Consider the following 105,417-nt stretch of genomic DNA (forward strand, 5'->3'; position numbering starts at 1 on the left):
AAAAGAAATGTGATTCTTTCCCAAGTCTTAAAACAACAAAGACAATGCATTTTCCAGCCATTACAAGTTTTAACCAGCTATCACCAATTTTGGTTCACTAACAACTGTCGCTGTGCATCTTGATGACATTTTAATTTTACAGAGCAATAATATCAAACACACACCCCCACCCCCGCTTTTCCAATCATCCACCGCATGCCTCATACTAAACTGCCAGGGACGCGGGCCAACTCCTAATCTCCAACTCGCTTTCATTGCAGCAGACTCTGCTTCCAGGCCCGAGCTGGTTTCCCCCACCAGAGGGACTGGAGAGCGGGTCCCGGCCTGGCTCGCTCCACCCGAAGGCGGGAGAGGCCGCAGAGGCAGGCGGCATCGGGTTTCACATCCTGATCCTGCGGCTCTCCGGAGCAACAGCTTTCCCTCAGCCTGCGGAGCATTAGGGGAAGAGCTCGGGCGGCGCGGTCCGAGTAGGGACATGGCGGAAAGGTGAGTGCGGTCGTCCGATCCAGTCCGTAACTTTAGGGGGGGCCTTCCCCGTCTTCCTACCTGTTGAGCAGCTGGGTGGAGCGCAGGGTTGGGCCCCCGGCAGGAGGGGAAGCAGCGAGACGCCTCAGCCGCCATTCCGCGCTGGAGGATTCGCGCCTGGAGGAGGAGAAAAGAAAAGTACAGGGAAACTTTTCGGGTCCTGAACGGGAATAGATCTGCTCATGAGTTTCTCCTAATCGTCCGTAGAAGGGGATTGCCTTAAAATCGAGACGGGGACAAAAGACGGGAGGGGAAAAGATAATGGGGGTCGTGCTTAAGGAGCGGGTTTGTGCGCCAGCGGCGGAGATGGAACTTGGTCCCCTCCCAGCCTCCCCATAAACTGTCGATGTCCTTCATCGTTCGGTCCCATATCGTGATTGCAGGAAGGTATCTTTGGACCGGCGATCGTGTGAACGGTTTTAGGTAGTACGTGTGCGTGGTTAACCTGTGTATATTATATTATATGAATGCTCCAGTGTGATTGGTATAGTATTGCAGTTGAATGTGTGTGCTATATTTAAACCTCACACCTTTTTGCCTGCTGCAAATAATGGCTGGCACCTTGGCACCCTACTGGCAACTACCAACCCGAAGTAGATGGACTGCTTCATGCCTGAAAGAGGGCGGGGAATCCACCTTTACGGTAGTTAGCAACTATCTTGGTTATGAATAGGACAGGGTGATTAAAGGATAACCGATCTGCATTGTGATATTGAGGGAACACTTTAAGAACTCGTGTAGGGTGTTAACTTGGGAGCACAGCTGTGCCCATGATTAATGTCATTTTGGGGAGTTGTCATTTTTCCAGCCATTTATTTTTCCTTGGGACATCCATTTTCCACAATTTTATGTTCTGCATACAGGGTTCTCATCTAAACTGAAACATAGTATAAGTAGTGGACTGGGTTGCTTACTTGTTCTTTAGCTGTATTGCTAAACCCTAGTTATCAGGGACTGATAAGTGCCTTAAAAAAACCCCATCAGCAGTGGAAAGCCATTCCACAGATCAACCAGGATAGGATCTTTTGTGTTCTTTTCTAAAGTGGGATCCTTGTGTGGGTGCAATACTTGAGCTAACTGATCCGGTGAGTAGGCTGTTCCCTTTGACTTGTCAGACACTTTTCTTTTCTTTTGTGTGGGCAGTCTTTATATGTTGATACCAGAGAATAATGCAAAATATGTAATTTGATATCTATGAATGAGATGAGAGTGTGCTCCATTTTAAGCTTTGTTTTTTGCTTTTCATATATAACTTGTATATCCACACCAGCAGAACAATGAATGAAATATATTTCTTTGACCTATTTTCTATCATATAAAATGCTTCGAAGAACCTCATTTGTGCCTTTATTTTCTTAAAATAGAGCAGCTTTAAATATGTATGATGAACTAATAACTTAGAGCTGGGATTTTTTTAAAAAACTGCCTCAGGTGTGCTCAAGGGATTGGGTATGCCCTATAGGATTGTTAACTTTTTTTAATTTGACACTTTTCTTTGAAGAACAGATCATACAGCAAACTCAAAGTCCCTTCAGTCTAAAAAGTTATGTGCAGCTTGACATGGGTAGGTCTGTATTTTGAGAAATTGCCCTTTGGTTACACAGAACTAGTTATTTGCAGATCTTTGGCTCGCAGCCTGGTGGATACATTCTTTCCTGTTAGGACAGACATGCAGCTTGATTCATGCTAACTTAGAAGCAAGTCTGACTAACTTCAATTTGGCTTACTTTCTAAGTAATTTCAGTCTTGGAGCATAATTATATGAGGTGCAAACTGTGATTAGGATTCTCAGTGCTTTACTTTAAAAGCATCTGTGAGGCACCCAGAATTGGACTGTGGCTCCACCTGTTGGGCAAAGGGGGTTTATTTATTATTTTCATTTATTATCCGCTTGCTCACTAGGATCACAAATACTGATGTAACTATTCAATCAATCATTCAGCAAGCCATTATGAAATATAACATTTGATAACAATATTTCAATCTAACAGCAAAGAATCCTTGTTAAATCCTTTTACCCCATTTCCCAAATTGCCCCCCCCCAAAAAATGCTCTTAACTCTTATATGGAACCTTTATTTTTCCTTTTAGCAGCTAACAGTAGCATGGTGGGGGCAGGGGAGCAAGAGTTTGTAGGGGGAAATATTAAACACGCCTCTTCCTGTGCTTCAGTCCCATTGCGTATTGTGTTATATGGAACCAGGCCTGAGTGCTTTTAAATAAAATTGTTAGGTTACCTGGAGGTTTTTGAAGAGAGGCTGGATGACCATTTGTCAGGAGTGCTTTGATTGTGAGTTCCTGCATTGCAGGGGCTTAGACTTGATGGCCCTTGGGGTCTCTTCCAACTCTATGATTCTATTGTTATGGATCTCATCTAGTTGTATCCTGAATCCTGCTCTAAGCATATTTGATCCAGATTGCTTATGTTCAAAGAATCTTCTTGAATTATGGTCTTTTGTGACTTTCACTTCCCTTTGTTTATATTGATACCTACTCCCAGGTACAGATCTCTCTAACAAAGCAAAAATTACCGTAATATAATATACACTTCAGTATCTGCAAGGAATATCAGGGTTAAGACATGGAGGCAGGCAATGACAAACCATCTCCGAACATCTGTTACCTTGAAAACCCTACATGGTTGCCATGTGACGTGATAGCAAAAACAAACATACTGCAATAGACAAAACATACTGCAATAGAACAATTTGCTTGAAAATTGTGTAAATCGAACGGAGGAATTAATCAACACTGCATTTATCCATAGTTCTTACATTCAAAAGACACAACTGTTTAGTTTTAAACTATTTAAAGAGAATCATTTTATTCCAGAGATCATGATAGTAGTTTTCCTAGCTTTATCATATCAATTATATGCTGTCAAGCTGCTTCTGACTTGAGGTGACCCTATGCATTAATGGCCTCCAAAATGTCCTGTCATCAGTAGTTTTGCTCAGGTGTTGCAGATAGAAGGCTATGACTTCCTTTCTTACATCAGTCCATGTCATGGCAGGGTTTCCCTACTGCCTTCAGTTTTTCCAAATATTGTCATCTTCTCCAGTGAGCCTTGTCTTTTCATGATGTGACCAGTGTATGACAGCCTCAGTTTAGTCATTTTGGCTTCTAGGGAGAATTTTTCTTGTCAGTCCATGATCTCTGTAAAACTCATCCACCACCACATTTCAAATATATCAGTTTTTCTTCCTTTCAACTTTCTTCATTGTTTAATTTTTATACCTATACATTTTAATGGGGAATATCACATTATGAATTACCTTAATTTTAATGTCAAACAACACTTTTCTTGTTCCTTCATGACTGCCCTTTCCAGTCCCAATCTCTTCTGATTTCTTGGTTGCAGTATCTCTTTTGAAAACTACATGTCTATATGTTAATAGACAGTGTAATTATTACTGCCCAGATGAATACAAATCACCCCATGGGAACAGGATTTCACTAGGTTTCTCTTGATGTTGACAGAGAAGTTTTCTCATTTCCTTTTTTCCTAATTTTAACTCTTTTTCTTATTGGTAAAGATTAAACCGGTATACTCAAATTAAACGTTCCAGTGGTTTGCCCGTATTAAATTTGCTGCAGTTGAAATTATATAGTTCGGGAAGATAAGAGAGCCGAATGTTTACCTGAGAGGGGAGGGATATAAAAACTAAAAATAATAAATACATATATATTTTAAATAAGTAAATTGGAAGTAAATAATCTTTGAAGCAAATTGAAGAGTCGTTTCAAACCTCTTACTTATTTTACCTTGGAAGCAGCCTTGTAATTTTGAAACAGGAAGTCTTATCACTTCTATATCATGGGAGTTTCCAGTGTGGGAATAGCAAATTATGCTCACTAATCATTATGCAAATAGTAAACATGTAAAACATTGTAATGTTGATGCTGTTTTCCTTTATCCACACAGTCACTTCAACCTTTTGTTCTAATCTGTCCTGCCAAAAAAACAAAAACAAATCTCAGATATCAATAAAGAGAAAGTCACTAGAATGGACACAGAAATAAAGTTCTGAAAGCACTGGGGTCTTTTCCTGCTTCATACTGGTAAAAAGAACACATTTATATCTGTACTGGTTATCCCACACTCAAACCCAACAATTGTCATTAACTATCATTTATATTTATAACTGGTCTTCTAACCTAGTTCATTTTTGCAAACTGGATTTTTAAAGGAAATGGATTCCTATTCTTTGAACCAGGTAATTTGAAAATGGTACTATCTGATGTAGCAGTAGATATCTAAAATATGGAAAAATGAGAGGTTTCTCTTTGAATTGTTTTCATGGTTTTTGGATTTAGAGTAAGCATACCCAATTCTGAAAATAGATAATCTAATGAATAACTAAAGGATGCCAGAGGTGTTTTATAATATAGAGGTTGCTGCTATTTAAAAGACCAGTTTTAACCTGCAAATTGTTGGATCCAGAGGACTTTGTACAGCTTGGTGCTACAAGGTTTGAGGCATAGTCAATTCACACATGGATCAATATTTCAGCCCTTTGAAACTGAAAGAGGCCTTGCTTAGTTCAAAGTAATACATTCGAAATGCTTAAAAATTGTTAAAAGAGCAAGCCGCTTCCATTGTTCCGATTCTGAGACAAGTAGATAAGACAGCTGTATGCGTTTCGGAGTCATTGCACAAGTCTACCCTTACACATGCTGTGTCCTAAAGCCTAATCTGTCTGTTTTCAGTAGTCCCTACATGTTGTTATAAACATTGTCCATTTGTTAATCCGGTCTGTATGCTGCCATGTGGAGCCTACAGCCTGTGCACCTGTGCAGATCAGCAAATTGGAGGATTAGAGTCTCTTGCTCAACAAAGGGAACAAATGGAGTCTTTGGTAAAGCTTTCTGAACAACTTGAGCTCAGCAGGGAAAACAGTATTACAGGCTGAAGACTTCGGATGAACTATTTACATATTTGAACTATGTACATTTTTGAAGGCTATATGCTAGTTTTCAAAAGGCATTTGGTGCTGTTTATTTTAAAACAGGCTTTTCCAACAACAGAAATCAAAATAATATTATGGGTTGGTTCATGGTACTTTTGAAGTCAGTACTTAGTCATAAATATCCCGTGAAATACTGTCATTTAAACATTTGTAAATTGTTAGCTTAAACTGTTGGAAGCCTGCAGTTCTAACTACAATTTTACCAGCACATTTCATAGAATTAATTAGCATCTACTTCCAAGAAGAGTTGCCAACAACCTGGGCAGGAAAGGCTTCTTTGTGGTTTGGAAGTAAACAACGTAACTTGGTAAATAATAACCAATAAACCTATGTTAAATGGGCAGAACTCCCCCCCCCCCCAATACTGTTGGTACACCTATTTCCAAGTATAGATACTGAGACTGTAATCCTTTTATTTCTTTAGGTTCTTATTTATATTAGCTTGGATGCTAGCTAGGGTTTTATGATAGTTGTGATTTCTAATACATTGTAATTTTAAAATTCATTGTCTTAATATTTCATTTATCACTCTGAATGTTCAAGTGGAAGAATAGTGTAGAAATGCAATAAAGATTGACAGGTTTCGGATTCTTTTTTGGTATTTGAATGTACATGGCTTGTATGTTTGGTTAAGCATTTTGGCTAGTGGGAGTCATCTAAATGTATTTTAATATGTTTAAGAATTCTGCTGAAGGCGATGCAGATGGTAAGCAGAACTACTTGGATGTATATCCCATTTTATTCACTCGGATTTACTTTAGGAAGGTGTTTTTAGGATTGCAACCACAGATTACTAGAGATAAAGAGACTGAATGCTTCCCTCCTTCCCTTATTCTTTGTAGGTATAACATGAGACTCACGGTGTAAGGAAAAATCAGGTGGATTGATTTAAATAATTTATTTACATAATACTGACTAGTTAGACACTAGTTTGTTGCCAGAATTATAACCACATATTAACTTAACTCTCAATAGGGTCTTTGTACAATTTGAGAGAGTGTAAGTTTCATACATATTTAACAGTTTTTGACTATATGGAATAATATGATATACAGTTGGTTGCTTATTCTTGGAAAATAGTTCATTTTAGGAAAAGATGCTTTCCTTTATAAGAAAGAATTTTCATCTGTCATTTAGCAGCACAACAGTGTCAGAACATGTGTAAATGTTTAGATGAGCAAAATCTAAATGACAGCTGGACCCTCCTTCTAACAGTAAGGAGTTACTGTGGCTGAAAGCGTTGTTGACAGAACTGGGTGAAAATGTACAACAACCCATTCCACTACTAGAAGATTCGCAAACAGCCATCCATTTAGCTGAGACTGAAAACTTGAAAGCCAGGACAAAGTATATAGGTGTTAAATATGAACATGTACGTGAACTGGTACAGAGTGGGTTCACCAAACTGAAATATGTTGATTCAAAACTAAATGTGGCTGATGCATTAACTAAACCTACTTCAAAAGAGAAATATCATCTCCTGTGTGAACAGCTAAATGTGGTGTCTGTCAATGTTGTAAATAATGTACATACTGTCATACCGATTTTGGAAGGGGTGTCAGAACATGTGTAAATGTTTAGATGAGCAAAATCTAAATGACAGCTGGACCCTCCTTCTAACAGGTGCTATGTGCAGATTAGTACCGAGTGCACAGCATGTACCCTGTGCAAACCTGAAAAGGTGAGGGCACATGATTGGTGCCACAAATGTATATAGATAGCTCAGACAGCAGAGTGATGTGTGCCTGAAAACACCTGTGGTCTGGCAAAGCACTTTGTTAGTTGATAGCAATATATAGAACTACACTGGTGACTGTGTGTCTGTCAGTTCTTGTCTACATTGCATCCTACAAGGTGGTCTACTCAGAGTAACCGCTGCTTCAACAAACAGTTCATATATCATGACTGTATACCAGTGGCCAGGGACCAACAAGTCACCATAGTAGGAGATCTTTTGCTTCTAATCTGCCCAGTAACTGCCACCAGTCCCTCCTACCTTTTTTTGTGGATAGCAGCAGCAGGCAGTTATACAGTAAAGGAGAAGAGGCCGGCTAAAACAAGAAGGATTGCATGAATTTAAATTCCTTATAGTTCCAACCACCATGGGTCTACAAAAACCTGCCATGGCTGCAGCATGTAAGATTTTCAGGGTATGAGCTTTTGAGAGTGAAAGATTCCTCTGTCAGATGTGACACTTTGACTCTCAAAAGCTTATATGCTGAAAACCGTGTTGATCTCTATGTTGCTACTGGACTCATGTCTAGTTGTTCTACTGAAGACCAACCTCTGAAACTGAGTTCACAAACAGGGCGAAGGAGCTATGGCACTAGACCAGGGGTCAGCAACCTTTACCACCCAAAGAGCCATTTGGACCCGTTTTCCACAGCCCCAAAGATCTACAGAGCTGCCTCCGGTTTGGCCCCTCCACTCCCCTTTCCTTCCAGCGCTGGGAGGTGAAGGCGCTGGGCAGGGAAACTCACTCTTCCCAATGGAGCAGGCAGTCGCCTGTGCTGTGGGGCACAGGGGGGATGGCGTCTGCGGCTTGCCCAGTGCCGCCGCCTCTCGCACTGCGGGAGGCAGTGGCGTCAGGCAGGGAAACCCCCTCTGTTCCACGGAGCAGGCAGCTGCCTGCTCCGTGGGGTAGAAGGGGATGGTGGCTGCGGCCTGCCTGGTGCTGCCGCCTCTCGCGCTGCGGGAGGCAGCGGTGCCAGGCAGGAAAAACCCCTTTGTCCAACGAAGCAGGCAGTCACCTGCTCCATGGGGCAGAGGGGGGATGGCGGCTTCTCTGGAGGGACACACCCACGCTACCCTCCGACCTCCTGGGGTCGGAGGGTAGTGTGGGCGTGTCACTACAGCCATCTAGAGCAGCGCTGGAAGGAGAGGTGAGTGGAGGGGACGCAAAAAACGGCACCCTCACGCACAGAGACACCTCTGGTTCAGCCCCTCAACTCACCTTTCCTTCCAGCGCTGCTCTGGAAGGCTGGAGGGACACGCCCACGCTACCCTCCGATCTCCAGGCCATGTGGAGTTGCAGTATAAGGCTGAAAGAGCTGCATGCGGCTCCGGAGCCGCAGGTTGCAGACACCTGCACTAGACTGTATTCCTTTATTTATTAACTGCAGCTTCAAATGCCTTTGCTTCTAGTTAAAAATTGTTTAAAGACATCAGAATATAAGCTGGATTTTTTTTAGCAATGAAAATTTGTTTCTTAACATTAATAACAATTTATGAATTGCCAGTATAAAAGTAGGTAAGGCTCTCAGTTTCAAACTTGTAATTATTTTTTCTCAGGCAATTATCTCCAGGAATTGTTTGAGAGAGTACACATATTTTAAATTAATTTTCAAACATTAGAGAGGTACGTGAAATAAAACTACAAATGCACAAATCCAATTAAAACAGTTGGACTTTGAAGTCACTGGATTGGCTGTGCAAGTTTAATTAAAACCAGTGCTAAAAGTCTGCTGTATATGCTTCCTCTGATATGGTTGAAGGGGTATTGTAATCTCCAATCTGACATGGAACTAACAAGTACCACAAGTGATGAGGTGCTCCAATGACCTCTATGGAACAGAGTTAAATTCTGTTGAAATAGATTAAGTCAAAATATTCTAAATCAAATCATAATATATTTAAGGCATAGAGTAATTTTCTAAGAAAAAATATTTTTCTGGAAAATTCACATCATGGGAGCTTCAGGCACCTTCAAGGAAATGGACAGAGAAGTAAAGGTCCATTCTTGCAGTAGAGACAGATGTTTGAACATCAATGAGAGGTAAAATCGAAAGTGAGGACTCCAATAATTATCTGTAAGGTATATTCTGTGTTTAATTTTTTGCCTGAAGGCATCAAGGCTACACCTGCAGAAAGTGCAAACTGGTTGCTCGGTAAGAGGTTAGGTAAGAGGACTTGAGGAGCAAGTTTCTACGCTCTTGAACAGGACACAAGGGCACTGCTGTGAGAGCAAAAGCAGGCAGAGACTGTCAAGAATGAAGAGGAGACCCCAGTATGGGGTATGAAACTGCATGGAAGAGATTGACCATCAAGAGCAGGAAGATCAAAAGGCATTCTGAGGCAGCCAGACTAAGAAACCAAGAAGAATCTATGCGTATCATGATAGAGGACACCTACAACAGGCAATCCTTTGTGCAAAAGAACAAAGCCTTTCAAGAACAGAGATGATTAATTTACCATCTGCAGGAAATGATGGGTAATCGTAGTTAGTGACTTCATCCTGAGACGTACAACTGCAACTGTATGCTGTCCAAAACTCTTGGCTTATAATGTGTACTGTTTCCTTGGTGCATGGATCTGGGATGAGACAGACAAAGATGGAATGCTTCATCTTTATCCCTTCTTGTGCAACCATGTGGGAATGAATGATGCTGCCAGGCACAACCGTGAGGGTATGTTATTCATGTATTTTCTAGGTCTATACTAATACTCAGAGTATGGAATACATATTACAAGAAGGTGAAATGAGCCAGTGAAGTGTGGTGGTTAAACTGTTGGACTAGAACACAGGTGTCAAACTCACAGCCCTTCAGATGTTATGAACTACAGTTCCCATCATCCCCTGCCAGCATCATGGAACTGTAGTCCATAACATCTGGAGGGTTGCAAGTTTGACACCTATGGACTAGAATCTGAGAGACACAGGCTCTACTCTTCTGAGTGACCTTGAACAAGTCACGTAGCCTAACCTCCTTCACAGGGTTGTTGTGAGGATAAAATGGAGGGGAGGAGAATCACTTTGGGTACCCACTGGGAAGAAGGACGGATAATAACTAAAATAAATATGTGAGATTTGGTGGGATGATGCTTATGATTGGAATGTAACCACTGGAACAGATCACTTATTCAAAAAGAATCAATGCAGCTGGCAGGGATGGGAAGTAGCGTGCTACATCTAATATATGTACAGTTAAGGTGGGTGAATGTGGATGCCTTATGGAAAAGCATCTGTGTAAAGATAACTAGAGAAAGTAATAAAAACAGTGATGTGGCTGGCATCTACTAACCTTTTCCAAAGTCTTTCCTTTTTCCTTTCTGAAAAGGAACATGACAACTTGCTGATGTGCAGTATGAGAAACAATATTGGGAACTCATAAGCTCATAAAATCAACTGCAAAAGATATACTTTGAAACTATGGAGAGATTTATAAGGTGGCTTCTCTTGCTATTGCAAACTCATCCTAAAGGAATCTGCTCCCTTCAATTCTTTCTCTATCATTATTAAAGGTACAAAACCCCTGGTGTTTATTGGATCTGGCAGCCCAGATTGGATCTTTTAGCCTTGGCCCTTCTCACTCAGGGATATGGATCTGAACAGTTCATTTTGTGTTTGGCCTTTTCTGCATGCACAGCTTACCACAGATTTTCCCAGTGGTGAAATCTAGTGTCTTGGAAACATTTTTGTGAAATCATTCCACACATCTCCATTTCCCACCATGACTCCTCCCCGGCCCTTGTTTCTTCAGTTGCATTTATTGCACACACTACTGCCACAAAAGTATTGTTCCTAATGGTGGTGGGATGTCATCTGTCAACAGAACAATCCTCCCCCCTTTTTTCCTTTAGTGCAGGGCTCTAGTGTTACAACACAGTTGCGTTTGACCAAAAATGCCTCAACTTCCATTTCTACAATTTACCACACAAAATGGAAGCCAACCCCACCCCACCCCTTACTAGAGCAGGCACCATTATCTAAAGAAACAAAAACATGTACCCTCCATCCCCAATTTTTTTGGCCACATTAGAGCAGCAGTAATACACAATCATTACTGCGGCAGTCCCTTGTCAATTTCACTTCTATGGAAGCAGTATATCTTCTTAAAGATGCATTGCTTGTTTGATATTAAATTATCAAAGCTGATCCAATAGCTTTTGCTTCTTTGTACCTGTGCCTGAAGGTCAGTATTGAAAGCTCTGTCTGAAATTGACAAAGCTAATCTAATCACCTCTGCTTTCTTGTACCTGTGCCTGAACTTTAACACTGCAAGCTGTGTGTGAAATTGACAAAGTCAATCTACTCCTGCTTCTTGTCTCTGCCTTAAGGTTACATTGCTAGTTTGAGATGATAAAGAGATAAAAAGTTTAAATTCCTTTTGATAATGGAGGACTGGGGGGAGGAGGAGGAGAGAATGGCTGTACCTGGGCACAGATTAAGGCCAGGTGTTTGGTGCGGTGGAGGAATAAAGACCATTTCAACATGGTCATATGCTAAAGGCAAGTTGGCTCAGAAACAGGTAGAAAAAAATTGTGGTAAAAGTGCATGGGAAAACAAAAGAGGGAAAATGAAGGGAAAATATTTCCGGAAACAGAGGCAAAAACGTGAGGAATTAACAGAAAAACAACGTAGCATTTCATCACAAGATTCATTTTAAACAACTTGTGCAGAAAAGGCCTTTGTTTTGGATAAATAGCATTTGAGATTCTTTATGTAGTGGGATTCTTTATGCAGTGAGTAACTAAATATATGGAGGACTTCCAAAATAATTGAAATTGGTGGAAAATGAATCAACTTGAGCTAAAAATATTCTCACTGAAATGTAATTGCAGATTTCAAAAATGAATACAAAAAGTTATTTTAATGCTCCTCTGCCGCTGACACATCCTTTTTCTGTGTATCACCTAGCGGACCCCATACTCTGTTTTGGCCCTGAGTTGCAATTAGCTATCAAAAGAATGCTTTAGCCTTTCAAGTGCTTATTATTCTTTAGCTTCACTTAATCTAAGTCTTTGTTGGCTTGCTGGCACAATCTTGCAACATAGAGTCTACATGGAAATCCCTCTAGGCAGTCTGAGCTCAAATGGCCTATAATGTTATCCTTTACAGTATAAATTAAAATGAGGGTAAACATGAAGATCTGGTTTCATCTGTATTCATGCAAGTTTACTGTGAACTCTACAAAGTTTTTAATTAGCTAATTGTAATTGTCATTAAGCTTTCATATGGAAACTTTTCTTGTTCTGACTTTCTGGGCAAGAATAGAGCTGAAGATAACTGTGGAAAAGCTGCTTTTTATCTAGGAAAAAGTCTTATGTAGGATGTATTTGTAGGAGTCAACTACTGTTGAAAACAAGCTACGAAGACCTTCCCCACTGAGAATCAATAGGTATAGCTACATATCTCTTATATAAAAATCAACACATATCTGTGAACTTTCACAGAGAAAGTGGGGGATCTTGGGATTTAAAAAGCATAGCTCTCTATGCTTGAACTGTATCCTAGAATTCTTTCTCCTCCTTGAGTTGATCCAGTCCTGCTTTGTTCTGTATTATCCAGTCCTGCTTTATTCTGTAGTTTGGGATAATTCCTCTAGAGCAGGGGTGTCCAACTCTGGCACCCCAGATGTTCATGGACTACGATTCCCATCTGCCCCTAATGCTGGCAGGGGCTGATGGGAATCGTGAGATCTATGATTTTATCTAAGAAGCGCCATGAGTTGGACACCAACCCTAGAGCAGGGGTAGTGAACCTCTCGGCTCTCCAGATGTTCAGGAACTACAATTCCCATCCCAGCCCCTATGCCAGCATGGCCGAAATTCGCCCATGCTGACAGAGGCTTGATGGGAATTGTAATTCCTGAACATCTGGAAGAAGCTTCCTGATTCCTAGAGTATATCAACAGTAATGCTGAACAATAATTCCACCCATCTCCTTAGAACCACATGCCCGTATATTGAGACAGAAGGGACAAAATATTATATTTCTACTGGAATACATTGCTGAAACATCTTGGCTTCTGAGCATGACAGAATATTTGGGCATGGATATATATGGTAAGTTGATTTTACAGGCAACAGCTTTCCTTCTTTAAAGTCTGCCCTTTCTATGTGCTGAGAACTGATTGTGTAATGACAGCAGACCCTTGTTTTTAAGTTTAGTTTGGGCCCACTTTCTGGCATTTGGCATGCTTACCAGAGTCTTTTCAACATTTAATGGTTTCAAATAGTTCCTTTGAGAAACTTTCCTGCAAGATGCTATCTTTTTCAGACTTACTACAACTTGGATTCAGAGACATAGTCTGGAAAGGAGTGCCACTTGGGGCTTCACACTACAACAGAGAGAAATTCCTGAAAGAACTAATTCAGAGTGACTTATTTATTTTAAAAAGCCGTTGACTGGAATATGGTTTTTGAAGGAAGCTGGCTTTCTTTCTCTTGAGTTCTGTTTCCCATCATAACTTTCCCATAAAACAGAGTGTGAAGTCAAAGTTTCCATTTTCAAAACAACAAAACCTTGCATAGAGCTAAGAGGCAGGGGCTGTAGAATTCTGCAGCAACAACCGTCTGCCATACCCTGCCATTATAGAACTCTGATCTTGTAGCTGGAAGAACTTGAAAATATTATACAGTTGCATGTTTTCCTTGTATTACAATTTATGTAGAATGTGAGAATCTTTTGTGCAGAATGTGAAAATCTAGTTGAAAGGTATAAACAGTATTGGACAAGCAGGATAGAAAGAAAAAAGTGGTCATTATTCAGATACCAGTGGGAAAATATCAGTGTCCCAACATACGCTTTTGCTGATGTAAAAGTCACCATTCTCCAGTAAAATTACTTTAAAGGGAGAATCCACTGCAAAAGTACTGAGTTAGGATTTAACAAGAGATTCAGATCCCCTCCCCCAGTATGTAGATGTTCTCGTTCACAATAAGTGCAATAAACTTAGCCCATTAAAGTTACTGCTTTGAAAGGGTGTAACTCTTTAAATGATTGCATTGTACCATACAGTTGCTGGTAGCTCAGTATGATCCATTCTTTTCAGATGTTATCTGTTTATCATTTTTCACACCACACCTTCCTTGGTTAGATCTGATTTAATGTTAGTTCTGCTCAGTCCATCTTCAACAGTTTACTCTGTCCCACCGAAACATATAAGTAGAATTGTGATTTCATCCTCTGCCACTTCCTCCCCATTCAACCCTTCCTGTGCCCCAAACACTAAGCTGGGCCCAGTACCAGCCTTCTCAAACCCACTCCAACCCTCCCCCCACCCCAAATGGCAAACCAGGCCTGACAGGGCAGCAGTGGCGAGTGGTCCACTGCCCTGCTGGGCCCAGCACCAGCCCTCCCAAGCCCCTTCCATCCCTCCCCCCCAACTCTCCCGGTGCCCCAAACACAAAGTCAGACCCGGCACCAACAGTCCCAAGCCCCCTCCCCCTGCCCCAAACACCAAGTGACTATTTTCTACTGTGGAAGCACAATACTCTCTCTCTTCCATTGAAGCACTATTGACCGCACTTAGATCTTTTGGTGGGAAAGGGTATAAAAATGGTCTTCATCAATTCTGATTTCTTTTTGGATGGTTATTGTTTCAAACTGGCCTGTCTTTGTAACTTGTGCATATTCTTGCCCTTCTGTTGCTTGTGACTGATACAGTTCATGCATCTGATTAAGTGAGCTCTGACTCATGCATGCCTTTGATGGAATAAATTTTGTTAGTCTTTGAGGTTCCAATGGGCTTCTGTTTAATTAGATTTTAAAAGTGGCATATTAAGAGAACTCATGCTGCCAGACCTTGTTACTCTTCTGTGGTGTAATCAGAGCCACAGTATATTAAACTGAATGTATCACTGACTTGACAATAAGCAGAGCAGTGCAATCCTACAGAAAGTTACACCCTTCCAAACTCATGGTTTAGAAACATGTAACTCTCTTAAGAGATTATGCTGTTGAGCATATTATGTTTTCACCGAATTACATTTTTTAGCAGTTTTAACCAGTTTAAATCAACAGATTATTCAATCAAAGTTTCTTTGATTGATTTGTGAGTGCAAATATTAATCAGTGAGTCTGAGAGTTTGGGGAATGAGCAATCACAGTCTTACGATCTGACATAAACAACTACAATGAGGGATTTATTGGATAAAAATCTTTAATTGGTGGATTGCCCTACTCTTTATATCTGATAAAGATATTTGATGAAGGTGGCTCTTGAAAGCTTATGGATTTTTGGCACCCTGCGCTGTGTTCCCTATGGTGTTCTCTGCTCAGAATCAGGGCAACATCTGTTAGAGACCAGGGCTTGGGCTGTAACCTTTAAGTAAGTTTGTTTGTTTGTTTGTTTATTATTTGGATTTATTAATTGCTCCACCCCCGTAGGGCTCTGGGTGGTGTACAACATTATAAGTTCTGGTTGCGTCTCTGTTTTTGTATGGACCCAAATAGTTTATCCCAGCTAGAAATGTGGGAGCTCCAGCTCTTGAAATGGTGGCTCCATATTGAAGCAGAAATTATTTCCCTGGGTTTCTCTTGGGAGTCCCTACATATGCTCACCACTACGGAGATTTATTACCATCTCAAAAATCAGACTATTTGACCAGGAATATCAATTTCTTCTGAGCAAAGCCCAAAGCTCTTGCTCCCTATTATACTTTGGGATTATCCCCCAGAAATCTTGCCCTGTTATCTACTTGGAACAACTTGTTAACCATACTCTCAGATGGGTCATGACTAGAGCAAGATGCAATTCTTTTCCTTCAGCTATGCTTCAAGGTCGCTTTTTAAATATTCCACTTACTGAGCGACGTTGCCAGTTTTGCCCTCGTATAGCTGATTCACTTTCTCACATCTTACTCTAATGCCCAAAATATAACAACGTCAGAGCTGATTTGGCTGTTCTATTACTGACAGGGTTTGCAATTCTCTCAGATAAAACAAAAATGACTAAGTTATTGAACAACTCTAATATCGAAATGTCTGAATCTGTAGCCACATTTTAATGCGTGTTTTATATGATGTGCAATAGTGTTCTTTCTATTGTAATTTTGATACATGATGGTTTTTATGCCTAATAAAGGTTTTTGATTGTGAAAGCTTATGGCCCCAAAATCTTGTTAGTTTTTAAGGTGCTACTGGATTCAAATCTAGCTGTTCTTCTGTACATCAACATGGCCGTCTTCTGAAACTACACTTCAGGTATTGCTCTTCAACTATAGTGATGAGAAACATGCTAATTTACAAGTCTTATATCTACATACACAAACTACTATTTTCAGGATTCTTTTTAATTTTACATTCCATGCTTGGTAGCACAATGAAAGTGGAGGTTTTGATAAGCTAGCTTCAAAGTTGCAACATGTATATCCCTAAATACAGATTAGTAAAATTGAAGTTGCAGTGAAAGGCTTTTGCATTGGAGTGGATTTTTGCATCTTGTAAGTAGATGTATGCTCCAAGTGAGAGTGTGGAGCTGAAAATTTGAGTTTATTGTGCTTTGTCAGATGTTCAAAAAAGATGCGAATCAAGGCTGATTTGGCTATTTCCCTTGGCAGAACTGGTGAGTTCCTTTACCCTTATGGCAGTATCAAGAAGAAATGGATAGGAACAACTCATAAGGAAGAATTTAGACCAATCTTTAAAAAAAAGTACAGATTGGGCAGACGGGAAGATGGAAGGCTCAGAAGCCACGCAATTCAACTAAAGCAGCACCTGTTTCCTCAGAGCACAGTATATCTTTGCAGTTCCTCCAGGTGGTTTTTGCCAGTCATCTTCTAAAAACTTTTGACTGTCCCACTATCACCCTGGTCTTGTCTGGACAGATTAAAAATTGGGGGAAAACCCTCCATCCAAACTCTGCTCCTTTCAGCTACCATGTAGGCCCTGACTGGTAGAAGTATGGGTTATAAGTATAAAGCACATATAAAGGTGCTTTGTCAGCTTCAGACTTCTGTTTCTCACATTGTCAAGGGAAAACCACAAAACAGTGAAACATAAGAACAAGCAGCTAGATGCCACCGGACACTCATGGGACTCTTGCATAAAGCCACCTTTCTTGATCAGCCGCACAGATTTGTCTTTATATTCCTGGCTGTTAGTCCTATGGAACTCATGCCGCATCTAAACCCAGGGAAATGAAGGCACGTGATCGTTCAGTTTGAAATAATTTTACCATCATTATGTAGCTCAAATTTACAGAATAACCCGACCAATGTTTTTCTCTTCAATGAGAAGTACAGTTTAAAAGCCTTTTTTGTAAATCAGGGTGGAGGTTTTGTGTGCTTGTTTGTATGGAGTTTGTTTGCACTCCAGAGAAACAGATAACTAATGCTATTAGTTTGATGAGGTTAGATGGTGATGCAATTAGGAGTAATGGTCTGTTCTAGGAACATAATCTTGTTACCTTTGGGACAGACTTGCCAACAAAGATCGCTTCGTCATGCATATCAGTAAAAGTTCACAATTGCAGTTTATCAATACACATGTGTACTAAGGCTATGACAAGGAGTGTGTCTAGGAAATGCTGGTGGGTAAAATGTTGAATATGTGTCCCACAGTAGTGGAACAAAAAGAAATAATGTTTGCATCATAAAATATAATGGCCTGATCAGGCATCAAGGAATACTGGGCAGGTGGCAGCAGGAATTTCTCCCCTCTCTTGCCAGATATTTCACAATGGCAGATAAGACTAATTCAGAAAATTGAACATGATCCTAGAATGCCATGGTCAAAATGCCAAAAAAAGTAGAAAAAGAGTGAAGAGAGCCATAGAATTCTGTTGTAAGACTGGTTTATGGCTTTTGGCAGAACATTTGCTTTGACCAAAGACCTTAAGATTTTTGTCAATGACGTTTTAATAGTCACCTAATTGTGTGCTCTGTTTTTTAATTCTTAGCTACTTTAAGTGCCTCTATGAGACAGAAAGGCAGCATACAAATTAACATATGGAAGTAAATAAATTATCTGTTCTGCAAAACTAAATTCCAGAAGGGTAACTGCAACCAAAATTATGAAGAGTCTCGTGGCACTGTAAAGGGCGTCTCCTTAGTAGTTGCCTGGCATTTTAATCAATTTGATTTCTTCCTGCCTAGAGACATCCTGTGTCTGGGTGGTGTTCACCAGCCATTGTCTTGATCAGGGGTAGGGAACCTGCGGCTCTCCAGATGTTCAGGAACTACAATTCCCATCAGCCCCTACCAGCATGGCCAATTGGGCTCCTGGGATGTTGTGCGGTGTGCCTGGGTGGTTGGGCGGGATGCTTGGGAGGATTGGTCGGACACCTGGGAGGTACACAAGCTGATTGACTGGTAATGTCAGGGGCTGAAGGGGAGGGAGGGAGGGGAGGTGGTGAGGGCTGGCATGCAAGGGAGGGGAGGGAGGGGCCGGCATCTGGACATGGCCCACCCAGGGAGAGGGGGGGAGGCATGCAAAGGAAGGGAGGAGGGAGGGGAAGCATGCAAGGGAAGGGGAGGGAGGGAGGGATGGCATGCAAGGGAGGAGAGGGAGGGGGCCCAGCATCTGGACATGGCCCACCCACCCGAGCGGAGGGAGAGGGAGGGGAGGCATGCAAAGGAAGGGAGGAGGGAGGGGAAGCATGCAAGGGGAGGGAGGGGGGTGGCATGCAAGGGAGGGGAGGGAGGTGGCCCAGCATCTGGACATGGCCCACCCACCCTAGCGGAGGGAGAGGGAGGGGAGGCATACAAGGGAAGGGGGGAGGGAGGGGAAGCATGCAAGGGAAGGGGAGGGAGGGAGGGATGGCATGCAAGGGAGGGGAGGGAGGGAGGGATGGCATGCAAGGGAGGGGAGGGAGGGGGCCCGGCATCTGGACATGGCCCACCCACCCGAGCGGAGGGAGAGGGAGGGGAGGCATGCAAAGGAAGGGAGGAGGGAGGGGAAGCATGCAAGGGAAGGGGAGGGAGGGGAGGCATGCAAGGGAAGGGGGGAGTGAGGGGAAGCATGCAAGGGGAGGGAGGGGGGGTGGCATGCAAGGGAGGGGAGGGTTTCAGCTTTTGTGAATCAAGATAACATATGCTTTCTGTATCAAATTAATCTGAGAGTAAAATACTGTCTTTTTCAATGACTACAGAAGAACTAACTAGATCTATTACAGCGATAGGCAATATCCAATGAGCTACAAATCCAAAATATAAGAGAGCTCTAGTTTAGTGCTCGCACAAATACATTAGATTTATATACTGCTTTTTTGCCAGGCTCTCAAAATGGCAGACAATTAAAACATAACAGAACATTATATAAAATGAAAACAATTGCAATTTGTTTGGAGTTGAAAAGGAGCGATTGAGGTAGAACAGAAAGGTCTTACCAAATTTCCCAAAAAATTGCAACAGAAGTAAACTTGGTAAATTGCCTTGGGAATGGAATTCCACCACTGAAAAAATTCTGTTTCTGGCAGATGTTAATTGTAGATTGTGGAGCCTCTCAATGCAATATGTTTTCTTTAGATCTCAACCATATGGGAATAAGTGGGAGAAGGAACGCTCTTACACAGGCTGCTGCCAACCTGTTTCAGTTTTAAAGGTTAATACCATCACCTTGAATTTAATTCAGAGACAAATTGGTAATAAAGTTTCTTGGGAATAGGTATAATATGACCTTTGTGGCTGGCACCTGACAAAAAGATTGCTGTATTCTGAACCAGCCTTTCTTTATGAGCTGCTTTGCATAACAGTGTATTATATTAGTGGTTAAAAAGTTAGTAGAGAATGTTCAAATATGGCTAGGAAAGGGAGTAGCTGGTGTATGCCTGAAGCTTGTTAAAAAGTATTCCTCACTAAGACACCCTGCAATGCAATTGTGTTCCAGGTTTCTCCAGTCTAAACCCATTGAAATCAATGGCTTTAGACTGCAGTAACTCTGGGTAGGACTGCATTGTAGAAATAGTGTCAGGCCCAGAAATGTTCCCAAGCTGTGAGTATGATCCGTAAGGAGGAGCATGACCCCTTCTAGGACAAAAATAACCTCAGATCTGGGTTGCCAGGGCTATAGCAGTCAAGGTATTAAATGGAATAACTCATCTTGGTTGCAGTCTTGGGTGTGTATTCTTATACTATCCGATATAATAATTTTGCATTATAAAATTTTAGCTGTGTAAAAGCAATGGGATGGAGTTTATAAATCCATAAGAATTTTTCACTGCTGCTTGGCTATATTATTTGATATGTCATATCATAGTTTCAATGTGTTTCAAGCACAGGGTTCATTCTGAGGATGCTTCATCTCTCCCTCTCCCCCCCTCCCCCCCAGTTTGGCATGCAGCCCCAAGTTAGCATGATGGCAGTGAGCGGAAATCAGCTTGAAATATCATGATGTCAATAGGAAAACGTGTTTGTCCCCATGTATGAAGTTTTGAGGCTTTGTCAACTGGGAAAAATGACATGTTTGTTAAAAGCTTTATGTGAGAATGTTGTGGATGGTGAGATGAGCCACCTTTGGAAAAAAATGAAAGTTTTTGTTTTGTTAATCCACTACTATTTCAAACTCAGGCCTCAAGCTAGCAGTGCTTAGCAATCAGTTAAGTGCAGACAATGCTAATAGGCCTGCTAACAGACATTCCTTCTGGGATAGCCTTGTTCAAAACGAGTCATGGAGAGAAATGGAAAGAAAAGGGAGGGTGAATTCAAGAGGTCCGTTAAGTGGTTAAATCAGATCTGTTAAACAGTTAAGCTTGAGTGATTACTAGCAGGTGTGGAAAATAAATAGCAGTAAATTAGACTGCAGACTTTTTTAAAGGGAAGGCAGGTTTATTTGGGGTTTTGTGTCATTTTAATTTTTTTATTTGTAAGCTGCCCTGAGTCATGGGGAAAGACTGGGTACAAATATTGTAACACTTACCACATGGATTTGTGTTCCAGCTCCCCATTATGGAGAAGGCAAGATAAGCACGTTGGAAATACAGGTGATGGTGTTGCCAAAGTCCTCAGAGGACTGTCTGCTCCAATTCCATCTTAGTTAAATTTGGAGGAAGTGAGGACATAGTTCTCTGTAGTCAGGCTGACTAATGAGTGGTTAAAACTTTGGATGGGGACCTGCTTCGCTGTTGAGGATCTGCCTGCATGCATATCTCTCACCACAGGGGCTCGCAAGGCCAGGCGCCCACCTCAGTCAATTAATATAATTTGTCAGCAAATGCAAATTACTATCAAGCCACCAGGTGAGCTTGATTACTTTTAGTGCCCTTGTCTGAACAGCTCTTACTGGTCTGCCTCAGGCATGGGTGAAGCCTCCACCCTGCCACTCCTCTTGTTCACCCAGAATATTTCCCTGTCTAGATGCAATCACCTCTCACTGCCCTTATGGGAAGCCACCCTTAACTTAGTCATAGCCAGGAAGTCCACAGAGGCTCATTCTGGACTCACCCTGAATCCCTGGGCTTTACAGTTATTTTTTTGGTATTCCTTTGTGCTGGTTCCAAAAACTGTTGCTGCTCCACCAGCCAAAGTGTGTATGCTTCATTCCCTCCACTGCGACTTTTAATTCCTTGAGTCTTTAACTCTTCTTTCCTCCTTTTAAGTTCCCCTCTCTCCTATTATTTCTTTATTCTCTGGCACATTCCTATTTAACTCTCCAGCCATACATCCATCTGAACACAACCATTTCAATGTTGTTATACCTAAGTATCTGCCAGTTCCTATACCCGACTGGGAGCCTGGTTAGAGTGTTAGAGTCTGCAAGATTTGAATCTTCACTCTACCATGGAAGTTTGTTGGATGATCTTGGGCCAATCATATACTCTCAGCCTAATCTAACCTCCCTCAGAGGGTTGTTGTAAGGACCCTTACAAGAGAGGAGAATTATGTAGACTACTTTAAGCATTTACTGGGGAAAAAGGCGAACTGCAAATAAAGTAAGTTACCGGTAACCATTTCCTTAAATAAAGTCTACACCTTGTTCTGAAAAAGATCTGGTTGTTTTGTGATTACTGGTTGCCTATTAGAGGCACTTTGCGCTTACTTGCAGAATATTCAGCTAAAAATTCCTAAACCACACATTCTGTTTCCCCTGATTGGCAAGTGTGTCAGTTTCCCAATCTAGCCAGGCTATGGAGGCAGGAAGAGGTTAGCCCTTGATACTGACCTTAATTCCCCCAGAGTGGTTGTGGTTCCGGGTGAGTGTGTAACGCTAACACGAAGGGAAGCACAGTAGGGGACCCATAAGATTTTCTGCACAAGGGAGCAAGTGAAGGCCATCTCAGTTTAAAAGGGCTAGGAGTGTCTCCAAGGGTTGCAGCTTCTGCAATAGAGAGCTGCTTCTTTATCCTCAGAAAAAAATGTTCTGGCTGTATTTTTTCTCTTTAAAGTCCAAAACCTTCATTTCCTTTAACATGTGAAAAGTGCCATGCAAATATATGTTTCTGTTTGTCCAAATGGAAATATTTTGTTTGAGTTTCAGGAGCAAGGTTTTCTACAGATAATCATACTGTGCCTAATATTTCAGGACCTGCGTGCAATGATATTTAAGATAAAGTTGTGTTTCTGTGGATTGTTTATAGAATAAAGGGGTTTGTAAGAAACCCAAATCACCTGGCTCGCATTCTACATTGAAATTCAAATATTTGCTTATCAATGCTGATCTACTTTAATTGGAAGAATCCTGCTGCCCCTTTCCCCATGGAGGAATCCTGCTCTGTTGTCTTATTTGCTGCAATTTGAGTGTTTTTTTCTGACCTCAGTGACTGTTGCAGTGACTCAGTGACTTTTCTGTTGACTTGCTGCCCCACCTCTCTAATCCAAACCTGAGTCGTAGAAATTCAAATTAATAACTCCAAATGAATTAGATAAGACATATATATAAAACAGAAGTTTTGAATTTCTTTTTGGACACCCTTTTCTAGCCCAATGCAAGTGTCAAGATCTGTCTGCATGCGATCTACCAATATTCCCTACATTTTCCTTAGAACCTTCTGTTATTTAGCTGTCAATCAATATAGCAAATTTTATTCCTGTCATTTTTCTTGGGCACTCAGGGCATTATACACAATTCTCATTCCTGCATTTTATTCCCTGGTGATATCCTCACTGGTGATTAATCCTGGGATAGTCACTTGAAATATCCAGGTTCCTCGAGATCTCCTCACAGCTGAACCGTGGAACACAGATCAGTCCCATTTCTGGCGCTCCCCGCCCCCCTTTATTACGGGATTTTCCTGGACCTGTTTGTATATGCACCTTTTTGGAGAAAAAAACCCACTCCAATGGGAGCTAATAGGAGATGGGGACTACACATTTGAGAGTCCATAACTTTGGCCCCCATGAACCAAGTTTCACCAAACCTGGGTGGTATCATCAGGAGGGTTTCCTAAAGATACTCTGAAATTGTGGTGCTGCTAGCTTAACAATTGCAGCCCTGACTACAGGCACCTCCCCCGCCCCCAAGGGACAAGTCTAGGTGTCTTCACTAGAAACATGCTGCAGTGAGGATGTTGGAACCTGGATGAAAGGGTGCTGATTCTTTTGAAACTTGGTTGTATCTGGATTAAATTTTCAGTGGGAATTCGGCCCCTGTGAGGCATGTTAAACTGCATGCATAATTGGTCCAGGGTGTTTTTCATGGCTGAAGACAAATTTGAACTCAGATCTCCCTAGTCCTACAGTGCTGTTATAGCAGCTATAGCACACTGGCTTTCACCTGTTCTCTGTTTTATATTATATGTCTCAATCAATCTTATAGTTTTCTGTTAGAGCAAATAAGGGAGCAACTCAGCATAGGTCTACTTGAAAGTAAATGCCATTTTATTCATTGGGGCTTACTCTCAGGAAAATATTTGTAGGATTTTAGTGTTGGTTGTGAGTCTGGAAGAATGGTAAAAATGGTTTATTTAGTTACAAGTAACTTGTGGTTTGCCAACCTAGTGACCTCTGTAATAGGCTCTGAGGTTACATTCCAATGAACATATTTATGATCTGAAATTTTTAAACAGATGAGCAAATTTCATTCTTGTCTGTACATAACAGGGTATTATTTGTTCATTTCTAGTGTCAATCCAGATTCTTTCTATCAGAATGTCTACTAAATTGGGAGCCACATTTGCTCTGAGAAGTCTTCTTCCTCTAGTATTCGGAATAAGCATCTCTACATCTTCATACTTCTCTGTGTTTATCTTATACATCTAATACCAACTACAAAAGTTATGCTGATTTCCCCATCAGCCATGTCAGAAAGTAGGATAAGATGGTGAAGTCTGCCAAAATAGCAGTTGTATATTTTTAAGAATACAGTCTCTTTTGTTTTGTGCTAACTCGAAAGGGACATACTTCCTTTCCCCAGAATCAAACCTGGCTGGTTATTGCTACAATGGCATATAACAGTTTACTGTCTTGGCAACCAGCCACTGAGACAGAGCCAGGAAATTCTAACGGATCCAGCATAATTTCTGCAGCTAACACTTCAGATGTTGCTCTTAACTTTCTCTTTAGACATTGTGTTTCCATTCCCTCTGGCATAGGCTTGTTCAAAACACGTCATGGAGAGAAATGGTGTTTCAGATGCTGTCCTTAACATCCCTTGGATTTGTGATTGTATAAACTACCCAACTGGATTCTGGTGGAGGGCAAATTGTCCTGTGGAGGCAGCGTAGGGCCACACTGGCTGATTTGCTCTCCCCAGGGCACTTACCCCAGTAGGGAAGCAAACATGCCAGTTGGTGGTCGATGAGCACCATTGGACATGGTGCTGATTATCACATCAGTGGTCCTGCACCGCCACCATCCCAAATGGCACAATAGGGCCTTCCTGGGGGTGGAGCCAACATTAGTGGGAGTGGCCCGGGCCTTGGACTTGGACCCTTTGGGTCCATGGATTCATAGATTCCTATGGAAGCTTTCCAGCAGCAGGGTGGTTTTTTGGGTTTCCCTCCCTCCCTATGCTGCCAGAAAGCCCTCTGGAGGCAGCGGGACAGTGCCGCACTGGCACCAGCTCCTGCCAGTGAGGCTTTGGATTCGACCGCCCATTGTTCTTGGGAAAATTGATCTATACTATTTATGGAGCAGAGTAAACCACCCAACTTTATATAGAAATAGTACAAAGAAATGGAATGTATTTACTCTTCCAATCTATACTTCAGAATTCTTTACAACTTTACCTAAGTTTATACTTGATTTGGACTAAGCTTATTCTGAGTATGTGAGGTGGGCATGTGGATGGGAACAAAGGAAGCATAGACATTTACATCTGATTTATTGGTTCAGAATTATACTGTACTTTAGTTTTTCAAATCTATGCTCAAACATTCCTTTATGTGGTAAAGATATTAATCCATATCAGATGTTCTTGCTTGGAACTATTTTGTTGGCAAGTGGGAACAACACTTAACACCTTAGGCCACTTCTAAACTGCAGTGTCTAATATTGTGGGTTTCATGATTAAGCCTTAAACCATAAGGAATGGAAGAAATCCTAGAAAAGTGTGATGAAGCTCTGCAGGGTTTTTTAAATACCTTGTGCTGCCATTTAGGCAGATAGGACCCAGGCAGCAAGTTTGGCACAGACCTTGAATGGCTCATGAGTCTTGGGTATGCTGAATCAGCATGGTTGACTCCAAGGATATCTTCTGCCCAGAATTTTTTTTAAGACAGGAGGAATCACACACTTTTGTTCTTCATATGACAACTACAAAATGTCATGGGATATAGCCTGATCTGTGTCATACTGAAATTTTAATGGTATCTTCCCAGTCTTTGAGAGCAACTCAATGAAAGAAACAGTGTGTTTCAGCACTTCAAGAATCTCATATTGCCCAGGGCGGTTCTGTCCTGTAGTGTCATAGTCCCTTTTCTAGAGAATGTTGGACTCAGAGCAGTGCTTCCCTGACTTAGGATAAAAGATTTATTATTTTCTACACATGCTCCTCTTCCACAAGAAAACCCTGATCAGGTATACTCCTACCTGATAATGAAGCTATTTGTGATATTAAAAATTATGAGAAAATTCAATGTGGAATCAGACTCTGAGAAACCTACCTGAGTTTGTGAGACTGTCACTCTACTTGTGTCTTGCAAATATAAACACTGATTTGTGTTTAGCAGTTTTAGACTGGTTTGTTTATGCACAAGAACAAAATCAGTTAAATGTGTTTTACCAGACCTACTTCTTGTGCCTTTTATATTTCAGTTGATTCATCTCTCTGTGTTTATAGAGAAAACATTTATGGCATGCTATTATTCACTGGAATTTTGTAAACAGACCTTTAACTTTTCACTTGGTTAACCGTTCTTGGCTTTCTTTCATCAGTGGCTCTATTGATCTGTTGCAGTCAAAATAGGAGTCTTGATTCTGTAACCTACCCAAATGGACTAAAAAGATCTAATACATTTATTGCAGCTTAACTTTGGAGAGGCTGAGTCCAAAGATTCTGGCTTACAAAAGCTTGTGCCTCAGTAAACATGCTAATCTTTTAAGATGCCACAAGGCACTTAGTTCTTCTCTACAGTTTAGCATCTTTGAGAAAAAGATGTCTCTCTCTTTCTCTCCCTTTTCTAGATTAGAATGTGCCTAGTCTCGTTTGTTTATGTAGGTTTCACTATTTTTGTAATGACAGTAAAAAAATAGAAATTTGGACCCTTGTAGCTTTCTCTTTGGAGTTTGGCTTGACGCCAAATCGCTACACTATCACAGAGTTGTAGTGGTTCACTTGAGTCACACATTAACAAGCATAGACAGTTAATATGTTCAGTCATAGCTCAGCTTTGTTTAAAAAATGAAACAAATGTAGACAAGGACAGCTGCAATCTGAAAAAATTGGTGAAGAATGAAACTATATAAAGGAAGTTGTAATGAAAACAATATAATCTTTGTCTTAATATGTTTAGTGATCAGTCTCTTGTGGGCTTGTTACTTCCCAAACTATACAAGAATTTTGTAGGTTTTCAAGGAGTTCTGTGCTTTGTCTTTTATACGATTGGCAACTTTTAAACCTGAAAAAAGCAAAAGGCGGTTTACTGACGCCATATGCTCCAGAATCTCATTGTCCTAGTTTGAACATTTTGATGAGTTTTGGAGTGTAAATATGTAACTTCAAGATCAGGATTTCTTTGGTAGTTTTGAGTGAAATTAATAGAAGTCTTCTACTGGATCCAGACGGAGTCCCAGTTACTTATATGCAGTGGTGGGATTCAAATAATTTAACAACTGGTTGTTTACAAGTACCATTTTAACAACCAGTTCTGCCGAAGTGGTGTGAACCTGCTGAATCCCACCACTTCTTATATGGGCAAACTGGACTGAGTGATGATTTTGGGTGAAGATGTCTTTGGTAAATAGAGAGCTACCGCTTGAAACTGACAGCATGGCATCCAGATAACATGCGGACGCTTCTGCTGAAAAAGCTATAATAGTATCCTTTGGAATGCCCAACTGCCAATTAGACGGAGGTATTCTGAAAAGTGCAGAACTGTGTTATAAAAAAATGCCCATACTCAGCTCATGCACTGCATGAAAAGAAACTCCTTTATGTTGTTGAACTACAGACCCTGCTTTTTATTGAGTTTGTTTATTGAAGCACAGGACATGGCACAAGAAAATCTACATTCAGAACAAACTCCGCTCATTCTGATTTTTACCAAAAGTGGTATGAAACTTGTCATAGTCCTATAAATAGTTTTTTCAGGGGCTATTTGCCCATTCTCACTGTTTCCGTACAGTGATATTCAGGCACCTGTTTGAACTCATTAAAGCTGGGCTGGAAGCTTTACTCAATATGTACTGAAATTGTGGAATTCCTCACTGATGAATGTAGTAGCGATGACCACAAGCATAGATGGCCAAGGGTGACCAGAAAAACTTAGTACAGAACTGTGGTTAGCTGCTGCTGCACGTATTCCTTTTCCTTCTGGATTTAAAGGGAAATAAGATCAGGAGATGGAAAGAAAGTAAAAATTTGTTGAGACCTGAGGAAATTGCCTGACACCCATATTTTTGAGTTCATGCTGTTATTTCTAAGGTGTTTGTAAATATTTTATCTGTTTCTTTAAATCATCTTGCTTTGGTGACCCTGAATCAGAGGCATCCATTTTCTTTGCCTTCTTTTTGAACAACATTCAGAATCCTCTTGCCTCTCCCAAAGAACATTTTTTCCATAGTGAATGTCTCTCATATCAGAAACTACTTGATTCAACATTTTCTCATTGAAAGGGAAGATTTCTTCATATTCAATATCCTCCTTGTGATCATCCCAATATATATTGTTTCCTATAAAGGTCTAGCTCATTTTTTTGATGATGGCATTGAAGCTCTGGTTTTCTCCTCTGTTGTTGTGCAAAGTAGACTCTGCATTGTAATACTATCTCTTGTGATCAAAATAGTTTGCAGCTGTGCAGAGTCTTGGATGGTTAAACTAATTACACAAGCAGCTTGTCCGGCACAGAAAACCTATTTATAAAATTCAGTTGTGCCTTTTGCAGTCTCATTTACATTGCAGCTCATGGACTCGGGGACAAGGCCTGATGCCAGATCACCTGAGCAGTTACTAAGGGTTTTCTAAGTCACTGGACTGTGATTATGGTGCCAGTAAACAACTACCAATGCTGCCTCTCTCTCCATGCTAACTTTTAAAAAGGAAAGCTCGGTTAATATGATTGGAGACTGGAAGGGGAAGGGGGAAACTTCTTAAAGAGCTGATCCCGATGGTCAGGACCTCAATTGCTAGGGTTCAGTCAATGGAGCTTGTTTGGAATCTCCTCAATGCTTCTGAAAAATTCTGGAAACATTTGTGTCCTTCAAGTAAGAATATTGTTTGGTGTGTAGGGTGAAATGGTATTTAGCACCTGTTCATTCTTCAGAAGTTCAGGGGAGGGTGAGATAGCAGGGGAAGGACATCACACTGCTCCTGGCTACTATCCAGATTTTTTAGAAAGGAATTCTGATTGATCTTTCTCAATTCCATCTAGACATCAGACCACTGTCCTTTCATTTATTGCTGAGCCCGGCAGACTAGCTTGCTTTGTATCCATATAAAAAGAACTCTGGTTGATCTGCTCAAGTTGATCTTCTAGAGTCCTTGGTTATGGTTTTCCGGAATGGGCAAAGTAAGCAAGTTCTTAAGACTAAGTAAGTAAGTTCTTAGGACTCAGGTGACTAAATCTTTCAGGATTAAAACACTAGATTATTAGAATCACAAACTGGAGAGTGTGGAGAGTGCATATGACATTTTTGGGTCTCGAAAAACCATTTGATCGAGTGCCACATGCACTTATATGGCAAGCACTCCAGTCTCATGGTATTCTGGAAGAGTATGTTCAATGGGTGCAATTACTGTACTGTAAAGCAACCAGTCAAGTTCAATGTCCAGCAGGGATTTCACCACCATTCACTGTAACTGTTGGCTTTCACCAGGACTCAGCACTTTCACTTCTGCTATTTATTCTCTGTATAGATACAGTAACAACTGATTTACAAATGCCACATCCTTGGACATGGCTTTATGCAGATGATGGGGCTCTTGCTAACCAATCACGTGTTGCTCTTCAGCAACAAACACATGAATGGAACAATAGATTATCTGTTTATGGATCACGGTTAAATTTACAAAAAAACAGAACACCTCGAATGTGGCCTTCAAATAGATAGAACAATCAAAATTAACGGCTAGGACTTGAAGAAGACCATTCAATTTAAAGATCTCAGATCCCTGGTCACAGCAGATGGGGATACCCTACCAGATGCTCAATCTAGAGTTAATACAGCATGGATAAAGTGGTGACAAACCACAAGAGTCCTGTGTGACAAAATAAGAATACCGGAACATCTGAGGGCAAAAGTGTACACCATAGTTTTGGCCCTACATAGAACAGAATGTTGGCCAACAACTCAGCAACATGAACAAACTCTTCATGTGATGGAAATGAAGATGCTCTGGTGGATGCTTGGCCTGACTCTTTTCGATCGTGTTACAAACGAAGACGTATGACAAAGACTTGAAGTACACCAATAACAAAGAAAATGAGGGAAGCATGGCTCCAGTGGTACGAACACATTATGTGACTGAAGGAGACTTTTGTTGCAAAAACAGCCCTAAACTTTGACCCTGGAGGCCACTGCCCACGTGGAAGACAAAAGAAATGGTGGATGGACAGCTTTGCTAAAGACATGCGTGCCGTCAACCTTACCCCTGAAAATGCCCAAAATCGAGCTATTTGCCGAAGAAAATGTCAGTGCTAACCCCCTCAGGGGGAATACGGCCCAAGAAGAAGAAGATCCATATTGTATCACCCTCACACACAGAAAGCATACAAACATTGTGAGGCATATCCAAGATAACGCAGAGGGAAACAAGGGGATGGATCCAGTTCATCATTCCGAGGACACAAGTACTTCTTATCTCTGTGTGTGGCTTATATGGCTTCCCTTCCGGAATGCATCCCAAAAAAATACTCCCCCAATATGGTGTTGAACCCATAATTTCCTGTAAGCCTTTTCCATTCCAGATTATCAGTGAAGCTACAGTCAGGCTAGACTGGAAGGAACATAACAGTTTCCCTCTGAACTGCTAATGCTTCTGGCCGCTGAGGAAAGAAGCTAGAACTTCATCCACCCAAACTAGCATAATTAACAGTAATTTCAGCCAAAGAATAACTTGAGCTTGATTGAGTCTTGATAATATTCTTTAGGTACTAGTAAACCCCTCTGGATTCAGTACAGTTCTCTGTTACAAAATAAAAAAAAAACTGTGCAGATGAAGATGTCACTGAAATATCACTGTTTCTGTTATATTTCTGTGCATATTAAGCCAGAACTCAAATGATCACCATTTAGAATAATAACCTCAGGAAAAAAATTGCTGAGTAAAATTTTTGCTTGCGATCCAGTCTGAAAGGTATTTTGTAATAACATCTCTTTGAGGTGTTGTAAAACTTGTTGTGTATTTTCTGTATGATGTTGTCTGTGTAGAGCAGGAACAATCAGGATGTGGAGTCTTTGGAAATTCCCTTTAATGGCATCACTGTGTTTAAAATTTTTAGCTCTGGAGCAGTTCCCTGGCTTTTTAAAGGAGTCGAACTGTAGGCATACCTTGGGCACATACTACCATGTTTCCCCGAAAATAAACCCTATCCCGAAAATAAGCCCTATCAGGATTTTTCAGGATTTTTGGAGGATGCTTAAAATATAAGCGCTACTCCAGAAATAAACCCTACCGGTAGTTACAGATCAGGATGGTGTGATCCAGCAGGGTGCTCCCTGCCAATGAGGATGCAGCTTGCATCACACGTGACAGGGAAGCAATGGGGCTGCTGAGAGCCCGCCTTAATGAATTGTGAAGGTATCGTATTTCCCCCAAAATAAGCCCTAACCCAAAAATAAGCCCTAATAATTCATCTTTTGGTGCAAAAATTAATATAAGACCCTGTCTTATTTTCGGGGAAACATGGTATGAAATTAGACCACCTAGACTTTTGGGGTGAATCCTGAGCTACCTGAGTTACCACCTAGACTTTTGGGGTGAATCCTGAGCTACAGTATTAAAGGGCTGAGGGAAAATATTTGTGTCTCCTACCCTGTAACCCATTTCAGAAATGAATCAAAAAGATCAGTGGGGAAGTTAGTGCCTCTTTCTATTAGTATCTGCTGATTTATGTTCTAGCATTTCAAGAAATCACAGAAAAGATAATACCTTCCTTTGCCTCTTGCTCTATTTTGCCATGTTGGGCAAAGCTGTTGTGTTTTGCCAAACATGAGATCTGGGCAGATGCTTTTGATTTGAGACAGTGGTCTGTTAGGCACTTGTGTTTCTATTAGGCAGGAAATTCATTTCCGTCTTTGGGCACAACATAAAGATCACAATGCAAATAAGCTATGCATTTTAATCCTCTTACTCTTAAACCAGCCTTCAGATGAAATGGGTGGATCACCCTGTATTGGTTTTTCAGATATGTGTAGGTACGCAGAAATAATGTTCTGTATGGTTTAATTTGTAGATTAAGGCTATAGTTTTCCTGTATATCCTTTTTCTATATGCAACATGGAAGCATAACCCAAACCTTGTTATGTTTTTAAAGGGCGAGCACATCCTTACCCCAAATTCAACTGGGCTAATTTCGGTATCCTCCTTACCAGGACCCTTTCTTTCAGTCTTTCATTGTACAAACTCTAACTGCAGTTTACAGTATTTTTTCTATATTTTTTGCAGAGCAGAAAGGTGAGTGCTTCACTAAACAGATGTCGCTGTGTTTGCATAGTATTTGTTTACAAAACTACAGACATTTTGTGAAACTGGCTGCAGTTATATTTACCATGGTTTCTCTATAATTTACTTGACAATGTGCATGATGAGTGTGGGCATATATATAATTTCTTGCTTCTAAAGTTTAAAATTATAGCTTTCCCTGGGTTTGGCAGGAGACCCAGACATGGTATCTTGGTGATGGAAAAAGAATTTGTTTTCTCTGGGAACTGAGGTAGCTGTCAAGGTGGCATGGCCAAGACTCTCTGTGGCACTGTATATTGATCTAGTACCGGACTCAAGGGAGAGATGGGCCTTAACCTGTGCTAGATGTAATGTGTTTCCATTGGCAGTAGTGGAGGGGTGACAACTTTCTATGCCACTCAATGAAAGACTTTGCCCACATTGCTCGAACCAAGTAGAAACTCTAAATCATATGATCTTCTGTCCTAAGTACTCAAGTATCAGATATTTATTTCCACAACCTACATATAATAAAGCACTAACTTGCTGAGCCAATTTGGGAATGAACTTCTAAACAGTAAAAAAAGCAGAAACACTGGAAAAGACTGCAAAATTTCTCCTGCAAGTGATTGCCATATGAACTCAAGAAAAACAGAAGGGAAAATTATTTGTTTTTAATACTTATTTATTGTATTATTTTTTTCTTTTCTCTTTTTTGCCTAATAAAGGTTATAGTAGTAGTAACATGCTGATATCAGGGGAGAACTGCTGGCTGATTCCTCTGAAATCTACATACCATCCCAACATTCTCATGTCTACTGAGCATTAGCATAGGAACCTCATCTGCTGCAGTGCAGAGAACTAGGTTAGGGACCCAAATGTAAGCAGTTCAGTGTGTTAAAAGTGAGGGCTATGCCCTGTTTGCGTGCAACTGGCATACATATGAACCAGCTCTGAAAAACAGTGACTCTTGGGCCCCTTCCGCACACGCAAAATAATGCGTTTTCAAACCACTTTCACAACTGTTTGCAAGTGGATTTTGCTATTCCGCACAGCTTCAAAGAGCACTGAAAGCAGTTTGAAAGTGCAATATTCTGCATGTGGAATACCAGAGGATGAAATACAGGGGTCACTAATATTAATGCTGGATTGGTTCTTATTCATATTTTATCCAGCCCGAAATATTATTACTATTTGTCCCAGCCACATACTTGGAGTCTATTCCTTAATAAAATATTATATTATAAAATTCTGCCATCAGCTAATATTTAGACTAATCTCTGAATTATGCTGCTTCAGTATTTCTAAGGATTGTCCATGTATGACACCTATGCTGTCTGGCAAAAAAAGCCCAACCCTTTCATTTTCTTCCACTTTGGTATATCTTTAAAAAAATTGCAAATATATCCAAAATAGCAATATCTAGGTTTGTGTATGTGTGTGTTTTAAAATGGTTTCCCCCCTTGCTTTTATTTTCAGCTTTTCCTTTCATTTTAGCTGCTGGGGGATGACTTGAACTGGCAGAGAAAGTTAAATGTATAATTTCACAGGCCATCATTGAATGCTGAGCTTCCTTTCACCTAGCTTTTGGGATGATTTTAGCAACAGTATTTTCCCACATTCTCCATAAAGAGCAAATCACTCCATAAAAAGCAGTCACTCCTCTTCCACCCCACCCAACAACTGTACTCATTACATATGTCGGTATTTTGGGAAAATCCCTGAATTCTCTGTTGTCTTTGAAGTACTGTTTTGAGTTGCTTGTTTGCAGACTAAATAATAACTTAATGTTACTTGCTGAAATCTAGAAGTCTGCTTGAAACATTTCTGCACTCTGATGCAACTGTACTATGTTCTCTGATTAAAATAATAGATGTGTGATACAAAGGGAATGGGGAATCGTTGATAGCTATCCTCTGTTTCTAAGACGTGATTCCAGCTTGCCCACTGCATGGGGAGACCGGGGAACTGAACTTACAATCCTATAGTTACAATGTTAGCAAAAGCACCACAAGTACTCCACTACATCAGGCATTGTAGAATCCTTTTATTCAGAAGGGCAAGTATAGCCCGTGGAAACATCAAAGCAGCATCTGGAACATCAGCATTTTCTTATTATTTTCATCAGGCTACCTGAATGCATCCCCTATAGACCATTGGAAGAATGACTGGTAGAAAATATTCATCATCCTGTGGTATTGGAAGTGACAAAAAGGGAGAGACTTAACTTCTCCTAATCCATCAGTTATCCAACAACAGCAACAAAATCTCAGCAGTCTTGACAGCTGCAAAATGATTGTTAAACTCTTAAGATAGCCAAAAATGATGAATGGAGAGACTTAGCAGTCCTTGGCCTAGAGAGGGACTGTGGCTTAGTGGAAGAGCCTTTGCTTTCCACGCAGAAGGTCCCTGGTTCAATCCCTGTCATCTCCATTTAAAAGAACAAGGCAGTAGATTATATGAAAGACTTCAGCCTGAGATTCTGGAAAGTCACTGCTACCCTGTTTCCCCTAATATAAGACATACCCGAAAAATAAGACATAGTAGAGGTTTTGCTGAAGTGCGAAATATAAGGCATCCCCCGAAAGTAAGACATAGCAAAGTTTTTGTTTGGAAGCATGTCCGACGAACAGAACACAGGAAAAATAAGACATCCCCTGAAAATAAGACATAGCACATCTTTGGGAGCAAAAATTAATATAAGACACTGTCTTATATTCGGGAAAACACAGTAGTTATACTGCCTTTCATGGACTTATGCCCTGATTCAGTATAAAGCAGCTGCATGTATGTTCATGTGTAGGTAGCTAAAAGCTATTGAGTTTTTTAAAAAACCCACTTTTTTCTGATAGAAGAGAGATGATTGTCCTGTAAACTTAAATCCAGCATGTGGTTTAGCAGGAAAGCTGAAAAAAGCAGGTATATCTTAAATTTATCCATGCCAAAATAACGTATAAAGTAAGTGACACTTGTACCTTAAAGGAATTTTTAAAATGGGAGGCAGCTCAGTGGCGCTTAAGGACAGTCTTAAAAAACAGTGTTCAGCAATAATTATTAATATGTTTTTACCAAAGTAGCTGATAGTAACCAATGACACAAACAGTAAATTTGAAGTCCGATTTTAAAAAAAAGTATCAACAGCACAAGATGAGTGATGTGTGACAAAGTCTTCATTTTTATCCTTTTAAAGTTGTATCTGAGTTAATCTGTATTCTCTAAACAATTGTGCATAGCACCCATATTACTCCACCAGTAAGACAGTCACTAAGGAGAAATCCTTATACATAATTGCCTGAGGGATGGAATGTCCAACAACAAACCCCCAGCCAATGGGTGTGCAGGACTCACAACATTCCATTCAGTCCCCACCCACCTTCCCCCAACCCAGGAGCCTCCCCTACCCTGAACAATATGGGCTGCTCTCCTGTAGGGAAGGAGGAGGAGGGTCCCCTGCCCTCCTTCCCCCCCTCTTTAGCCCATTTTATTTTAATTTAAAATGGGCTTTAGTGCTAGTGCTTATGTATCCTAGATAAGGCATCATGCTGTAAGAAAGATTTCAGTAGACCCTTAATAGACAGTATAACTACTGAAAAAATATGACAAATTGCCAAAGGGGAGCTAAATTCTATCTAGCTGAACGATAACTTTTACTGGATCAGAAGCATACAAATTCATTTTATGATTGGAGGAAGAAGGAGTGTTAAAGAGGCAGTTGTATAAAGAAGTAAACTTAAGGAAGTTTACTGTTTCTGGAAGATCTGGAATAACCCCCAAAGCCACTGTTTTGTGGCTAGGAAAACACAGTTGTGTGCAGTAAATTGACTAGTAATAGGTAAGTGAATGAACTACTGGCTCAGTAAAAAATGTGCACTAGTCTCATAGGTCAGTTAAGGAGGCCTGCCTCGATCTTCTGAGTTCCTTTAAACACGCTTACTCCTGCTCTGAGGCCATCAGTTACTAGTGGCAAGATTAAAATACACACAGCTAATTCAGAAGCTCCTCTGGACTCCTTTTTGCAGCTCACCTGGCAACTCCATGTACTTGGATAATGTAGCATTTGACCCAGGAGCTTGTGGATCTCTAGAACAGCTTTGGTAATCTTGGAGGACCCAAACGTATTTATGGCTCACCCATATTGCACGTCATACAAAGAGATGTCAGTTGAACTTCTACAAAGGGGCCATGGCTCAATGCCAGAGCATCTGCTTGATAGACGAAAGGTCCCAGCTTTAATCCCTGGCATCTCCAGTTCAGTAAATCTGGTAGTAGCACAAAACTTCTGTTTGAGGCAACAGGGAGCTACTGCCAGTCTGAGTAGACAGTATTGACCTTAGTATACCTTTGGCCTGATTCAGTAGAAGGCAGCCTCATGTTTGTATGAATGCAAAAGAGAGCCCTGAAGGAGCATCATCCAAATCAGCCCTCGGTCTTCACAATATCCATCGACTCTCATCAAAGCTGAATAAAGTCAGCATTCCTGGGGCACATACTTGAACGAGGTCTTTTTCAGGAAGTTCTAAAGTAGCAGGGCAGTTCAGAGCTGTAGTTTATTTTCACAGGCTGTAGCTTGATGAAAAGAATGTTTATATTTGTTAATGCAGAAGAAGTGCCAGATATCTATAACACAATATAGAAGAGAGTGCAAGTGAAAATGGGGGATTTGAAGTAACTGGGGTTTTGTTCAGGAACCAGATTAATCAATAACCAAAGCTTGTGGTTAACAGACAAGCCTGTTACTAAGTTACAGAGTTGAGATGGGATGTGACAGTGTGCTCTATAAATTACAGAGCATAGAACTAAAAGCTAGCATCTTCTAGTTTTTTTAGTGGTTCTGTGTTTTGATTGGATAAGGATGCTCAAGATATACATATACATAGAATTCTATGTAATTAGAGGTCGATTGCATGTGTTGCATTATCTTGCCTTTAACCCAACTTGCCCCAGTCAGTGTAATGATATTTCTATTTGACCCTTTTGTATCAAGGTGTTTCCAAGCTAGGCAATTATATTGATATAGAAAAATACTGACTATATTATTTTCTCTTAAAGGCTAAACATCTGATCCACACTCCTTTAGCCATAGGAAATATAGAGAATCCTTGTCTTCATGGGAAGGAAAATTAGAATGTTAATTCAAATTCAGAAGGGCAGTGGAATTGGGCAGTTTTCAACCATAGGAGAGCAACGTTACATAGGATCAGAGTTAGAGCCGTTATCAGGTATGCACAATCTAAACAAAATGTTCAAGGAGACTTAAGTATAGAAGGTGTTTTTTCAACATGGAAAGAACGTTCAATTGGTGAAAACTGTAGCACTGAATGTCGCTGTCACACCCTGAAATCCTCTCTTCTTCCTCACTTGCATTCAGTTAAATATGGTTAGGAGTAAGGAACCATTAATTTCTTTCCTGAGAGCATTGCTGAGCAAGATCATATTAAGTTCATAGACCTTCTTCTTCATACTATATTTTTACAGTCAGCATTTAGATAGCATCTATATGAATCCTACATTCGATCTTATAATTTGTAGTATCTAGGATTTGAGGTATTTCTCTCATTTTTCCAGCTGTTGGCAGCAAAATCTTTGTTTAATCTTGCATTAAGTTTTGTGTCAGCCAGGCTGCCCCAAGCTGGAATAATGTCTTGAGTCTGTAGTCTAAAGTAAGGGGCTTTCACCAAGTAAACAGGCATAGAACCAGACTCCATGGTCAAGTTCAGTACAAAGTATCAAGTTTTCTGATCTCACATTTCAAACTCCGATTACCTCAGTGCTATGCTTTGAGCATGTTGCCATTCTGTCTGTCCTGTTCTGTGTTTGTTTCCATGCATGTAACTTTTTGAAATTAATGCATAAAATTAAGTGTGACTTTTCATGACCCTTGTTACAAGTCTCATTGTTTTCAGCCTGAGGACAATGAAGGAAGCATTGCCCACAAACAAAACCTTTGTATTAAAATCCCTTTATAGTCAGAGGTACTTTGGAGAGAAAAAAACAGGCTATAGTTAGCAACAATGCAAATAAACTTATGGATGCATGCCACTGGAATAGTTTTTGGAATCGCTTTCTATAGCTTACCCCCTATCTGCAAATATTCCATCCTCCCTCTTTCCCAGGAAATAACAATACTTTGACCCAGACCTTGTTTTTAGAGCCAAATTCTGTTTGCTCCTGACTAAAGCCATCAAGATTACAACGTTGTGCCACATAAGCATTGTGTGTCTGCCATTTTTCACTTCAGTTTTTAGAAGAGGCTGTATAAATTCCTTGGTCCCTTCCACATAGGATTGCCTGATTATGTCCACACTTTCTGATGCAGCATTCATAGATTATGAACTTGAATAGGCCACTGCTTTGAAGGCACACACAATTACAGTTCAGGGCAAATGTTTTTTTGCCTAAGCCTCCTCCCAGATTTTGTGTATGTCACAGTAGGCCAAAAATGCAGCAGATTTGTCCTTCCCTACCTAACTTTTGCAGAAGCTGGTTTTCGTCACTCATGTTGAATGACTCTGGGAATGTTTTAGCATTTTCCACGTTCCACTATTACTTCTCTAAACTGCTTTCGTTCAGAACATTTAAAGTGCATTATCACTCTCATGTCTACTGATCCCGTATTCTCACATTTTGTCTTGCTTAGGAGAGGAAATCCACACACACACACACCCTTAGTTAGAGTTATGGAGGCTCAGAATAGTCGTTTCACAAGAAACTCTGAGAATTAGTTCTTTTTTCATTCCCCGTCTTGGCTCCAGGCACTCATGTCTCCATTCTCCTCCTTCTCCACATATGTTGGATTCCTTTATTAATTTTATTTTGAGAAGCCTAACATACCTTAGATTTGATATCCTATGACTGTTTACTTTTCTTTCTCCTAGTTAATTTCCTTTCCCCAAATCTCTCCCAAATTCAGTTTTCTTAATATTTTTGTATAACATAAAAACACATGACTGCTGTCAGATTGTGGAATTATTATTCCAGTGGTGTAGAAAAAGTTTCCCCATGGAACCAGAAGCTGACCTCCTCTGAGATGAACTAAGGAAGAAAAACTGTCTTGTGGCACTCTGAAAGCTAGCAAATTTATTATTGTAACAGAATGAGCCAAACCCGCTACATCAGAGGCATAAAACTTTATATTCCACTGATAGAAGATTTCAAGCAGAAGGAGAGTAGGAAGGGGAGGTAGTGATGTTACCACTCAAAGACCCATGTCAAGCTATATATATGCAGGTCGATTACGCACAGCATAATTATAGCGGTATATAAAAATCCGGGTCTATTTTATCCTTTCTTCTACAGTGGGAAAACAAAGCTTAGGTATTACTCTGAGGGTTACTAATAGGGCAACAGATGGGGTTATCCTTCTGATCAAGGTCTGATTTGTTTTCTGGCTCACCTGAGTCGACTGGAATGCTGAGCTATTGTCCTGCAAACTCTGGTCGTCATGGTCTGGGTATGAGGGATCCCAGAGTGCTGCCTGATGAGTCCTTGATTAGAGTGTGTGATAGCTTTCCCATGAGGACCTGCCTGTGTCATCAGGAGAAGCACTTTTGCACATAGTCCTGAACATGATTCATTGGTTTTATACAAGGTGGAGTCTCTCTGCACCTCTGGCAGCATAGAGCCTCAGGACTGAGGGGAGCTCTGTGGGTCATAGGCCCCAGCTGGGTAGGGATGTTATGGGGTAACACCTGGGAGCATATAAGCTTTCCAGTGGAATTTCCTGTAGTTGGTGGGATCTCTGATATCTAACTCACACAGTTTTAGCAGTAAACAAGATGCATATAGCTTCTAAGCTTCAAACAGAAATCATGGCCATTCTTGGAGGAGAGAAGAAACAGCCTGCCTCTTCCTCACTCACAGCATAACATACAGAACCTTTTCCCCCTTTGTATTAAGTTTCTGTGGGAAATGTGTGCTTACTTACTATAGGACTGTTTTGAGAGCTGTTTTCTCCCAAATCTATTGGAATTTTACATCAGTAGAAATACCATTTAGATAGTTCTGAATCTCAGGAGTTGCTTCTAAGCATGATTCCTTAACTGCCTTCTGAATAATAGTATGCTACATAATTCATGCTCAAAAAACGTAATTCAGTGCAGTTTGACTAGCTAAACATTTAAGCCTTATCACAATGTAAGCAAGTACTGGCTTCAGCTATGCTTGGTAATGGGATAATATTTTATCCCTCCTTGTTAGCAACATAACGTACAAGTAATATAGTTATTCATCAACGACATCCCCTTCTTTAAAATGGTGATACATTTGGCTATCCAAGAATGTGTGTCAAGAAGGATCAGAAAATATTCTAAAACATGAATAAAGCAGAACTTATATCTGCTGCTTCACTGGAAGAGCATTGCTACTGTGCCATTCATCACCACCCAATTCTGAACAACATTTCTGTGCTGGAAAACCAGCCATGTAAAATGTTGATTCTGTGCTACTGATAGCAAGGGCTGGTAAAGTTTAGCCTGAGATATTAATTGTTTTCCTTTTGACTTCATGACTTCTGATTTAATTAGCTTTTCTCTCCTTTTGCTATACATGACCCCATTATATTGGTATTATCTGAAGCTCAGTAAGGGAAATGATGGATGTGGCAGGGTTCAGAGGGGGTGTCGTCAGCCAGGGAACATGCAGGGAGGAGATCCATAACAGACTGGGCAGAGGCCTACACGTCATGTTGAAATCAACAGGCAAAGATTCCATCATCTACAGACAGTACTAAGCAAGTTGCCTCTGGGCAGTTCACATTACTTCCAGGATGCATGCATAGGCTCTTCATCACTTCCCAGCTACTTCCCAACTCCACAACACCACTATCATGTGTCAACACCACTATCATGTGACAACCAGGCTCACCCTGCCCACCAGTCAGCCCACAGTCTTGCCACCCATCCTTTCTCTGCCACAACCCAACCTAGTAATGTCTGCTTTACCCCTCCCCTAACCCATTCCAGATCTCCAGGGGAACCCCTGCGAGAGATAGTGCTTTAGTTCCCTTCTAGCACTGTGAGTTTATGGCTTTAATGACTCTGATCCAGAAAGTATTCAGTCTAGTTCTTGCAAATAGGAACCTGGAGTGGGGTTGGAAGGCTCTGTTTCACATGTACCATTTCAAACTACGACTCCACATGATTAAATACTCCTCTTTACAGAAAAATTCCCTGCACGTAGGAAACTTACATGCCAGGAAGAAGGTTAACCTAGAACCCTTTCTCCTTGTCATCTAATTCTCAGTGTCTGGAATCCCTGGGCAAGATATAGATCTGGTACTACAGGGGCAGAGATCCAAAAGTTGCTTAGGTTTAGTAAGGAAATTGGTATCCCCCCCCCCCCCCCCCCCCTTCAGCTGCTGACTTCTGTTCTCTCTCATGGAGCTAGTTGCATAGATCTTTGGATATCGGCCAGTGAGTGGAACTTTCCACAGCCACTATGTACATGGGTGTGCAGCCAGCCCCCTGCTCCTTACCTCACAATCTTGTGGAGGGAGGCATGTTGGCACAGTTCCATATATGCTATGCAGGACCCAAACAGCTTCTATGTTCATTTGCTTCCTCTCCCACACTAACAGCTGCTGTTCCTGTACTCAGGCTGTGTGGCTGGCCTTGTTCCACATGCCACCAGGTTGAGTTGACTAGCTGAAAAACTGGCATACCCAATACCAGTATTGTGTCTTTGCCACACAAGTGATTTGCTGAAATAGATGACTAAATGAGCATCCTGGGACTTCATAAAGAGAAAGTGGTGCTAATGGATTAAAGGAAATATTTTTAAAAGCATGATGGTTCTAACCATTTTGCTTCGTAAATTAGGGATTTACCATTGGTGTTTGTAGCTAATGAAACTTCCATTCATGTTTTACACTTCTTGAGTGACCTGAGCTCCTTTCTTGATTAAGTGGGCTGTTTGCAGTCAGCTCTGCTTTCTTCTTGCTACAGTTACTTGAGTCTCCCAACTAGCCTATTGGAAAGCTTAGCACGCTAAGTCATGTATGAGAGCCCTGCCGTAGTTCAAGCTGCTTATTGAACTTTAAATAGCACCTTATTCAAACTCTGTGGCTTCTTGTTTGCAGCTAGATGAGACACCTGGGCCATGTTTATGCCATCACAGGTATTACACTGCTCTACTTTACTGTGTGTTAAGTTAAAAAAGCAAGTTCTTCCTCTGTGCTCTGAGGACTGATTGTTAGAGAGGCAGGAATTAGAATTCTTCTCCTTCCTGTTTCCTGTGGAGATCGCCCCTCCTCTTGCTCAGTTCTTTTCCTGCCTACAAAGGGAGCAGACATCTTGTCCCTGTGATGTCTGTCTTAAGCTCCATATTCTTATCCATAAACCTTTTGGAACACAAGAGCCATACATCTAGCGGTGATACATTTCCAGAAGGCCCTATTCAAGAGCCACCTTTTGGTACACACTGACAACATTGCAGCCAAGCGCATATGAACCAACAAGGAGGATCCAACTTGCAAGCTCTACATAAAGAAGCCCTCCTAATTCTCCATTTGGCTGAGAAAAATCTTCTATCCATCGCAGCAGAACATGTCAGTGGAGTTAACAACATTCATCTGGATTGGTTAAGTCAGCAAACCATACAACAGGGAGAACAGCATCTGAAGAACGAAGTGTTCCAGGAGATCGTATCCAACCTGGGTCTTCCTGCTGTGGATGTATTTGCTACTCAGGAGAACACACAACTCAGCAGGCTTTTCTCTCGGTAATACAGCTTGATGGCGGATGAGACGGATGCTCTGACATCAGTTTGGCCAAGAGGACGGATGCATGTGTTCCTGCTGATACCAGTCATTCCAAAACTTCTCCGAAAGATTCAAGAACAGAAAGCAGAGATAATTTTAATGGCTCCCTTTTATCCACAGCGATTATGGTTCTCTACGCTACAACAACTATCCACAGCACCCCTGTTGCAACTACCCAAAATCAGAGACCTGCTATCTCAGGGACCCATATGGCACCCAGAACCTCAGCGATTACGTTTAACGTCTGAAGGTTGAGTGGAGTCACTTCGTAGAAGCAGGCTCCAGCAAGGTTGCATCTGTCTTCACCCAACAGGAGGTTAGGAAAATTCCTGCACCTGAACCATGCTTCTTGGGAGGCAAATCCGAGGAACTAGCGAAGATAGTGGTAGACAAGGAAGAAGTACTGGCAGCCATTGATAAACTAAATGCTACCAAATCCCCTGGCCCAGATCGCATTCACCCAAGAGTTCTTAAAGAGCTCAAGCATGAAATTGCTGATCTTCTCACTTTAATATGCAACTTATCCCTGAAATCAGGCTCTATCCCTGAAGACTGGAAGATGGCCAATGTCACACCAATCTTTAAGAAAGGATCTGGGGGGGGGGGGGGACCCGGGAAATTACAGGCCAGTCAGTTTGACATCTGTTCCTGGAAAATTAGTAGAATCTATCATTAAAGATAAAATTATTAAACATGTAGAAAAGCAAGACCTGCTGAGAAAGAGTCAGCATGGCTTTTGCAGAGGCAAATCCTGTCTTACAAACTTACTAGAGTTCTTTGAGGGTGTAAACAGACATGTGGATAATGGGGAACTAGTGGACATTGTCTACTTGGATTTCCAAAAGGCTTTTGACAAAGTTCCTCACCAGAGACTATTGAGAAAACTCAGCAATGAAGGAATAAGAGGGGAAGTCCTCCTATGGATTAAAAACTGGTTGAGAAACAGGAAGCAAAGGGTGGGTGTAAATGGGAAGTTCTCACAATGGAGAGATGTAGGGAGTGGTGTCCCCCAAGGATCCGTTTTGGGACCAGTGCTGTTTAACCTATTCATAAATGACCTGGAAGTAGGGGTGGGTAGCGTGGTGGCCAAGTTTGCAGATGGCCAAGTTTGCAGATGATACCAAATTATGTAGGGTGGTGAGAACCGCAAAGGATTGCGAAGAGCTCCAAGCAGACCTTGATAAATTAGGTGAGTGGGCTCAGAAATGGCAAATGCAGTTCAATGTAGCAAAATGCAAAGTGATGCACATAGGGGTACAAAATCTAAACTTCACATATAAGCTACAAGAGTCAGTGCTATCAGTCACAGACCAGGAAAGGGATTTAGGCATCTTAGTTGATAGTTCCATGGGAATGTCAACTCAATGCATGGCAGCAGTGAAAAAGGCAAACTCTATGCTGGGGATAATTGGGAAAGGAATTGATAATAAAACTGAAAAGATTGTCATGCCCTTATATAAAGCAGTGGTGCGACCACACTTGGAGTACTGTGTCCTGTTCTGGTCGCCACATCTCAAAAAGGATATTGAGGAGATAGAAAAAGTGCAGAGAAGGGCAACGAGGATGATTGAGGGACTGGAGCACCTTCCCTATGAGGAGAGGCTGCAGCGGTTGGGACTCTTTAGTTTGGAGAGGAGACGTCTGAGGGGGGATATGATTGAAGTCTATAAAATTATGCATGGGGTAGAAAATGTTGACAGAGAGAAATTTTTCTCTTTCTCACAATACTAGAACCAGGGGACATTCATTGAAAATGCTGGGGGGAAGAATTAGGACTAATAAAAGGAAACACTTCTTCACACAATGTGTGATTGGTGTTTGGAATATGGTGCCACAGGAGGTGGTGATGGCCACTAACCTGGATAGCTTTAAAAGGGGCTTGGACAGATTTATGGAGGAGAAGTCGATTTATGGCTACCAATCCTGATCCTCTTTGATCTGAGATTGCAAATGCCTTAACAGACCAGGTGATCGGGAGCAACAGCTGCAGAAGGCCATTGCTTTCACATCCTGCATGTGAGCTCCCAAAGGCACCTGGTGGGCCACTGCGAGTAACAGAGAGCTGGACTAGATGGACTCTGGTCTGATCCAGCTGGCTTGTTCTTATGTTCTTAAGGAGGTGATAGAGACAATGCTAGCTGCCAGAAAGGCCTCCACTAACTGAATATATCATTCAACTTGGAAGGCGTTTGTGTCAGCAGAAGAAAGCGGACCCTCTACATCAAAAAATATTAGCATTATTGGGATTTTTGCAAGATGGTATAAAGGCAGGATTATACTCTGTATTCCTTCAAAGCGGCTGCAGTTGCTACAGTGATTCCTCGACTAGAAGGATGGAGACTCACAAAGCATCCACATATAATGTGGTTTCTCAAGGGAGCCACCTCCAAAGACCTGCCACAACTTCATAGGTTTCTATCATGAAAGCAAGCCTGGGAGAGCCACACTTGTTTCATTAAAACCTGGGTTCTTTTCTCCAATAACTCCAACCAGCTGAGGTCTCAACAATTTTTATTGAAAAACAGAAATAAAAGAAATAAAACATGATTGCGGTTAAGGGATTGCTTAACTGGTTACGTCCCTTTTGGTTCTTTGTCCCCGTTCCGGGAACCCATGGCCCAGAGATGCTTCTCTGACCAGGTCTCAAGATGGAATTCCAAAACCTTTGTTTTCCCCTTCCCAGGAAAACTCTGTTCAGCCATGAGGTAACTTAGGCCTTTGAAGTTTCATCCTAGCACCTCTGCATAGTTTCCTGTCCTCCCTCCAGGAGATCAAAAGGCAAAGATGCTTTTCACAGTCATATGTGACTTTGCTAGTTTTACAATACTATTCCATCACAGTTTCCTACGTGGAAACTGAAAACTGTCCTGAATACACTCACGAAACACCAATTCTAACCCATCGGTGTCATTCCACTTGAATTTCTTAAGATGAAGACCATATTTCTAGTGGCAGTCACTTCAGCAAGGAGAATATCAGAAATTTGGAGCCTTGCCAGTGGAATCTTCCTTATCAGGACTGACCCGACTTTCATTCCCAAAGTAAAGACTACCTTCTGTAGACAACAAGAAATCTGTCTATCTACCTGGCAGAGTGGGGGTTCAAATCTGACTCTTTCAGATCTTAGTCGAAAGTTCTAACTACTACACTATACTGGCTCTCTGTCTAGATGATGTCTAGCACCACACCAGTCTGGGGTATAACTGAAGCAACAGGGCCTATCTCTCTTTCTACTAAAATGAAACTGCTAGAGTGAAATTGTTTGACTGCTCACCAGTGACCCTCAGACTGCTCAGCATCACTAACAGAATAGGAAGGAAAGAGTTAGCTTTATATTGTTGAAGGCTTTCACATCCAGAATCAACTGGCTGTTGTGGGTTTTCAAGGCTGTGTGACCGTGACCTGGTGGTTTTAGCACCTAACATTTTGCCTGCATCTGTGGCTGCCATCTCCAGAGGCATGTAATGGTGGGGGAGAGAAACACATCTTACCCTGAAATGCCTTACCAAAAGAGCCACCATAGTGTAGTGATCACTCCAGATTAGGTAGACACTAATCTGGAGAACTGGGCTTGAGTCCCCATTCCTACACATTAAGTCTGCTGGGTCACCTTGGACTAGTCACAGTTCTCTCAGAACTCTCCGCCCCACCTACTTCATAAGGTGTCTGTTGTGGGGAGAAAAAGGGAAGGAGTTTGAGACTCCTTGCGGTTGAGAAAAGTGGGGTATAAATCCAAACTCCTTTTCTTCTTCTAGACCACAGCCAAGGGGTTAACTACTTTCAGAACTGTGTTTCTTTTTTATGCAACTCTTTCAAATGATCAAAGTCCCCATCTCAACAATTATTCTACTGCTAGTGGCAACTAGAATCCTGGCCCCCTGTCCTGGGGTGGGGGGGTTTCTCCCATGCGCATGTCCCTATTGGGTCAGTTTTAAAGTTCTAAAAATATTGGTAAAAGAATTGCATGAACAGATCCTTAATGTTTTCTGGTGTTTAAGGGGCGGAATTGGTTTTTACCTTTTCTTTTTATACATAAATCATATTTGGAAACGCTGTTTAAGGGATAATAATTCAATGTTTGCTGTGTTTTGTTGCACTTTGCCTCTTACCTCTGCCACTGTCATGACACTTGTGTTATGGTGAATATATGTAATATTGATGTATACTTGATTTTTCTTTGCATGGGCACTGAGCAGTTCTTATGTTACATCCAATGCATGTATAGCTGAATGTGTGATTTAAACCCCTTGTTTATCCCAGACCTTGGCTTTATTTATGAAGTGTGCATTCAGATTAAAAGAATGGGGGAGTACTTGTCCCTTACCCGCTTGTTAGTATGCCTGACTCTCCAGAGAGAGAAAGAGGAGGAGCAGGTGCTGTTTGCCACAGATCAGCAGGAGACTGGCAGATGATGATGCTGTATTTAGAGTCAATATTGGGCCCTTGGAAAAGCACTTCATCTATAGAAAAGCTGCTTAAGGAGCTTGAGGAAGCTACAAGTTTGCAAGAAGAGACTGGACATGCATCCATGAGGAATTTACATAGAAGAGTCCTGGTACTAGGTCAGAGTCAGATCCAGTTCGGTTTTTGTGGATGAACATTCTAGAGTCCTAGGAATGATATGAAATTCAAAAAACATGAGTAATAAGTTGAAGGGCAGGAATTACACTCACAGGCTTAGTGACCCCTTTATAGGCCCAAAATCAGAGCCTGTAAGGTCTGGGTGCCAAGTTATTGCTACATGATGTGATTACCCAGCTTGCTATCTAGCTGAGCATTAGATTGGTTGTTGTCTTGTTCATATAGGCACAAGGCCCTGGGGGGGAGGAGTGGAAAGCTTCTTGCAGTTATTAATAGCACTTTGATCAGCTGCTCTGCTTTAAAATACCTCTGAGTTTTCTTATAACGCTACAGATTCCCTTGAGTCATGCTACTCTGTAAGACGTTTGTACTTTATCTTCTTTGCACAGTTGATTATTCAGTTTAAGTCAAACAATGTTTGTTTACAGTTTGTGCCACATAATGGTTCTGAACCAGTTGTTTTGAACTTGATTTTGTAAATTGCAAGTTGAAAAATTCAGAACCTATATAGAAATTATTATAAATAAGGATGTTTAAAAACATAAACATAAAATTCAATTTTCTTGTATCAGGAGACTTGATACATACCTGTGTTCCCTTTTGAAAGCTAATGTAGGGGCAGATAAGAGCTTTTACAGGGGAGAATTCGCTGAATGGGAGTTTAACCCTTTCTCCCACCCACCAGTTCTTCCCTGTAAATGTCCTCCTCATTAATTTTTGAAATTCTTCCCCCTTTTCCATGAATGACTCCAGAAAGCCAAAACAACAACAACCAGACACCTCAAAGGGAGGTATTTGCATGGGAGAACTGCGAGGTGTAAGGAAAATTAATCCTCTCTCCTTTTTATTCACTAGTCTTCCCCTTTAATTTTCCCCATCTGGCAAATCAGGACTGAAACCACATGTTTGCCAAGATAATATAGAGGTCAGATGAACTTTTATTGTCCACAAGATTCAGCTTGGTGTCTTCTGCCTGTAGCTGCTCTGTGTGATCTACATGATCTACATGATCATGAATGTTACCCTTTGAGGAACATTTTGTACTCTGCCAGTATCAGAGGAGAGCAGGCAAGAAAGCAGAAAGAGACTTATTTACTGGTATGCCATGTATCTCAGTGGTATCTTGTTTATAGTTGAGAAGTTCATAGACTTTTAGTAGTACTGCTACTGGTAGAACTCAGAGAACTGAATGGACAGTACTGTGAACACAGTTGTTTAGCGTGGTAGAGCATCACTGGCTGTCAAGCAAAGAAACCACCTTCCCTAGAACCCACCTTCCCCTGAGTTAAAATAAAATAATTTGTGATACACTCCAGTTGATGGGGAAGGATTGTTAGCTCATGGTCCACAAAATTGGTGTCATGATACATTCCAGTATCAATGACTCCAGGAAAAAGTGGCCCCAAGAATGAGCCAGGGCTGAGTCTCAAACTGCCAGTTCTCTGTTCAGATTCTTCATCTTTTGCCTGGCTTCTGAAGTACATGTGACAAGAATCCCCAATCTGGAAATTCCTTGTTCTATAGTTGATCTTTCTGCTGTACATTGGTTTACAGATACCTGAAGCCATGCTAAAACCCATGTATGGAGTTCTTCATTATCTGTATAGTATCAGGTACTTTCTAGAAAGAAAACAAACCAGATATTAAACTTTTGTGGCCAAGAAGCACTCCCTTTTATTGTGAAATTTTTGATGTGCTCAAGAATAGCTTCTATCTGAGTGGTATCAGTACAGACATGTTCCTGTAAACTTTCCACAGGCCCCTAAACCATGGTTGCGGTCTGTTGTAAGCTAGATAGATTTTTTAATGATCTGGTGGCTCATGTTATATATAGTTGAATTTTTCTGAATTTTTACAGAACTTTCAATTTTTTCATAATTATAAGGGGAAATATATGCTTAAGGCGAAGAAAGAGAGATAAAAACCTTCACTTTAGAAAAAAAAAGAACGGCTGTAAAGGATTCAGTGGTGTTGATGAGCGGGTCAGCCGCCTGGCCTTGACTACATTCCACAACCCGGGCGATGGGCCAGCTTCTGCGGCGGAGACCTTATCTCTGCGAGGGAGATGAGACCTATGTTCCCATGGGAAACCAGGAGGGGGATGGGATGGACAGAGTTATAACCTGTGCTTCTGGCGGGAGATATTATTCCTGCCACGGCGTGTACGTGAGCTTTCTAGGATGTCTGAATAAACGGTCTTTTACACCCAAAAGCCTTTTATTTCTGCTTCTATGGAATTCCTTACATTGTGGCAGGAATCTATCGTTCATCTATCTTCCTAGTGCAGTGGACCTCTGGTGTCTCGGCATGGAGAGGTTGAATATTCCTGTGGAAGGTTCGGTAGCCCCCAAAGAGGGCTCCGAGCTTTCCCTTCTGGATTTGGAGGAACCGGCGGAGAAGCGGGTCTCGCTGGTGACTCTTTCCCGTCCTAAACCGACCATCAACATGAGTCTTCCCTTACTCCGTTGGGGCCGAGGGGCGAGAAGCGACCATGGGGACTTACATGAGTCGTTTGGGGCGCTGTCTATGGATCGGCGCCTGTGGATCCCGGATATCTGCCCGTTTTCATTATGGATTACAAACCTCAGATGCAACCTGTCACGGAGGAGGCGGGCCTGACCACCTTTCATCGCGGCAACACAGGAGTCCATTGAGCGATTCTGGACTCATATTTTGGTGATGCTCCCAAGAATCCACCGTGGCATAGCACTGGGGCCCGTCCGAAGACCACCGTTGAAACTGGGACTATACCGGGGATTGGGAGGGGTATCCGTACCAGCTTCCGATCCGGAACCCCCAGATCCCGGACCAGCAGCTGCACCTGAGATGCCCGATGGAGCCACCGGTGAGCACGGCGTCCTGCGTTCAGATGAAGAGAGAGGAATCCGAAGAAAGCCTGCATTCCCATCTGGATCTATTCCCTCTCCCATCGAAAGAGAGCTGGGATGAGGAAGTGGGCCGACTGCGAGATGCCCAAGAAGCATGGGCCCGTGAACGCCAGCTATGGGAAGAGGAACGAGAGCAGCTGCAGCAAGAGCGCGAAAACCTGCAAAGAGACCGGGAACAGCAGCGCAAAGAAATCCAACTCGAATTGGACCCGTGCCAAAGACGCAGCTGCAGCGGCAATATGTGCAGAACCTATCAGTCCATGATAAAGTCCTGGAACACTCCAAACTGGACTTACAGCGTCAGCAGCAGCGTTCAGCGCCTTGCGTCGCATAAAGTGAACTAACTGCAGCTGTTCAACGAGGCGAACTGGCCAAACTGGAACGAGAGAAAGCAGCTTTGCATGCGCACCAGGATGCATTGACTGCATAGGAGAGAGAGCTGGCAGCCTTGGAGAGGGAACTGAAGAAGCAGCAGAACAGGACACCCCAAGTTGGAGTCTCCACGCTGTCACTGGTACAGCCGGAGCCAGAGGCGGCGCTGCTGGGTCCTGCCACCTTCCAAGGACCGGCTCCCACCAGAACACCAGCGGCACGGCGTTGGTACCTCCACGATTCCGGCCCTGCGCCGCTGCCTCAACCTGCGCAACCGCCCCAGCGGGCGCCAAGGGCCGTGGAGAGAGGATATTACAGACCTCCAATACCTGCCCGTTTCGATGGGACCGCTTCCAAACTTCCCTACTTCATCCTGCAACTCGATGCCCACATGGAGGACTATGACGATTTATACCGGTCTGAATGCGAAAAAAATGCGGGACATCGGCTCCGTCCTGGATGGGGCGGCAGCCGACTGGTTTGTGACTCTTTTGAACCTGCAAGATGAAGATATTTACGGTGCCTGCGTTCCTCCAAGCCTTAAGGGCTCGCTTCCAAGATCCGGGTGCTGAAAATGAAGCTATCCGCACCATCAAATCTATCCAGCAAGGCAACCGCTCGTTTGCAGAATTTGCCCGTGAATTTGCGATGCGGCGGCTGCTCGACTCCCTCCTGAGTGGCCTGAGCGCATGAAATGTGAATACTTCTCGGATGCTGTCGACGGCAAGCTCGCGTGAAGCGGTGTTTTTAATTCGGATCCCCGCAATTATTGCTGATTGGATCGAATTGGGATCCCAGGTGGCGTCTCGTTTGGAGTACGCTCGTGCCGGGGGCCGCCCACGCCCAAAACCCGCCACTACAACCACCGCTGCGACCACCAAGCCAAGCCCAGCCGCCTCTGCGAGACCACCTCCGAGCGCCGTCGCCCGACTGGGATTGTAGTCTTTACTCGCGGAGGACCGGGTCATCTAGCCGCCAACTGCCCAAAAAAACAGAAGTCAACCGCTCGGCGTAGCGCGCACCCCATCTGCCAAGCCACCACGCGCAAATCCGGGCCGCCCCCAACAGGTTTGTCTAAGGCAGTTACCGAAGGCGACCCAGAGGAGGAAGCAGCTGTTTGCCTTTCTTCAGCCCCATGGATCTGGGTTGACTCAGGCGGTGAGTGAAGGCAGCGCTCCCATTACGATCCAAGCGTTTCTGGCCAACCCCGCTAAGCATACTCGTATTATAGCCTCAGCCCTTGTAGATTCTGGGTGCTCCCATTGTTTAATGCGGCCCCAGGTGGCGGAGGAACTAGGTCTAGACCAAGTCCCTCTGGCTAAGCCCATACCATTCACCCAAATGGACGGCAGTCCTCTCGGGAGCGAAGGACCGGCCCAGTTCAAAACGCAAACGGTTCTCCTCCGCTGCGCCGACCATTGGGAGAAAATTAGTTTTATTCTGGCGCCAGTGGCTAAACACTCCATAGTTCTGGGCATGCCATGGTTGTTGTTGCATGAACCAAAATTCATTTTGGAAAGAAAGGATCTTAGGAATTCACTGACCCTCCCTGCGGAGAACACATGAATTGGGGAAAACTCGGCTTCTCCTGACATACCGGGCTTCATCAGCGATGCACGCTCTAATTGCTCCCGATTCTACCGGCATTCCACCGGCTTACCAAGATTTAGCCAGAGTATTTCAGGAGCAAGAATGCGATCAGTTGCCACCCCATAGAGACACTGACTGCAAAATCGTATTACAGCCAGAGCAACTGCCCAAAGGTAGAATCTACCGCATGAGTCCCAATGAGGAGAAGGAACTTCGTTGCCTTCTTAGACAAGAACCTCGCACCGGGTTCATATGGCGGAGCTACCAAACACACACATGCTGCTCCTGTATTGTTTGTAAAAAAAAGATGGGTCTTTACTGGCTCTGCACAGATTACCGAGGACTCAATGCAGTCTCCTGTCCAATAAATACCCTTTGCCATTAATCAAGGACCTGTGAGGCGCCTTGGGCAAGGGACGCAGCCTTACTAAGTTGGACTTGAGAGAAGCTTACTACAGGGTCAGAATTGCGGAAGGCTATGAACACTTGACTGCATTTAACACGAAGTTTGGACAGTTTGAATACTTAATAATGCCATTCGGGTTAAGTCGGGCACCCGAAGCTTTTATGGTCCTTATCAACGAAGTTCTCCATGATTTATTGTACAAGGGGTAGTGGTGTACTTAGATGACCTTTTAATTTATTCACAAACCATGGAAGAGCATGAAGCATTGGTTAGGGAAGTATTGAAGCGTTTGCTCACCAACTCCCTCTTTGCCAAACTTTCGAAATGCTGTTTCCACCAAACCTCTATCGACTATTTGGGTTACCGGATCCTGCCCGAGGGCCTAAAATGGATCCTGCTAAGATTGATGCAGTCCTCCAATGGCCTGCCTACCAACCGGAAGGAACTCCAATCTTTTCTAGGTTTTGCTAATTTCTATCGTGACTTTATACCCCAATTAAGCTGAACTGACTCTCCCACTCACAGACCTCTTACGCACTAAGGGTAAAGATCCACTGACTGCCGAAGCCCGGGGCCCCCCTTTCCTGGTCCTAAAGAATATCAGACAGCCTTTCAGCTTTTAAAATCTGCTTTACTACCGAACCTATCCTGAAGCACCCTGACCCAGATCTCCCGTTTGTGGTTCCGTGGATGCCTCGGACAAAGCGCTTGGGGCAGCCCTGTTGCAGAGAAATAAAGATGATAGGCTGGTTCCGTGTAGCTTATTTATCAAAGAAATTCTCCGGTGCTGAGCTCAACTGGACTGTAGGGGATAAAGAGACTGCTAACCATCAAAGTAGCACTCTCCACTTGGCGCCACTGGCTGGAGGGCTAAACACCCCTTTCAAGTTTGGTGGGATCACAAGAACTAGGCAGCCCTCTCCACCCCCCTCAAGATATCATGAAGCAACCGTTGGGCGGATTTCTTTTCTCGTTTCTCTTTCACTCACCATTTTTTCCCCGGAAAAACCAATAAACTGGCTGATGCGCTCACGCCTACCGAGGAGGTGGAGCTGCCTTACGGGACATTCAGCGCACTGTTCTCTCCCTCCCAATTGGGGCTGGCTGTCACCTCGATCTCAGGCGTCCACTCCTCCTTCTCTGCCCATTCCCAGCCTGGTCTCTCCTTTCCTACGGGAACTTCGAGGAGGCGGGGCTGCGCGAGCCACCGGCGGATGAAGGTGACTCCCAATTGCGTTTGGAGAATGGTGTTTGGCGGGGAAGTTGTTGGTACGTGCCTCCCCCCCTCCGTAAGCAGGTTCTCGAGGCCTGTCATGATGCCAGCTCAGCTGGACATTTTGGCTTCCTAAAAACTCTGCATTTGGCCCGCCCGTCAATTTTGGTGGCTAGCGATGGCGCATAAGGACATTGAGGCGTATATTAAAAGGTTGCTCTGTTTGTGCGGAAGCCAAGAGCGTTCAGAGAAAACCCCATGGTCTGTTGAAACCTCTCCCGGTGGCCTCCAGCCCTGGGAAGTCATCTCCATGGATTTTATTACGGATTTGCCAGAAAGTCATGGCAACACGGTCTTGTGGGTGGTGGTGGACTTATTTTCTAAACAAGCCCATTTCATCCCATGTGCTTCCATCCCCTCCGCTCCTAAGTTAGCGCGTCTGTTCATTCAGCATATTTATCGTCTACACTCCGCCCCCGTTAAGGTGGTCTCCGACCAGCGGGCCCCAATTCATTTCAAAGTTCTGGAAAGCTTTTCTAGGTTTGTTGGGGGCCGCCCGGCGGTTGCCGCCTACCACGTTCAAAGTGACGGTGAGTCAGAGAGAGCGAACAGAACCCTGGAGCAGTATTTCACGTTGTTACACCAACTACCACCAAGACAATTGGTGCGAGCTAATTCCGTTTGCAGAATACGCCTATAATAATGCGGTTCATAGCAGTACAAAGACCCGCCGAAATTGTGTCTGGTCGGTCCTTCCCTCCGTTGCCGCAACTACCTGCGGAAGCATTGGATCCTCGGAGTTTCAGCAGTGGATTTCATCTCTGGCGAGGGGTGGAAAATGGTCCAGACTTTGCCTTACAACAGGCTAAAGACTCCCAAAAACTTCAAAGCGGACAAGCACCGCTCGGATTTCCCTTTGCGTGTGGGCGCCTGGGTGTATTTGTCTACCAAAAATGTCAGAGGCGTGCAGAAAATTTCAAAACTGGGCAAAAGATTCGTGGGCCCTTTTCCAGATTACTAAAGTGATTAATGATGTCACTGCCCGATTGGACTTGCCTAATTCTCTAAAGTAATATCCATCCTGTCTTCCATTCCAGTTTACTCAAGGAGGCTCCGTTTCCGATGCCTGCTTACGACCACCGGAGAGACCCCCCACCGACTATTATTGATGGCACAAGCATTACGAAATTGGCGCCATCCTGGACTCTGCTTTAATGGCATAGCGCTTACAATATTTAGTCTCTTGGGTGGGGTATTCCTCTGGGTATAATCAATGGGTTTATTCCGAAAATATTGACGCCCCCGCCCTCATTTCTGCTTTCCATCGCACCTTTCCGCACAAACCTGGGGGGGAGAAGTCTTTTAAGGGAGGCAGAGTGTAAAGGATTCAGTGGTGTTGATGAGCGGGTCAGCCGCCTGGCCTTGACTACATTCCACAACCCGGGCGATGGGCCAGCTTCTGCGGCGGAGACCTTATCTCTGCGAGGGAGATGAGACCTACGTTCCCATGGGAAACCGGGAGGGGGATGGGATGGACAGAGTTATAACCTGTGCTTCTGGCGGGAGATATTATTCCTGCCACGGCATGTACGTGAGCTTTCTAGGATGTCTGAATAAACGGTCTTTTACACCCAAAAAGCCTTTTATTTCTGCTTCTATGGAATTCCTTACAACGGCCTGATTGATTATTATATTGCCAACCACCTTGGAGATTAAGGTTTCCTAAATTACTTTGCTTGACCATTGAGACTTCAAGAGATCTGAGAACAATTAGCTTAAACTCCTGAACTACTTATATTGTACAGTTCCTTTTGAACTGAATGGGAGTTGCACAAGAAAATCCTGAACTCCCACTGATTTTGTTTAGTGCTATCCTACCATAACGGACAATTATTTAAAATAGGTATGTCCATAGCAACTCTAGAGGAAGCAGAGACATCTTAAGACCTGGCTGCATGTGAATTACTCCTGTTTTACTTCCAACTGGAAATATGCACAAAAGTCCCTTCAAAAAGATGTGATGAGACATGGGGCTGCATCATGTGTTGTCAGTCTGAGTCCTGCTGTTGTTTTTGTCATGCTGGAAGGCAGTGATCCCAGTGAAATGAAGATCTGTCAAGTATGCAGTCTGCAGAAATCAAACGCACTGAATGAGTTTCCCAGCCTCCCAGAAAGCCCCATGCAGTTGTTTCATTTGTGTGTGATCAGAGGATAAGAGGTGTTACTGTTATTGCTTCTACATTGCAACTTTCTTCATTTCGGTTTTGATATATCACAGGTCGGCATGAAAAATTAAGTGGGATTTTGGGGGGAGTTTTGCAAAAGCTGCAGACAGTATGTGAAGGTCAGCAGATGGCACAGAAAAAGTTTAGAAACTCAGAAATGCTTTTTAGTACCATAAATATACACAATTACTTTTAAAAAGTTAAAATAAGAGAAAGAGGGGGGAAAAATCAAACATTCTCTGGTATGAAAGGAAGGCCAATTTTTTTTACGCAGATTGCCCCTGACCCCAATGATGTGGAAGGGATATCTGTATTTAGATTACTTGTTCTTCATACATGAAAAATACCCTCCTGATCCATCATTAAATGCTTCAGAACTAAACAATAATGTTTCAAATGGCAGTATTTTAATTTTCTATATGTAGCTGAATACATGCCTTCCAAAATCTGATAGAAAAAGTAGGTGCACCCATTTTATTGGTGAAAGTGGGAGGTTTGTAACAGATAAGCAAGTAAATGGTCAGGTTTCATGAGACCTGATAGTGTGTCCTGTCGAGGAGTTTTTGGAATATCAATCTCTTAGTGAGCAGATAAAGAAACAAGAGCATAGCGGGTGGTAAAGTGGTGGGGGACCCTATTACATCAGTCCAGTACTCTCCAGGAGACCCCAAAGCCAGAGTATGGATATTTCAATGAACATTTTCCCCAGTGAGAAAACTTTCATATACAGGGATTCTAAAGGTGTGCTTTGCTTCAGGAGCAAGAGGAGAAGGCAACCCTGCAACCGCATTTTTATTATCTCTCAGCATCTTTCTCCAAAATACTGCTATTGTGTGGGCAGTGCCCTAACATAGTTGTTGTCAGATTAAGATTCTAGGTAAAACACAACAGTACAGAGGCGTAGCTGGGCCAGAGTATGCCCAGTGCACACTTAGGGTTTTTCGTCCTCCCTGCCCCCTCACGGTGCCTGCCCCCCCTTACTTTAGCGTACTGAGCAGGCTGGAGAAGAGGCCTGCCTGTTCCCTTCCAGGCTGCAAATGACCTGGTGGGAACTACATTTCCTAGGGTCTCCTGGGAAATGTAGTTCCCACCAGGCCGTTTGCAGCCTGGAAGGGAACAGGCAGGCCTCTTCTCCAGCCTGCTTGGTTTGCTAAAGCAAGTGTGAGGGCGTGGTGGTGGGGTGGTGGTGATCTTTGGGGGGGCTCCACGGCCCTCCGTGGCGCCCCCCACATACCTATTTTAGCAAACCGAGAAGACTGGATAAGAGGCCTGCCTGTTCCCTTCCAGGCTGGTGGGAACTACATTTCCCAGGGGGGGTAGCTGAGCGGCCAGCCGACGAGGGGGGAAGGGAATGGGGGAAATTTTCTGCCCCCCATGTGACCCCGAAGCCGTGCGGCCGGTGCGTGGCGCACCCCCTGACCCCTGGTAACCCCACCACTGCAACAGTATGGTGCCAGCAAAATAGGTGTTTACTTGCCATGCCATGCTGAGCAGAGTTACAGCCTTACAAAATCACTGACTTCAGTTGACTTAGAAGGTTTGGATTGCATTGTTACTCTCTTGTGTTAGAATTTCATAAAGTACATATAAGCAAATGGTCTACTTAGTGAAAGCACGAGTCTTCCCAAGTGAAACAAACTCATGGATGCTCAATGAATTACGCCTAAGAACCAAATGAGGAGTCATAAGGGCCCCTGAAAATGTGACTTCTAGCATTTCTGCTTAACGTTTAAGAAATTGACAATTTATAGCAGTCCGAGTTCTAATATTTATATAGTAATGTTAACATTTCAGTCTTGAGCAGTCAAACCAGACTGTAGGTTGGAGAAACGTGGAGTATTATAGTAATGTCTACATTCTGCTATGCAGATTACAAGATTTTGGAAAAATTGTTAGAAAAGAACAAACGGTTTAATGCAGATTGAACACTGATTTATATAATTATGCAGAATACTTTACAGCAACTTCTTGGTCTGCTCTAACATTGCCTGTGTTAGAGAAAGGCCCAGTTTACAGAGTTTCAGTGGGCACTGTGCTTGCCTTTTTGTGGCATGTTAAATATGACAAAACAGAATCTATGCGTGGACTGAGAATTTCCCTGACAAAGCAGTAGCATTCAAGTCACACAGAGTTGGAGCCTCTGTTGTTTACACTTGTGAGAACAATGCTTTGGTATTTAAAAGCTTCCAGGCATTAATTCCCACAGCACTTTCCACTCCACCTCCCCACCTTGAGTTTCTAGTTCAGTTTACTGCTAACTCTGTCTAATCCCCTGTCATCTCAACAAATACACAGTTTATCCTATTCAAATGTTAAGTTTAAAGCATAGAAACTTGGTATCTCTTAATTATTTTGGGGTGGAGGCATTTTGGGATAAAATATATATTGTAGTCCTTAATTGTTCAGCTAGAAGTATTATACATGTGAATTGTAGCATGACTACTATGTAAGAAAAGCTCCATGCGACAAATAATTTATACGCAACAGATTTCCCATGTAAATGGTGCCGTAGTTTCCAAAGTGTGTGGGGAGCTGCTTGGCACAATTTACTTGCTATGTGATGTTTCCTGTGCTGCTTTTCAGGTAGTTACCATTGTGCAGTTTACAAGTTTGAACTGAACACGAGAAGGTACACAGTGTTCTAACACAGAACTGAACTAAGTGAATTGTGATTTGCCACTTCATGTTTTAAAAAGAGAAGAGACTTGTATCTTGAAACAAGAGTGCTGTGCCTCTTGAAGATTCACCAAATTTGCTCCTACATAAACTTTCATGAGTCAGAGCTCACTTCATCAGATTCACTGAGGTGTATATCCATTAGGCTGATACTTTCTTTGGTGCCGCTGAACTCTTGTTTTAGTTTAGTGGTACAGACTAACCCAGCTACTCATCTTGAATTATAGTATCATGAGTAGCATTTATTATGCGTAAGGTGTAGTGGAATAGACCTATTTCTTCAAATCTTGCGTATGTGTTTTATGTGCTGTCAAGTTGCTCCTGACTAATGGCAACACTACGAATGAATGACTTCCAGAACGTCCTGTTAGTAATAGCCTTGTTCACATCTGGCAGACTGAAGGCTACGGCTTCCTTTGAGTCAATTCATCTCTTGTTTTGTCTCTTCTTTTTCTGCTGCCTTCAACTTTTTCTAGCATTATCATCTTTACCAGTGAGACTTGTCTTCTCATCATGTGGCCAAAGTACAATAGCCTCAGTTTAGTCATTTTAGCTTCTAGGCCCATGGTGGCGAACCTATGGCACTCCAGATGCTCATGAACTACAATTCCCATCAGCCCCTGCCAGCATGGAGTGCCATAGGTTCGCCATCACGGTTCTAGGGAGAGTTGAAGCTTGATTTGATTTAGAACCCACTGGTTTGCCTTTTTGGCAGTCCATAGTATCCATAAAACTCGCTTTTTGTGCTGTATCCATTGAAGCAGACAGAGCTCTTATCTGGGTCTGCTGAAGGTGGTCACATAACATTTTATGCCACAATAACTCTATTAGTTTTTGATTTGCCACAATACTCCTTTTTGATTTTGTTATAATGTTTGTTGGTTAATGGACTTGATTCAGGTCTTGTACATTGAAAGAATCTATATGTTGTATAGAGATCTGAGGTCCCAACATCAGTCAATTTTGTAGTTCTGACAAAAATTGTCATGCTTTCAGCCCTGACTAACCATGACTTTTATTGTGTTTTTTCTCCCAGCTCAGATTGGGTGGAGATCATTGAGCCACGTTCTCGGGAGCGAATGTATGTCAACTTGACAACCGGTGAGTGTGGCTGGGAGCCACCTCCCAACCTCAGAGTTCGTCAGTCAGATGAAAACCAGTGGTGGGAACTCTTTGACCAAAACAACAACCGCTTCTACTACTACAATGCCATCACACAGCAAACAGTGTGGCACAGGCCACAGGGCTGTGACATTGTTCCCCTTGCTCAGCTCCAAGCCATGAAACGCAGTTCCCAGTCTGAGTTCAGGTCGTCCCAGCACAGGGGTAGCACAAGCAGTGAAGGACGAAACACTCCCATTCAAGTGGGCCTTTTACAAGAGATAGAGAAGGGTAAAGAGGACAACAGTCTGGAGAAGAAACCGGACACTGGAAGGTAAATACTCTTCAAATGTCTCTGTCTCATAATGAACAAATGGTGCTCATCCACATAATCTGCTTTTAGAAAGTCATGAGGCAGACAAGGATGGACCAATAAGCTTCAGTTAATTGCTGGCCAGGGAACCAGAACAGGCAGTTGGGTTGTTTGTTCCTTGAATAGAAATCTTGAACAAAAGTAATTGGGCAGAAGTTCTGGAACAGGCTTGTCAGAATCACAGTACATGCCATTCCAAGGACTTTGGAATATTAGGCAAACCAGCCTGTTGGATTTGGGCTATGGAATCCTGGATTCAAATAGCCACTTAGCATGATCTCTCTGAGCAACCTTTGGCCTCTGTTTCTTAGTTCAGTCAACTTCATATGAGTGCTGTGAGGGTAAAATAGGCTTGGAGGAAAGGTAGAATATGCATTTCATAACCGATAGCAAACCATCACTTGAAGATAAAACATTGTGCTTTGAATATTAGGAAAGCCAAGAAGAGAGGCCGTTGCTAGAGACTGAGAGAAGATTGCAGAGGAGGACTTCATTTATTGCCCTTTCCTGCTGCAGTTCACTGAACTCCCAGAATTTCTTTATTCCTGAGGGTCAGGAAGTCCTAATGCAGGGGTGTCCAACTCTGGCACCGCAGATGTTAATGGACTATTGATGGGATGGGAATCGTAGTCCATGAACATCTGGGGCACCAGAGTTGGACACCCCTTCCCTAATGAATAGCAGAGGGAGTAAAATGAGGGCAGAGCAATGAGAATGGCATTCCACCTTTGCTATCGGAAATTCCCTTCTATTGCCATAAACAGACCAAACAATTTGAGCTGTAATTTTCACTTAAAAGCTGCTTTGATTAATATGACTGAAGGAGCATCTAATACAGCATTCTGTTTGTAATAGCAGCTGTCCTGATGCCTCTGGAAAACTTCTTAGGTAGACACGAATTCAGCTGGTATCCTTTATTGTGAGCATTTGGTACTCACAGATCCTGTTAACCCTGTTCTCTTTCTGTTCTGTGGGAATTACACATTTTGAAAAGTGGCTTAATAAACAGTAACAGTTATAGTTTAAGAAGTTCACATTCTTCTATTCCCTGAGAAGTTGCTCGAACAAAATAATAATTTACTACTTGTGAAATCTTATGCAGTGCTTTATTCCTGTGGCACTGCCTACAAAATAAGCAATTTTAAAATTGTTTGAATTCCCCCTTTCCCCCCCCCCCCCATCATAACAGGGTGAAACTAGTTGAGATATTGAGAGACTCCTGATTGGATCCTCCCAGTGTTTTAAGAATTCTGCAAGCTGCACAGGGTTATTTTGGAGTGGGACAGCACAGGAGTATGAATCCTTCCCTCCTGCAATGAAGTCTCACTGATCAAAACTGCACTTTTGCTATAGTAAAACCACAGGGTTGGTTCTGATTGGCAAAACTGCACAAGGAGTAGGAATAGTTAAATAATTTTTCCACCCTTACCCATGTGGATCTATATCCAAATGAGGTCCCTGTGCTTCATCTATCAACATTTTAAAAACACGAGGAAAATCTCCCTTGTGTTCCGACATTCAGCTGCTCATGCTATTACAGGACCACCACTAGAATCCCTTAAGGGTTAATTACAAATATCATTACAAACCAGTATACATTTTAATATTTAAAAATGAAAGAATATTTTCAATTGCCAGCTAAGTGCAAGGTCTTGTAGTCTGACTGTACAGATGACTACAATGAGCGATACTTACTAGTAATTGCAGCTTTGTTTCATCTTGTCTTTGCAGAATCTGGATTTCTTCTTCAGGTTTTTTGGGAATTGGAATCGTCTTTCTGATTACTAAGATCTAGCTGAACTCTGTTGAATGTTTCCTAATGAGCAATAGCTGTAGTTAGGTAGTTCCCTCTTTTGTTTTTCTTTTGCCTTATTTCTGGTGCTGTTCCTGGCCATAGGCTCTGAGATAAACCAGGAAAGATAGTGGATGATAGACACAGAAAACATGAGCAAAGCATAAATGTGTAATGCTGTGGGAGCAGCATTAATTTAAAGTCCTAATACTGAAGGAGGTGAAGAAGGTGAACTACCATACTGAAGAAGGTTATCTAGCAGGAGCAAAAGGTTGAAACAAATGAAGGGTAATCTGGCTTTCTCTATTGTATCTCTAAGATGAGACCTGATTTTTTTTACGAACTCTGACAGCACTTTGCAGATGGGAGTGGAGTTGCATTATGTGGCTGTTGAAGTGTTTTCCTCAGTACCTAGACTGGTATCAGGGTTCAAAAGCGTGAGTAGATGGCTGAGGTTTGCATTGCAGGCATTTTTGGCACATACATTATGAACTGTCTTTAGCTGACGAAGCTCTCACCTCAGAGAATCAATTTTCCAAAAGTCACGTGATCATTTTATTAGACCAACATCTTTTCCAAGTGTATGTAAGTTTTAGAGCCTCACAGTACTTCTCTTCTATTGCAGCAAGCAGAGCACATGTGGGCTGAGTGTTTACTTTCCCAGTGTATTCCTTGGCTTTCAGCTGACCAATCAGAAACAGAGAAGTTTGGAATGTACTGCTTTAAAGTAAATTTGGACATTCCAGGAGCAATTTCATGCCTTTTCATTAATTTGTAAAAACATTCTGAGTAATGTGGAATAGCCAGAAGCCATACTTTATAATCAGAACTAAGGGGCAGATTGAGAGAACTGGGGATGCTTGATTTGTCTGGCGAGTAGGACCTGAAAGTTACTTCTCTTAAGTATTCTTGGTGGTACAAGGAATTGTACATGATAATTGAAAGTAATTTTGCAAGTAGTGATCCAGTTGCACAAGTCGAAAAATACTGTACAGGTAAAGAATAACGTTTTGATCATGACTTCATGATTGATTTCTTTTGATGGGGTGTATTATTAGAAATTAGAAGAATTGTGACTGTTTAGTGATAGGAACTGTGATACCCTCCATAGCTTGATATTTTTACTATGAGTTTTTTTAATTGTCTTAGTTAGTTAGTTAGTTTAAAAGCATCATTTATTCTATGTTTGCAGGGTAGAGTTCTTAAATATTTCCACTGTGGGGTGAATATCACTGTGGAGAATACACCTGATATTGAAACAATCTTATTATTAACCCATAACAACAACCTTCTTTACTTACTTAAAGCAAAGGAAGAATGACAAAAATGAGTACATATTTTGAAGGGGAAAGCCATGTATAGCCTGTAGGACAGTTAAAAAGAGCATTTTGTAATGTTCCAGAATGCAATATTCCAGAATCCTTGTTTCCTAGGTGTGTGATAACACATGCTCATAGATAAGCCAGCAATTTCAGGTATAAAAGGGAGTTCAGAATGCTATAAAACTAAACACAAGTTCTCTGAATAATTTATCTGCTACATTAATTTATCAGATGTTTAATAAACATTATAATAGAAGCAGAGGTAAGTGCAAAGCATCCAAATGCGTATTATTCATACCAGTGCCCATGTATGCAGATCAGTTCAGTTTATTTCGATACAAGGTCAGCTTGAGCCTGAATACACTCATTGGTTGAAACAATGGCAGCTGTGAGAAGGTTTACATCTTGGAATGGTGTAGATACATAGCCTACTGTGAATGGTAAGCCTACTGTGAAAATGCATTTGAAACATTTTGTTTAGATGTAGAAGTCTCTCTGTTGTAGCAAGTTTGGGAAACCGGTTCTCTGTGTTGGTTCAGTAGCCAACTATACATAGTACGGACTGTCGGGAAACTGGCGATGTTTCTAAACTATCTCCTCCATTATCCCTGAAGCATCTTTCAACATTTTTGAAACTGTAATTAACTTTATACAAAGAAAGGAAGAAAAATGGTTGGGTGGGTTGAATGTATATTTCATTGCATAATGTACATATGGTGCTTTAAAAAATTAAAAAGTCTCGACAAGGAGTGGCAACGCAAATTGCTGAAGGTTCTGATTTGCATTTGTATTTGAATGTACATTTGCTGAGCAACTGCATAGAGTCCTGCTTTTATTTGTGTACTTTATTTATCTTTGCATGAATAAAATAACTACCTTAACATGGTAGTTTGTGTGTGTCAGCAAAGCTGGTTGCAATACTATAAGGGTTCTAGACCTTCTCAAGAAGCTAAACTCCTAGCAGAGTCACTCAGGACAAATTGGTCACAGGTGATACACGACACTAAAGTGGATTCTGCACCACATATTTATAATATGTTGCAGTTGTTGTAAATGAATGCATTTTCTCCTTTAATAAATGGAAAATGAATTTATTTACAATGATTGCAAATTCTTGTAAATCTGCTGTGTGGAATCCCCCTAAGTTCGCATCTACCTGTTTCAGGGATCAATAGCCACATCAGCAGGAGAGAACAAACAGTTCCAATGTTGATTGGGGCAGAGGAATCCTTAACACTAGCTACTGGGCGGCAGCAGTAGTGGAAGGTAACACTGGTGGAGGATATTTCATAAACAGCCCAGTGCCACTACAGCTAAACCTGGAAAAGCCTTTCCACCTCCCCACCCAAAGCCATACCTTCCAACCCTCACACTACCCAAGCCTCACCTTCTAATCTTCCCCCATCCCGATCCTCACCTTGCCGCCCTCACCTCACTTCATACCTTCCAACTTCCCCTACCCCAAGCCTTACCTTTCAACCCTCCGCCACCTCAAGCCTCACCTTGCCACCTTTTCCCACCCCAATCCTAACTTTCCAACCCTCCCACACCCCTGGCCACCCATTCCAATCCTCAATACTAACCTAACCCTCCCTCGATACAATACTAACCCTCCCTACCACATTTTCCAACCCTCCCTATCCCAATACTAACCTTCCAACCCCCACCGTAATGCTTACCTTCCAATCCTCTCCCACCCCTAACCACACCTTCCAACCCTCCCCACCCAAGCCTTACCTTATCACCCTCCACCACCCCAATACTAACCTTCCAACCGTCCCCAACCCTAATAATCACCCAACCCTCCCCCCACCCAAATATTACGATATCACCCTCCACCACCCCAATACTAACTTTCCAACCCTAATAATCCCCAACCCACCCCCACCCAAGCCTTACCTTATCACCCTCCACCACCCCAATACTAACCTTCCAACCCTCCCCAACCCTAAAAATCCCCCAACCCTTCCCCCGCCCCAACTTTTACCTTTCAGTCCTCCCTCCACCCCAAGCCTCACCTTTCAACACTCCTGCCACTCCATTCCATCCTCCCTCACCCCTTTTCTGACCTCCTCCCACCCCAAGTCACTCCTCTCCACCCTCCCCCTACCCTCTTATTCCAGGAGGCCACACCTGTGCAACCTCTCCCTCCCCAAGCCACAGACCCAGAACCAGGTTGGTGGCAAGCGTCGCGCCAGGAGCAAGGGGGAAGATTTAGTTCTACTCATCCTGTGTGGCTATCTGATTTAAATCGGAGATAAAATTTAATTTGAAGAAGTATTTGTTTATTAAACTTAAACCTAAAGATTAATGTGGGATCCTCCTCCATCCTTGTTTTTATGGGTTTTTCAGAGTAATAGTGCAAAACTTAACTCCTTAGATTGCTACCCTTCCTCTTGTGCTGCCTCCAGAAAACGAGGAATGATGCCCTTTGGTTATGCATGCTAAAATTGTCTCTCTCCTCCTTCCTCGTTTCTTGATTTGGTAACCGCTGAAGTCTTCTGGTAACCGCTGAAGTCTTCTCACTTTCTCTCTAACATGACTATCTGTCATACAAAAAAAAGACCCTTTCTCTAGTATGATAGAGTTTGAAGTAGCTGGCAGTTTCTCTAAGACATAGCACTGAGCCTGAGAATATTAGGGGCTGCTGCCTGAAGAAAACAAACAAGTTTAATGGCTCAGAATTTTGATAAGGTGGACAGAATTGCAGACAAAATGCTACAAAGCTATAATGTGCAAAGTTCAGCTAATTCCATATGGACAACTGCCTGTGACACTTTTAATTCCTGTTTAGTATGAACAAAGACAGCTGTGCTAAATAGAAAGAACACCTGTCTAAAAACTATGTGAAAAACACAAATCCTTTTTGCTGTTCTGACACATGTGTAAAGTTGGCACCTATACAGCAGTTTTTCTAAATGAAAGCTGGCAAGGCCTGACAGGACTGTAAAGTTGGTAGCCCTGCCTTCTCCCTGGTGGTGTTGGGATGCATCTGTTCTAACTTATCAGACCATCATGAGGAAAGTTATCCAGTTTCAACAACATGGCAGGTGGAAGGGGCTTGGAAACAGCAGATTTGATCGAGGAGGAAGAAAGTGATACTTAAAATAGAAATGGCAAGCTCTGTGTAGGTTGCCTTCATTTGTTGTGGTTTAATATTGACTCTTGCATACTTAGGTGATTTCTTTCTAGATCCATATTTTGCAGCAAGAAACACTTAGAATTAACATTGCAAAATAGAATGCTAGGCCATATGGTTAAGGAAAATGCTGCATGCTTTGGTAATGTTCAGATTTGACTGCCATTATGCCCTGTATGTTAGGCTATATTTGAAAAACATTTTGAAACTTCACCTCGTATAGAATTCAACATCAGCAATGTTAATGGACTCATGTATTACCCAAGTTTTGCAGCAATCGGATTAGCTTCCGGTTTGTTTCTGGGTCCAACTCAAGCACTGTTGTTGAACTTTAAAGACCTAAATTGCTTTGGACCAGGGTAAATGAGGGATTGACTTCATTCATTGTAGTCTAAAATGAATGGGATGTGCCATTCTTCACATGCCTGTCCACCGTGAGGTAAGCTTCATAGATATGTGTGTGGGCAACTATGGCCTGCAGGCTGTGGAAATCCCTGCCTGATCAGACTGCCTCCTTGTCCTTTCTGAAAGATTGGGACCACAGCTATTTTATGGGAAACCTGTGTGGGCAAGGTTTGAGCAAATTAAGAAAAAACTGTAAAATTAAGGTTTGGAGTTTTTTGTCTTCAAAATTATTGGTAAAGTTGAAAAACTAAATACCGTTTTTGGGTTTCCAGAAAAGAACCATAAAATCTGATTACATTTGAGCTTATGGGGGATTTTGTGATTTTCCATTTATAGGGGGCACATTTTTAAGGTAGAGGCACCAAACTTGCAGGGTGGCTTTGGGAGACTCTCCTGACGAGAGCACCCAGGTTTGGTGAAGTTTGTGTCAAGGGGTCCAATACTATGGGTCCCCAAAGGGGTGGCTGCCATCTCCCATTGTTTCCAGTGGTTTCTAATGGGAGATGGGGGCTACCCTTTGACCCATAGAAATGGACTCCCTGAACCAAACCAGGGTACTCTTATGAGGACAGTCTCCTGAAGCCACCCTGCAAGTTTGGTGCCTCTACCTTGAAAGATGTCCTCTGTATGGACACCTCCAGAAATTCCCTATAGGCTACAATACAACCTAGTCAATTCCAATGCAAGAATCTGTTAGGTCAACTTTATCCCACCATAGAATTACACGGGGCTTGCTGTTCTGCATCAATTGGATAGTGCTGGAACTTTTGGGTGGACTCTGGTGGAGGTGTTGTTCCAGGTAGTGTCACCAAATTTGCCTCACAGCTGCTAGTGACTCTTTTCACAGGAGCCATCCAAGTTTGTTGAAGTTTGGGTATGGGGGTCCAGTTCTGTGAGCACTCAAGTGAAGGAAAAATTGGTAGAATTGGACACCCCCCCCCATCCAAATTTCAATAAACTTGGTGGTTCCTGTGAGGAGAGTCACTAGCGGCTATGTGGCAAATTTGATGTCCCTATCTGGAGCAACACCTCCACCAGTGCCCCTCCCAAATCTCCAACACAATGCTACTCCACCTTTCTCAGCAGAGAACCTACCCTCCCTCAAAACCCCATAAACTAATGTGGGGAAACACACAGGCCCGCCTAACCCACAACGACATCTGCCAGAAACCCACCCCAAACTATGAAACTTTAAGACAGCAAGCAAAGACACACCAGTGAACCAACAACAGTGGTGGGGGGTAGATTAAACAATGGAACTTTAAGATCTCCCCACAACCCTGATAACTGCTACAACAGCAACCTTAAATCAAAATTCTGTAAAGATCAAGAAAAGCAATAAACCAACAACTGGAAAGCAAGCAAAAAAACACCAGTGAACCAACCTCAAGCCAGGGGTGGGGTGGGGATTGAACTATGAAACTTTAAAACTTGGTAACAGCTACAACAAACTTAAATGGAAATTCTGAAAACACACCAACAGCCTACTTTTTACCTTTCATAGAATCCAAACAGGGGAAGAACAAGGAAAAACAAGCAATAGAATTTGGAATTTTATTTTAACTTTTAAAGAACTGGGCCATGGCCCCAAGGCCTCCCCCCCCACCCCCACAACACACTACAAGTCCAAGCAAGCAACTGAAATAAACACCAATTAAAATAAAAATAAAAAAATTGTGTTTCTAATATTAAACCAGTTCAGCCAACTCTTCACTGTCTTCTCCATTCAAGCAGATAGGAAGGACTTTGATGTGCAAGTGATCCACCAAAGACAGGTGCTCCAGGTACCAAACCGAGGGAGGACAAGAGCCAAAGACATATCTCAAAGTATTACTCAAAACCTCAGTCTGAAACAGAATAGGCTGCCCGGGGTCTTTCACTGCAATTTATTCTCTCTTGCTAGGCACCAAAAAGAAGCAGAAATTTGAACATATCCCAGGGAATAAAAACCTTCTCCTGGAAGCGGAGGACATCTTGGTGGGTGATTTCATACCCCATTGTCCAGGAGGCAGGAACTTCAATTTTTCAACTTCCTGTCTTTGCTGTAGACTCCATTTTGAGCCAGTATTTTTCCTGCCTCAATCGGGAGTGCATGGACCTCCAGCTACTCCTTGCTAAGATTAGTTGTGGAACCTGTTTTTTTGTTGTCTTGTATCTTGTTGTGTGCAGCGCTGTTTCCTCTCCCCTTTTCCTATTGCATGTGCTTGAAGGAGGAAATTAGTCATTTAAGGGCTTGATTAGTTTTTCCACCACACAAGATGGCAGCTCCCTCCTCTCCTCTGAAGGAGAGATTCACCAAGTCCTCTGCGGAGGCCACCAGGGCAGTGGCAGCCCAAAAGAAGGATTCCCCCTCAGGCAGCCACTTGGCTAGTCAAGAGGTGAGAGACAGAGCCCATCCAGGAGGTCGCATGGCTGGCTGAGGATGGGGCGAACAGGCACTGGCAAAGAAAATAAGTGCATGCCAGGGAATCACTAGCCAGGCGTCCCGGAGCATGCTGCAACAACCAGTCAAGCTGTGCCGAGCACTCAAGCCACCACACAGCTGTCTCCGGAGAACCAGCCGCAGTCAACGGATCTCCCAACGAGCAAGTGGAGCAAGAAAAAAATGGGTAGACCCTACCTCACCGGAGCTGTCAATAAACATCAGAGAAATAATACATTAAATATAGGCTCTTCTAATTTCTAATATGTAACATAGCCAACCGCGTGGCTTTGACCAGTCTAAGGACTTATTTCATTTTTTCTGTGAGAGTCGTTCATATATTTGGAAGAATTAAACAGCAAAACTTTATATTTCAGGTTACAGATCTGTGCAGCAGAATGAATCTTCCATTTCAGTTGCAAAAATGCTGCCACCAGCAAAATCCCATCACCCAGAAATTTCCTCCCACACTTCAGGTGTTTTATTCTTTCTCAGTGATATATGACATTTAGGTACTGACTTGGACTGCCACTGATGAGCCTCAAGTGATAAACTACAGCCTAGTATGTAACTTAAGGCGTGTGTCTAAGAGTTTCATAGATATTAGGAATGAAAAATTCTAGGCATAATAAAACGATTCAGGTTATTATTTTGACTTAACCTGGATGGCACAGGCTAGGCTGACGTTATCAGATCTCAGATGCTAGAAAAGGTCGACCATTGCCTTCCTCTGCATAATGACCCTCATATTCTTTCGTGGTCTCCTATCCAAGTACTGATGGGAGACAACGAAAGAATATGAGGGTCGTTATGCAGAGGAAGGCAATGGCAAGCCACCTCTGTTAGCATGTTGTCTTAAAAACCCTACCGGGTTTCCAGAAGCTGGCTGCAACTTGATGGCACTTTACACATACAGGACTCATTATTTCACAGTCGGTATTGTACTGTGAATAATGTCTTTAAACTTTAAACCACAAGATACCTTCAAAGCTTTAAATCAAGTTATCTGCCAAGACTGTGCAGAATAATTTGTACAACATATTAAACTACATATGAGATGCCAAAGACTTTACAAGGCCCTGACTATTGCAGAGGATTCATCCAGGATTTTTGCATCTTATCCAAAATGTTGGTGCATGGAACCAAATCTTCATTTGTGGGCAGGGCAATGTTAATTTGGCGGAGACTTCAAGAGTCTTGAAACTGAAATCCTTAAACTGAAGCTTTGAAGTAGGGGATTTCCCAACATTTAGATTATAACTTTTTTCGTCTTTGTAAAGGGAGGGGGAAAGGCAGAATTTTTCATGTGCAGTGGTGCACACATGCACATGACACAAGCTGCTATATCATACATTTGAATTTTCAGTTTGTGAAATTGTTCGAAGCTGTCCTGTGGTAGAAAGACCTCTCTAGTATATTTAGGTGTCTAACCCTTATTGCATCTGCCCTGAGTATGGGACCTGTGGGCCCCTGGCACTTTTCCTGGCACCAGACACGGGTTTTTTCTAGAAAGTAGGTGGGGCTGTTGCCAAGGAGGGCTTCTGATTGGCCAGTGGAAATCTGATCGGCTGTACAGATTAAAACAATGTTTTTTCTGCTGCAGCTGCCACCACAATGTAGGATTTATTCTCTCACACCTCTCTTTCGTAGTGCATTTCTTAAACTATCCTCAGTTTATTTGCCTCTATTTGTATGACTCTGCCTCGTGAGGCAGCCATTTTCTGGTTGGCTCTTTCCTGGCCTTCGCAGGCGGTATGCTGGCAGTCTGTAGTTCGCTGGCGAGCTGCACTCCATGCTTAAGCCAACCTTGTGACTGGCGTAAGTGTGGTGTGGCCTATTGTGGTTTCTCAGCGGCAGGGAGGCTTTTCAAACTCCCCAAACCACCGAGAAGCCTCTTTTGGGCAGCAGCCAGACACAGCTGTGGTCCTGCGGCTGGGCACCTGGCTCATGGATGGGGCTGCCCATCTTCTTTGAATATCCCTGTTAGACCAAACATTTTTTAATGGCTAAGGAATTAAGATCAGGATGGTATCAACTAGGATGCCAACCGAGAATGTTCTGCACTTCATTGAGGCTTTTCCACAATATTTTCACTTTCTTACGGTCAGCTTTTCTTTTTAGCCTGGGTAAATGCACTACCTTTGGTAGAGAGTGTGGGCTATTGTTCTGGAGTCACTCTAGCCCAGAGACTTTGTCCATGCAGAATAGCAGACATTGAATAATTAACTCATTTTTTCTTTTGTTGTGGTTTATGTTCCATTCAAAGAGCTGTTTTGTAACACTCCTGTTGCCAAGTTTCTGCCTGCTCACATGATTTCCATCTTTTATTTCTCCTGGGTGAAAGCGATTAAGGAATCACATTCTCTATAGCTAAATTTATTCTTTCAGCTCTTAAAATTAAGAGTTAGTATGTATTATCTAAACCAGGGGTCGGGAACCCGCGGCTCGCAAGCCGCAAACGGCTCTTTCCCCCTTGTAGTGCGGCTCCCGGCGTGGCTGCCCCTTCCTGGGGAACGTGAGGAATCCCCCTCCCTGCAGAGAGGGGGGGGAGAAAAAGCGGCGCCAGGCTCAGGCCAGGCCGCTGGCTGCACGCTCTCCGTTCGTGCGGGAGCGTGCGGAATCCCCCTCCCTGCAGTGGGGGAGAAAAAGCTGTTTGGGAAGGCTTCCAGGCTTAGGTGGTGACCAGTGTCCGGGGGTGGCCCGGAGGCCCCTCCCCGGACTTGTAGGAGCAATGGCGGGCACTGGCCCAGCCACGCAGCTGCGCACCCTGGCAGCAGCGTCGGGCCCCGGTCAGCCCGCACAGTCCCGAGCCCCAGCGGCAGCAGCAGTCCCTGGCCCGGTCCCAGCCTCCAGGGCGATGGGATGGCCTTCTTGGTGGCGGGCCGGCAAAGCGGGGCGATGGTGGCACCACCCCGCAGGGCTGACTCCCTTGCCCGGCAGGCCGGGAGGGGCAGCAGCAGGACACGGGGAGGCAGGAGGAGGGAGGAAGCACGCCACGGCTGACGGGGTGAGGCATGAAAACGAGACCCCAGGACGAGGCCAGGAACGTCCCAGAAGGCACTGGGGCAGCTTTTAAGGCGGGGTTGGGCGGATGAGCGAGGCCCTGGACAGAAGGGAGAGGCTGCGGAAGGTAGAGGGTGGAACGGAGAGTGGAGGAGTTTAAGAGGGGAGAGAAGACTGTGAAAGAGGAGCAAGAAAGAGAGGCAGAAAGAGAGGAGGCAGAGAGCTGGATAAAAACCCCAGGGAGGGGAAGAGCAGCAGAAAAGGAGGCCAAACGCCATGGAAAACTCCCAGAGGGGGGAAGAACTGAGAAGGGAACAGAAAGCTGGATGGAAATAGTAGAGTTCGAACAAGAAGGAAAGGAGGAAATAGACTGGGGAAAGAGCCCGAGCAGTGGGCAAGAAGTGGACCCTGAAGAGAAGGGGGAAGCAAAGGAAAGTGCAGAGTTGTCCTGGGGGGTGGGGACTAGCCTGTGGCTTAGGTCTTTGACATTTTTCAGGCCCCCTAAGATCGGGGCCGCAGACGGGGATAACAACACCCCAGAAAGGGAAGGTGGGAAGGATTGTCAAGCCCAGCCACTGGAGGGAGAGGGGAAACACCGTAACCAGCTTCTGACAGAACTCTTGCACTTCATACTCCTTAGTGACCTACCTGTCACCACACAGCATATCTATCACACAGCATATCTATCACATGCTGCCTTAATGGTTTGTGCCCTGAGTCTGACTGTGCAGAACTGATTTCCTTGCAGTCTGTAGAACTTAAAACTAAAATGACTACATCCACATTCCTGCTTAATGCATCTATCAACAACCCAATTTGTCCCTCAGATTAGGTAGAAAGTATTAACAGTGGTATCTTTTTTATTGCACCAACTATCACCTCTCCCTCTCTCTAATCTTCTGCTTGCCACCACTTGGCAGGATGGCAGGGAAAAACTGCTCTGAAAATCACATCCAGGATCAATGATATAATGTTATTTCCAGGGTGAGCCCAAAAGTGAAATCATTGTGTTGATCCAATGCTGTGGAATTCATCAGAAATGCTATTATAAAATCCTATATTTTTCTTTGTAGCACTTCATGGATTTCATAAGCAACACACTATAATTGTTTTATACAAAGCGTAACGGTAAAAAACCAAAATACACAGTGTTATCTTCATTTTAAATGTCAAAAATTATTTGCGGCTCCAAGTGTTTTCTTTTCCCGTGGAAAACGGGTCCAAATGGCTCTTTGAGTGTTAAAGGTTCCCTACCCCTGATCTAAACCCTGGGATTTTTTCCCAACTATTTAACAATTTGGGCCCCCCCCCCTTTTTTTTTTTGTTCACCCATGTATTTGGCACATTGGCACTTGAATTTATGACCAGGATCAAGAACTTCTGAGGATGACACCAGGATGACACCAAGCCCAAGATATAGGCATTGTGAAAATGTGTAGCAGCAGGAGAACAGCAAAACATAAGGATGTGTGTTACAACATGCTTTTGACTCCTAATTCAAAATTACACAAAAGTCGCATTTAGAACTGCACGACCAGGCTTGGAATGGCACATTTTATGTAGAACTGCATGACAGGAAAGGTCTTGAAATGTCCCAAATGTGAAATGGAGTGACCTTAATTGGGTATTCTCCAGTCATATTTTGAAGCAGCTGTACTTCTGAATAGAAACTGCTTAAAACCATAATAACTTTGTTTTGGAAACATAGCCTCTTACATCTCTATAGGCCTTTCCTGAGTAGGCTAGGGTAAGCGCCAGTTTCCATAAAGGATATTTGTTGCCTCTCCTGTGCACATTTACATTCCAACACACACAGGATGCAGCATCATGTATTTCCCTTCTAGTGAAATAAAAATGTTTCCTCTTGTGAAGACAAGCTACAATTCTGCTTGGGGTTGATCAAAGGAACCCCTCAGTATTGTGGTAACTGCTAGTTTTTGCAATGAACAACATTGAAGAGAAATCTCTGGCTTTCTTGGCAATTTATTTGTCTACTCTCCATTCCCAATAGAACTTTTTTCTCCTTAACTAAACAGTGTAATCATTTCACTGAAGAACTCTTGAAGGCTCTGGAACCAAAGATCCTTTATCCACCTTGCTTCCTGAACTGATTGGCTGTTCAGCCTGTTTGAGATCTAATTGGCCATGGAGATTAAAATAAGATTGTATTGGTGGCAGCTACCACTACAGCCTTGGTTTTATTACCTCTTGTACCCTGCTAAGGTTGTCAAGCTCCAGGTGCAGCCTGGAGGTCTCCTGGAGTTGCTATTGATCTCCAGATGATAGTGATCAGTTCCCTTCGAAACAAAGGTTGCTTTGGAGGGTGGATTCTATGGCCTTATACCCATGATCTACCCATAAATCTCCAGCAATTTCTCAGCTCAGAGTTGGTAATCCTATTCTCTGCACTTGGGCTTCTTCTTTGTGTGGGAGAGCGCTGCCTTTCACAGTGGTAATTTAGTGGTTCCAGTCACCACCCTGTATCAGAATTCCAAACGTACCCCACAGGCTCAGAAAGGCTAGCGAGCCCTGGTTTATTTAACCTGTGGTGACTATTATTTCAGAGTTTAACTCAAAACACTAAAAACAGTCACAATTAAAACACTAAAAACAGTCACAATTAACTGACAGACAAAAAAAGAATTGGATTAACAGAGCACTATTTGAAGCAAAAAAAAAACCTGCCGCCAACCTCCCAGAGTATTATAAGCCTGAAAAACTACATCTTTAATTTAAACACCAGTGAAGAATTGATTTCACTGCTATAGCAAATCATGAAAATCTGTTACTGAAGACTATGTGGACCTTTTCCAAAGACATTTGGTTGGTATGTTCTGCAGTATTTGTTTAAGGTCTGTGACAGTCTTAATGGATAAAGACAGAAAGAATTGGCCAACATTGTGAATTATATCAAAAGCAGGTTTTTTCTAACGTCCTCTCTGTACATTTTTATTTTAATTTAATATTCTTACTTTATTCACTTGTTTGGAAAATGTGTATTAGTTGATTTATTCGTTTTGATTATTGCAGTAGGGTATCTTTCTTATGCCCTGATATGGCTAGCCTGATCTCATCAGATCTCAGAAGCTAAACAGGGTTGACCTGGCTAATGTTTGGGTAGGAGGCTTTCCAGAAGATTAGGCAAAGACAGGCAATAGCAAACCACCTCTGAACATCTCTTGCCTTGAAAACCCTAGAACTGTCATCAGTCAACCGTGACTGGATGGCAAAAAAAAATAATCTTACTTATGCTGAGTATAGTTTAGTTGTGTTTCAAATATATATTGTCATCATAATGATTTGCTATATTTTTGAAAAAAATTAAAGAATATGTGGACATCCTATGAACGTGCAGTCTTCTGTGCATTTGTTGTTATTTAGCTCAAGTATGGATGATTCAATGAACATTTTCCCAGAGAGAAAAGGTTTATTTATAGGGATTCTAAAGGTGTATTTTGCTGCAGGAGCAAGAGGAGAAGGCAACACTGCAACCACATTTTTATTATCTCTCAGCATCTTTCTCCAAAAAACTGCAATTGTGAGGGCAGTTCCAGATTAGTGCCAGTATCAGATTAAGATTCTAGGTAAAACACAACAGAATGGTGTCAGCAAAATCGGTGTATACTTGCCATGCCATCCTGAGCAGAGTAACAGCCTTATAAAACCACTGACTTCAGTGGATTTAGAAGGTTGTAACTCTATTATAAGTAGGAAAAAGCATGTGAGTAACTTCTGAATCTATTGGCACCATCTCACCTTTGCTAGTAAGTGTACAGCAGATGTATCTGCCTACTCCCTGCTACTTGCCTGTTTAGATGCCTCTTCCTCTCCATCTGTCATGGCACAATATTGCATGTCTGAAGCTACCCTGGCACTGATGTGTTTCCCTCGCTGAGTCAGTCTCTTCTCTTCTCCTTGGCAAGAACTGCAGTGATTTGAACTGGTGACTCTGGGATTGGGAGCTTTGCTGTCCCTTGTGGCAGATTGTTGAGGGTGAGTCCGTTCTAGGAACTGTAACAGGATCTGAACCTCAAAGTTGCCTCACTCATGAACACAGCTTATTGGTTTACTGGGGCAAGAAACAGCTACAAAACCTAAGGGATGGCTGAGGCTTTTTGTCCGATTAAAATACTTGCTAACACTTTTTGTTCCTTCTACTTTCCTGATTACTGAGCCATGCTTCCCGCATGATCTCAGCTCATGGTTTACCATTTGGCATATCCTTGGCTTATGCTTTGTGGCACTCTGACCTGTGGACTTCCTCATAACTTTGGCTCCTGCTGTGCAATTTGGCACGGTATCAGCTTCTTGTTTTTTGGCATCCCTTAATTTAGTACTGCTTCTGACCTTCTCGTTTTCAACACTTGAGCTACCACTTTTTACTATCTCTGGCTCATGGTTCCCTAGTGCTTAAATGCTGTGCTTGATCTGTTTCTGTGTTCATTTGGTCTTTCGGGTAGAAGACAAAAACAATCAGTGTATATTAGATAACACTGCACTTTGTTCTCTGAGCCTGGGAAATGTTTGCAGTGCTTTGGATATGTTGAGAAAGTGAGCAAGTGCAGTTTGCCATGATTTCTTCATCCCAGACAAGTGGCAAATAGAATTGCTATAGCATCTCATGATTTGTTGGAGCACATTAGGAGCTAGCAGGGACAGTGTAAACTTATGTAAGGGCTGGAATTAAATCCCAAGGTTGGTGTGGCAGAGGAAATCTTCTTTGCTGTGAAAGACAACTATTTTTGTACCATTCTAAATACCAGTCACAATCCACAATATCCTGTGTGACAGAACAGAAGCCTGATCCTCTCAAGCAGTTATGCTTCCTTTTCGCTGTTGCCTCTCAAAATTTCTCAGGTCTGTAATAAATACATAGTTTTCTTTCTGTTCCTTTTATGCACTGTACCTGTTGTCCACTATTAACTGACTAGGCACATGGAATTATAGCACCTGTTTCATGACCTGCTCAGACACTAAAAATAAGGCACGGGGTTATTTGAATGGTGGGTATGCAGTTGCTTCAAGCATTTTTTGCTGGATTCTCCCCTTTTCTGAGTGTTAAACATGCACCCCAGAGAACAGTTCCAGGCCTTTGAGGGGGCTTATCAGGCCCCCAAGTCAGCTGAGGCAACCTCCCACCTTGCTCCCAATCAGAAGTGGGGAGGGAGGGTTGTCTTAGTTTGTTAGTGGGCCTGATAATCCCTCTCAAGACATCCACCCCACTCTACTGGAGGCTAACCAGTCCAGCCCCCCTTCCCCGCCCCTGTCATTCTAGGCCAGCCAAGGCAGCCACATCTTCTCCTGGGCCAGAACCAACCAAATAGCATTTATATCATTCAAAATGTCCTCCTGTCCTCATAGGTGAAGGACTTTTCACGGGAAGTGTCCAACAGCCCGTTCTATACAGCTCTGTTGTCTACCTGAACAGTCAGCTGGAGCCCAGAGGGTGTACTTTGTGGCATGAATGAATGGTGTGTGCAGTGCAGTGATAGACCATGTGGTTTGCCTGCAGAAATGCCAGGTTCAGTCCTTGGCATCTTCAGTTAAAAGGATTTGGTATTAGATGATGTAAAAGACCTCTGCTTAAGACTCAGCCAGAATGGACAATGCTGACCTTGAGAGACCATTAATCTGACTCCCTCTAAGGCAGCTTTATGTTTTCCATGAATTTGATAGTAACAAGAACCGCTACCTCCTGCTGTTTGCACAAATTGTGAGAGGAGCCATCTCTACCCTTAAATGCCTTGCCATAGCAATACATAACTAATAATTAGATGATGAGGTCCTTTTGACAGTATCTTGTGAAGGATTCCTCCTCGAACAAACACACACACCCAAACGCTAATCTTGAACTAGCCCTGAGGATGTGTTTTCCTGGCTGAAGATACAGAAAGGTGTATGACACACTGACTTTACCAGGCTCAAACCTGTTTGATAGCTTTGAAGAGAATCTCCGTAATTGGCCCCAGGTTGACCCCCACATGTCTTCAGCTGCCACCAACATGCTACTTTAGAAAATCTACAGCATTTGGGGTGCGGGGAAACCTCCATTCTCTCTCACCATATAGCATTAGTTTTGTCAAATCATTAAAATGTTGCAACTAATCCTTCCTTTTCTAGCATGCTGGATATGAAAGAGAGATTCATTCCTATCTGTAATCTTGTTTTCTCCTATGACTCACCTTTGCAAAGCTGGAGGCCCCTCCTTTGTTCTTAATAACCAGGCAATGTCAGATGAAAAAAATAGTTGCTATGGTTTAGTAAAACAAGCGACACATAGGGAAACAAGCAGGTGTCAAAATTGTTGGATTCCTTGTTGTTTATTAGGACAGTATATGGCAGATGGGAAAATGGCCGGAAAATGAAACTCACTAGTCAGCTGTTTTGTTCCTTACAGAATGGGACCAAGTATTCATTTCGTTCCTTACTTATTCTAAGCTGAAATCTGCATGTGGTCAAATTCTGGTCTTATTTTTTCATTTACAGAAGAAAAGTTGGTTTAGAATTGTGGAAGCCTTGCTTAGCATTTATTAACTTAAAAATAATTGTCTGGTGCTCTGCAGTGTTAAACAGGGGGGCTTGTCAGAAGCCGTGAGATCAGTATTTTCTTCTTGTGAATGCATTTTCTTGTGGTTATTTTCCCATTACAAAGTGTAATAGGTCTGAGAGAAACAGTGGGTATTATTGCACAATGTTGTTACACCAAGATTGTGGCTGTTGAAAGTTCACCTGAGTATTTGGGTAAAAGTTCTACCTGCATTTTACATTAAATCAGCAATACATTTGCACCTGATGAAGGGAGTTCTGACTCATAAAAGCTTATGCTGGAATACCTTTGGTTAATCTTTTAAGATACCACTGGACTCCTGTTTTATTTCAATACATTTTTGCTTTCTTTTCCTAAAAACTGTGTTACTTTTTCCACAGGGATACACCTACCCGGTGGCAGCCTTTACCAGGCACTAAAGCAGCCATGCTTGTCAAAGTCAACAGCCTGAGACAAGTAAATTCTTCTTCAAGCAATTTGCTTCAGATGCAGGGTACTGCAGAAGCCGGCAGCCAGAAATCTCTACTTCCCAAACCAGTTCTTTATGCCCAGCCTCAGTCTACAGCCCCAAACCCATCTGCTCAAAAACCAGCAGCTCCGATGGAAACAAAGCAGTCAATGCAAATTAAGAAGACAGAGAATGGAGGGTTTTGTTTAGTGTTAACTAATGGGCTCCCTTATCCGCCTCCTTCAGGGAATCAGACTCGAGCATCACAGCCTGCATCTCCCAAATATGCTACTCCAGCACCAATATATGATGAGCCATCGATCGACTTGCCAATTTATGATGAGCCCCCTGTAGATATGGACACTGGCAGCGTAAATGTGAATGGGACAAATCCGCAAATAACGCCAAGCAATAGCTTAAGTAAGAAGCCCCAACAAATTAAGTTATTACAACATCCAAGTATGCAGCAGCATCAAGCTGGAAAAAAACATGTGAGAAATTCTTCTGCAACAGAATACAGCCCCGTTGGAAGAGAATATATTAAACATATGGTCAACATAGACCAGTCTTCCAAAAGTCCTCATTCTACAGGAGCAATAGGTGATGGCGTTGTTAAACCGCAGCTAGGACAGCTGAGTTCTAGGGACAGCTTCAAGCACTCTTGGAAAATCTTGGAAGCTAATGTTCTCAAAAATATGGAAGCCCACCATAATCGGCAGAACAGTCTGCAGACTCAAGAATACCCTACAGTTGTCAGTCAGCAAGATTCTGGTTATTCAACAGGGCCTTCTCCAAGCTTGAGAAAGAGAAAGGGGAGACGGCAAGCTCCAGGCCAAGGCAGGCCAGGCTCTGTGGGCAGCAGCTGTGAACTGAGTGCTCTGAATGATAAGCTGATTGCTGAGATGCGTGCTGTGGTGAATAGATCGGCTGCTTGTAGAGGGAGCAAAGGTAGCTTAGATGCAGAAATGCTGGAAAATTCTAATCTGCCAGAGGGAAATAAAATTAAGTTTCAGTCAGACCGCTTGAAAAAATGCAGTAGCAGGAGCTCAAGAGACGACGTGACCTCTAGTAACAGGTCACTATATAGACCCACAGTGAACAGTAGAGGGAGCATTTCAAATGATCTGGCAATACAGCAAGACATCGTGAGGCAAAAGAGAACATACGAAAAAATCGATTCTTTAGAAAAGAATATGAACAGTCAGACAAATCTGTCTTCGTTGGACACAGCCCAGATACCATCCCAGGTATTTACTCATAATCAAGATATCTAATTCTCAGTGTGAGCAGATATATGAAAACTCATATTCATATATGTCTACAGTATATGAAACAGATGCCCTCAGTGGCCATTGCTAGGTAACCACAAAGATATTGCTAGCCTTGGTTCTGTCAACAAAAGCAGAGAGAGGAGGCGGAGCCTTTTCCAGGGCTGCTTTGCTCTTTCAAGGAGAACTCATTGGGGTGAGGGATCAAATTCCCCAGTAAGGCATGGAATCTCGCCAGGTGTCCTTGGACCAGTCACACACACTCAGCCTTATGTACCTCACAGAGTTGTTGTGAGGATAAAATAAGGGAGTGGAGAATGATGTATTCTGCTTTGGGTCTCCACTGTGCAGAATGAGTATAAATTAAATAACATATATAACTGAAGATGTGGGGGGCAGGGGCAGATAAAAAGTAGGTTGGTGGGTGGATGTGAAGGACAGAAGGAAGCAAGGAAAGGTGAGGATATGAGAGTTGTCAGGAAGGGGGAAAGAGTAAATAGTGTGTGCAGGATACAGGGCAAAATAAGGTGCCCTTCACAAGTCCTTGCAGGTTGATTTCTACACAACTGGGATTGGTCCAGTAGCCAGCATTTTGCATCTCAGCAACATTTTTCCCAGGGAGAAGCTGCAGGAATAGGAAGGGAGGGAGACCTGAAGTGGCAGAGATAAAGTTTCTATTATCAAGCAGTAGTCATCTGCAGTAATGACAAACTTCTTGCAATGAGTGGCAGAGACACAGGGCAGGGATCAGAAGGAAAAGATCCACCAATCAACAGGTCACTATGGCCCCTGTTTTCAAAGGTGCTAAGACCCCTGCTATATAAATCTGTAAAAATGCCCAACAAATGTAGATGCATAAGGGATGCATGACAGAGCCACTTTTACTTACATTTCTAAAGCTTTCTGCCATTGTCCTTGGATGACTTTTGATTAGTTTACACAGATTATCACTATCTACCAGGCAGCTGATCAGTGGGTCCTGTTACTTACTGACATGCTATCTCCTCTTCCGGCCTCTGTCCTTTCAGTCTCTGGCATCAGTTGCTGTTACTCGCAAAGTTTCCCTACCCCGCTAGGTTTGATATTTTTATACCCTGCTCCGCCGAGCTACCTGTGGTACAAGGCTCCTGATAATAGTTCAGCTGCTCTATAATTTTTGTTCTACCTTCTCATTCCTGTGGTAGATTATGGGTTGAGTTCCAGAAAAAGTGGACAAGAAGAAAGAATGAATATTGGTGTTCAGTGATCAAAAAGTGTTCAGAGATTGGATTTCCCATGTGCTGATACTAGTACTTGTATAAAGGCTTTTGCTGTGTTGGAGGGACAGGCACTGGCGTACCGACCTAGGGGACAAGGGGTCCCCTTTGTCCCCGGGCGCAACAATTTTGGTCACGTGGGGGCGCCAGGCAAAATTTCCTCCCCCCACAGACTTCACCATCATCATTGCACCGGCAGCCTGCTTTACACAGCAGCCATTACTATCAGGCAGCTCAGGCTGCCTTAGCCTCGCCCACTCTGGACGGTGGCCCCACTGGGCCAGTTCCACCTCAGTCTATTTAGCATTAGTGAGCTCCGCCCTCCTTGGAACCAGCGTGCCTTGCCTCTCAGGGTGTGGTCATGCAAACAAACCTCCTCCCCTGCTCAGAAGGGAAGGAACGCAGCCTGGGAGGAAGCAAGCAGCAGTAGCACGGGCACAGGGGGAAAGAGGCGGGCCCTGTCTTTTGGCTCTGAGTTCTGCCTGCCGCTGCCGACCACTAACAGCTCGTGTCCCTCGCAGCAGCCATGGCGCCTCGTCAGAGGACAGAGAGGTTTGTTGCCAGTCCATCACTACCCCCCCACCCCCACACGCATTACCCGATCAGGAAGTTTTGTTTTTCCTCCCCAGCCCATCGTTCCCCTCCCCAACAAGTGGTTTCACCGGTTCCTTTCTATGAGTGCGCCTCCGCTGCTGGCCTGCCATGAGAGCACTCATGGAGAGGCAGCAAGAGGCGTGCAGGAGAGGCAGCCTCACCAGGTGTGCAGGAAACAGGCAGCAAGTGGCCCACGAGCCCGAGGCTCTGCCCCTCAACTATTGTGTGCCAAACAAAGAGCAGAGTTTGCAGCTGAAGCCTTTGCAAGAGGGAGGAAAATCCCCTCGTTTTAGAGCCACCGTCTCTCCCAATCTTGAAAGCGTTGCTTCTCTCAGGTTTCCTCGTTTTTTTTTCCCTGTGCACTCCAGCTAAACTTCGTTTCTTGCTTGCTACCTCGGACCTGGGAGGTGCAGCAGGAGGCAACCGCGAGTGAGATTTCCCAGCACCTCCCAGGTCGAGGTAAGCAAGAAGCGCAGGTTTAGCTGAGTGCACAGGCCTGAAATGGCTAACGTGTCAAGATTGGGAGAGCTGATTCTACTGGCTCTAAAGCGAGGGGGATTCCCTCTTTGCAAAGGCGAGCTGAAGCAAGAAGCCCTAAGGGTTGGAGGAGCAAGCCGGTGTTCAAGCCCATCGTTCCCCCTCGCGGCTTGCTCCTCCAACCCCAGGCTTCTGTTTGCAGCTTCGCCTTTGCAAAGAGGGAGGAAAATCCCCTCGTTTTAGAGCCAGGAAGCTAAGCTGTCCCTCCCAATCTTGAAACGTTGCTTCTCCAGGTTTCCTCGGAAGGGCTTTGCGTGCGGCTTGCTGCCTCTCCCTGAGTAGCACCCATCACCCGGGAAGAGGAACTCCCCAGCGCCTCAGCCTCTGCTGGACTTCCCCCACCCCGGCCTCAATTCAAATTAACCGCCCCAGCCAACTGGAGAGGTAAAAGCACTTCCCTTCTTACCCCTGCAGCCCTGCCCACGTCTCAAAGCAGTCCTGACACCCCCACCCTTATAACCCACGAGAGGCAGAAATCCCCTGGCCTCCCTCTCCCCACGCCTGAATAGTCTGGCACAATCCCCTCAACTCCTCCTCGAGTGCACATTATTCCGTAGCTACTTTTTTTTCCACCTCCCAGTCCTGTGTTTTAACAATGACTAAATATCTCCCCATCTTCCTTTTCATGCGGCTAGGGCTTGTGGTAGATATGTTACTGCTTTTCAACACCACATATAGCTTCATTCGCCCTTGCTCAGTCTGAACCCCTTACTCTGTTCTGCAGACACCATCATTTTGTCTGTACACCTGTGATACTCAAGGTTGTTCCCTCTGTATTAGTTGCCCTATTAAGTCACCACCTGATGTAGCCAATGCCATGGTTAAGGAAAGGCCCCACTTTCTGGGCATGTCAGTGTGGATTCTAATCTGCATGAATGACTGTGTCTGGAAACAAGATTGCTCAGACTGGTCCTCTCTAGTTAGATCTCAGAAGCTAAGCAGGGTTAGCTCTCATTGGTACTTGGATGGAACTCTGTTAAAGAAATCCAGGGTCATTGGGCAGAGGCAGGCAATGGCAAACCACCTTTGAACATCTCTTGTTTTGAAAACCCAACAGTGTCACCATAAATTGGCCATGACTTAGTGGCACTTTCCACTACCACCACTGGAAACAGGTGTATGAATTGCTATAGGATGGCAGAGTACAGGATTTGATTTTGGGTATGTGTGTCAGGGATCTGCCAAATAGTTCATGTTCCTTGAATAGATGCGCTGAAGTCCAGCATAAACTTGCCTGAGATCCTTGAGACTAAAGGCTGTCAGACAAAAAGTCTAGATAAGTGCTCAAGACCTTGCTGGATTTAATCCTTTGCTGTTGAAATAAGATGTATGCTCATGAGGGGACTGCTGTTTAGATAACACTAGTTTAGTGTAACTAAACATAATGTAGTAACTAAACATAATGTAGTTCTTTGGAGAAAGATTCAGGTTGATTTATTCAAGTGCTTCAAGTCTCCTGCAATGTGAAAGGGAAAAAGTCATTCTTATTCAGGGAGATTTGGTAAATTGCATCTTTCCAGAGAGGTTTGTTCCTTTTAAGCATATGAGAGCTGAAAACAGGCATTCCTGCCTTTTGCAGCGAAGGCCAACGGGGGTGGGGTGGGATCTCTTTATATTATTCAATTATTCTTAAAACTAAATTCCGTAATAAAGAGGATGTAAAATCTTAGCTAAGGTATAAGTAGACTTAAAACTAATTTCTTAACTGATGTGTTCACATAACTTCAGAACTTTTCTTATTGCAAGGAAAATTTACCATTGACATCTTATTTTACAAAACAAAATTTCTTTTGTATTGTCAAAGGCTTCCTGGCTGGATTCAACTGGTTGTTGTGGGGTTTCCAGGCTGTGTGGCTGTGGTCTGGTAGATCTTGTTCCTAACGTTTCACCAGCATCTGTGGCTGGCATCTTCAGAGAGAGAAGTGTGTTACACACTGCGCCCAGTATTGTGATTTCATGATTTTACCTTGTTCTACTGTTAGTTTGGGTTTGAAATTTCTCCCAGTTTGTCCCCCCCCTGCTTTGTGGCTAGGCTGTTACTTGCTAACTTGCTTTGGTTCTACTTTTAAGTTTGTTGTCTTAGCTTTTTAAAAAAAGAAAACAACCTTTTCTTTAGAAGTGGTTTGTTTTCCTGTAGTTCTTGCTGTGCCCTGGGCAAACCTGTGGGTCTCCCCACTTCAGTTTTTTTTTTGGGGGGGGGGGGGACTTGTGTTTCTGCTGTCGTGTAGTGCTGTGTGGATTTGGTAGGAGATTCAGGGCTTGCAAATGTGCCCCCCCCTTGATGTCCATAGTTCATTAGGTGTTGTAGAGTGGCTTCATTTTAAAAGGGAGGTGTGTGGAAGGCAGTAGGGAAGGGTGTGTGTGCCTCTGTTCTTCTGGAGGGAAAAAATGCTGCTATTCTCTATTTGAAGCAGTGAGAGGTGTGGGATTGGGTGAGGCTTGCTGTTATGCCAAGCTGTCCCTGTGGTAGAGATTTCAATGGCGGTGCTCTGCTGGGGTCTTGCTCTGGGTAGGGGCACCAAATTTACCTCAGGGCTGCTGCTGAGTGTCCTGACAGGAACCAGTCAACTTTGCTGAAGTTTGCTTTGGAGGGGCAAATGCTATGGGGCACCCAGTTGAAGGTGAAGCTGCTGCCCACAGAATGAGTGCCCAGACATCCAAACTTCAGCAAAGCTGGCTGGTTCTATCTCTACAATGGAATAGTTCTGAACTGGGCTTCTTAGATAATCTGGGGTGCCTTCTTAGTGTCATAGATGAGTTTCTTACCTTATAGGCTTTAAACATATTTCAGATGAAAAAGCAGTTATTCAGGGTTATTCTAAGACTATGTTTTCTAAGTTAAGTTATTTTCAGAAGACTGAGTTCATGTCAGTTAGTGCCTTTGTCAGTATTAAAATTCAATGTGTGCAACTACTGTGGAAAACATGACTTGAAATTTGTCCCTGTCCTCTCCCTCTCTCCCTCCCTCCCAGCACTGTGCTGTGTTTCCAATGCTGGGGTCAATTGGGGGTGCTGGATAGAACACCGTAAACGTTTTCACAGCAGTGATAAAACATTTTGAAAGCATTTTGAAAAAATTGGCTAAAGGTTTGATTTCTGCTGAGTGGTATGGACTATTGCTGCATTGAGGCATGTTCTATAATGTGATGGTGATTAGAAATGACCTGGTGCAAAAGAATCATTGTTTGGTCATGGGGGGGGGGTCATGGGGGGGCGCCAAACTCAAGTTTTGTCCCCGGGCTACAGTTTGCCTAGGTACGCCCCTGGGGACAGGAGGTGGTCAGTGAGCTGTCCTCCTTTGGGGGGAAATGGGCAGCTGTGGGTGTTTTTTCTCCAGTGTCTCCTGTTTGTTCTCTATTGCAGAATGGGGCAACAGAGTCAGATTCCCAGCAAGAGAATAATGACCAGCCTGGCACAAACATGGGGTATCAGTATCCGTTCCACACCATACGGAAGCCCATCTCTCAAATCAGCATGGCAGACTGGGCTTCCAAAAATTTGAACATGCACACCCAGGGCATTTTTCGCCGAAGGCTCTCTATTGCCAACATGCTCTCCTGGAATGGAGGATCCATCAAAAAACCAATGCTCATCACCAGCAACCACACCATCAAAAAGGAAGCGTGTGAACTATTTAAACTGGTACAAATCTACATGGGTGACCGGCAAGCCAGGATGGACAGGGACCATGTGGCCTTGATCGCCGTTACCAAATGCTGGAGCATTCAAGGCTTACGGGATGAGCTGTACATACAACTAATCAGACAGACAACGGACAATATGTGCTATCGAAGCCTGGCGTGGGGCTGGGAATTCATGGCCATCAGTCTGGCCTTTTTCTCTCCATCACCCAAATTCCAATCGTACCTGGAAGGTTACATCTATCGTCATCTCAGCGAGGTTAATGATGAAAATAGTAAGTGCCTCATTTCTGTGGGTTTCCTACTCCTACATGCCTGAAATGCATTATACTACAATAGCAAATACAGATCAGCAGAGATTCTGCTTAGCAGGGCCAGGTTCTGCTTCCATTTCCTGGTCTGGACAAAATAAACATAATAAGTTATCCTAGTGGTAAGATTACTCACGATGAAAATTTTATTATTACAGTAAAATACTATACTTCAGAAGTGATGAGTCATTTTAATAGGCCACGGTCAAGGTAATAATTGCATTACGTTCTGACAGTAAACGTTTATTTGATTTATTTATTTGATTAATTACAAACATTTATTCTGCCTTTCTCTTGTTAGAAAAGAGAAAAAAGAAGCTAAAACCAAATCACAACTTTATATGATAAACAGCAAAAACAACTTGTATATGTGTGATAAGAATCACAATTTAAAATAGCCAACCAAACCAGTTAACATTAAAAACTCTCAAGTGCCCTCAAAAACCCACCTAAGAAGTTCTATTTTGCAGGGGTTTCTCCCAGAAGGGTCAGGGCAGGTCTGAAAAAATCAGGCAGACTGTTGTGCAGTGATGGGACAGCCCACCAAAAGTCCAAGGCCACATAGTAGCAGATCAACACAACCCGAAGGGAGGAGACAGCCAAAAGACCCTGTTGTGCTGAACAAAGGAGCCAGACAGGTGCTTATGGGGAAATACGGTCCAGGATGTGAGTGGCTATAGAGTCCAAACTAACAACTTGAATTCTACCCAGAAACAAATTGATAACCCATGCAGCACCTTTAGTAAATGTGTTACATGTACAAAATGTTTGCTTTTGTTGTTGGGCCTAAACGTTTTGGACCAGTTGAAGTTTCTGAATTGTCTTTTGTGAGATTAATGCTATCTAGCAAAATCAGAACAAGCAAATAAATTGAAACAGGCTATGAGTTGCACAAAGGAACAGGTACTTACTTGAACCCCAAGCCATCTGTTTTTCTCTGAGAAAGCACACTGGTGGGTTATGATCAGCTACTAAGAAATTTTTTTCAAAATAGTAATAAGTTAGATGTAAAGCCTGATTTTTAATTTTAATTAGTCAAAATATCTAGCCTCAAATTCTTTAAAGCTTCTAGTACCATCATACTCAGTCTAAGGCCTTTTAGAAAGTGGCGAGAAACTATTTTAAGAACTCTAATGGTACAATTTTATGCATATTTTCTCAGATGCAAGTCCTACTGTATTCACCGAAACAAGTAAGTTTGCATAGGATTGCATCCTGTGGTAGGATCCATAGAATCAGATAGATTGAAACTTAATAGAATATAAATCACTACCTGCACATATGTCACTTTTAGTACAAAGCTGATAGATTTACCCAAGTAAAATTTCTGGATTTGTTTTCATCTTGCTCTGTTGCAAGAATATCAATTCAATGGCTGAATGAATTCTGCTCTAAAGTTCTCAGAAATTCTTCACATAACAAGTAAAATGCAGGGGAAAGTGTGAAGAGAGTTTTCATCATGTTTCCTTCCAGTTAAGCTGGGCACTCTGAAGTTTCTTGAAGTGAAATTATGAACTAAGTGGCTTCAGGGTTCAGAGGCCAGGCTTCCTTCTCTTTTATCCCTAGCACCTGATTTTATAAAAAGACTAGACGCCATATTAATAGTTCTATTACTACTGACTGGTCTCAAAGAATGGTGTGTATTTAGGGTTGCCGTGTCCCCCCGGCAACTGACAGGAGCTTCATGATGGTGGGGCTGGCGTTGTGATCTGTGTGCCTGCTGTGATTATGTCACTTTTGATGTGGAAATGCCAGCATCGGCCTGGGGATGCTCTACAGTCTGTCCCCAAAACTCTATGGTTTTCATAGAGTTTTGGAGGAGAGTGCTAGAGCATCCCCTGATGTGATGCTGGTGCTTCCACAGCAACCTGTCATTGTGACAGGCACATAGATTGCTCCCCACACCCTTCCACAGCTTGCTTTCACCTGCCAACCAGCTGAAGGTTGGCAATTGCCCACCATTACTGGGTAACTGGGACCCCTGTATGTTTCAACTGATTTTTAGTCAAATGAATAGTCTGAGAAACAATTTTGAAATTTGGGATACACCATTTTATTGATCCTGATGTTTTGCTGACAGATGTATTGAAGCACAAAGCTGATTTAGTGATGGGTGAATTCAGTAAAACACTGGCTTCAGTCTGCCATGACTCACCGTATAAAAGTGCAAGAGGGCAGTGGACATATGAAATCTTTTTTTTTGACATCACTCTATCAACAATGCTTTTGATTTTCAGTTATCCAGCGCATTAAGGAGCTTCTGGATCTGAAAAACAAAAAGAACTCAAAATCCAGGAAAAAGAGGAAGCAAAACACAGAGGATGAAGGTAAGCTAAAAATTGGGTTATGAGTGGGGCTAAGAAGGAAAAGACCCTGTTACGGTTCTGTATTTTTCCACCATTAGCTTCAAGTATGACAGTGTGTGCTTTATTTTTAGAAGAATCAGATTCCAGGTTTGTGCAAACACCAGGAATTCAAGGATGAAAAGAAATATAAAATAGCCTCTGGTAAAATTTAAACACAATATTGGGTGGAGCGTTTCTTAATAACTTATAATAATTTCTAACTAAATTTTATTTGGAAGTTGCACTGATCTCAACAGGCCATATTTATAAACAAATACGCATAGGATTGCAACCTCATTTATGTGGAGCAATCTACATCTCTCCATCCAGGTAAACTAGTGATTGCCTATAAGCATTAGGGTATCATGGACCATCCCCTGGAGAACGATGAGTCTTTAGGGGATGAGCAGATCCCAGTAAGCCCAGACCAGGTTGGGAACCAACAAGGGCTGGGCTTGGAGCAGCCAGGGCCCCTGAAGGCTTTATAGGGTGAACAACAGCCAGGTCAAAACTCAGAGCCAGAAGTGCCTGCAGAAGCAGGCTGTGCATCCAGCCCTGATCCAGCTGCAGAGACTCAAGCACCTAGTTCACCTGAGCCCACATGTTAGCAAAGGCAGAGATGGGGCGTTGTTGCATGTTAAATGAAGAAGTGTGTGCCTGCCAGCTCAGAGAAAGCACCTTCTGCAGCAGGGGGAAGCAGAGTCTTCACAGGATGAAGCCAAACATGCTGGAAGAGCCTATATCAAGCAGGTTCACAGAATATCCCGGCCTGGACACAACAAAGCTCATGGCTGCTGCAATGCTTCCTCTGACCTGTGGATTCTCTGCATTCTGACCCTCGCACAGGACAGGACTCATATCCCTGCTGTAACCTGATATCTCTGCCTGGCAGCTCAACCTGGGACATAGGATCATTCAGCAAAAAAATTACTTTGGCTATATTTCTCCTCTGTGTTTATGGTCACTGGGCTACTTCTTTCCTTCCTTGTGGTTGGGGAGTTCTGAAAGAAGTCTGATAGATGATTTAAAAAAAAACTTGGGAAGGATTATGTTGATAGAATATTTTCCTTTGAGCTCTTCTCTCTGGCTCAAAGTACATAGGTTCTGCTCCGAACCCTGTTTCTGCTTAGAAAATATTTCTTATTCGCCTTGCCTAACATGAAAGCCCTCTGCAAACACAAGGCAATAAGAAACTCCCTTATAATCCGAACAGCATCCTTCTAAGATCACTAAACTTAGTGGACTTAAAAGGGTGGGACTTAGACTTCACTAAGGACTGCACTTCTGTCTTTTAGAAATTTATTAGTGCTTCTTGAACACCCACTTGTCAGCTGGAAAAGTAATTTGTCAGTTGGAACCATTTATAGATTAAAAATTCACTAATAAGGTTCCTTAATATATATGATACGAGCTAAAAAAAATTTTAAACCACCAGAATAATTTTAATGAGAGAAACTGTAGATTAGATCTTTGTGCTACTTTCAAGACTTCAGACATGTCAGAAGATAAACCAGCTTCAGTGAGAGCCTATCAGCTTGGACAGTACTTTTGCACAGGAGGTGTTTCCTGTTATCCTTTGCATAGATTAAGTGGATTGTTGAGCCATGGAGAGCTGAATTTAATTACTGAAGGAGTAGGTTCAAGCCTCCTTCACAGGAAGATTCTTGTAAGCCACTGAAAATAGTAAGAGGTAAAGGGAAAACCAGGGGTGTCAAGCATACAGCCCGGGGAGGGTTTATCAGGCCTGTTAGCCAACTGAGGCAACCCCCCCCCCCTTTGCTCCTGATTTGACCTGGCGAGCCTGTTGCAGGCCGGGCATCCCCACCTCACTCCCAACCCACAGCAGGCACACCAGTTCAAGCAGCTGCCAACATCGCTCCCAGTGTGGCCTGGCGAGCTCACGGCAGACTTGGTAGTCCAGGAAGCCACCCCGCTCCTATCTGGCCTGGCGAGCCCACTGTGGAATCGTCATTCCAGGCACCTACCACACCCCACCCTTCTCATGATCTGTCCTGACGAGCCACCTCCCCCCATGCCAGTCTGGGCTGGTGATTCCACTGCAGGCTGACCAGCTGAGGCAGCCACCCCTCTCCAGTGCTGATCTGGGCTGGTGAACTTGCTGTGGCAGTCACACACACACTCTCTCTCTCACACACACATCTCCCCATGTTGACCATCTCCCCTAATACAATTCTGGACCGGTGAGCCTGCAGCTGATGCAGCCACCTCCCTGCCCCCCAATGCTGACCTGGGCTGGCAAGGCTGCTGTGGACTGACCAGCTGAAGCAACCACCACCACCCTAGTGCTGGGTTGGCGACCCTACTACAGGCTCAACAGCTGAGGTGGCCATTTCCTCCCCTACCCAGTGCCGATCTGGACTGGTGAGCTTCTGCTGGCTGACAGCCAAAACAGCCACCCCTCCCCCAGTGCTGATCTGGGCTGGCAAGCTGTCTGGGGGCTTGGCAGCCGAGGCAGCCATTCCTCCCCCCAGTCCAGGCCAGTCACATTCATGTTGTATCTGGCCCTCATAACAAATGAGTTCGACACTCTCAGATAAGCAGTAGAAGTTGTTTTTGGTTAGAATCAATAATCCAAACAATTTAGACAGTTATCAATTTCCAACTAACATTAACTATGCAGAATTGTGAGAGGTGCGTGTCTGAGATCAAACTGAATTATGCCCATATGCTGTAGAGGTCAGGGTTGCACATGTAAAAGTTTGTGTTAAAGTCTTGCAGTCATTTTTAGACTTTTTCAGCACTATTGCCCATAGACATCAATATGTAGCAGGTCATTCTGAGGGCTTTTCTGGACAACAAAAATGGATTTTAAAAAAGGTAGCTTGAAACCAGGGCGAGCATTGCAGCTTGTCCCCACAGAAAGTAGGGGAGAAATACATATTCACTGTTTTGTTTTGTTTTTAATTTGGGGATGGGGCCTGTGCCCCAGTGTTACAGAGGGGAAAATGTAAAGCCTAAAATTCTTTTTAAAGAAAACTGTTCACAAATGTAAAACACTTCTGTAGTGTAAACTTGAATTGTTCCCAGTTCATGTCCTGCACTTGAGTAGTACAATGAGAAATGATTCCTTTAAAAATTATTTTAAAATTGAAGTAAAATAAGGTCACAAAATGGCATGGGTATCAAGAGAGTTAGCATGATTTTTTTGCCAATACAGCTCCATTTCTCATAACACACCAAACTGCAATAGATGCAATAGCATGGAAGGAAAATGACTTTCAGCCCTAAGAAATTGAAACAGGCCCACAACAGAACTACTTTCTTGTGGAAATATGTCCAGTGCTCAGTAAAGCAAATAGTAACACATATAACATTCATTTTATGATTTGCTGAGAGGGAAATACTAGAGCAGGGGTGTCCAGCTCTGACGCTTCAGATGTTCATGGACTACAATTCCCATCAGCCCCTGCTGGCATGGCCAATTGGCTATGCCAGCAGGGGCTGATGGGAATTGTACTCCATGGACATCTGAAGTGCCAGAATTGGTCATCCCTAAGCTAGACAGGTATTCTTTAGGCAGATCTAGGAGCTTCTTTCTTCAATGCCACTCTGCCCAAATGTATTTATTTCTGTCTACCAGGTCTGCCTATCAGCACATATGCCAGATACTGTTACCGGAAGCTGCAAAAGGTTGCTGTCACTGGAGGCAAAAAGGTGAGGCAGTTGCCATGTTTTAATCTAGTAGTTTAAAGTAAAGCCTTCTCCCATTTCTTTCACCTTAGGGCACCTTACTGGCATTACTTTTATTGTGACAGTGGTAAGTATCCAAGATTAGAAAACTGAAGGCATTCATTCAGAAATACACAATGTGGTAAAACTGGAATCAGAACTCCAGAAGTGTTCTGCTTTGGATTTTATCTTTTTAACCTAGTATCCCAGAAATATTGAAGCAGGAAGATAAGTTAAAATGAAAACCACCCTTTAAGAATATTCATATAGCAAATGTGTGTGGATAGGCCTTGTCTGTGCTTCAGACTATATGGTTTACCAGGCATACAACATGTATATCTGTTAAAATGATAACATATGAAGCAGCCCTAACTATTGGCTAAACATCTGGGAAATATACCTGTCCTGTGCAACATAATAACATAGTACTTTAGTAGTCTTGTTTGATGTTTTTAAATCTCACTTTGCCGCTTCGCAGCTTCTAATATTTTGTTCATCTGAAACTGCAAAGGCTCCTGTCTGTGTTTCTGGAAAGAGAAATCTGTGAGATGCATGCTTTAACATGTCATTTAGTGAGAAATGGCTCTCTGCCATGGTATAATCACTTTAGAATTATAATTTTTGATTCCTCAGTTCATCCTCCTTAAAAAGTCAACGCCCAGTATACATTCTTATGAACAATACACCTCAGTGCCTGCCCAGAATCTCTGCTGGTGAATATTTCTGACGGTTGATCTGTTAGATCCCTGTACCTCTCCCTTTGAATGACCAGCTGACACACATTTCTTTCTTGCTTCCAACATGTATCATACGCTTGAGTTTTATTTTGACTTCAATTCTAGTGATAACTAGCAGCAAGTGTAAAAGTCAAGTAAATACAATTTAGAATGTAGACCTTCTAGAACATTCTAGAATTATGGCCCCAAAGAGTTAATTTTTTTTGTAGAAAGTACCTGCCCTTTTTATCTCCACTGAATTCCTTTAAAAGATTCTGAAAACATTCTTCTCTTTTAGGCTTCCACCTTTCTTTCTTAGGGCGCCTCTCCACTGGCAGAAATTATGCTGGTGGAGGGTAGGGGGTCATTTGCACGGGAGCATGCGAGTGGCCCCCGCAGAGGCTGGCGCAGAAGAGGGGCTCCGCATGGAGCCGGGGGGGACGGGAAAGTGGTGTCTTTGGCGCAGTGCTGTTTGTACCGCGCCAACGGGATGGTGCCGCTTTCCAAAAACCTCCTGCGGGAAGGGAGGTGGAAAGTGGTGCCTTCGTGCCATTCGGGGCCGCACAGGACGGTGCTGCTGAGTTGCAGCAGCGGCACCTGTGTGAACAGCACCCCAGGGACCGGTGTTTTTCCGTCCCTGGGTTGCTGTTTTTGGCCCCATGCGGAAAGGGCCTTACTTAGCTTACTGCATAATATGTACATGCTTTCACTTTACAGAGACTAGAAACATTCAGTATGACTGTTGGCTCACTCTGATCTTACAGATGGGTATTCTATTTATAGGGGCTTCGGAAACCTACGATTGAAGAGATAACCCATGCTAAGAATGCTATTGTGACCCCTTCGCTGTTTGGCAGTTCTCTGGAGGAAATCATGTTGCGGCAGCAGGACCTGTACCCTGATAACAAGCTGCCTTGGGTACAAACGCAGCTGTCTCAGCAAGTTCTGCAACTTGCTGGCGAAAAGACTGAGGGAATATTCAGGTGAGCTTGGTTTACTGGAGCTACTTAAATCAATCATGATTGGTTCAGCATTTCATAGCTGGCTTACAGTTCAGTACACAGAAGGCTCCTGCTCCAAGCAAAAATGAAATTATATCTTCTCAGTCCTCATTTGCAGAAGGAGTTTCAGCAGAGGAAGCAGCATTTACCCTGCAGCAAAAGCCTGTTTATAGAGCATTAATTGTTTCACAATAAATTGCCTTATGCTAGTGTTTACAAACATCCCCCAGGGCAGGATGATACTGAAGAAGTAGCTTCAAGAGAGTGTCTGTTACTTCCAGCAATGCAGAGATTACTATCTGAAGTCTCAGCAACTGTGACCTGTGGGTACAACCCAGTGATCCTGCATGACAAGGAGTGAACAGCCACCATCCTTTCCCCCCTTTAGCCATGGAAAAATAATAAGCCAGTTGCATCCTTCAGTTATGTCTCTGTGCTCAGTAGCATTATTTTGGCTTAAGGCAAATTCTCCCATCTAGATGGAATGTTTTAAAGCTGGAACAAGACGTTGGTTTTTTTGCACAAAGTAACATAACTAGGACTTTCTTCCTGTGTATTTACATGATACAGACATTGCTTGTGATAATGGCTTCTTCCTCAATGTATTAGGCAGTGTACTGTGTCTTTTAATTTTTTTTAACTTTTGGCCCAGTTCTGCTCAAATAAATTTAAAGCATGTGTTGTCAGTGAAGCTGTCACAAGTTTAAGGTTCAACATGTCGCATTCACCCAAGAGTTCTTAAAGAGCTCAAGCATGAAATTGCTGATCTTCTCACTTTAATATGCAACTTATCCCTGAAATCAGGCTCTATCCCTGAAGACTGGAAGATGGCCAATGTCACACCAATTTTTAAGAAAGGATCTAGGGGGGACCCGGGAAATTACAGGCCAGTCAGTTTGACATCTGTTCCTGGTAAATTAGTAGAATCTATCATTAAAGATAAAATTATAAAACATATAGAAAAGCAAGACCTGCTGAGAAAGAGTCAGCATGGCTTTTGCAGAGGCAAATCCTGTCTTACAAACTTACTAGAGTTCTTTGAGGGTGTAAACAGGCATGTGGATAAGGGGGAACCAGTGGACATTGTCTACTTGGATTTCAAAGGCTTTTGATCAAAGTTCCTCACCAGAGACTGTTGAGAAAACTCAGCAATGAAGGAATAAGAGGGGAAGTCCTCCTATGGATTAAAAACTGGTTGAGAAACAGGAAGCAAAGGGTGGGTGTAAATGGGAAGTTCTCACAATGGAGAGATGTAGGGAGTGGTGTCCCCCAAGGATCCGTTTTGGGACCAGTGCTCTTTAGCCTATTCATAAATGACCTGGAAGTAGGGGTGGGTAGCGTGGTAGCCAAGTTTGCAGATGATACCAAATTATGTAGGGTGGTGAGAACTGCAAAGGATTGCGAAGAGCTCCAAGCGGACCTTGATAAATTAGGTGAGTGGGCTAAGAAATGGCAAATGCAGTTCAATGTAGCAAAATGTAAAGTGTTGCACATAGGGGCAAAAAATCCAAACTTCACATACACGCTACAGGGATCAGTGCTATCAGTCACAGACCAGGAAAGGGATTTGGGCATCTTAGTTGATAGTTCCATGGGAATGTCAACTCAATGCATGGCAGCTGTGAAAAAGGCAAACTCTATGCTGGGGATCATTAGGAAAGGAATTGATAATAAAACTGCAAAGATTGTCATTCCCTTATATAAAGCAGTGGTGCGACCGCACTTGGAGTACTGTGTTCAGTTCTGGTCGCCACATCTCAAAAAGGATATTGAAGAGATAGAAAAAGTGCAGAGAAGGGCAACGAGGATGATTGAAGGATTGGAGCACCTTCCTTATGAGGAGAGGCTGCAGCGTTTGGGACTCTTTAGTTTGGAGAAGAGACGATTGAGGGGGGATATGATTGAAGTCTATAAAATTATGCATGGGGTAGAAAATGTTGACAGAGAGAAATTTTTCTCTCTTTCTCACAATACTAGAACCAGGGGGCATTCATTGAAAATGCTGGGGGGAAGAATTAGGCCTAATAAAAATAAACACATCTTCAATGCTATAGCGTGTGATTGGTGTTTGGAATATGGTGCCACAGGAGGTGGTGATGGCCACTAATTTGGATAGCTTTAAAAAGGGGCTAGGACAGATTTATGGAGGAGAAGTCGATTTATGGCTACCAATCTTGATCCTCTTTGATCTGAGATTGCAAATGCCTTAACAGTCCAGGTGCTCAGGAGCAACAGCCGCAGAAGGCCATTGCTTTCACATCCTACATGTGAGCTCCCAAAGGCACCTGGTGGGCCACTGCGAGTAGCAGAGAGCTGGACTAGATGGACTCTGGTCTGATCCAGCTGGCTTGTTCTTATGTTCTTATGTTCTTATTTCAACAAGGCAAAATGTGATGAGGAGAAAAGTAGTGTTTGGTCAACAAACCAGTTATAAGAATAAGCACTGGGAAAAAGACCTTGTCTCACTGCTTACTGCTTTTGTGGCCTGTATTAATTGCCAGCCCACCAGCATAGCCAGCGAGGACTAAAAACCCAGGCTAGATAAGGGCAAAATGAACAAAGAGATTACAGTATATACAGCAGTATTGACTGCATGTTTGCTATAGTTTTCTTTCCTTTTCCCCATTACTACACCATTTTACCTGAAAACTTGTTATACCATTGTTGGAACCAGCCACATATGGAAGGGAAACCACAGGAAATATCCATCTTTCATGTGTTTCCTATGCTTTCCTTTGCTCTTCTTTCTCAGAGGAAAAATATAACACAAACATGGTTTTTTTAGTCCCGGTCCTGAAGCTATGAGAAGGCCAGGAATGGTAGCAGTAAGTTGGGATTTTTCAAAAAAATAATTATTTTGATTTTAAATCTTCATTATTTTGAAGTATGCATAACAAATAATAGTACAAATGCTTCATAGAAGATATGTATGTGTGTGCCATCAAAAGACTTATAGCAACCCCAACAAGGCAAATGAGAAGTGGACATGGTTTGCCATTGCCTTCCTCTGCAGCATCTTCTGTGTTGAAATATGAAATTTAATATGAATCCTGAAATTTACCTATTAGGAATATTCAATATTGAAGTATTAAATAAGAATGATTTCTTGTTTCTGTATATGATTAAAGCGCGAAAACGACTTTAGCTGAAAGCTAAATGTCATTTTTGAAGACTCCAACTGCGGAGGAGTGACTGAATAAAATATGAGACGATGCAGAATTAGATATGCTAACTAAAATGCTGAAAGAAAGTCCTTTAGAAAAATGTGAGAGAATATGGTCTCCCTGGTTAGAATGCATGGAAAAACAATATGGCTCAAATTTACTGCCCGCTGGGTTTAAGTGTTAAGATGAAGTGTCGATATTTATTTTGGGTGATACTGTATTAGTTTATCTTTTGGGGTTTTCTTAAATTCTTAATCTTCTCTATGATACAAATTAGATATGCATATGATATATTTTTGATAGAGGGATAGAATATAGGATTTTTATTTCTTGAATGGATGTGAAGGTAGAGGTTGGAATATCTGTACAATATTGATTAAGTATATTTCTTCTTATTTTCTTTGTATTTTTTTTTAAATATCAAAGACTTTATAGAGGACATCATCTTCTGTCATGTCACAGTTTCTATTGTACTAGTATGGCCAATGGTATTCTTATCAGATATGTCTGTCTCTGCCTCTCAGATGCTCCAGCTAATGTTTGCATTCTTATTCATATTGCTTTTTGTTCCTATGTGAATTATTTCTTATGCACAATTGTTCCTTTGGGTTCTGCTTTCAGAATTCCTGGTGACATCGATGAAGTCAATGCGTTAAAACTACAGGTGGATCAGTGGAAAATTCCTGATGATCTTAGTGATCCCAATATACCAGGTTTGGAAATACTGCATAGTTGTGTTCAGATTAACTCAAATTTACTTGCCTGCCTGCCTGCCTGCCTGCCTGCCTGCCTGCCTGCCTGCCTGCCTGCCTGCCTGCCTACCTACCCCAAAAGGCTCAGGGTGGGTTTAGGGAAAGAAACTTTTACATGAGATATCGATTGGATTAATATTTATGTGTTTTGTGGTATTCTGTTTTTGCTCATATTTTAACTTCTATAAATGTTTTAGCTTCAGGCTCAGAAGCAGGAATAGTGAGATGTAAGTATTTTAATCAAAAAATAAGAATAAATGTTACTGTAAGGGCTTGAGCCATGTGATTTCCAGTGTAGGACTTGATACATTGATCGTTCATCTATGGGTGAAAGTAACCTACATTTCTGACGAGTACTGTGTCAGGTGGCTTGAAGCAGAAGATGGGAGGTATCACTCTGGCTTATTTCTTCCTGGAACTCTGTTGGATCCACACTAAATTTTCCATCAGTGGAATAGACATTTCCTTCCTCTCTTCTCTCACTGTAGCCCGCTGATATCCTTGAAATACTGCTCCTGAGGAATAGGAAACTCTGAGGAATGTCATGACAGTGGTCTTGCAGTGGAAATCTGTGAAAATTATCTGTTAGTCTTGATCCAATCCTACTCCACCTTAATTTTACTCCTGCTTTTATCTAAGAATGAACAGAGTAAATTGCCTAGAATAGCATTAGGTGGAGGTATTGTGCCATAATGGAAGAAAGAACCACCATGAAGAACTAACAATCATATATGAATGTCTGTCCTGTCAAACAAGAGTCCAGAGTTTCCAACTCAGAGAGATTATCTGGTAAACCTTTTTTTTATTGAAAGTGCCTTTCCTGTTTCTGTCCATCCTTGCAGCTTCTCTGCTGAAGCTCTGGTACCGAGAGCTGGAAGAGCCTGTCATCCCGCAGCAGTACTACAAAGAGTGTATTAGCAATTATGAGAATCCTGATGCTGCTGTGGCAGTGGTGGATCTCCTGCCAGAACTCAACAGATTGGTCTTGTGTTACCTCATCCACTTCTTACAGGTATGTAGATAGCGGGTGCCATTTTCCACTGCTACATTTCTTGGCACTGGACAGAAGAGAGACCCTATATAGTAGGAGCACTCAGGCACCTCTCATTCTATCACAGGGGTCTGCAACCTGTGGCTCTCCAGATGTTCATGAACTACAATTCCCATCAGCCCCTGCCAGCATGGCATTGGCCATTCTGGCAGGGGCTGATGGGAATTGTAGTTCAAGAACATCTGGAGAGCCACAGATTGCAGACCCCTGTTCTATCCCATGTGGTGCTGTTCTGTATGCCAAAGACCCTAACATTTCAGTCTGAATTTCTTCTAGCATGTGTCTGAGTTGGTATTTGAGGACTGACTATAGTAACTTTGTTGTCTCTTATATGAAGCTCTGTTTTTAAAGTCTGCAGTTCCTGTAGAATGTGTGATTCTTAGGGGGAGGGGGGCTAGAGAGGGCTCAGCCCAGAGTTCACACTGTCTTCTATAGTCTGTCTTCATCTGGGCTTCTCTTCCTTATTTTACAGATTTTTTCTCAGCCGGCCAATGTGGGCAAGACCAAGATGGATGTAAACAATTTGGCCATGGTTATGGCTCCCAACTGCTTGCGATGCCAGTCTGATGACCCGAGAGTCATCTTTGAAAACACCCGCAAAGAGATGTCTTTCTTGCGCATGTTAATAGTGCACTTGGACACCAACTTTATCAAAGGCATGGTGTGAAGGGCTGGCTTCAATCAAGGAAGTACGATGGGAGCAAGGAACTCTTGCCGATATTACTTTCTGTAAGCCATGGATCTTGTGGTCTGCATTCTCCAGGCTCTTGCAATGGTTTCTGTTGCTGTTAACAGACATTCCTTAGCTACAACAACAGTGCTGATGATTTCAGAGAAGCCCTACAGTGATGCAAGTGAACGATCATATCAGAAAGGGTAGGGAGGAATCAGCAAGCCAGCTTCCAGCCCATGCTCTGAGGGCTCTCCGAAGGACTTTCAAGGGAAATTCCTGGGAAGATGGGGTGCTAAGGCAGATGAGTTCCTGCTTAAACAAAATACCAGTATTGAGCTGTGCTGTTGTGCACTGGGAATCCACTGCACATTAAAAGTGGAATTTATTGGGATCCTACCCCTAGAACAAACAGCTTTCAGGTATTAGGATTTTGTTTCCACCTTCTGAAGGTTCATTACTAAACCAGTTATGCTTCAGTCTCAGAAAGACTAGCAGGCCACTGTATCACCTATTGGGCCTCAGAGCAAACCTCCAGAAGCCTGCTCTGCCATTCACATTGATGGCTCCATCTTTCTCCACTTGCCTTTTCCACCTTTAAGGTTGCTTCTCCTACCAAAGGCTCAGTTTTGCAGCTCAGGGGTGGCTGTGGTTTGCAATCTGCATTTGCTGTCCTCCAGCTGGAGTACTTTTACTGCTCAGTTCAAATTAAAAGGAACAAGCAGGCATCTCAGTTGAAGGCCAAGGTCAGCATCAATATTAAACAATGGTAAAAATTGTCTTGGGCCAGAATTTAAGAGACAGCAAACATTTTGAGAAAGTGACAGCATGTCCCTTCCCTTTCCTGCCATATTATACTATTCTGTTTTTAAAAAATTTACCCCAGTGTGCCAGTTAGTTATTTGTGTCAGAGATCTCTGTGTCCCTTTGAGTTACAGCTAAGCCACAGCAATGTAAATAGTTAAACTTCCAGAATGGAACTTTTCCTACATGATAAACTTCAATCGGTTCTTAAGCTGCCTTTCTCATTGTTCCTGTAAGGATTAAAATCAGGTATCATGTAACTGCTGGGAGCAAGCATGAGTAGTCCAAAGATGCTCTTTGACCTCAAGACTGTGTTTTGTTTTCTATTTGTCATTCAGGCTTATTTGGAGAGTTTGAAAGATATGGGGTCTTGGTCCCTCTGATATGAGGAAAGGATGCTGAGTAACATGTACTGTGCAGCTCTGGACTCCATTCTACCTTTTCTTTAAGAAGTTGTGCTTCCTCCACTGAGGTCCCACTCCTCTGATCATTCTGCCCTTTGGCTTCAGTTAGTGGGATTCATGATAACTAAATAGAAGGGGACTGTGCCCTCATTAATTCTGCAGCTTTTTGAAACAGGAGCCTTCCACACTTACTTCCTGTGTCACTTGTGCAAGCACGCACACCTCCTTTAGTTATTTTCTCAACAGATCTCTTAGAAGATGGAGTCAAGATTATTCATTCTTATAGTCAGTGCTAAGCCATTTTCTGGGTCAGTGATAATTTGATGGATCTTGAAATTACTACTATTGAAACAGTGGTCAATGTGATCTTATTGGTAACAGGAATGCTTGTTTCCCTTTATCCTCCATGCACTGTGAAACGTATTAGGAGACTATACCATCTCATTATATGGAATGAAAACTTGCTACTGTTTCCCTATCTGAGCCAGTTCTATAAAGTCAGGTTCTTTAACTCTGTGTAGACAGTAATGCCAAAGACCCCATTATTCTTTACCCTTATAGTGTGCCTTTCCCCCAGCTATCTTTTGTGATTAAGTTTCTTTTCCATATCAAGACCATCTACACTTGATCACCTGGGAAATGCTGACTCCCAATATGCAAGCAAGTCCATTCTCCAGGTCAAAACTACAGTAAAATGAACATTTTCCCTAGAGTTGAAAAGTGCGAAATGACTTTTTTGTGTACATATCCCTATCCCTACTTTATTTCTCTGGTTGCCACTCGTGGGGATAGGAAAATGTCAGGGTTATATTGTCCCCAACTTTTTCAGGTACGTGTTACCAAGGAGACAAGAGTGGTGTCTGCACATCTCTAAGTAACCTGTAGTTTGGGCCTGAGCTGAGCCAATACGATTCATGCATTCTCTGTGACATATCTAGGGTGCTCTTGCTGTTTCTTAGGGACAGCTGCATTTGATGAAGAAGAATAGCATGATTCCTCTGAGGAGCTGGGTGCTATCCAAAAAAGCTCCTCTGCCAGAATTTGGCCAGTGCCCTTTAGAAAAAATCTGAAATGAGACCTTTCTCCTTATGCCAGATACTTGGGGAGGCAATCTTATACACACTTATGTTGGAGTCAGCCTTACAAACTTAGTTGCTTCCAAGTAAATGTGCGTAGGATCAAATGTTAATATATCAGTTGAGAAATCTCCTTGGACTTGCTAGAACAGGAATACCTTAGTCCTGCTTCTATTACTTCTATTACAAAGCTAATAGAATAACTTTTCTGTTTCATTCAGAGCATGTATCCATCCAGTAGACTATGGACATGAAAACTGGCTCCTTTTGTGGCTAAGCAATAAGGCAGGGGTGTCCAACTCTGGCACTTCAGATGTTCGTGGACTACAATTCCCATCAGCCCCTGCCAACAGGGGCTGATGGAAATTGTAGTCCATGAACATCTGAAGCGCCAGAGTTGGACACCTCTTTAATAAGGTTACCTATATGTTGCACAAATATTTCTTTTTGTAATAAGAAATGCTGAGCAATTCAACAGGCCAAACAACCAATGCTCAGAAAACAAAGCCATTTGGAACCTGTTTAATGATGTCTTCTGGATGTATAAGTTTCCCAGATTCAGACTTGATGGCCAACTGTATGATAGGTGATGATTAAAATTCCTCTTGGCACTTAGGTAAAGCACAATCATAAACAGATGGTTTTATATTACTGCTCCCCACCCCCATGCTGTAAAATAGGCTAAAAACGACACTGGATATTGTTTTCTTTCTTTTTTTGCCAACATGTTTGTAAATGTGAATCAGCAAAACATCCTGTTCCTTATTGTCATTAAAGAATAATTAAGCATAATGTGGTTTAATCATTCACTTCAGCATCCTTTTGCGATCTGTTTAATTGACATGTAGTTTTAGGCTAATTCTGCCAGCAAAGTGTAAGTCAAATGATTTTACATTATCTAGGCATACTGGAGGCTGCTTTTTTTCACCTCTTCAAACTAGAATAACTCTTTGACTTCAAGTGTGTTATGGCAAATGACACATTTTACCATTCCATCATGAATGACTAATCATTTAGACCAGTTTAGTGCTCTCTGAATACATAAAGCTGAATTATACTGAGTCAGACTCTTGGTCTATTAAAATCGGTATTGTTTACTCTGATTGGCTGCAGATTGCAGCTGCTTAGCTTTCATATCACCAACTGCCTTATCTTTTTAACTCGGGCTTCTGCATGCAATCTAATCCTTTGTTTGTAGGACTGCAGTGACATCACAAATATAGCCTGCCTTCCTCAGTTGCAGTTTGTGCTTATAACATAGTGCTCATCTAACTACTTAACAAACTCAGTAAAAGCAACCTGTTGTATTAATATTGTTTGTCTGAACATTGGTCCTTACCCTCCAAGTCTTATGGGTCCAGGAGCTATGTACAGTGTAAATAATTGCCAGGTCTACATAAATCCAAAAGATGCAACAGGTTCTATTAAATCTATAGCTTGATCTGGTCAGAAACGTCTTAGGGGAACAGCCAAACCCGTACTCATTTTCATTGGCACTTAACCAACCAATTACTGCTTACAAGTTTTTTTTGTTTGTGTTGTAATGCCTCCAATATTCTAGCAAAAGCGAATTAAAAAACAGATAAATGGAAGTAGCCAGCATTACATCAATGTTTAAAAGAGCAATGGAGTCAGAAAATAACATGCCATTTAGCCTGAAGTCTACTCTGGCTAAAAAAGTAAAAAGAGTTATTAAAGGCAGAATTGTTAAGAAAATTGAAGAACAAGCCTTACTAAAGAAGATTCACCGTGGCTTCTGGCAAGGTAAGTTCATCATCAGTCTTTTAGAACTCATAGAGAATGGTACAAGCATATGACTAAGTGGTGAACAAGTGATGAACATATGACTAAGTGGTAAACAGTTTATATTTGGACTCTCAAAAAGCTTTCGACAGTGTTTCTCACTGTGTTCTTATGCATAAATTCAGAAGTCTTAGGATAATATATTCTCTTATCCCATGACTTCTAAGGTCTTACATATTCAGCAATAAGAAGCAGAGCAGGAACAGTTCACACAAAGGAGAGAATCAAATAGTGAGTTTCTTGGTCCCTTCTGTGCTTGTTTATTTGTTTTATTTGCTGTATTTATATTCCACTTTTCTCAGTGAGACTCAAAATGGATGACGCAGTATGTTGATAACAATCCAAAATAAGTCCAATGTCGACCCATACGATCAATATGAGGAGACATCAAATGAACAATATGCAATTAGAATTACAGTTATCCCTTCCACATCACTGGGGTTAGGGGTGTGGCACCCCTGCGATCTGAAAATCCTTGTAAAAAATTTTGGCTCTCCCTTCATACCAGAGAATAAGCCTGATTTTTTTTCTTTGTCATCTATTTTACTTTTTAAAATAAATTATGTATATAGTATTAAAAGATAAAATATGTTGCTATTATACAATACTATACATATATTTTATGCATTTCTGAGTCTCTAAACTTTTTCTGTGTCTGCTGGCCTTCGTGTGTCATCTGCAGCTTCCACAAAACTCCCAAAAAAATTCCCATTTAATTTCT

At 42.7% G+C, this 105,417-nt stretch overlaps 1 protein-coding gene across 2 annotated transcripts; it reads left to right on the plus strand.

Moving 5' to 3' along the window:
* The first annotated feature begins 359 nt into the window (after window positions 1-359).
* On the plus strand, window positions 360-103,225 carry ARHGAP39 (Rho GTPase activating protein 39). 2 transcript variants are annotated; one of them, XM_048497990.1, is made up of 10 exons: window positions 360-486; window positions 60,098-60,496; window positions 79,546-80,860; window positions 86,632-87,184; window positions 89,458-89,547; window positions 93,167-93,240; window positions 94,755-94,954; window positions 98,758-98,849; window positions 99,731-99,900; window positions 100,412-103,225. In XM_048497990.1, exons 1-10 carry the CDS (start codon window positions 476-478, stop codon window positions 100,604-100,606), a joined length of 3,099 nt encoding a protein of 1,032 aa, XP_048353947.1. In that variant the 5' UTR covers window positions 360-475; the 3' UTR covers window positions 100,607-103,225. The 2 variants fall into 2 exon arrangements, with proteins under 2 accessions (XP_048353947.1, XP_048353948.1); XM_048497991.1 differs by lacking the exon at window positions 89,458-89,547.
* Window positions 103,226-105,417: the final 2,192 nt, after the last annotated feature.

This window comes from Sphaerodactylus townsendi, linkage group LG05 (genome assembly GCF_021028975.2).
Source record: "Sphaerodactylus townsendi isolate TG3544 linkage group LG05, MPM_Stown_v2.3, whole genome shotgun sequence".
Lineage (NCBI taxonomy): Eukaryota > Metazoa > Chordata > Lepidosauria > Squamata > Sphaerodactylidae > Sphaerodactylus > Sphaerodactylus townsendi.

What these genes read in the sequence shown, in the direction of transcription:
- ARHGAP39 (XM_048497990.1), top strand. An exon ending in CTGTCACTGGAGGCAAAAAG is followed by an intron (nt 93,241 to 94,754) that starts GTGAGGCAGTTG and finishes TTCTATTTATAG; the next exon opens with GGGCTTCGGAAACCTACGAT. An exon ending in TAGTGATCCCAATATACCAG is followed by an intron (nt 98,850 to 99,730) that starts GTTTGGAAATAC and finishes CCATCCTTGCAG; the next exon opens with CTTCTCTGCTGAAGCTCTGG.